General features: G+C 42.6%; 2 protein-coding genes across 6 annotated transcripts; both read right to left on the reverse strand.

Annotated features, from left to right (window-relative positions):
• Nucleotides 1-8,873: 8,873 nt before the first annotated feature.
• etv1 (ETS variant transcription factor 1) lies at nt 8,874-32,312 on the reverse strand. Its single transcript, XM_061081035.1, has 13 exons — nt 32,015-32,312; nt 31,628-31,720; nt 30,992-31,082; nt 30,626-30,673; nt 26,394-26,447; nt 20,856-20,985; nt 19,502-19,690; nt 18,046-18,293; nt 15,164-15,235; nt 15,008-15,076; nt 13,944-14,113; nt 11,937-12,038; nt 8,874-10,500 (listed from the first exon to the last, which is right to left on the reverse strand). Exons 2-13 carry the CDS (start codon nt 31,670-31,672, stop codon nt 10,279-10,281), a joined length of 1,440 nt encoding a protein of 479 aa, XP_060937018.1. The 5' UTR covers nt 31,673-31,720; nt 32,015-32,312; the 3' UTR covers nt 8,874-10,278.
• A 3,401-nt stretch (nt 32,313-35,713) lies between these two features.
• dgkb (diacylglycerol kinase, beta) lies at nt 35,714-92,255 on the reverse strand. 5 transcript variants are annotated; one of them, XM_061081363.1, is made up of 24 exons: nt 92,186-92,255; nt 86,782-86,858; nt 86,075-86,095; nt 85,425-85,572; nt 82,792-82,929; nt 80,313-80,362; nt 78,618-78,692; nt 76,633-76,752; nt 75,986-76,103; nt 74,105-74,193; nt 72,637-72,753; nt 72,345-72,443; nt 71,223-71,324; nt 69,671-69,744; nt 68,991-69,065; nt 65,928-66,013; nt 65,185-65,274; nt 64,248-64,408; nt 56,309-56,373; nt 45,013-45,103; nt 42,735-42,930; nt 37,922-38,042; nt 37,709-37,769; nt 35,714-36,312 (listed from the first exon to the last, which is right to left on the reverse strand). In XM_061081363.1, exons 1-24 carry the CDS (start codon nt 92,253-92,255, stop codon nt 36,205-36,207), a joined length of 2,352 nt encoding a protein of 783 aa, XP_060937346.1. In that variant the 3' UTR covers nt 35,714-36,204. The 5 variants fall into 5 exon arrangements, with proteins under 5 accessions (XP_060937346.1, XP_060937343.1, XP_060937341.1 ...); XM_061081360.1 differs by having other exon boundaries at nt 85,419-85,572; XM_061081358.1 differs by having other exon boundaries at nt 72,318-72,443; nt 85,419-85,572.
• Between the last annotated feature and the right edge of the window lie 11,923 nt (nt 92,256-104,178).

Raw genomic sequence — 104,178 nt, forward strand, 5'->3', positions numbered from 1 at the left:
ATGTGATCCCGTCCCCTCGCTATAGCCTCCGAACCAGGAACATGGAAACTGTATCAATATGGTTTCATTAGCATACTGATTAATCAACTGGTTAATTAGACACATTTCCTATAGGCTGATTATGCTTCCCCCGGCCTCGTGGTGTGAAGACGTATAGAGTTCATCAGTAATTTCATTATTCTGTCAGACGAGCCAAGTAGAGGTGTTGTTTTTTCTGTTTGGCACAAACACACAAAGGCACAAACACACAAAGGCACAAACACACAAAGGCAGAAATCTATGTATAATATTATACAGACGCACTCCACATGCTACATATGTCTGCAGGATAACATACATATGTTATTCTGTATGTTAAATATTAATCAGTGTTGTGAGATGCTGTTGTGATGCAGAATGTCAGCCTGTGTGTCCCTCATGCATCTCAGGGTTACTGCTTCTAATGATGTGAATAAATATATATTGTGAATTGCATTATTAACATCACAAGTATGAACCGTAGAAAGATAAGAAAAGTTCTTCTGTCTTTAAATTGGTTTCCAACCAGAGTTTTGAAAAAACCCAAGATGTCCGTTACTTTCTGTCATTTATTTTCCATGTTACAGAAACTTCTATTATCTGATAACGTGACTCTCATTGATTACCAAAATAATTGAATACATAGGCTTTTGAAAAATTAAATGACCTATAGTCTAATTTACTACAAAGTCACCTGGTTTAGAGGATAGATCAAATGTATAATATTATATGCAACTCATTTGGTTTTGTTGGTAAAAGTGTATTTCTAATTAAAACACAAAATGACTTTCACTTCATTACTTTTTCCATCGCCCCGGTCTGAAGTGTGATACAATTCAACCGAAACAGCAAAATAAAAAAAATTATCATCTTTCATCATCAACGTATAAAAGGAAACGTTGATGATGAAAGATGATCATTTAATCAAGAGGCTGTTTTAAGATACAAAGTTGAATGGTCTTGTGAAGCTTTCAAATCTTGTTTTTCCTGTGATTTGCTGTGTCATGTTGTCCAAACACAAAATAGACATTCGACAATTCCGTCTTCCTGGATGACACAGACATATCACAACAGATATTAGTTTCTTTAATCTGTCTTCTTTCCGTCGATTTAGCTGCTTAAAGATAATCAAACTGCAGCTATGACTTCCAAACGCTCATGGGAGTAAATACAACGATTTCTTTGATGAGGTACTTTCACATTAGTTGAAATGTTGTAACTTTCATGAGTCAATACCTATATTTGAAGGATTGAACTGAAACTTTTAATAAACTTCAGGGAAATCAGTTGGTTCGAACTTGTCTCCAAATTCGAAGCTACGGATCATCCAGTGACAAACCTTTTAATGTGCTGGTTAAACTCAAGAGCTTTTAATTGTGGAACAAGAGATTCATCCATAATGTTCTTTATGGTAGAATTATATACAGTTCACCTCTATGTTTTAGTTTTTCCTCTCATAAAACGTTTTGCCTTCAGAAATTTTGAAAACTGACAAATGTTATTTCGCCACGTTGAACTTCCACTGTCTCTCTGCACGATGTGAAATGTGAAATTGAAAAAACAGAGTCTGGATGAGACGAAATTTTTAAATTGTTTTGTTTGCTTTGTACTGTAGATTGTGTTCGAAGCAAAAATGATGCAACAAAAAAATAAAAATGAACTTTTCTTTTACCACTGAAGCTTCAAGAAGAAAGTTTCTGCAGCAGTGAATAGGAAATACTTAATGTCCCGGTGCATCATGGGAAAAAAACATCTCGGGTCATTCTTTAAAACACAAGTGAGTAAAACAAAAGTGTGACATCTCCTCTGAACCAGCTTCCCCCCCCCCCTCCAGGTCTCATCTCAAATTAAATGAACCTTAATGTCGAGCATTACAACTTGATCTGCTCCCCGTGCTCTTGGCCTCGGTCGCTCCTGTGACACTCGCGGCAGCAGAGCGGGCGCCGGCGCCGCGAGGTGCGATGGGCGCCGGCTCGGGCGCCGCCGGGCTCCGGGCGGCCGTGCAACAGTATCTGCAGGCTGCCGTTCCTTCTGTTCGCATCCGAAGAAACCAAACTGCACTGTTGCTCACACTCCCCGATCCCGTTGTTGTCATTGGCCGGCCGCCACCGATCGCGAGCCAACCGCGTTAACAGACACTTCCGCTCGGCACACAAGGAACCATCTGTTTTAAAAGCCAGAAAGAAATAAATAAAGGGCCCCTCTCTCTCTCCCTCTCCCTCTCCCTCCCTCCCTCTCTCCCTCTCTATGCCTCCTTTCTCCACACTTTCTCCTTCTACCACGGTTTTTGCAGAATGCAGACCTCGGCTATTATCCGTCTTCGCCATTTACAAACTACAGACACTGGGAAAATCACTTCTCTGACAATTCTAAATCTCTCCCGCTCATTTCAAATGACCCAGAATGAAACATTCACCAGTTCCTTATTTGAAGAAAAAACTGTTTTTATTCCACCTGCTCTGCTGCTCACTGAGCGACTCCTCCCGGGGTCACATCAGTGAACGTGGCGTTGCTCACAGAGCTCATGAGTAATTCATTGGACATTAGCGAGGTCAGAAAATCACGTTGACGCCTGATGTTCGTAGCATCTTCGGAGTCGCGGTTGCTCGCCCGTCTTGGCGGCTCCGAGCTCCTCAGACGTGCCAGCTTGTAGCTAAATAAATATTGGCTTAGGGGCATTTGAAGAAACATATTGTCCTGGCTCGGCGCTCGGTCCCCCTGCCCTCTGTTGCCAAAACAAGACGACGGGGGTCCGGAGCAGAAATGTCTTCTCACATGAGCGCTCCGGGTAATGGTCGGCCCGGCTCGGCTCGGCTCGGCTCGGCCCGGCTCGGCTCGGCCCGGCTCGGCTCGGCCCGGCTCGGCTCGGCCCGGCTCGGCCTGCAGCCTTTGTGTCTGCGCCTCCAGCCGACTGTCTATCCTCCTCTCTAGGAAGGTGGGGGGGTGGGATACTGGAATGGAGCCATTTGCACTACCACACTACGCCTTTGTTTGCCGTGCGGCTCACCAGGAGAAGGCTGTGCTTGTCCCGCGTGTTTTTTGCAGGTTCTTGTGATAACCAGAGATATCTTTGTCGCTGCTATTTGTGTCGCGTGTGTTTTTGTGTGTGCGTCGGCCGCAGCGGGGTTTGTTTTTCTGACGTTTTTAAGAGTCTGCAAACTGTTTACGATTGTTTGCTTGTCTGTGTTTACCGTTCATGTGATCTAATTTAAGCCCAGGACATGTTGCACGGAGGGGTTGAGAGTTACCTCATGCAAGAACACACAGGGAAACAGGCGTTAACCCTTTGGAGTCGTTGTTTGAATACTTTTGATTTTGCTTTATATTTCACATTAAAAACAATAAACCTTGCTAATGTTTGGTATCTTTTTTCTTAGCACAACTTTGTCTGTATGACCTGATTATTAATTTTCCACTTTGACATATTATATCCACGTAAATGACCTGAAAACACAACACACTGCGATCTGACAGACAGACTCCGGAGGGTTGAACTACTTTATATTCATGAAATGTTTTAATTAAATCTGCTAAATGACAAATTCTTTCTTTGTTTTCATTGTTAAATAAAGAGTCCTCCTCTTCATCTTCTCTCCTCGCCCCCTCGTCAGTCGTCACAGTTCAACTCGGCAAAAAGGGGAACTTAAAATAAAAAATATTAATATAACATCACCGCCTGCATTCGCTCTAATCGGCGAAAACCCCATGAATTCCTCTCTCCGACAAATTAAGGTGTATCGTCACGAGTGCATTATTCAGTAGATTTGACGCGGCTGCCACGTATTCGCAGAGAAAAGAATTAATACGCCCGTGGAAACGAAAGCAAGAAGAAGAAGAATCCAGAAAATAATTAACTATCGGGGCCTATTTCCAGTCGTCCTCTTAAGCCTATTTAAAGTGCATTAGGTATTATGAATGTGAGGTGGTTCTAAATTTACCCCTGTGATATCTATCTTCATCTGACTCCATTAGTAAACTCTGCAGACGCTATTTAAATCACATTGCATGACTTTCGACTTCCAGCTTGTTTCACACACACGTGGATATTTCTCTTCCCAACCCGGATTAATCTGAGCGGATCGTTTACAGCGGATCAGACCGACACACCTGAAAGATCAACCTGACGCCAGTGTTTGCTAAACGGGTGAAAGGCGCCCGTAGTGACTTCAGGAAATTAATTATGTATACGCTAAAGAGAACTCATTCGGGAATTAAGGAGGATAAGTAGCAGTCCATTTCGTGCCTGTTAGGGGCCCTCTCCGAGCTACGTGGCTACATTAGGGAGAGCTAATGGGCCCGGGGAGGGGGTGCGGGTGGAGAGGTGGAGGGTGGGGGTGGGGCCCCAAGGTCTCCGGGCCCCGGTGACAGATGGTGAGCCCGCCCTCGCTGGGTGGCTGAGGTCTGTCGTGAGGCTGAGCCGCCGAGCTGACAGAGGCGCAGGGATCAAACGACATTGTGGAAGGTGAAGAGACGGGTGGCGTGCCAGGGCCGGCGCCGGAGACACGGGGTCAGGGCGCCGCCCACTCTCAAGTTTGGGAGGAATTAGGGAGAACACGGATATTTGTTTTAAAGCCAAACTCAACCAAGAGCGGAGATGCTGATGTTAAGGGTCTGGAAAGTAAAAAGAAAAGATTAAAAATCAAGTTTGGGCTCAAAAATGTTCTTAGAATAAGAAACTGAGGTAAATGGGAGGTTAAATAAAAGCTGCGACTATTATTGAATTAATATATTCTGAGGCTTTGATTCATAAAATACCTGAGAGTGATTTCTGATGCAGCTTCTTTACCCACAACTCCTTTACTGTACCTTTGATTTATTCACCAATTATCTAAATAATGTGTAAGAAGACTTTTCACACGCAGACATTAAAGAATTCAGAGAAATTTCAATAAAAAGTATTTTACATCACGTTCTTAAAAGATATAGAAAGTGATCAAATTTGCAAACATACGACAAACTGTCTTAAACTCACTGGACGATATAAACAAAGCAATAATTATCACAAAACAGTTATTTATCTTTTAAGTTTTCTCCTGAGTGAAGTTTGAGGTTTTTATCTCGTCTTAATGAACATTTTACAAATCTGAGATTGATCAATCATGTGTTAAACCTCCTCACTGCGACACGTACACAATGAATAAACCTTATATTGATTTGGACAGTGCTTTTGTTCTGTTACTATTGATAAAAATTAACCTGTACAATGTTTTATTTCCCATTTACTGTGTATCTAAGCGAACTGTAGTGACAGCCGAGCGTTAGCAGGTCGTTTGCACCATGAGCCGCGTGAGAGATTCTCCAGAGACTTTTATCAATGTAGCTTCATTATTTTATCATCTCGTGTTTTATTGTCTCATCGGACGTAGAAACGTGTTTTCACGAGTGTTTGTGAAACTGAAGTCTTGATAAGTCCCCGTTCAAAAACCAGCTCGGCATCATTTCCACGCCACCGCCGCCGCTTCCCTCCGCGGGCGCAGGACCCCGGGCCCGTTTGCCGATTAGCCCGTCTCACGTTGCCGGTGATCGGATTAGAACGATCGCCACAGTCTAGTCTGAGTCTCCTCCCGACCCGCAGCTCCGGAGAGCGTCTCAATATCCAATTTCACAGCTTTCTAAACCTGGATCACGGAGGCTATTTATTACTGTCACAGGCTTTTGTGTTAGAGAGGGGGAAAGGGAGGGGGGGGGTGTAGGGGGGGGTTCTTTTGTGTTTCATCTGCTCCGGAGCAGGATCAACAAGATAGTGAGAAGTGTAATGAGTGGGGAACCGAAAAAAAAGGAAAACCGCGCTCCGTTAAATGAGACCAGGACGACGCCGGGTTCAGCAGAAAGCTTCTGAGCCGAGACCTTTGATCCCGAGCAGCAGCAGTGCATGCTGGGAAAACGGGTAGGACCGCGCTCTGTCCTACAGCACAACGCGGCGCGCTCGGTAATTGACGAAGAAAGAAATGGAAAAACAACAAAGAGAAATGTGGACGTCGGGGGGGTTTGGGGGGAAACTTGTGAAGGAAATTGGGATGTTTTTTGGAAGTTTTTCTGATTTGGGCTCCGAAGGTGAAAGTGATTTTTTTGGGCAGATAGTTCCGGTTGGATGAGCAGAATCGCGCCTCCTGGATAATAAAACCATTTACGAGTCCGTCTTCACACCGGACCCGCCGCTGTAATAGCCGCGGCCATTACAGAGGCTTTCTAATTCCCCTGCTCTGTCCTCCCGGAGCCTCTGTTGTTCCTCTGAATTACCCCTGAATGATTTATGCTTACCGCGCCGGCCCCGGTGAGACCCTGGCAACACAGATAGAAACACACTTAGGGGCTTTTCGGTGAGTAAACACACTGTATTAAAAGCCAACTTGTTTCCAACAGCCAAACACATCTGCGGCGAAGGACGGGGGGGCACTCGGTGTCATCTCGCTCGTCAAACACCAGCGTGTTGCAGCCAATCGGGGGGTTGGGGGGGGCCTCCACGGGCAACACGAGCCATTTAACCTGAGCAAACACGGCGTGTCACCGAGCCCGAGGACGACTTAAGAGCCTGAGCAAACAGCGGCGAGCGCCATCGGGCACGGAGCGCCGCGGCCGCGCTGAGGACAAGTCACTCTGGTAATGGGTTTGTGATGACTCAAGATCGAGCGGCCATCTGTTTGCTGCAGTGGGGGGGGGGGGAGGGGGGGAAGGATCGAGACTCACAGTTCAGATACTCGGAATATTAGCGGAGGAGGAGGAGGAGGGGGAGGGAGAGGGTTTGGCCGGTGGCACAGGATGTAAAGCATATGTCCATAAATGGTAAATATGCTGGTTCCCTGAGCCGGGGCCAGAGAACAGGATTTGCGTGGTGAGTTTCAGCCTCAGTGACACGTGGCGCCTTGAGGGAGAAGGTGTAAGACGAGTAATCCTCCCGGTGACCTGAAGACTCTCCGGTGGCAGGCGTGGCCGGGAGGCGTGGCCGGGAGGCGTGGCTGGGAGAAGCTGCGGCTCCGCCTGGCAGCGACCACGGCCCTGAGAGGGAAAGAGACTCGCCACATATTTAAAGCACGGAGGCATTTGCATGAGATTTCACTGACGGGAGTTTGAATGAAGCCGCAGTCACTTGTGTCCGGTCTGTAACCGTGAAGTTCATTGGAACGGCAAAAGTCAAACCACAGCCACCAACTGGTTCCCATGGCCGAGGACTTTAGGAATATAGTGAAGCAGCTGCAACCACTGATCCTTCACCCCCCCAACCTGGACCATCTATTAGAAACCTGTGGTCAGATCCTTTATTTGACCAAAATCACAAATATGAGCAAACCTGCATCAAGATTGTGAAAAATATGAGAGAAAAACATAAAGTATAAAAGTCAAAGTGGCTCAGATGAAGCTAATTTAATCCATTTAACACTATTGTAGAAATGCATCATAATTTATATGATAATTATCAAATGTTCAATTTGCAAATTCACTGCATCTGTAAAACGTAAAAGTACAATAATCTGAAATGTGGTGGAATTGAAATATAAAGTAATAACAAATTAATATTCTCTGGTTAAGTACAAGTCAGAATTGTACTTGAGTGCAGTACTTCACGTACTTAGTTACTTTTCACCACAGCTTGAACTTCTTTAAAATGTTGTTATCATTTGTAGACTTCAATTAACTGTGATTTTATAATAATTTCAAAGTCTTTCTTTGAAACTGAATACACATCTAGTAGGTCTCTGGCCTAAAAGCACTCAAGTGTAAATTTAATTTAATTTAATGTCAATATAATTCAGCCCCTAAAACATCTAAGTTTAAACTTTAATTATTGAAAATAAGAAACGTCCAACGAGACTTGAACCAAATGTCACTGAGATCAGAAATTTGGTTTTAAAAATCCTCCTTCAGCTCATAAAGACTGATTTAATTACACTTAAACTAGATTTTAAGTGCCTTACGGGCAGAGTCATAGATAATGTGCAGCTCTTTGTGTCAGACGGGTTATTACTGCAGATTATTGCCATTTTAAAGAGAAACCCCCCAAATGAGAAGTGTCATTCATCATATTAAAAGCATCGCTGCTCCTGGTATTTTGTGTATATGTCGGATTAGATGCTGTTGAATATCCTCGGAGGAAACAATCCGGTGTTTAAAGTCAGCGATCGATACAGAAACAGCGGCGTGGCGACTGTAATGGGGTCGGATCACAACCTGCGCTGACAAATTAAGGCAAGTCGTGTTTTTTCATTACTTACACATCCGTTTTCATTTTTTTTCCCATCAGTGAAAGCAATTAAACACTGCTTCCTTAAATTAGTCATTGATTTTTAGCGATAGTGACACTTTGCAGAAGGAAATAATAACTTTAAGGGAGTGTTACCGTGTTGGTGTGTGTGTTTTTTTCTTTCATTACTACCAGAGCCGTGAGAGAAGCAGAAACTAAAAGGACAGAGACAATTCACCTCCACAGACAACGGGTGTCTTAAATTAGCCATTGATTTTTCCTCAGGTGTCACTTTGGTTAAATGCTTTGTGGTTGGGAGTTTTCTCTCGAACCTGGAAATTGACAAGAGCCTTTAATCTATTAGTCGTCACACACACACACACTGACACAGACACACACACACACACACACACACACACACACACACACACACACACACACACACACACACACACACACACACACACACACACATGTTCACTTCGGAGTTCACGTTCATATTCTACATTTATGACCCAGAACTCGTCTTATCAGTGGAGAGACAAGTGATAAATGCTGCGTTTGAATGTGGAAATCAGCTTAATTCCATTTTTCTGTCGTATGGAAGCGATTTATAAAGCACGACAATAAAAAACCTTGATGCTCTGACTCGTTACGTGAAACATCGTAAACAATCTTTTGTTTTTCAGGGATATTTTATTACAGAATTTCTGCTATTGCCAATCCCGCCCCAGACACGTGGCCCTCGAGAACAAAACTCATACAGACCAGACATTTTTTATTTTAAATGTTCAAATAAAAAAAATAAAAAAAACAAAAATTCAAAATCAGAATTGAAAGAATAGCAAGCCGATATCTGCCGCACTTCTTTTTCTTTTCTTTTTTTTTTAATAGCTTGAGACTAGAAAATACACAAACAATTTGAAGCAGCAACAAAATGTGGATTTACCTGATTATACAATGGAACACTATTTTTGTTATAACATGAATGTTTGTCATCACATTATAAAACTCTAGATATTTCTTATACATTGTTTTTTTTTTTTTTAAACCCCTAAAGAAAACAACCGTATCGATGGCGATGCAACATTTTAAAGCAAAGTCTTCACCTCATGTTCACCTGGAACCAAAAGGAAAAAAGAAACCAGGGACATGTTGGATTTTGTGTTTGATTTTTCAGCCTTTTATCGGCTGCTCAATCTTCTCAATCCTGATGAGTGTGTTGCTCTGTACTGTACATACGCTTCCTCCAGTTATTCATTTAAAAAAAAAAAAAACAGCTGAATGACAAATGAGTGGCTCTCTGAGAAACAAAGGAAACTGCAGTTTACAGTTAATGAGTTATCTTACAGCGGCCTGCGGCTTTATTGATTATCCTAAACACCGGCTGCGATGGAGAAAAGTTTCATCCACGCAGCTCAGAACGGTTCCCGACGCCGTCTCGTCCTGCGTGAGATCTACAGTCTGATTGGACGAAGGAGGCCAGAGGTCGCTGTTCAAAATGGCGGCGTCGCAGTTCCCACTGACGGTAGCTGAACGTCTCTTTCATTTCTCTGTCAAGTCTGTGATTGTGTCACGGAGAAAAGTTCGAAGGAAAGCGCTCGTCCTCCCGCTTCCTGCTCGTGTGCCACATGCTCCAACAAAGTAAAATATCATAACAATAAAAAAACAGAAGAAACAAACAGAACGATTCTCACGTTAATGTACAAACATAAACCACCACGTAGCTCGTAGCTAGCAGGCTAACGCCGCGTCGCTCCTCCTGTCCGTAAAGTGCACTCTCCATCCTGCTGTGGACGTCAGAAAGACAAGAGCAAAAAGAACCAGAGGACGGGTGAGTTCATGTGATAGAGAGAGAGAGAGAGAAAAAGAAAGAGAGAGGGAGAAAGAGAGAAAGAGAAAGAGAGAGAGAGCTCCGCTGCATGTGTGTGTTCAGTCTTATTCCTGGAGCGACTGTGAATTAGAGGACACGACAGTCTCTGGAGTGACGGAGGATGGAAGAAGAGATGGAGAATGGAGGTGTGTGTGTGAGGAAGAGGAGGAGGAAGAGGAGGAGGAGGAGGAGGAGGGGGGGGTTGCCGTTAATAAACGTAGCCCTCGCTGTAGGGGTGCGGTTGGCAGTAGGGCGCCTCCTGCACGTAGGCCATGTTCTCGTCGAAGTGCGACAGCGGCACGGTGTCCTCCTCGTTGATCTGACGCTCCAGGTCGGTCTTCAGCACCGGGCGCTGGTTGTCGGGGAACGCCATCGAGAACAACGCCTCGGGGTCGCACACGAACTTGTAGACGTATCTCTCGCCGGCCACCTGGACAAGGGAGGAGGAGGCGGAGAGATAGTTGAGATGATGAATTGGGGATTTAGATACCAACTCTAACAAAATATCATCTTTTCATCAAATTCTATTGAGAAAATACATAAAAAATGCGATAATTGTGAAACCTGCAGGCGAATTTTTGAGAATATTCTCAGGAAAACTTTTTCCTCTTAAACATAAATGGGTTAAAAATTGTGTAACATCCATTTTTACCAAATATCAAGTGCATAAAACTATCATCATGTTTAAAGAAGTTAAATTCAAAAAACGAAGACAAAAAAGTACATAAAAAAATACTATAAATATAAAACCATTACGCTCGTATTTGTTTTGAATATTCTCCTGAAAATCTTTCATCTTTATCCGTCAGTGGGTGAAAAACGTCTAATATCATTGTTTAATTCATGGAAACAAACATGTATCATCAAAAATCTTCCACCTCTTATATATAATATCCAAATCATTTAAGTGTCAATCTATAAAAAACACCTTACATCAATTAAAAATGAAGGCGAACCAGCTTTTCATTTTGTAAACAGAGAAGAAGAAGAGATGTGCAACATGTTTCAAGTTTTCATAAAACATTTACCAGATTGTCCATTGTCTAAAGATGCAGATTTCTCTCAGAAGTTTGTCTGTTTTATTAAACCTGCTAAACGCTGCAGCTCTTTTGTATCTTCGTACTAACTTGTTTGAAAGGTTGTGCACAAATTAAGTTTGACTGATTGAACACAAGAGACCTGGAGGAGCTGCAGCAGCTTCACATCTGGAGGAAAACAACGTGTGGAAGGTGATGACACACGATGAAACTTCATTCAGTTGGTTTGATGCTCAGCGGAGGAGCAACAATATCTCCTAATGTTAAGTTACTTGAACCAAATCTCCAACGGACTATCTGCTGCACTTATTCTAACACAATGAGCTCAATCTATTCAGGGTTCAGATTCTTGGACTCTTTGGGATCCAGACTGGAGGAGTCAGGGATCAAACTACCGACTTTCTGGTGAGTGGACGACCCGCTCTACCTTACATCTAAACTGTCAAAACTTTTATCTAACTTCACGTGATGGTTTGAGTCCTTTGTTGTTCAGCAGGTCCGCCATCTTTAATAAGCTCCACCTCCTTCTATAAGCTACACAGGAGGAGGAGGAGCTTAACACAGCTGCTGTCAATCAGGAAATGGAGGTTGATTTGATGTTATATGAAAAAGAGAGGAAGTTAAAGAAAGGGGGACAGACATCTGTACTCATGTTATTTATATGAAAGGAGGCAGGTTAACAAAAGATTGATCTTCTTCCTGCTGATTTTTCATCCTTGAATCATGTTAAAGTTTTATTGTATATGTTTTTTGTGATATTTTATTAATCTTATGAATCCAATCATAGATCACCAGTGTGTGTATTGTTGTAAATCCTCTGTTGTGTTACCTTTTGCATGATCCCCTTCTCGTAGTAGTAGCGCAACGATCGGCTGAGTTTGTCGTAATTCATCGCCGGTCGATTCTTCTGAATCCCCCACCGACGAGCCACCTTCGGAACAAACACACAAACACACACAAACACACAAACACAATGTCAGTTAACACAAATAACAGACGCTCGAGTCGACTTCCAAACAAACTTATTTCTCCACGTTCTCCTGATCAGTCGATCACGAGCGTCCGGCCGAGCAGCCACGTGTTCATTAGGAGCTCGTCACGCACCCAGCGGAGGAGGCAGCAGATGTTACAGCACCTGTCTATACCAGACCCCCCCCCACCACCACCCACCACCTCCTCCACCACCACCACCACCACCACCCGGCCCCCCAGTCCAAACCCAACTCGCTGCTTCAGCTTCAGCTTCTCCTCTCTTCTCCCGTTCTCTTTCCCCTGAATCTCTTGTTCTGATGTTTTTGATGAGCTCCACCTGGTGAAAAGGCAGAAGCCGCTCGCCGTCGTTTGTCCGTGGCGTTCCCAACACCCAGGGGGGGGGGGCGTGGGGGCGGGGTTTGGTCACCTGATGGCATGAATGGACCCCCCTGTTCGCCGCAGCTGGCCTCCCGCCTCCAGACACCGTTGGGCTGCAAGGTTACTCCTCCATCTCCTCCACACTGCAGCCCCCCCCCCACCCTCCATCTTCTCTACTCTACAGTCCCACCCCCCCGCCTGTGACCCTACATCCTCCTCCTCCGAGGAGCGAGCACCAGTGACTGAGCCCCACTGTGTGCGATGGGGGGGGGGCACACAGACCCGGCCTCTGTTTCCGTTTCTAAAGGCCCAACCGTCGACATGGGATATTATTTTTAGGAATATGTCCTGTGAGATATTCAGCATGGGGGGGGGGGGAGGTCGGGTGTATGTGGTCGGTTTGATCAATAAAGATAAAAGATGAATTCAAAATAAACTGTTATGGTGAATCCGGGTTCGACCACAGAGAGCAGAGCACGTGATTCAATCCTCTTCACATGGTAATTTATTAGACTTTATGTTGGTTTCGAGCTTTTTAGTGCAAAGTAAAGTGAATCCAAACTTCAGGCCCCAAAACCAGATATGGAAATGGAAGATTATTTCCATCAATCATCATTTTACAATCAGATCAACAACTCAAAACCATGAAGATTTTCACGTTCACGAGGATTTGAACTCTCACTTTCCAGCTGCTTGCAGCAAAGCTCTCACAGTTGCTTTGTGTTTGTCTCATTCTCTCAACTCTGAGTAAAACAAAACTGTGGGAAAATCTGGATCCATCATCTTTCCAACATTATTTATAATTTTACAATCAGATCAGCAGCTCAAACCCTGAAGATTTTCACGTTCACGAGGATTTGAACTCTCACATTCCAGCTGCTGCAGCAAAGCTCTGACATTCGCCTTTTAAATTATTTGAGGATCTTCTCTCCAGTTTTTAAATAAACAATAAACAATAGAAATGTGTCTGAACTGAGAGATTGAGCGAATGAACCATCAAAATTTTAAAATGCAGCAACAATAATTTGTCTCTCGACACTGAGACTTTAAGACTTTTTAAACTTTTAAACTTCTCTGAACTGCAATAACTCCACCAAACCAGCACCCTGGAATATATGCATATTTGCACCAGCACCATAATAAGCATATTTGAATATTTGCACTACTGCACAAATTGAACATTCATCTGTAAAGATAAATATTTAGATGTATATATTTTATTATCTATTTTAAATTTGTTGATATTCTATTTCATTGTTATCCTATTTTATTCTTTTTTATTCTATTTTATACTATTTCTATTTTTATTTTATTTTTTGGGGTTGAAATTACTGAGCATTGCTTAAAGAGAGTGTGTGACCCAAGCATTTCATTGCCAGTGACTGTTTCATGTTTTTCTCTTTGCATATAACAATAAAAAATCTTGAATCTTGAACAAGCAAATGCAAGAACTGTGTGAAAACCAGGATTTGGGAACGAGCGTCACCTCCTCGGGCTCGATGAGCTTGAACTCCATGCCGCGGCCGGTCCAGGCGATGAAGTGCGAGTTGCCCGGGTCGTCCAGCAGAGCGACCAGGAACTGCCAGAGCTGCAGCGAGCCGCGGCGCTGGTAGGACGGGCCCTCGCGGTACAGACCGCTCTCCTGCTTGATGTCACCTTCAGGACACAGAGCAGATCATTAGTGTTCTGAGTAGGGTTGCAAAGGGGCGGAACGTTTCCGGTAAATTTCCAGAAACTTTCCACGGGAAGTTAAGCTCGGGAATTTTGAAAAAAAAAAAACTATGCAAATTAAACGCTGAGCAATAAAAACTTCATTCAAAACTCTATTTTAAAGATGTATGGAACGTTGAGTTTCAACCCTCCACTGTGCATTCTTCCATCACATGCACAGATAACTCCCAGCATCCTTCACTCTACAGCAGGGCTATTGAGGTCTGCTGTAGAGTGCAGGACTAGTCAGGTAAGTTTCCATGATATTACTGGGAAAATATATTAGCATGCTGATTGAGGATTGTTCATCTGTTCATCTAGACTATTTCCATTCATTTATCCATCAATTGTAAAATATGTTTACAGACTTTTCCAATTGTTTGGCTAACTATTTATATCTCTGGCATTGCATTAGTGTTTTTTTACAAACTTTTTTCTCATCTTATTCTACAGAACAATGCCACGTGCACTCTCTCATGTGTGGAGACATTTCACCCCATCCAATGTAGAAGGAAAGGCTGTGTACATTTGCAAATACTGTGCAAAGACCTATGTTAAGAATGACACAACGATGCAGAAGCATATAGTCAAGTGCCCAAAGTTTCCTCAGGGCTCAAATCAGCCTATGACACAACAAAATGTTTATATTTATGTCTGTATATGACAAGGTAAATACAGTTAGTATAAATTACCCACAACATTTCCAGTTTATTCCCGTTAATTCCTGTTAATCCCATTTAAAGTTTCTAACTTTGAATATTCCCGGAATTTTGCAACCCTAGTTCTGAGTACTTCTCATTGCAGTGTTTACAAGTATTTGACGCTGGTAATAAAACTCACCTTCGGCTTTTTCTGGCACGACGCAGGTGTCGTCGTAGAAATGTCTCGCCACCTTTTCAAACATACACCCTGGAAGACAAGATGAAGGTAAAGTGAGATTTACAATCCACACGTAAACAGCAGCATCACAATGTTCACTGGTGTCAGGGTCCGTACCTTCAGTCCTGGTGGTGTGAGCCAGATAGCCGTCTTGCCGTAAGTAGACAGAATGGCAGCTCGGCACTTCAGCTGGAAACCAGAACGGGAGAGTGGGTGTTAAAGGGCCCGGAGGCGGCGTTAAGAACACTACCTCAGTTATCAGAGAGCAGTGGAAGCCTGGTCGCTCAATGCACCACTGGCTCTGATTAAAAGAAGACGCCCTCCAGCGCCGGCACGCCAATGGCTCCCGGCCATCGGAGAACTCACTATATCAAACCGTTAATAGATCCTCGGAGCGTCTCCACTCGCAGGAAGATTTACTACCGAACAAAACACCGGCGCTCGCGTGAAAACACAACCTGACAAAAGATAGAAGATCATTTTCATATCGCGACGGCTCAATAATGTGCTTTTACTTTTTTCCAAAGATAAAAACCACAGCGACCTCCAGGTGTTGGTTTCTTTCTCGGTGGATATTGTGCCGATGAAAGCATCGTATTTCATTTCAAGGCCCACGAAAATGTGTTTCCTCAATCAAGCTGCTCCAGGATGATCGGGTCAGTTCACTGGGTTGAGACGGGGCGGGACTTTTTAAAATGCAATATATAATAACAGCAGAAGGTTATTTGTTTGCGTTGCCAGGCGACCGCCAATCAAATCCGATTAGAACACACCCACACAGTCCTGATGGTCAGCCGAGGGTCTGAACATCTTCATAAATAAAAGAAAGATGTTTTTTCCTTTAGTTCATCAAATTATTGTTGCTGCATTTCGAATATTCATGGTTCATTCACTCTTTATTGCTCAATCTCCAAGTTTAGAGACATTTCTATTGTTAATTGTTTATTTAAAAACTGGATATTTGCTTTTTATACCAGAAAACATAATAATTCACTGATATAAATAAACATTTTAAAATCAAATCACTTCACTTTCCATGTCTAATCAAACAATTCTTATTAATCCTCTAAAGAAACAACTCTATAGCGTCTGTTGTTTATTTTTTATTTAAACACTGGATATTTGAATTTTAAACCTGAAAACATCATATTTCACAGATGTAATTAAACATTTTAAAATCAAATCACTTCACTTTTAATGTCTAATAACAGAATTCTTAATAATCCTCTAAAGAAGCAACTCTATAGCGTTGATGCTTGTATCACTGGTTGGTTTAACGACAGCGTCCAGATTGAATTGTCCATTTACTGTATTTGTCAGATCCTCCCACGTACAGTCATCACTGTCATCAACAAAAAAAAAAGAAAAGGCCGAACAGGTTACAAAGTGAATGTTCAATAAACAGACCGAGGCCCTTCATTTAGGCCCATAAACATTTCTCTGAACTTCATCAAAGTAATGGGCTTGTAGAGGAAATTGCTGCTAATGAAATTACCAGCTCCCCTCCCATCCTTCCCAACATGCTCCAGTGTGACGGATCATAAATCCACTGGGAGGCTGCTCCTGGATCCACAGATTCAGTCTCCTCTCTTTATCTACACTCATTTTATTGTTTATAAAAATTATAAAAGCAAGTTAAGACTTTTTAAGACCATTTTGATTTAAAATTAAAATCTTCCATGTTAGTTTTCAGTTCCACTTTGGTCTAATTTGTAGTTTTATTACAGTGTGTTAATATCTATGCAATTGAACTACAACACGTGAAGAGATTACAAACTAAATATTCTGCCAAAACATCTGTTTAACTAAGTGTTTAACGCAATATTCTAAGGTATTCAAGATTTGTTCAGGTGTAAAATTCAGATTATTTTTGAAGAACCCAAAGAAACACAAATTTTTCAGTGTCAATAAACTAATAATTCAGGTTAGTACCTTTGTTTCTCTTATTATCAGACACAAAAGAGTGTTGAAATGAATCTGATCCCCTTGTTAGGAAGATATTCAATAACAACTTTGATCCCTTATTAATTGTTTAAGTCATGTATCAAGCAAACACACCAACTATTCACTGCTTCTTAAATGTCTGGAGCATTTTATCAAGCTAAAGATTGTCTCTGCTTTTTAGATAAAATAATAAAGTAATTCAGCTGCAGTTTGTTCCTGATCTCGACTCAATCTGTCACATATCTGGGTTCAAACCTGTTTGTCGAAAGGAGGAAGTGATTACATTTACCGAAGCTTTTTTCAGAAATCACCAAGTTGTGTTAATTATCATTTAGAAGCCGAACGTCTTTGTGAAACTCGGCAAACACACGACTGGCAAAGTGAACCACTGGCTCTGGAAAGTGATGAAACCTCCAGTTTCCAGGCGTCTTCACGTCGTGACAGAGAGAGAGAGAGCGGAGCCTCAGCTCGGCCTCAGAGCTCATCAGCACGGGAAGAGAGGTTACTTTTCTCCCTGACTGGTCACACCCCCCCCCCCACCCCCCCCCCCGGGGTCGTCTCCGAGCGCCTGGTGAATGAAACCCAGCCGTCCGGCGTGTGTTCATTCATGTCCTGGTTCAGCCTCGGGCTCCTCAGAGGAAGAGGATTAGGTCCCTGGACTCTGACTAAAGGGAGCGAACACGTGTGGGAGGGAGGATGTTGGACTGTAAACAGGCACATCCCCCCCACCCCCTCCACCCCACCCCCTCCTCTTTTTCTATTAGAGCGCCACAGGAAATGGCGACCGGTGCAGACACCCTGCAAAAACCAGATCCTCTGCCCTAATAATGGGCAAACTCAATAAACGCCGACCCCCTCCTCCCTTGTCTTCTCCCATTCCTGAGATGATAACGCTCCGGCAGAGGAAGAAGAAGAAAGCTGATTTCACTTCACACACACACACACACACACACACACACACACACACACACACACACACACACACACACACACACACACACACACACACACACACACACACACACAGACACACACACACAACACAATCCTCTCACCTGAGTCGTAGGTGAAGTCCCGGGGCTCCTGCTTGATCATCATGGCGGGGGGGTACGCGTGGGGCAGCGGCGCCCCCCCCATGGCCGGGTGTTCGAAGAGCGGGTCGGGGTACTCCTGCTTGAAGCCCTGGGGCGGGAAGGGGATGTTGGGCTCCGACAGCTGCCGGTGGTAGATGGGCCGGCTGTCCCGGGCCATGGTGGGGGGGGAGGGGAAGGAGTGGCACGGCTCCGAGAGCTGCCGCCGGAACCTGAGGAGGACGAACGAGAACCAGAGGGGAGAGAGAGACGGAGACTTAGTGATGTTTGGTTTGGATCTGGGTGTTGAGAAGGAAGTTTTTAAACAGGCAGTTGAAGAGAGAATTTAAATCTTTGATCACAAGTTTTCTTAAAGACGCAGCAAAACAACTTTTACTCACTTGTTATTAAAGAAGTCAACGAGAGGCGACTGAAAGCCAAGTTGTTTGCAAATTGTAAATTTAATTTGACATGAACTGATTTACTTGATAAACCTTTAGTCTATGAAACATCGGAAAATGTCAGTTGCTTTAATCCCATCATGACATCTTCAAACGTCTTGTTTTATTCAATCAAAGTTTCAAGAAAAACACTGAGCTATCACGTAAAACAAATAAAAAACACAAATAAAGCTGGAAATGACATTTTAATAATAATCTATTAATCAATAAAACTGGTTGAAAGCTCCAAAAGCTTCTTAACTGACTAAAACCAAAACTTATAATTTCCATCTATGAAATTTCAATATCATATATTTTTAATTTACTGTACAATGGAAATATTTTGTTTACATTGTATATATGACTGTTTATGTGTGTATTTTTGACTTATTTACTATATTTGAGTCTGTATTTAACACTTATTGACACTTATCGTACCGTGAATCTTGTCTTTGAGCTGCGATAATTTTGTGACATGCAAAGTTCTCACAGATCAAGAATGAACCTCGATGTTAAAATAAAGAAACAAATGTAACTATCATAACTTAAATACATTTTGACGCTGACTGGTTATAATCATAGCTTTATTTTAACGGGTCCCACTCTGTACACTGTAAATATTTTGTTTACATTGTATATATGACAATTTTTATAGCGTCTTATGTTCATATTGTATTTTTGACTTATTTACTATATTTGAGTGTGTACTTCACACTTACTGACACTTATCGTATCGTGAATCGCGATAATTTTATAACATGCAAAGTTCTCACAGCTCAAGAATGATTCTCAATCTTAAAATAATAACTATCATAACATAAATACATTTTGACGCTGACTGGTTTCAATCATAGCTTTAGTTTTTCTGAGTAATTCTCAGTGAAGTTTGGGTTTATAAAACATTTCTATATTTTAATGGATCACACTCAGACACATTAGATGACTCCATGTGTATCTGCTGCGGTCGGAGAGGACCCAGCAGCTCCGGACCTCGGACCCACCTGTGGTCCATGGAGTAGGTGTTGTCAGCGAGCGGCTGGGACGACGGGATGTGGGCGTAGGTCCGGTCTGGTTTGGGCGTCGGGGGGGCCGTGGGTGAGGCATGGTGGAGGGGGGACACGGGGGTGCTACAGGGGGGCGTCACGGGGCTGGAGGGCTTCATTCCTGCAGGCTGCTTCTGCTCATAGGCACTGGGGTAGAGAGACAAGAGTCAGTGAAGCTTCCAGGACAGACAGGGTTCGGGGTTTGATTCCCTTCAGCTTTGATTTAAAGATTTCACTGTGTAAGAAAACATGGATCATATCTTAAAATTCTGTTTTAGGTGAGTTTGTCTTTGTTACAGGACATAAGACAAACTATATATAGATATAAATTAATAAAAATGTACTTTGTTGTTTTTTATTTAAGTATATTTAGTCAAGGGGCCTTTATTTGATAGTTATAGTGGAAAGAGACAATAGATGCTTTCAAACCAGGCAAATGAAAACTGATTTACAAAATTACATTTGAGGGAATATATATATATATATATATATATATATATATATATATATATATATATATATATATAGAAATGCACTTATTTATTTAAGTATATTTTGTCCTGTGGCCTTTATTTAATAGTTAGAGTGGAAGGAGACGATAAATGCTTTCAAACCTGGCAAATTAAAACTGATTTACAAGGTTACATTTAAGGGAATAGTTCATCTTTCAATACCAAAACTTCCAAAATCAAATATAAGCTCAGATGCATTTTAATTAACACAACAACAATCTTTACAGTTCGGAGATTTCGACCTGAAGCCGAATGTCTCTGTGTGTGTGTCTGTGTCTCTGAGCCTCGGATCAGCAGGTGAGCAAATGAAACCTCACGTGTGATTCAGCACCAAAAATAAAACACACAACGACCTCCTGCACACGAGGCCATTACACTAACACGCAGGTGGAATGAATGCGATGTGTTACAAATCAAATCAGAGTGTAACCAAGCAACGCAAGAGAACTCGCCCAGCACGACTGTACTTATCACAATGTGCGTCGGGTTTCAGAATGAGACACGGTCATGTACATCTAATTTTAAATGTTCATCAGGTTTGTAAACGAATGGATAAAAAAATGTAAATTCAAAAACAATTTGACAAAAATGATTTAAGAGTGAAAATGAAAAGAAAACAGGTTCATCATTGAAGATGCAGAAAAAGTAGAAAAGTATAAAAATGTGGATATGTTCTCCAGATGAGGAGATGACTTCTCAACTGTTTCTACATCTGTTTAAATGAATGAATGAACGTTGAACCGAAGATCTTGTCTTTGTGACGGAGGTGTCACTCGAAGGTGTTTCTGAGAGACGCTCACCTGACGTTGTACGGGCACTTCTCTCCATACTGGAGCTTGAAGAGCCGCTCTTGGGAACAGTTGGAGCTCAGCTCTGAACACGGGCTGTGCAGCTCTCTCTTGATCTTCAGCTGCAGTCCGTGGAACGCCACTGCAACAGGAGAAGAAAAGACTGTTCCAGACACCGCATGACAGGAAATCAAATAGATATGGTGTAAATGTGGCTTTTGAGAACAGGTGCAAATGTCAGGGTTCTGCCTTTTCAAGAGGAGGAATTGAAATAAGGAATTGAAATAGAATTTATGCAGAAAAACAGGTTAAATCCAGATTAATTCACTGTTAGCAGCAATTTATATAAATGTCTGTCCCTGTTTAGACACATTTCTGCAGTTTATATTTCATGGCTGAGGTTTTCAAGCATGAACGTCTTCAGAAAATAATAGATAAAGATGCTTTTTCTTTAGCTTTCTTGGATATTTTATTTATAGAGCAGCATTTTCACCTGTGATAAAATAAAATGTGCAAATTGTTGTTGCTGCCTTAGGAAAAAAAGTGATGACATGAATCAATTCTGTTAAAAAAAAAAAAAACTACAGCAGATTTTACACGCAGCTACATTGAATGATGTTTGCTCTTCTCCTGTGTCCCTGGATTTATAAACAACCAGATTACAGCTCAGACACAAGTGAGTCCATCATTGATCAGGATGAACATGTTTAAGTTAAAAGTCTCTTTCCGAGCATCCGTCCTCCGAGAGGGATTTTGACGTCTCCGATCATCAGTTACACAAACAGCTCACTTCAAATCTCATTTGTTCGTCCTCTCTCCTGACGGCGACTCGCTCAGTGAAATATGACAAAACATAAACCTGAGTGTGTGGCGAGCTCCTATAAAAGCTTTATCTGCTTTCAGCCGGCTGTCAATATACCGTCCAGACGACAACAACCGGGCCCATTGATCTGGAGTGTGGGGGGCGGGGGGGCTGTGCTCTCTACCTATGGCCCCCCCGACCAGCCCCGATGCATCTGAGCGGCTGTTAAGTGCCTGATCAGTCCTGATTAACATCCCATCATCCCCGAGTCATGATCAACGCTAATCCAATTGGCTTCGCTTCTGACGGAAAAAAAAAAAAAAAAGAATGAAGTCGGGCTCGGGGTGGGGGGGTGGGGGGGGTGGGGGTTGCCGTGCCGATCGCCGTCTCACCGCACACAAGCAACAATCCACGATCCATCAACTGCTGGTTCAGAAAACATTCAGACATCGGATGGACCCAAACACCAGATCTGTGGTCGGGGGGGTAGAGAGAGAGAGAGAGAGAGAGAGAGAGAGAGAGAGAGAGAGAGAGAGAGAGAGAGAGAGAGAGAGAGAGAGAGAGAGAGAGAGAGAGAGGATGTTTTGGGGAGTTCTCTCTCTCCCGGCTGACTGACAGCTGTCGTACAAGCAAGGGGTCGATCTGCCAACACCACCCCCCCGACGCCCAGCCGAGCCCCCCACCCCCCCAGGGGCCGGGGCAGGACAAAAGCTCCGGGGTTGTTTCGCAGGCCCTCGCTGGGGGCGCGACCTTTCCGGGTCATCGATCGGAGGTCAAAGAGACACTTCCTGAGGGGCGACCTTTCCACCACGCCGACACGGAAAAGTCTCGCGGAGTCAAAACAATACTCGTGTGTTTTCCCCCTTGTTCACGTCACAATAACTGTCACTTTAATTAACCCGCGACTATAAACACACGGGGATCTGTTTCCTCTGAGTTGATCCGACTCGCCGGACGCCGGCTCCACAGCTCGACGCCGCGTCCGGACCTTGAATCTACAGATCCTCGGCTTTTTTCATTTCTCCGAGCGTCACAGCAGCGATTAACAACAGCTTCACATGCGCTGCGGCTCGGGGCCTTAAATTAGAAATGGAAATGTCACAATAGATTTGGTCGGTGGGGTGCCGAGGAACACAAATCAATAGCCAGGGCATCGCCTCCGACTAAAACAGAGACTTCCTTTTTAGTCCAGAATGTCAGGCCCATCACGGCTTGATTGCTCTCATTATCTACATATTGATTAACTCCGATGGGGGGGTGTTTAAAAAAAGAAGCAGTTAGAACAATTACTGGCTCTGTTCTGAATGCAAAATGTGTTATTTTCTTTTCCTCCCCTGTGCCATTAACTCAAATAATCTGTAATTTTCTCCCGGTCTTTGTTTGTTCAGACTCAACGGAAATCTTTGCGGCAAATGGAATAAACAACGTGTTCATTCACCCCTCCTTTTATTTTTCTCCCTATCTCTGTTATACGTGTAAGGAAATCATTTGTGCTCTAGATTATTATTTCATTCCTTATCTGACATTTTTTTTACCTCATCAGAGAACTGTTGGCGCCGGACGTCGTGTAAACTCAGCCTCAAATTGTGTGTTTTGGCAGAAGCCCGAGCCGACGTTTGGCAGATCCTCCTCCGGCTCGTTCAGGAGAAAGTTCAGGTCTTTTGGCAACAAGCGGAAAAAAACCCTCCGTTCCATTTTCACCTACTGTAGGTGCTCGCCACCGCTGCTAAATGATGGAGGCTCCGATCTGCCGCTAACGTGTGGCCTCATTTTACACCTCCTCTACTCCTGCGTTCCCCCGCTAAGTTATGCTAATGGTAAGCATCTGTGTTGGAGTTGGAGACAAAGAAAAATCCTCCTTCAGCCCGAGGACACTTTTGCTCCGAGGCCACGAACACACGCTGCGGCTCGGAGGGAAGACGCCGCCGCTCGGGAGGCGTGAACTCACGTGAAAATGTGAAGTAACACCGACGGGGAAAAGACGAATCTACGGTTAACAATCAAGATTCCTTTCATTTGTCAGTTTCTCTCTTCTATCAGGTTTCCACTTTCTCAACTGACACAAAATGCTGTGAAATACTGTGGTTCTACGTTAGCTGCTCATTTCATTTAAGCAAATTTGCAACTACCGATTTAAAATTCAAGTTAAAGCAGAAAATTGGAGCTAACATTTTAACGCTAATCTTGTTTTCTTGGTATGTGAGTTTAAAACACATATATTTTAATAGTTTAATAATATAATCTTTTCCTAAAAATACAACTGAATGCGTCTTTTATAAATGCGTATTAGCTTCAAGCTGATGTTTACTGTTCTAATATTAAAGAAATTGTCCAGTATTTTTAACTAGCACAATAGGTAGCTAAACCAACAATGAAAAAATGAAAAATGAAAAAACTGCGCTACTTTTGAGCTAATGCTAACTCTTCAACTATCATGGACATTTTCAAGCACTTCCAACTTGCTAGCACAGACAGCTAACTGGATAGCTCCGCTAACGATGCTAAAGGATAAATTAGGCTACGTTTAGCCCAATGCTAACTATGCTACAGTAAAAGATATTTTCCATCATTTCTAATGTCAGTACAATCCAACAACACAATCCAACAACAATCCAACAGTGTATTAACTCAAAGACGTAGAGAGAATCTTTAACGTCAGAAGTATAAACATTAATTTTAGTTTTTATAAGTCTGCTGTGCAGTTGACCAAACAGCCTGAGCAGTAAATGACACATTTGTGGGAGAATATTTTTACCTGTGTATTTGGGATCGACTCAAAATAAAACTACAACGCTGCAGTTGTCTGTTTTTAAACAAACACCAGTTAACGTGCACTATTTCAGTCTCTTCAAAAATACACACAAGTGTAGTAGTGAGTATTTGCGGCAGCGTTATTTAAGGAACTTGTCAGAGTGACTAATTTTAGTGTTTGTTATTGTTTTTGTTGAATCGGTTCATCGTTGTTAATCTTAAATTCGCTGACATCAGGGAAAATGTCGGATATTTCCAGCTCGACAATCGCTAGTTGTCGGCGCCTCTCTCTCCTTCTCCTCTTACTGTCTTCTCTACACAACTCCTGTCTCTATCCTTCTCTGTCCGTCTCTCTGTCCGTCTCTCCATCTCGCCGTCCACCGTCCACCCCTCCATCTCTGGGCTCGGTGGAACCCATATGGGAGCGCTGCCGGCTGGGACGCCTGCTCGAGCGCCCAACCACGGTGCCCTCACCCCCCCGCCATCTGTCCGTGCCCCTCCAGTCGGCTGCAGGTTTGCCAACAGGACAATTCAGATGGTCAGCGGTCTCCTGCCACCGCGGCCACCCACCCTGGCTCTACCTCTGAAGGACAACCGGGAAAGTCTCTGTGACCTCTGGTTCTCTCTCCTGTACAAACACCATCTTCGAATTTTTTAGGATATCGGCTAATTCACCATCTGATCTGTGATGCAGCTGCCGGGATCACTGGTGGATCGTGGGCTGAACAAAGCGAAACAAAGACAAATGAATGGAAACAAATGAGCTGGTGCAAATAGGATCTGGTTTAATTTGGACGACCTGATTCCGGATCTGTAATCTGGCTCACACCGGGTTTAAAGGGTGTGTGATCCACTTCGGTGCCAGATCCAACCCCGCTCACCCAATTACCGTCTGTGACCTTTGGAAGTTTACAGTCCACGCTGCCACTAAGGTGACCTTGTCGTTTTGTTCCAGAGAAGAAATCCTTCCTCAACTCTCGTTTCCAGGTTAAAGGCCGGGCGGGGGGGGCGGGGGGGCAGAGGGAAGACGCCAGGATGTGGACTCACAGATTCTGTGTCTTTTCTCACAGTTTCATGGGCGTTTTGGCTCATCAGAAAGACATGTGCTTGCTCCGGGTCCCACTGAGCTCCACTCAATCCATTTCTGTCCCCGTCTTGGCAGCAGCTCCTCCTCCAGGAGAGGCCGGTGCCAAGTCACCAAGTCAGCGTGTGCAGCCGGCGTGCACGAGCAGGTGAAGTGCGGCTAACTGCCTCATCACCGCAACAGCAAATTTAATCAAAGCTCGAGGAGTGAATTTATTCTTTTGGTTGGAAAAAAATATGAGAAATAGCTTCTTTTGCTGGTGTAAACTCTCCAGTGAAGGTCGGGCCAACAAACCTGCCGCTGAAAAGGATAAATGTGGTAATAGCTAATATTACGCTGCCGGATTTAGAAAATCTAACCACACTGGAGGGTTTTGCACAAACAGCACTTTGAGGAGAGGTCGTGCAGGAGTTGTTTTTTTTTAAGATTTTATTTAAAAAAAAAAAATTCCAAACTGCCGTGGATTGACAGCAGCTTCTCCAACCTGGAGTTAAAAATATCACTTCAACCCCCCTGATAAAAACATCAACCACAATATTTTGATGTTTTCTCTATGCAAATAAGTCACAGTGCGATAATCTCTCGGTGGTGTGAAGAGGTGCACGGGCGACAGAAGGGAGGGAGAGACAAACAGAACGAGAGAGAGATAACCCCCCCGACCATGCACCTGTCGGCAAAACCTGCACGACTGCTGCAGCTCTCCAGAGAGCACTTGTGTAAGCAAAGGTGAGGGCACGGAAAAACACACAGCGCCACGTGCACTCCCCCCCCCCCCCCACAACACAACACAAACACACCAGGCAAGATAAGTGAAAGAAAAAAAAAATCCACATACACACACATAAACACACACACACATAAACACACACACACACACACAACAGAGAGGAAAACAACGTGGTCTCTTACTCACAGTTTTCAGTCTGGAAGTCTGGAACGAACTGCTCGTCATTGTCGGGAACTTGAGCTGCAAACAGGAGCAGAGAAGAAGAAAGAGCGTGATTGTTTGTGATGTTGATGGACAACGCAGCATTGATCACAGCCCCCCCCCCCCCCCCCCCCCCGGTCCAACAGCCTCCTCTGACAAACAGGCTCCTGGGACCGAGCTCGGCCTATCCCAGCACGGCCTGCTGCCGCGGCAGCGGAGGAGATAGAGTTCAGAGGAAACCAGGGCGAGGAGCCGTGTGTTTTCTCTCTGGTGCTCGCGCTTTTATTTTTATTTCAATGTGCAAGAAAATGTTAAATCCTTAAAACAGTCTAAATTTTCTGTATTAAAATCTCTACTATTAAGTCTTATTTAAAAACAATGTGAAAAAATATAAGGATTATTTAATACAAATTAAAAATCTCACAACAGGATCCATTTAGTTGTAATTCTGGAGCTTTTCAAACATATCTCACAAATAACCTCTTTTCTATGTTGATCTAAAATGTAACTAATTTAAATTAAATCTAAATATTGTTTTATCCATTTATTTGCCTTTTTTTTGTCTTGTATAAGTATAAACCTCTTTTTTTTTAAACTTGTCATTTTATACTTAAAATAATTTACAAAGTAAAGAAGATTTTAACACTTATTTTGATACAATTTGACCTTTGAGAATAAAAACTGGCTCATGAGCAAACATTGCCACACACATCAAATAACCTTGAAATGCTTTGAGCAATATGTTTTCAATGATTAACTAATTAACGAGGAATTAGGAACGCCGGGCAGCGAGGGACATGATGTTTTTTTGCTTCAGGTCTCTGACTTCCTCCTAATTCCACTTCCTGCGGTCGCCTTGTCGAGCGCGAGCGCCGCAGCCCGGCTCTCGCTCCTCGCCAGCAGCCAAGCACCCATTGTTACCAGTGTCTAATTGGCTTCCTCCCTACTGTTGAATCCACCTGTACCTACCGAGTCAGGTCTGTTCCAAACCTCCCAACGCTTCACCTGCGCTGCTAACGCCCCTGCACTCGGCCTAATGCTAAAATAATGAAGCCCGCCCCGGCTCCGGCTCCAATTAGAGCACGTCCGCGTTCATGTGGCACGTATTTACACTCGGCGACATTTCCCTTCGTGTCCCTCAAGTTTGACACTTTGCCGGCGAAAGGCAAAAGGAGATTTAAATGTGTCATTAGCACGTCTATTTATACGCACAATGAGGTGGATCCTCATTATCACAGGAGCAGCAACATGTCTCCACATGTCTGGAGATCTTCAGAGAGAAAAAAGAGAAATCACAGATTTTCCATCTCTGCCGCTGGTGATGTGATCGGGGATTGGGTTTTTTTTTTTTATCTCGGCAGAAGGTGTGAATTGAGGAGAGTAAACAATCAACAGATCAAGAGGAGACAATTGCTCCATGTTCTCCGGCGGGTGAAGAGAGCAGCGAGGAAGTCTCTCTAGAATCTGCTCTAATTAAACCTTTTCAAAACACTATTGTGGGCAATTCTTTTACATGCAATTTGGATTTTTACCCTGGTTGATTTACAGTTGAAGGATCTGAGACTCGTTTGCTGCTCTACCCCCAAAGTGATGCAGGCTTTTTTTTTGAAAGGGTAACGACATGAGAAAAAGTGAAAAAGATATAAAGGACAGTCTTACATCCTCAAACCCTCTAAAAACCCCTCGTCCCTCTGAGTCTAATCACGTCTCCCACCCCCCCATTAGTGGTGAAAACCCTCAGCAGCCAAATCTGTGTCCACACTGAGGAAGAGTTTCGGATGCGTCAGCGGCCTCGGCTCTGTGAATGAGACGGAGCTGATCCCTGCAACAAACTCCTGGGGAGAAACCGGCCGAGCTGGAAGTCTGCCGCCATTCACAAAACAAAACAACTCCAGAGAGGAGGAGAGAAAAGAAGAGTGAGGATGAAAAGAGAGAGGAGAGTTGTAAAGGCTGTGAACACGAGGCCCGAGCCGGTCGGAGGCGTTTTCCTAAAAAAACCTGAGTTTTAACCTGATTTCACATTAAACTAAAACAGAAGCATTTTTTTTAAAGTGAGAATTTGGGAGATTAAAACGTTTTTCCCGGGGAATGAAACAGACACTTAGATTAGAGCAGGAGCCTGAGTGGAGGAGGCGGGTCTCTGTGGTGCGGGGGGGGCCGAGCAGACGCCTGTCAGCTGGCGAGCTGCTCAAACCTCTTTGGAGTCGGTAATTCACTCCGTCTCTCATAATTCCTCCTCTTGTTCCAATTACCTGAACTAATAAATCTTACAAATGGGAAGGTATTCCTTTTCATCTTAATGGACAGGAAGTCATTCATTAAATCCACAATCTGCGAGCGTTCATCATCACATTGATCCACGACAGGCAGAACTGTAATCCTTAACAGTAATACCTCTTATCCCCCCCCCCCCACCCACCCCACCCAGCCGTCTCTCCCCTCACTTTGGATACTGAAATATTAAAATCCTGTCTTATTCTTTTTTACACGCCCTGCGGTGGGCGCCCGGCCACCTCACGGTCTGACTGCTGCTCCGAGTCGTCGGCGCCGCTGCTTCAATATCAGTTTCCAAATCGGGTACTTTTCATTTTTTTTTTAAAAGCTTTGGTTTTCATTCGCAGGATTTTCAAACGTGTTAAAGAATGGATGGAGCCCGTAAATGATGGAGAGTCGTTTCCACCTGTGTGAAGAGTGAGAGCTGCGATTTCACTCGACTGTGATACAAGTCAAATCTTTTTACTCTAAAGTACTGCACTTGATTCAATTATATTTATGACAGGAGAGAAGAAAGAAGAATTGCAGCTTTTCAACCTGAGCTCTGATATGTTAAATGTAAATTCTCTCTTTTACACTTGATGCTTTAATTAAAACATGAAAATAAAATTTCCCAAATATCTGAAAAAATTGTAATTTACTGCAATAAATAAAACATATATTTAGCAAAAACATATTTTAAAAACGTTGATATTTGTATCTTATTCAGATTGCTCTCGTAGTTTCTGTATTTAACTTTCAGGAAAGGGACTAAACAGCAATTTAACGCTTTCAAATTAAGAACATTTTTAAATTCTATACTTTTTACTTGAATGTTATCTTCTTTTATCTTATCTTATAACACAAGCAGCATTTCTATTATACTAATGTGTCTTAGAAACGTAATTTTACTCAAATGATTTGGCAAATTTGCAGAGAAAATACAAATACTTTGTTTGACGTCAGATTTAAATTCAAATCATCTTCTACAACTCATCATGAGCTTTACACTTCTTTCTTTTCACAATAACGTCACAATTCTTCACTGAATTTCACTGCAAATCTTCCAAACTCTAAAATACTAAACTCAAACTTCCAGCTTTCACGTAAGATTCTGAGTCAGATTCAAACACTAAAGTCAAGTTTACAGTAAAACATTCACACGAAACAACAACAGACGAGCAATATTCACCACGAACCAAAACTTCGGTGCTGCAGACACGGCGGGAACAGGACACTCGTGCTTAAATCCTGAAGCATCACGTCTCACTCGGACCACAAGGAGCAAGTCTTGCCATGAGAGGAAAAAGATTTATGAATAAAAAATAATTTAAGAAAAAGGACGACTATTTAAAAAAAAAAAAAAATCTCTCTCTAAGAAACCAGGGCTGGTGATTTGGAAAAAAGAGATAAATCCATTCTCTCTTTTCTCTTTTTTTTTTTTGAGGGGGACGCCAAGAAAATGAAATTGAAGAAGACAAGGTGATGGTACAGCTGGAGAAGATAGAGAGGTGTGCTGAGAGGAAGCAGAGGGAGAGAGAGAGCAGGAGAGAGGGAGGGAGGGATAGAGAGAGAGAGAGAGAGGCTGGAGTACAGCAGAGCTCTGGTGGAGGTGGAGGTGGCGGCTGCTGGCGTGCGGCGCGTGAGCTCCTGCCAACAGCAGAGGAGACAGTGAGCGTCGGAGAGCCTTCTCCCGGTTAATCTGTGATGACACTCTCTGGGTAGAACCTCCTCTGTCTCCCTCCAGACCGCTCGCTCACAGCCTCTAATGTATGCATGACACACAAGGTGCCTCTTCCACACAGGCTTTTAATTGGACTGCGACGCCAGGCATGTAACTCCAGGCAGCTTCTTTCTTTCCTTTCTGTTTTTTTTTTTTTTTCACCCCTCACAACCTCTCAGTTTTTCCTACCCATCTCCCCTCTCGTTCTCTTTTTTACTTGGGAGGTTTGAAACACACTCACCTTCTGCCAGCCAGGTCTCCTGCAGCTGACTGAGGTCCTGGAAGAGCTCTGCAGGAGGAGAGAGGAGAGAGAGGGCGAGTCAGGAGAAGGAGAAGGAGTCAAAGCCCAGGAGGAGCATCAGAAACCACTGAGTCCACAGCTGATGTGCCATCAGTGCCACTGGAGCATTGTGGGCAAGTGTGCAGCTAATAACAAGTCAATTTGTGTCTCTGACCTCTGACAGAGCTGGAGAGCATCATCACAGGCCGCCGTGTGGTAATTGTGTAGATTGTGTAGTTAGCAGTGCAGGTGGACACAAGCCAATTGAATTTTGCTAAATGTTTAGGAGCCGTGAAATTAGCTTCTCCCTCTCTGCCCTGCGCCTACCTTCAGTGTCCTGAGCCAGGTCGGTCTTAATGAATTTTCTCTTTCTGTCACTCGCCGGCCTCTCGCTGCTCCTCGTCTTCTCCTGCAGCCGCTGGAAAGAAGAAAGAGAGAAAGAGAGAGAAAGAGAGAGAGAGAGAGAGAGAGAGAGAGAGAGAGAGAGAGACACACGAATCAATTGTTTTCTGTTCCTCACTGGAGCAGAGAGTGTGTTTTCTTGGCTGCACGTTCAGCGTTTAAATGAGAGAACGACTGGAGGAGCCTCAGTGAGCCACTCATTGATACACACTCACACTCACACACACACACAAACACACACACACACACACACACACACACTTCTAAAGTCTGGCACATGCACAGGGACCTGTGCTGCACTCATCAGACATTGCCTAATTAACAAGTGGTAACATGGTGCACAAGCAGTACTACTGTGTAAAGTAGTGGGGACCTTGTTCAGCTGCTTATCTCTGATGGATGAAACTGAAACGTTCCCTGAGGAGGAACGAGGAAGAGGAGAGATGAAGAGTAACAGGAGGAAAATAGAGTTTAGATGAGAAGAGAGAGAGAGGATCTTGTGTTAGATGAGGAGTTGGAGGCGATGGAGATGGTCTGGGTTGGAACTTTCTTTAGACTCACAGTGGAGTTACAGTGAGGAACTCGCTGGTCATGGAATCCATCCATGTTGCTCCACCGTGGATCCAAGAGAGGATGAGTCCGCTGCGTCTCACTCTGGAAGGAGAGAGAGAGAGGGAGAAAGAGAGAGAGAGAAAGAGAGAGAGGGGGTGGATGAGAGGAAATCGTTCAAACACAGATCAGGAAACCTCGACAGCAGAATCACAGACATTCAGTTCTTGCACATTTCGCAAAAGTTTCGTGGAACCGTTTGTAATATCCGTGCGTAAAGCTGGACCGCGTCGTGCCAAAACCACCAAAAAGCGCACGGAAATGTGTGCGTGTTATTTCTTTTGCGCAAAAAAGGAACAGAGTTGATGGAAGGAAGGAATGAAAACCTGGAGCTCTTACCGGGCGACCCCCTTGCACCTCTCTCTCCCCCCCAGGAACAGGCTCCGTGAGGCGGCTGCAGGATCTCCTCGGTCCCCGGTGCTGCCTGCGCTTCTCCCCCGGGATCACTGAGGCTCTCCTCCGGGCGGCTTGGCTCCTTCTCCCCGGGGGCCTCCCCTCAGGAAACGAGCCGCTCTCCGCTTCCTATTGGTCCTCAGGGTCTCTCACTGGATCACTTCTCTGGCAGCAGATCGTGCACGGATGCGGGAGGAGAGCGAGGAGCTGCGGGAGAAGGTCCGAGGCAGCGTGCATGCGCGTAATGTGGTTCTTTTTAAAAAATGGTTTTGAATTTTGCACCGAGCCTCAGTTTCTTTTTAGAAGTTGGACTCACACTCATATGCAAAGTGCACTGAGCCTACACCCCCCCTCTCACACACACACACACATGCCTTTATGTACACACACACAAATGCACACACACGCACTCCACCAGGAGGGGAGTGCGTGTGTCCATGGTGACGGTGTTTTGGAAGCTCAGTCCTCTCCAGTGAGTCCTGCGCAAACACACCGACCTGGAAGTGAAGCTCAGGTCAACTGAGGTCAAACCCGAGGAGAGAGTCCGAAAAGGGCCTGAAGACAGGGTCTGAACCCAGGGGTGAGAGGGTGGAGGGTCAGGGTGGAGGTGGAGGTGGAGGGTTTGACATAATGAACACATGAAAACTAACAAAAACACATCTGAAAAAATGAATCTACGGATTTGGTTGACTTTGAAAATTAACCTGAATGTTAGAGAAGTCGAATCCAAATTCAGATTTGCTTTTTTTTGTCATCACTTAAACCAATGAACATGTTTTTACAATCAGCTCTTTAATATAATCTGTTAATGTGAACTTTTTGAGAAACACTTTTTAGCCGATACAGCTGCTTTTGTGATTAATACGCACGTTTTAAAATGATCCGTCACAAATTTACTCTTCGTTATCGTGTAAACATTGAAAAAGACGAGTCAAGGTGTGAGTCAAAGGCTCCAAACAAATAAACACACAAACACAACACGGTTTGTTTGCAGGGATTTGGTTTCTCTCGACATGTTGAAGCACACAAACATAAAGAGCCCGATAACACACAAACAGTCAAGTCTCAGAGGCGTAATTACATTCTATATTAATAATTAAAAGCCAAATTAGTATCTGCTCCTGATCTGTCTTGTAAATTTTAAGCATTTTTATCATTTAAAAAGAATTATAGCAAAGTTTTAGTTTCACTACAACACATCTAGAGATTAGATTTATAGCAAGTAATTCTCTAAATTGATTAAGAGTGACTTCATAACTGCATCTTCCACGTTTTGTGATATTCAATTTGGTAGTTTTTGTTAAATGCTTCTAAATCACAAATAAATAAATAAATTCATATGAGAAGCTCCTTGGTGGAATTAAACGTTTCCTCTCCTCTCTGGACGAAGCTGGATTTTAGTGGCCAAGTTCAAATCGTATCTCAACATTACAACAATCAAAGTTTCCTCTTCGCAGACAGAAGCTCGAGCCCGAACCCCAGAGAGAGAAACTTGTAGCAGAGCATTAAACATGTGACTGAGAGACGGACGGATCGGAAGTCAGTGGTGGTCACACTGATGCCATCTTGGATCCAGGCAGGGGTCCATTACCAGGCCGGTGAAGTGGATGTGAAGTGAAGTACCGTGTCACTCCTGCTGAATCCACCCCCCCCACCCCCCACCCCCTCAAGGACGGAGAAACGCAGGTCAAGTGCAGGCGTCCACCCATCGGACACAGAGACACACAGGAAGTGTCTCCTCCGGGTTCCAGGAGACGGAGATTCTCTGGTTTTACCGAAAAATGATCTGAAGATTCTCCAGTTTAATGAGGTCCAGCAGTAAATGTTCTAACCACATTAATGTTCTCTACACACACACACACACTTGTGTAAATATGGACGACACTACTGCCCCATCAAAAGTGAGGCCAAAACATCTTGATCGCACCCTGGTGGCCAGCTGCAGTATAGGTCATACACCCCACCTCCTCCATGTTAGTAGATGGGACAAACGGAGAGTTAGACATTTTTCTTAAATGGTCTGTCTGTATATATTATATTATGTTAATTTTCCAGTAAATTTGGTTTTTAACTACTTATGTATTATATAAACAGCTCAGACTGAGACCTGATTGGTCAAGAGCTTATTTAGAGTCTCGATAACGTGGCTCCGCCCCCGGACACAGACTCTGCCTCCAAAAGACGTCTTCGGCAAGATGGCAGCATCGGTAGCCAAAGGAAATTTTGGCTTCATTTCTGGTTAATGAGAGGAAATAGGAGATATTTCATCCATCTTTATATCCAGATACTTTATATTTAAGAGACAGCGTTTAGCACCAATACGACTACATATATGAGCTGGTTGAAAAATGTATTTTGAAGTTTATAGCTTGAAGCTTAAATATGTTTTGCCACAAATTTGTTATTAACTGTTTTATTCTCTTTTGCAAACTGGAAAAACTTTGCACAATAGCTGCAGCATCATTATAGAAAGATATCAATATACAGACAAAACCAGAACACACAATGTCAAACAACAAAATCTTTTTTTTTATTATTACCGTGATCACATTTCTCAGTCGACACTGGCAGGCATAATTTTTTTTTAGGCAGAACAACATGGTGTGAGTTCCAGAGTGAAGCGTTAAGCAGAAAAATAAATAAAACTGTGTACAAAAATACAACCTCACTGTACAAAAATGCGGCATCGTACAAAGCAAAAGAGACGATCGGTCCCCACAGGTGTTTGGCACTTTTAAAAACTGAAAACAGTCGAGTCTTAAAACATGCAGGTGTGTGTGTGTGTGTGTAAGAAATCAGCAATAATCTGAAAGTGGTGTGTGACTGAGTGAGATAAGTATTACTGCAGAAATGTACTGAACAATCCAGTGTACCACAAAATACTTTACAGCTGGTATGTGCACACGTGAGCAGCTGTAAAATGTCTCTTGAAAACTCTAATCACTGGATGGGATCGATTTTCAGTCGAGTTTTAAATCTTATAAATATGTCAATGGCGATTTTGCATTGAGACTTTAATCGGTAGATGTAGGCTTGTATGTGCAGCCGACTATAAACACCCAACAGACATCAGAACAAATCAATGACCAGAGGAGGTCAAACAGCTTCTTGGCAACGTCCAACTATACAGTCAACGAACCAACTGAGTAAAACACCGGACTCTTTCTTTTTTTTAAATGTTTTTCTATTTTAAAAGTACCTGAATATCGTCTCAGAAAACACGAAACAATCTCAGAAAACCGCAGCCTTCTCTCGGATAAAGTATGATATGATTAAACCGAGCGGCGCCATCGATGCAGATTCAAAAACGATCAATTTCCACAAGTGTCAAAACAGATCTCGGTCCCTCATGCAGGAGAAAGTGTGACCACGATTTGTAAAACTGTCCGGAAATCTCCGGTGCGACGTAAAAAAAAAACAACAACAAAGAGTGTCATGCATTTTTTATGAGCGATCAATAATAATTCCTAATCGTCCCACTCACGGAGCAGCAACACGGCAGATCCACACATGACAGAGATGACTTGCAGGCGCCGGTGAAATAAACAAAGCAAAAATAAAATAGATTCTGAAATGCCAAGCAAAAGAAACTTCACTTCTCACTAAACACTCCAGATATGTCAGATCCAACAACGGCACGACCACTCGCTCACTGTCCATCATGCAGCGGGAGGAAAATGCAAATGCACCAACAAAAAAAAAAGTTTAAAAAACATCAATAGCAGCCAAATATGAATAAATAAAAATATCATCATGAAACAAAAACACATTCAGCTGTGGACTGATCCCACTTGGCACAGATCACAACAGAAACAAATAAAAAAAACAGGCTTTTAGAAAAAACTGGTAGAAGTGGACCCACAGAAATAGCCTCGGTATTTTCGGAGCTAAACTACACAACACACGGTCGATCGAAGCGTCCCGGAGACGCCTCGTCCCGGACGGACACGAGGACGTCTCACTGAGGTCTCCATGCTGCAGGCAACACACACTGAACCCACAGTCTGCTACTGGACGCTGGGAAATCAAACAGGCATCGAGGACCCTCTTCACCAACGGGCCGAGTGGGGGTCCACTTTGGGACCACAGCTCTGCGTGGAGCTCGGGACGACTCAAAGGTCTCGTACCGCGGCGGGTCAGTCTTTGCTCTCGGCGTTCGTCCTCCTGATGACGGAGGAGAAGAAGCTCCGCCCCTGCGGCGCCCCGATCAGCATGGGCGCCTGGTTCTTGTGGACGATCTCAATCTGAAGTGAGAAGGGATCAGAGTGGAGAGGTTAGTTTGGTGCTGAGGGACACACGGTGAAGAATAAGGCAGGTTCACACCCACAGAAAGGACATGAAGAAACCAGAAGACAAGAAATGTCCACAAACCAGTTGATGCTCCTATTAACTTGATTCTAGAAGCATCACCTGGTTTACGGACAAATCTTGTCTTCTTGCTTTTTTTGGAAACAGAAGATTTCCTGAATCTGAGCCGCCATCCACTCACTGCTTCACTCCAACAGACGGAGGAGTGGAGCTCTCACCTCCTCCCAGCCGAGGCTTTGTTGCACTTCTTGTCAAATTGCATTCACTTCTACAGCGCTCATGGTAAACATGTGTGTTTGGACTGTATAGATTCCAGTTGTTGAGCTACAGGAAGTGAAGACCGGCTGCAGACCTGCTGAGGCTTCGGTCTCAACTGTAGAACCATCGTCATGATCTCATGTAGTGTCGCTTAAAATCTGATGCTCGTCTATTTGAAGTGTTACGGTAAAGGAACCCAAATAGACAAGTATTAGATTCGAGTGATGACTGGTTTTCACAAACAAAGGCTCACTGGACTCGTAGCTGTGGTTGTTTTTCCCATGTGGCTTTGATAGTGTTTCTGTTATTGTTCTTGTGTGAGACCTCAAACACGTGAGGTAATTACCTACAAGACTTAACCCTCCAGCTGTTGCAGGTTCTGTTTCAGATCTGTTTATCAAAGAGACAGTTACGTGTCATATGTGACTTCAAAAATGCAAATGTGTTGATGGTGTTAAATATGCATGTCGAGGAACCCAGGCGCATTTGCATAGTTGTTGTTAATAATTAGCAGGATGACATCCCATTTAATCTCTAGTGTTTTTTACAAGCATTTAACAGGTCAACTGATTCAGCTGCGTGGTACAGTATGAATCTCTCTGGCTGTGGAAATCACTGCAGCTCCGAGACGTGTTGTCAGATCCGAACTTTGCTCGGCGCAGATACAAGAGCACTCGGGCGGCTCCTTGTTTTGTCACGCGCCGGCTTTCTTTAGCTTCCGTATGTAAATGTGTGCAGCACTTCATCTGCAGCCGTGTTGTAATTAAAGCTAAACACGACGGCAATCAACACAAACCCAGGAGTTTCATTTGGAAAACTTGGATAGAGAGCAAACACTTGTGGAGGTTCACGAGTGAGACGTTGACGTTGAGCAAATTAGAAGAAGTGATGCATGCTTCATTAAGTGTTTGTGAATTATCTGTGGAGGGAACAGAGAGAAGGAACAGCACTGTCTTATTTTGAAATCAGTTCTTTCAAACCCAAATGAAAACTGAATCTCTGTCATATTTCACCAGCGAGGAGGTTATGTTTCCACCCCTGTGCACGTGTTTGGAAGTAGATTTGACAGCTTACTGTGCAGGGAGTCTGCATCCAGGGCTCCCCATCAATCTGCATCGGGAGAGATTTGCTGGTTCTGCAAGTGACGAGAGGAAACATCATGTCAGTGGAAAACAAATCAAACCAAAATCTGTGTAAGAACGTAACATATGTTGGACAGGAAGTGATGCACACACACTGAAGACTAACTCAACATGTGATATGAAGTCATGTGATCTATGCACCGACCTGATGGTGACGGAGGAGCACTGGGCCAGACGCCGTCCGGCGCTCTTCAGACCCGTGTAGATCTGACCCATCTCCATGGCTCCTTCCAGTCCCACCACCTCCAGCAGCTGGTCAGACAGGTCTGAAAAACACACACACACACATATTGCAAGTTCTGAAATGTATTCACACTAAAGAAAACAACTTCAATGTAGTGTTTTACACATATGTTGTAATGATTCGGAAAGAAAAGATGAAATCTGCTGTGTTACGGCTGCGAAGGAGATGATATCAACACAAGGAAATATTAAAAGAAAATGTCATGTACAAAGTGAACAGAATATCTCCAGCGTAACAGTCTCTCACTTACAGTTTATGAATTTAGATTGCAGGGACAGAAAACGATTACAGCACAGTTGAATTTGTTAAAACCCCGGTGAGATATATTGCAATGTGGTTTACTTGGAGCAGAGCTGATGATTAAATATCAAATAAAAAGCAACATGTATATTCATGTATGTTGGAAAGAAAGGACGGGGAAGGAAAGAAGAAAGTGAAGGAGGATAAAAGACGACTTCAGACGAAACCTCCTTCTGAGACATTTTACATTCCCTGTTAGAAAAAGGGAGAAATGGCATCAAGAAAAAACAAGCTACAAACGGAACAGTTATTAATTAGATTGCACCGGCAATGCAAAGCAATCTTGTGATCATATAATTATTAATTTCTCTTGTTTTGCAGTTATGAGCATTGATTTCGCCCCTGCTGGAAGCCCCCGTGTCACGCAGGGCCCATCTGCCTCCGACTCTCCACCGACTCGTCCCTCCGCAGATTAAGAAGCTGCTGCCTCTCTGTCGGGGGGGGGCACTCGCTCTAATTGAAACTCAGACCCGGTTCTCGGCGGCGGGTGCGGGTGCGTGCGGGCGGGCGAGTTAGCTCTCTGTCCCCGGTAGCTGCTCAGTCGCTGTCAGACTTTCCTGAGCGAGTGTCGTAGCTAATGTTGCTGTTGTCCTGAGGTGTTGTTGTCGCTGCCAAGCTGCGGTGTCCAGCTGTCGCCATGGTGATGGACACGCGTCCGTCCCTATCTGAGTGCCGGGCGGTGAGTGCGGTGCTTTCCAGGGTCGGAGTGGAGCGGCGTGTGTACACACACACAGCAGACCTCTTGACACTGGGCTTTAAACCTGCTCCCCACCCCCCACCCCCCCCCCCCTCTCGGGACTTCTCACGTTAACGCAAACAGCCTCACACACACAGACCTGCACTGACACGGATGATGGACAGCGTCACTACGGCGTTAGGGCTGCCTCGTTGCCATGGGGATACAAAGACACAATATTCCCATGAGTGCTCAGTGTGGGAAAGAGCAGAGAGCTTCTACATGCTGAAGACCTCGAGCTCCAGAGGACGAGCTACAGCCCGGGGAGAGAGACCAAACACAGCTAAATGTTTCTGTCCTGCAGGTTCTGGGTTTAATTATTAACTTTCAGATGAATCTTCACTGATAATACGACAATATTTGACTATTTGAACAAACTCACCGTCTCAGATAACCTCTACGTGCTGGTTCCATGAAATCTGTCCTATCTGCTGAAGCGTTTGTGTTATCAGCTTCACACTCTGATGTGTGTGTGTTGTTAACGGCTCAGGGAGCAGCAGCACTGGGTTAAGTGCGATTCAGACACACAATAAAGGTTCAGATGGAATAAACAGACGAGCAGCACTCAGCAGTTTTTCTACGTCCTCGGATAAACTACAGGAGCGACCAGTAACCAATCACATCTCATGATCAGATTTTTGTTATTTCACAACAATGAATTTAGACAGACATTAAATGGGGTCACAGGTGCTGAGCATCGTCACGGCAACAACATTCAGAGAATCACTTCCTCTTTAGCAATTTTGTCTTCTAAGTAAAAGCACAACATTCGATCTTTAGAAGCTGAATTACAGAGCTTTATTTTGAAATAAAGTTTATAAAAATATCTTTGGTGATCGAAGAAATCCAGGGTCAGAAATGTAAAGAAAAATATTTCAACTCTGGAGCTGATGAATTAAAATTCAAATAACATTAAAATGATCTAGTATTTCCTAAAGTGCAGTCACATGATTTCAAAACAAGTCAGATTTCCTTCATTTCCATTTTTATCTTTTATCACCAGCTATTATTTCTCATATTAGTGGTGCAAATGAATCACCTGGAACAATAAAATTTAAAAAAAACAGACTCATCCAAATATAGAATCCCTGTGTTTACTGTCCCAAGATAAACTGGGAGAGAAACAGAGTCACGTGAGTGTTGACACCGGGAGGAGGTTGAATTATTAACACACAAGATAAGCAGCTGGCGGCCAAACACACAAACACACAAACACCCGACGCTCGACAATCACACTCATCTGCCGAGCGATGACAGCCATAAACACACAATCACAAACACAGTGACGTGTGGTCCGTATGGGACTCGAACCCACGGCGCCCTGTGGCTCGCCCGTCAGAGGGCGGGACGGGAAAAAGGAGAGAGAGAGAGAGCGAGGGAGCAGATCAGCTGAAAGTTAAACTAAAGAGAGACAGAGGGAAAGTGTGTGTGTGTGTTGAGGCCCGGTCGTCCAATGGAAGCTTCACGAGGGGCTTGTCAGGGGGCATCAGTCCCGAGAATCAACACCCACCCCCCCCCACCCTGAAACCTCAGTCCCATTCTAAATAATTCACTCCGCAGCCAGTCCCTTCCACCTGAGGGACTTGTCTCCTGGCGTCACCAGCGGGACGATTTAACAGCTCCCGAAAGGTCAGGGGCTTTTCCTTTTTTTCTTCTTCCTTCATGTCCCAGCCACCCACTCACCTACACACACACACACACACAGACACTCCACACAGACACACACAATTCCCTGCCAGCGGTTTGATCCATGCAACGTGCTGCACGGTCCCCCCCCCCCCCCTCTGGGCCGATGCACTCCCGTGTTTACCTCTAAATACGCCGTTCTGTTGCTCTGACAAGTTGGGCCGCTCACCTTGGGGGCACCTTCAACAAAGAACATCCACACACACACACACAGCGGACACACACACACACACATGCACTCCATCACACGTCAATAAACGCACACAGATGGGTACGTACATACAAGGAGACACAGAGGCACACAAAGACACTTCCCTCTAACACTAAGTGCCTTCCCAGGTTCGGACTGTCGCCTATTTTTTTTTTTTTAAACCGTCAACACCAAACTTATTGATTTTTGTTCAGGCATTAATGGAGCTTTGAATTGATCAGTGTCCCGCAGTGCGTCCTCATCTGTCCCACAATGCACCTGGCTGACGGACACGTTATCGCATTAGAGAAGCAATAAGCATCTAAATGTGCAGCGGTGTTTGTCAGGACATGTTTTGTTTGTGGGATTCCTCGGTTTTTACAGAGTTAATGCTGCGTAAATCCAAAGAAAACAACAAACTGATATAATAAATAATATCAGGAAGCAGAAAAATGGAAAACCCTCATGGACAGTTTCCCAGAGACGGGTTTTTCCAACCAGTCATGTTCTGACCAGTAAAGTCTCACCGGGGATCAACATCACGTCCGAGCATCACTGACTCGTCATGTTTGAATCCCGACACTGATCCTAACATCCACTTCAGCCCCGAGCACAAACACAGCATCGCAGCAGGAAACCTCCAAACAGACGGAACCCGAGGAAATAAAAGATAAAACACAGAGAAATCTAAAAAACATAGAAGCAGTCCATTTGGGAGAAGAGAAAAATATGTTAAAACTCATTTATTTTATACTCGTTTCTCCTGATTTAGCTTTTAAATGTCCGGTTTTTAGTTTTCCTCCCGTGTTGTGTATATTGTGTGTATATTGTGTGTCTTATATGCTGAAATCGAATGATCTTTGACATTTGGACCGACTCGACATATTGAGGCCCATATGCTGAACCCGAGTTCGACATATGGACATGCTGACATGTGCTAATTAGCACTAAACACAGAGAGCAGCTGAGGCTGACGGGTATTTTAATCATTTGGTCGTAAACCAAACAATGGGAAGAATTAAAGATTTTGACCTGATGGTGGAGTCGCAGGAAAAAATCAACGAAATCTTTAACGTTCAATCTTTTCTGGCACATGATTTTTTTCCACTGGTTAAAGGAACATTTTGAGATGATGGTGGAGGAAGATGAAAAGTCAGCAGATCATCAAAATGATCAGGATTTATCTTCTGGAAGTAAATCCACAGTTTTCCTCCTTCACGAGTCTTCCACCGTTTTCACCAGCTCCGTTCATTCATGTTTCCCCAATGATGAGCTTCCTTTTGACGTAAATGGATTCAGGGGTTTGCCCGACACCCCCCTGAAGTCCGCTCCTATTAGCTTAGCCCGTCCACTGGCGCCCACACACACACCACTAACACACACACACACACACACACACCTCTAACACACAGGTGACGGCTCCAAACACTGACTTGTCTCTTCTTTGCAAACAAAAAGCTGCTTCGAGATGAGTCACCTTGTCGTCGGTGAAATATTCATGTGCTCGAGAAAAGTTTGGCCCCAAAGTTTAATCTGTGATGTGTCTCATCGGAGCAAGGACACACACAAGGAGAGGGACGCCCACTGTCAGAACTGTTTAATCCTTAATATTAATATCCAACTGCACAAACCATAACCAAATACATTCAGGGCCTTGGAATCGTGCTATTTCACCATGTGTCAGGATTTCTGCCTTTTGAGAAAGAAGCTCTCAGTGCAGAAATGGACCCTTTATATCTAAATACTATATATGTACATCAGGAGCAGGTCCTTTCTACGACCTTTGATACTTTCAGTGTTACCTTGAACTGCAAACATGAGCTCTTTGGGGTCGACCAGCGGCGTCCTCTTGTCCTGGCCCTTCTTCCCCCCCCTGCGGTGTCCCCGTCTCTTCTTGCTCTCGCCCCAGAGGTTGGACCCGCCGTGCATGCTGGGAATGTTGAGAATGGCGATGCCTTCCAGGGAGATGCTGGTGAGGTCCAGAGTTACACCGTCACACTGTGAGAGGAAGGAGAAGGAAACGAAAGGTCAAAGAGAGAATTTGGCGGAGAAGATGCAGAGTTCAACAGGTCAGGACATTTAACTTTTAAATGTATAATCCAGGGAAAAGGTTTTATGTATTTGTCCCATATTTATTGACTTTGATAATAAATTCAGTGTATAGTGGTCTCTTAGAATGACGTGCTTCATTTGGTAGCCATGGTAACATCAAGACCTTTAGGTGCAGTACTCCACAAAAGTCCGAAGGTCTGGACCAAACAAGGAAGGTGACTCTCTTTCTCTTGTCCGATCCCGAATCAAAGTCATTCTCTCTGACCAGAGGTGTCAAGTAACGAAGTAAAAATACTTCGTTACCTTACTTAAGTAGAAATGTTGGGTATCTATACTTTACTGGAGTATTTATTTTTCAGACGACTTTATTACTTCTACTTCTTACATTTTCACGCAAATATCTGTACTTTCTTCTCCTTACATTTAAAAAATAGCCTCGTTACTCCTATTTAATTTTGGCTTGTTTTCATTCCGGTTTGTCATCGTTCAAAAACACACAAAAAAAGGCAACACGACCTTGTTACGACTTTTACTTCCTCTAGATAGTCAAGTTTGATTATTGGTGTTGAGTCCAAAGGTCTCTTCCAACAATATATGTATTTGCATTGTAATAAAATTTTATAATTTTCAATGGGTATATTTGCAGTTCAAGCGGGTAGCCTAGTGCATCCCACATTTTTCAACATAACATTTTAATATAACATTATAGTCATAATGGCCTTTAGAAAAATGTGTTTTTTGGAGGAGGGGGGGTAGTGCACTATAGGCCCCTGAGACGCGGCTTAAGAGTTTGTCCTTAATGGAAAAAATGTTTCCCTTACATTACTTTTACTTTTATACTTTAAGTAGTTTTGAAACCAGTGCGTTTACACTTTTACTTAAGTAAAAAGCTTGAGTTGATACTTCAACTTCTACAAAAGTATTTTTAAACCCTAGTATCTATACTTCTACTTGAGTAATGAATGTGAATACTTTTGACACCTCTGTCTCTGACCTCCAAACCGTCTGACCTCGTCTGATCCGGATTGAACCCGTCTCTGAGTCTGACGCCTGGATCTAAACCATCTGAACCCGAGTCTGTCTCTGTAGCTCGTTTCACACACAGGACTCAGGTGTGCACGGTGTCCAGAGTTTCCCTTTCACACCTGCAGCTCGCGCCCACAGATCCTCTTGTTGTTCTCACCTTTCTGAAAACACTCTTGTGTACGGGAGGGGGGCGGCACCCAAGCGTCATCAACACGCCCCCTCGCTCGCCGTGACCCCTCCGACCTGTTATCTGCTCCATTCACACGTCGTCGGCCCGATCGAACCTCACACCGAGGAGCCGGGGGTGTGGAGTCTGCTGAAGGTTCGGTCCGACTGATTCGGACATTGGCGTTAAAGCTCACCCTGGGTCGTGTTTAAACGTGTGAAGACTTCCTCTGTGCAGGTTCGATCGGGTGATTTAACACCCATTCATATTGTCTCAGCTGAAAAGAGTCCAGCAGAACCACCCGGCCTTATGATAAAAGGATAATATTTAAACTAGTGGCTTTTAAACCCGCCTGGATCTGTCCTCACCTCGGCTCCAACACTAATTAATAAAGAGCTGAACACTGTGTGGACGGCTCTGAGAAGGGGGAAGATGAATTGTATAGACACCATCTTCATTATCACTCAATATCACACGCAGCGGGGTCATGTCGGGCTAATTACCTGTGTGTTGAACTGAGGATCAGTGAGAAGCGGCTGGGGAGACGCACAGATAGCCTTCACCCATCAACACTTTGTCTGGGTGAATCTGAAACTAGTATAAATTTCGGGCTATTTATGGAACAATGGTTGACCAGAATAATTTCCAGACGCACCATTATTCCTCTCAGGGCTTTTCACATTCACTGGAATCCTGAGTGAATAAAACAAAGAATGCTTCTCAGTGTTGGATTCTTGTGATAATAATAATTATAATACGATACAAACACAAGCAGAGACTTGTTCTTTGTTCCGTTCCCGTGTCGACAAACACAAAACACACGCGGTTTGATTTACCTCCACCTCCAGAAAGTCGTGGAGCTTCTTGCACGTGGCCGAGAAGGTCTCCGAAGTGCCGAACTCAAAGTACCACAGCTTGTTCTTTGTTCTGAAAGAGACAAGACAGCAGGAACTGCAATGGGACCAAGAAGAGAGCAAACACGGGCGTTTCTTTGTTCCCACCCCCCCCCCACATCAAAATCTCAAAGTCTTCTCTTAGTGCTGAGTGAGAGGAAAAATGAAAGAAGCAGCAGCAGACTCTTCTGTACAAGGTGTATTTATGTTTGAGAAGAAAATACACAGGAAATACACCTCGAACGTCTAATGTCATTAATCTCCACGGAATATAATGTGCTTCATTAATCACATATTGAAGCCTGATGATGAATCCAGCGCCGGTGAAGGAGGGAGCTGAGGGTGGTCACCGGGTACCCGTGCCCGACAGTAGGGCCCTGCGATGGGGGGTAAGAGGGTCGTCTAGCTGCCCCGGCAATTAACAGAGGACTGGGGTGCTGCTCCCCGGGCTTCCTCCAGCTCACACCCCCATTACTGAGGCTGGTGATGGACGACCTTGCAGGGGCGGGTCACCATCTGTCCGAGTCCTGCTCACGTCCTCTCACGGCTGCGAGAATCAAACACACGTCGCTTTTTTCTTGGTCTAATTTTGTTTTTATTTTTATTAGTAAGTGCGGCAGTTTGGTGTCTGAGGTCGTGCTTATCATGCAAAACAGACATAATGTTGAGAATATGACATTTTACACATTAAATATAGTAACAAATAATTTATTTTTGCTCTTTCAAAGTGAAGGAACATGACCTATTATGTCATCAAGGAATTTACAAGACATTTTTTGTCGACTTAGTAGTTTTCTCACATCATTTCCAGATTTCTCCTTCAGCAAGTTTTTGATTTTCTCCAAAAAGCACAAAGCTGCAAATCTTTTCTACAAATCTTGGCTACTTTCTATAAAAGACAGTCACCAGTATGGTTCCTCAAGTGGGACGGTGGTTTTTCCTTCCACAAACACAACTCTTCAACTCACTAAAGCCACGTTTCCACTGGAGGAACTTTGACCACAGAGTCCAGGGTCTAAATGGAGTAACTGAGAAATAGTTTTAACCTAAAATCGTCCCTGCTCAGGGGGTAGGACTAAAGATCAGAAACCTTTGTGGTCTACAGCACTGAACCTGCCTGATTGGTTGAGTAGTCCAGTGTTTAATTGCAGCTTCACTCTTAGGGTTGCAAAGGGGTGGAAAGTTTCCGGTAAATTTCCGGAAACTTTCCGGAAACTTTCCAAAAAAAAAAAAATACGCAAATTAAACGCTGAGCAATAAAAACATCTTTCAAAACTCTATTTTAAAGATGTATGGAACGTTGATTTTCAACCCTCCACTGGTCATTCTTCCATCACATGCACAGATAACTCCCAGCATCCTTCACTCTACAGCAGGGCTACTGAGGCCTGCTGTAGAGTGAAGGACTAGTCAGGTAAGTTTCCATGATATTACTGGGAAAATATATTAGCATGCTGATTGAGGATTGTTCATCTGTTCATCTAGCCTATTTCCATTCATTTATCCATCAATTGTAAAATATGTTTACAGACGATTCCAATTGTTTGGCTAACTATTTATATCTCTGGCATTGCATTAGCGTTTTTTTACAAACTTTTTTCTCATCTTATTCTACAGAACAATGCCACGTGCACTCTCTCATGTGTGGAGACATTTCACCCCATCCAATGTAGAAGGAAAGGCTGTGTACATTTGCAAATACTGTGCAAAGACCTATGTTAAGAATGACACAACGATGCAGAAGCATATAGTCAAGTGCCCAAAGTTTCCTCAGGGCTCAAATCAGCCTATGACACAACAAAATGTTTATATTTATGTCTGTATATGACAAGGTAAATACAGTTAGTATAAATTACCCACAACATTTCCAGTTTATTCCCGTTTATTCCCGTTAATTCCCGTTAATTCCCGTATATTCCCGTTAATTCCCATGGAAAGTTTCCAACTTTGAATATTCCCGGAATTTTGCAACCCTAGTCACTCTACAATATAGTTTGTGCAAATGTCAATTTTCTTCTTAAATAAGGATACACTCATTAGTTTCAGGGAAATCTGTGAACAAACACCAGATCTTGCAACGTTAAAGAGAAATACTTAATTCCTGGATCAGCTCCTTAATCAGTTCCTTCACATCCTACGTCCCATCACTCATAGCTTTTGTATAATCCTGCTGATAAACAACCCAAATAACCAACAACCAAACAAAAGGGACAGGAGTGTAAAAAACAATCTTCTTATGCTGACTGTTCTCTCCTTTAAATCTATCACTCATATCTGTTTCTCATAAGAGAGAAGAGTGCAGGTTAATTCTATACAGAAGCACAGGTCCCAGATGGATTTCTATCTTTCCAACAAGCAACAGACGATTTATCTCAAAGCTTCAAGGGCAGAAAAAAAAAAAACTGAAAACAGCAACAACAGTGCTGACATGCAGAAGTGAAAAGGGTAAAAAATGTCCCTCTGTTAGCTGGAATCAAAGCACTACAAGGAGGACGTATTAGTATAAGCAGAGTAACAATCACTGAATTATTGATTTCCTCATTAGGACTTTTGTCAGGACCATTTAGCCACTTTATAAATGAGCTTTCATTAGGGTACTTGCAAGGTAGCTCAACTCACAGTTGATTTATAATGTGCAACCTGGTCAATAGCAGAGGGAGGTGGGAAGAGGCAGGAGGGCGACAGGGCCGTGCAGCCGAGAGGATTCTTCTTCACAACAACAACAACACGTCCTCACGACAAACCCAGGAGCAGGAGCACGAGCACAGGAGGTCAGGGGCATTTTGCAAACAGGCAAATGAAGGCGGCTACTTTGAAAAGCGCATTCAAAACCCGTGGTCCGGGATTGATGGAGAGAGCGAAGCCGCACATTGTGAAAAGGATTTGGATCCTCGCACTCTTTGTTGTTTTAGGTGCATACAAAATAAATGTAAAGACATGAGTGCACGTGTGAAAGGGTCGAGTTGGTCTGTGGGTGAACTGAAGCAAAGCTCTGCACGTATTAAACTATTAAAATACCGGGAGTTTGTGCTTCAGACTTCAGAAACCTCTTACACTCCAGTGATTCTCATAAAGTTTACAGCATGACCTCTTCTATGAGATCTCAGGTTTTACAGTACAGCAAAGGAAACTGCACTTGGGGAAACCGGAGCCAAAAAGCAGGAAAAGTGAAGCACCTTAAAAGAACCGATCGAGATGAAGAGACAACATCTGACTGTCCTGTCGATTCCCTCCACTTAACCTAACAAGCGCTCCATGGCAACAAATCACCTCCTGTCCCTGTTCATTAGGTAATTAGGAGCATCTCATTGGCCGGATCGGATTGTCGTTCGTTATCTGCCGACTGATGCTGAACTCTGGGCTCATCCCACAGACCGACGGCGAGCGGGGTCTTCAGCAGCGGCCCGCCCGTCCCAGGATTAATAGCGAGTCCATTTGAGTAACATGATACTTTCAAGGTGGATCAGGAGGAACCTTACTTTATGGTAAGTGCAATAAAAGTGAACATAAAGTGTCAATTTCCCTAAAATGTTGGCTGACATCAGATGTTTCATTCATTAAATCTCCTGTAAGCGATTTGAGTTTTTTCATGAATAAAGCTGCTTCTCTCTGTAAAGTTCCCCAAGTGGCCACAAGGGCTCGGTTGTGATTGTAGCTGCAGTGTATCGATGCAAAGTGCACTGCAATAATAACTATAGCGGTGTGCTGTGCATGTGACACCGGCTGGAGAAGTGGCAGCTGCCGGGTGGAAAGAACAACACTGGCTCGGGTTTCCTGAGCCGCTGAGGAGTCATTTACAGGATTTGCACAAACAAATGATGATACGACACCGAGAGAAGAGCGTGGATACAAAGTGTGTGGCCGACAAGCAAAAAACACACAACGAGGTTAATTAACCCATCACAAACCAAAAGACCAAGACTTCGACTTCATATAAAAAGGGTTGTGAAGCGAATGAGGGAGTGCCTGGAACCTGTATTCTCTCAATTGACCACCAGAGGGCCACTACACCGGTTTTAAGTACATTTCTATACCAAATCTTACGTAAAGATGGAGGACAAGACTACTGCCAAAAACTGAGCTGAAGCGTCTCGATCGCCACCTGGTGGTTGCCTGCGGTAAAGGTCATAAATCCCACCTCCTCCATGTTAATGGTTGGGAGATGGACCAAACTAAAAGACAGGAATACATGATATAATATTGAGGTGGAAGGTTATGATTGCAAGATGAGACTGACTCCCTATTGGTCAAGCATGTGTGTCAGTGGGACCTCGATACTGTGGCTCCACCCCATGATTGAGCACATGTTTCGGGGGGGGCCTTGCTACCTCCAGCTCCATCCCCCGATCACTGCTGCACAGACTCCGACTGTACAAGATAATGTCTGTATCTGGGATATTTGAGCTTTATTTCTGTTTTCTTTTTCCTCTCAAAATCTAGTTTCAGGTTTTAGAAGTTTAGAGTCAAATACACCAGACAGCACTGGAGGCATCTCATGATGGGGGTCTCAGGTGAAGGTGGGAGTGGTCTCAGTCAGGCTCCACGGTTACTAATGGCGTCGGACAAACTCACGGCTTGAAAACAGCAGCTCACAAACCCACTGGGTGATGTCACAGTTCCCACTTGGCTGGACATCAGGAAGACAGATGTGGTTCAAACAGTGAGACACTGAACCATGTTCATCGAGTCTTCGCTGTCCGCTCAGCGTATTAAAAGGACGTCGGAGACGATGAGCTCCAGCGTAGCGTTGCTGTCCTGAGGCCTCAGCACCTTCAGCTGCTCCGTCCACTGGACAAACTGAGCACCAGGCACACAGCCATTGATTTTTTTTTTCCTCCCCACTGACACTTAATCTAACCCACGATGATCTACGACCTTATTTTCACACTAATTCCTTCTTGATCAGAGGTGATAAATATCACATTGACATAACCAACTCTGTGCATTGCATCAACGCACTGTTTTGTTTAACATGACACCGCCTGGAGCGCGCCGACTCCGCCTGGCAGTTTGAGGAATGAGCCCGGTCGGGTCGTCTTGCCTTCAGAGACGCAGCGAGCAGGTTTGAAAAATGTATTTCTTTTAGCTACCGATGCGAGAAATAAAACCTCCAACATCTTTAGGAAGAAATCAAACGATTGAAGAACTAGTGCGATTTCTGCCAGTTATAAAAGACACGAGAACAGAACATCAGCCAAATATCACATGAAAACCTGAAGATATGTGAAGTAAATAACAAAACCAGCTCCTCCTAAAGTTGAAATGATAATTATTTCTGACACTGTACCATCACAATAAATCGATTTTCAACTTTCACTTGAGGGATTTGTTTGACACCTGACATGACGTTATCGAAGCAACGGTGCTAATTAACGATTTTTATATTGTTTACGTGAGCTGAGAGGTGTTTAAGCGACGTGTTTATCTGAGGTCTGACACCTCCAGCAGCTCATCAGCGAGAAGTTTCTTCAGCTTCTGCAGCGAGACTCAGTCGGAGGCTGGATCTTCACAGCCTTCTCAAGAGTCTCAGTCGCTAACGCTCTTTAGCGGGTCCCACATGTCATCTGTTAAAAAAACATTGTGAAATCTTATTGTGAAGGCGCCCCCAGTGGTCACAGTTCGTATGACAGGGGCAAACTTGCAAATCGGAGATGAGGTGGATGTAGAGGACGACAAGAGTCACATTCAGAGGAGTTTGTTGTGCTGATAGTTAAAGTTCCTCCCTGACAATTTGACAAAGTTAAAGGTCGTTAATACACAAGTTTTAAAACATTCATTTTTCAGCAAAATATTCCGACATGACAACAAAGTTTACTTCTTCTGGTTGTGTGACTTCTTTTCTTATATTCATGCTTGTGCTGCATGGATAAAAAAACGTGATGTGCTGTATAATTGAATAAGACTTAACCTCTAGGTATCACCTTGTTGAGAACATGAAGGCAGATGAAGCATTGATGCAATAATTCGACATTTAAATGCAACGAGTATCTCATAACCGTAAATCATGTGTTTATCATTTTCAGTACTGATTTGAACCCAAACCATGATGTTTATCTAAACCTAACCAAATTTATTTTGTCCCTATAAACATGCGGATGTTCCACAACGTTAACAGTGTTTGTAAAGACAAACAATATTTGTGGTTGTTCAGGTTTGACAACATTTTGTGCTTTTTGCAAACACAATTCTGCTCATTTTCTAAACGTATAATTATTTCTTCCATTAAAAGGTTTTGAAAAAACTCTGTTCAATTTTCTCACAGCAAATATCAGGGAGTCATGATCGCTATAAAAATAATGAAGTTAAATCTAAAAATGTTTATATTATATCATTGACATTGTTGTTTTTATTATCGCTTTATTATTTTTCTGCTGAGCCCTACTACTGCACGTAGAGTCCTGTGTGTAGATGAGATTGTGCTTGTGGTGTGTGTGTGTGTGTGTGTGTGTGTGTGTGTGTTCCCACTGAGCAGGGGACAGGGCCACAGGTGAGATCCCTCTAAATTACACACAAGTGATCATTAATTATAGATGACACTTTGGTCACATAAACGATTTCATCTTTAAATGAGGTCTGAGGGCGGCCGCTGCTGAGGTCCACCATGCGTGTGTGTGTGTGTGTGTGTGTGTGTGTGTGTGTGTGTGTGTGTGTTTCTGTGTGTGTGTGTGTGTGTAAATGAGTGCGAGTGCATGTGTAATTTAGAGCCACATCACCTGTGGCCCCGTTGCCAGCTCGGCAGGGAAACACACACACACACACACACACACACGTCCATGCGAGCGCACACATTAGCCCGGGTGTGTTGTGTTGGTGAATCCGCCGGCCCCATCGCAGCACTTTGATGAACATACTCATTATGCTAAAGAGTGCTCCATGCCTGGGCTTCCCTGTGCCTTCGGGAAAGGTTAACTCGGGCTGGTTACACAGCACAGCGAGCGGCGGTGGGCGCACGGGGGCCGAGCGGCTCTGAAGGAGCGCGCTGACGCTGTTAGATGTCTCAAGACCCAGAATAGATCTGGGTAAGCAGAGCAAATATCAGGGGAACATCAAGGTGCCACCACTGATGCGGCAGAATGAAAACATCGCACACGAGGCCACGGCAGCTTTTAATGTCCTGCGATGTTATCTAATGTGAGTGGAAAGGATTTTTATCAAATCTAATTTGAGTTTTTTTAGTTGGGAGACATCTTTTATTTCACTGTAACAATTGCATTGTGTAAAAAAACATATATCTAACGCAAGTTTCAAGCTTTCTTCTTCCTCTAATCACGTAATAACACATTTTAATTGTGATTCATCAACCAATTACCAGACAAGAATGACACCGTTAATTAACCACCAGACCTAAATCATGGACGTTTCCAATGTGCCGAAGGGGGCAGGGCTTCCTCCACGAGTTGTGTCACTGCTCCGTGACATTAATTAACTCGGAGCTCACTCGCCGGCGCTCGGGGTCGACTGAGCTGCGACTGAACAAGCTGCTAAACCAGACACTGATGTTCTACAGGCACGGTTCACAACGTAAATGTAAATATTTAAACAAATGACTTGTTTGAAACATTTTTTATTTGACTTATGGAACATTGGAGATTGTCCAACATGTTTGTTTACAACAGCGTTACGAGTTGTTTGTATTTGGCCTCTGCACTAGTGACATCTAGTGGTCGGAGGCATAATGATTTCAGGTTTTTCCGTTTGTTCCATTGTTGTGAACACGATATCTCAAGGACGCCGGAAGGGAATTTTCTCAAAGTTTGGTGCAAATGTTCAGTTGGACGCAAAGATGAACTGATTAGATTTTGGTGGTTGAAGGTCAAAGTTCAAGGATATTGTGAACTAAACTGAAAATGTGTTTTAAAGATTCAATAACAAATTTGGGTGTTTTACCAATTTGGATCTATATCCAAAGTGAAACAAGGATCAGAAAACGTCCCTCTGCATTGAGGCCAGTTTCATTTTTATAATAAGATCTTGGTGAAACAGAAAATATACATCAAGGATCCTGAGAAATTAAACCAATATATAAACTAACAAGAGAATATAATAACTCATCTGATCTGGAACATGAATCCAGTCGGAAGTCTTTGTGTGAGGGAGTTTGTTTTCATCCTGGATGATTCTACACCTCACCATTTATGTTCAGTGCCAACATTCACTGCCAATGCAGGAAGTAATGTGTCCTATATCTAGTGAGCTGGAAAGCAAGGTTGTGGAGAGTGGGTGTGCGACACACAGACACACAAACACACACACACACACACACAAACTGAAAACTGGTTATCGGGATCAGGGAGAAGTCGTGTGTGGCTCACGATTTAACAATCCGAAGGTCAAAGAAACAGAAATAAAGTAACATAAATATAAACGCAATACAACAAAAAGAAACTCTTTCTATTCCTCTCCTTCCTCCCCCCCCCCCCCAGGTCAGAGATTAGTGTGTAATTACATGAGAGCTCAGCAAAAACACATAGTGTATTTTAACAAGGCGAGCGAGGAGGAGGAGGTGGCGCAGCCCCTCGTCACGGGTCGACTGATTGTCTGCTTTTAATCCTCGACCTCATTATCACCTCCAGGTCCGGCAGTGGCAGTAAATGAATCTATCTGCCGAGTGTCAAATCTTCACACCTTCACCCTGGTAATCACCCCAAGGTGCAAATACAGAAGACGGATAGAAGGAAGGGAGACGGGAGACAGAGAGCGTGGCCGCTGCATTTCATCAGCAGAATCCTCTGCTGCCATAATTAACAAAAGCTACATGATGTTGTTTGGTTGGTAATTAAAGCTGATTAAATATTCAGTTTCTTTAAGGTCAAACTGTGACAAAATGTAAAGATTTGGTTCATGCGAGACGTACGGAGCCGTTACTGCTGCCAGATTAAAATCTAATCGTTCAATATTTGACATTTGTTCCTCTCCGATTATGTCTTTTATGATGCTTGGTGGATTTATTCTGACCTTGAAAACTGCAGCAAAGGAAGGATTTCAAAGGTTTACATGAGCAAATAATCATCAAGTATTTTTAATGCACAATGTCTGAATGTATGATACTATATTTTATTTTTTACTGACACTCCATTTCCTATTTTTAAAGGTTTTTATATCTATTGGGGATGAAATGAGAGATAAAATAAAACTCTATTGATCCCAAACTGAGGAAATTCACTTATTACAGCAGCAGATATTCAGAATGAGAGAGAAGAGAATAAAAACGCAATAGATTGAAAATGCAAATTAAATAGAAATACAGTTCATATGAACATAATACACAATAATAATCAATTGTACCATAACTTGTAGTAACGTGCAGCGGCACAGAATGATAGGTTGTACAAACTGTATTTGTGTGTTAGTATCTGGAGATATTGAAATACACATAAATATAAATGCCTATTAGACTACATAGGTATAAAGGCAGATATGAAAATATATGCGTATACAACTATTTTAAAGATGTAAGTAAATCTACACTTTAATTTTCACAATAAGAGGAAAACATTTGGAATAAAACTATTGTATAACTAAGGCCAAGGATGTTAGATTCAGCTGTGTCTCTAAAGATGTAGAGACGTAAAATTCTGATTTATGCTTTATAATGTCAGCGTCTAAGAAACAGTAGATTATTTATCCATTAATTTAAGAATCACAAACCGAAATATACAGTAATTCCAGTGCATTGCTATAGTAAAAGAGTTTTATGCTGTTTTTGAATTAGTTAAAAAGGTCCAGTTGCTCTTTAATCTCCTCATTCATTCCAGTGACAAAGACTTTTCGACCTGTTACAGTTGAAATATAAAATATTCCCCCTGAGACGAGCGGCACTTTGCTTCCAGTGTCACCAGAGTTCCTGAGCGAGAAGCTTCCGGCTGCAGGAAAATGACTCGGTGATAAGTTGCGATACAGACGACTTCCAATGGACACGAGCCCCTCGGACAAATCCAACAAAATCTGTGCTACCTTGAAAAACTATAATCATGCATTATTGAACTGGCAAGGAGAGTGTGTAATAGAGAGATCCTAAACCCATTCCCCCTCCTGAATTATTAACGGGATTCAAATAACAGACAGAATAATTTTCTTAAAATATCTCAATCATTTTTCACAGAGGCTTAAAAAAGAGGATAAAACAACAGAGATGCCGTCCGTGTGTCCGGAGCCGAGAGGGAAAAGTGTTCATCAACACCGCGGAGGAAAGTGACGCCATGTTGGAATTATGCAACACTCTCTATGTTGACTGTGTATATGTATAAATATATGGCTGAGCATTTAATTGGTTATTTGTTGATATAAAAACATGGTGAAACTTCACGATTGACCTCTAAGACCAACTCGTGTTGAAACTTGAAACCGTGGCTCCATAACACGACCATTACTCCTCTGGCCCCAAATAATGTCAAAGCACAAAATGGCGGCCCCCATGTGAGTTTCTCTGGCTTCATTTTGGCACAACAGGTGGCAGTGGAGAATATAAACAGTAAATGGTGGGATTGAGAAACTCATTTTCTCTATCTCGTGCTCCTTGGCGTTTCTCCACCGTTGCGGCACATCCCTTGTAACCATGGGTAACCATCATATCACACGTTCGTCCCCATCTCGTCACTTTCTCTGGTGCATGTTCGTGTTCAAGCCGTGAGCAGCAGGAGGACAGTTGGCTAAACGCTGCACTGAGGCCGGGGTAAAATATGATAATGAGTACAAATGGGATCATGAGGACGCCGTGTGTCATCACTCTGACTGATCCACGATGTCAAACTAGCCAAGCAAATTCAATTAGGCTCGCAATTACTCCCCGGCGCTAGTGGAGACATATCGGAGACGTTAAATATTGATGGAAACATAGATGCCACATTTGCTCTTCTCCAAAGGTGAACACATCTCCTCGAGGTAATCACCGATGCTAAATGTGACGCTCGTCAATTGGTCCTGCTGAGCTGCAGCGAGTGTCCACAGCAGCGTGTCCTGAGGACGCTGAGGTCCAGCACATAGAGGCAAGGTCTGTTCAGACTGATTCCAATGTCTTTAAATCTTTTTTATTATTATTCTACATGTATTTCCATCCGGGACATTGGTTTAAAAACAATTTTGAAATTACGGCAAAAAATCGGGGGATTAAATTCCTTGATTTTAGATTCTGAAGAAGGGTTTTGGGGGATAAATTTAAAATATCTCGATATCTGCAAATTCTTGGTTCATACATTTTCATTTGTATATTGGAGAAAAAGAAGCAGACACACAAACATACCTGCTGTTGAACCTCTCGGGATGTTTCTCCCTCATGACGTGGAAGCGATGAGCGATGGAGGCGTCCTGAAAGACAAAACCTGATGTTTAATAAAAGGGACAATAACAATGCAAATAATCAAACATTAGTTTCTCTCATACGAGGCAATCGTGACCTAGGACCCCTCAAATCTGAGCAGTTCATTTCCAAGAGGCCAAAACCAAGTTTGTTGAGATCACCGTGACTTTGACCTTTGACCACCCAAATCTAATCAATCAATCTACGAGTCTAAGGAAACAGTTCAAGTTTTAACGGATTCTGTCGAGTTGTTTTTAAGACACTGGGTTCATAAAGCAACAATAAGGGATTCTCCTGGAGGTTTTCCTGATAAATTGTGTTTTGAACACCAAAATCAAATCACGTCATGGAAAAGTTCAACCGGGCGTTTGCAGAAGATTTTAAGAAATTCCTGCAAGGCGATTTTAAAATATCTTGTTCATAAGTATAAGATGGACAACCCGAATAAATAAAGCCTCCAAAGCCGGTATGACAATTTGTATGATGTGCTATTCAGTTATAAATGCGTTATTACACAACTGTAGTCTTTCAAATCCAGCTGGAGCTCTTTCTAATCGACTCCCCTGACTTCAGCGGTCCCCCTCCCCCCCCCCCGTGTGTCCCCTGAGAGTCTTTCTGAGAGATGGAGGGATCCGTGAGCAGGAGGAGGCAGCAGGTTGATCCCGGGCTGGAGACGTATCGACAGAGAACCTGACGAACAGCACGCCGCCTCCACACGGGCTAATTAATTAAACGCACTGCGAGTAATCACAGCTCCCGACTTACCTACAGGATGCTGCCGACGCCGTGGCAACCAAGTTGTTTTCTCCCTCCCTCTCTCCCTCTCTTTCTCTATATGTCACTCGACCTCTCTCCCCCCCTGCCTCTCTCTGTGCGGGACCCGGGGCAGAGAGTGCAGCCACGTCGGAGTCGTGGTGTTAAGGCGATACAGCTCATGTTAGGTACGTTAGCGTGGTGTGACTGACGGAGACGCCGCACCAGTGTATCAACACCATCTCAGGCTGGTAAGACTGTGATGGAGTACTCGAGCGTGAACGCGTAGCATCAGGTGTATTTATAGTGATGTACAGACGCAGCACGGCTCCACTCCCACAGAACCAGGACTTGGACAGCGTTGTGTGATCAGTGGAAATTAGATCTCGAATTTGAGTTCAGGGAAAAACTGCTGAAATGGTTTCAGATAACAAACCCAGTTTTAATCTTGACAAAGGTCTTTGAATAATGTTTTAGCAGAAAATTCTTAAATAGTTCTTGGACATGCTTAGAATTTTTTTTATCTCATCCTGAAGGTAAATAAAACATTTAATACAAAATTTGATTATATTAAAATACAATTGTCAAAGAAACTAAATCTCTAAAATAAAATCAGCTCAGTAGTTTTTGTGTGATCTTGAAGACAAACGGACAAAAATCGATGAAGTAAGATTATCAATACCAGGAGTAAACGTCCCTTAACGTATATCATCAGTTTATATATTGATCAGATCACATAACACCAGGTGGAGCGTTAATCATCAAGTACGATGCATTTGTACGATTGGTTTTAAAGGATGTAGATATAAATCTAATTCTCTGCAAAACAATGAAACCTTTTGGTTGTAATTATTAATAATAACTTTAAGAACACTGCATGTGTAGATCTACATAAACAGTAGATCAGCTTTGTGATAGAGATGCACTGGATTTTTGTCAACAGATTTTCTCAAGGGGCAAAAGTGACACTAAAATTTCCTTTAATTTCCACTTCTAAGTCGTTTCCAACAGGAAAACGTCGACACGTTCTTTGTGAAAAAAGACAAACCTCTAACAAACACATGAAAGTTGTGCAGCTCAAGAAAGAGTTGGAGAAAGTTGATCCAAACTTTTCTTTTTTTGGGGGGGGGGGGAGACCTTGTTCCTCTCTCCACTGAAGCAATCTGTTTTGACCCGCTCCGGTTTGAGTGGCACCGTTGAAACAGCACCTACAGGGAGGACCCCCTGCTAGCTCTCTGCACAGAAATTTAGGAGAAGCCAAAAAGAGGAAAAATCAATGGAGCTCCTCTTGATGTCTCTTCAAGAAGCTGTAAGCAGAAGACCAAAAGAATTCTTCACGATCCCTGCAGACTCGCCTCCCGCCTCCACTACGAGCCGGAGAGTGGGGATGATGGATGTATCTGAGAGGCGGCGTCTTGATTTTTCTAACAAACAGGACAATAGCTGCAAACAAGAGAGCAAACGCGAGGGAAGGTTGTCTCCCCTTTGGTTTGGGCTCTATTCTCTGAGATCTGTACAAGTGCAGCTGCAGCTTTGCAACAGTAAACAGTGATTTCAAGCAACTGGGAGTGGATCCAGCATCGTGTTGTTCTGCAGTGATGCTGCGCTGCAAAGCTTCAAGCTGCAAAGCTTCAAGCTGCAAAGCTTCGAGCTGCAAAGACGCCCAAACGCTGCCTTAAGGAGGAAATCAACATTAAAAATATGTGATATATTAATATATTGATATGTAAAACAAAAACCTTCACTTATTATGTTCGTTTATAATCACAAAACGCTTGAAATCATTCATTTGAGCAAGTGCTTTATGAGATATGATCCTTTAAAAAACTAAATGCGGATAATCACGACCTCCATGTTGGAAATCTGTGATTTGCACATTTTAATAAAATAATAACAACGCAAGTGGATTTTTAAGAGATTACTGAAAGTTTTATATACGTTTGTTAAAAAGTATTCGATTATCACTCTGTTGTTGGTTTGGTTTTAATTACAAAATTTCATTTAAAATCCTGGAGTAGTTTGGTTCCTCTCTCGGATTAAATGAACAAACTTTGCCACTCGAGCTTGTTTACAGCGTTTGAATTGAAAATCCTCCAGTGAGGAGATGACACCTCGTTTCAGGTCGAGAGGTTGTGGCTCAAGTCGAGCTCAAGAGTTTAGTTTTCAACACCTGTAAATACATTTTAATGTGATTTTGGGAAAATGTGAAATCTGCTGTTTCTTGATAGACGATAACAGAACCTGGTCCGGATCTTTCTACTGCATCAAATGATCTTCTTCATGAGCAGATTGAGTTTCTCCAGATGTCAGAGTTACAGATGTTTGAATTGAAAATCCTCCACTGAGGAGATGTTACCTCGTTTCAGGTCGAGAGGTTAAGCTCAAGTCGAGCTCAAGAGTTTCAACATCTGCAAATACATTTTAATGAGATTACGGAAAATTCTCAGTCTTCACTCTTGAAATCTAATGTTTCTTAGCACATGATAGACAATAACAGAGCCTGGTCCGGATCTACCAACTGCATCACATGAGCTTCTTCATCAGCAGATTGAGTTTCTCCAGATGTCAGAGTTACAGATGTTTGAATCCCAATCTTTCCTGAAAAATGGATGTTCACGTTTGTTCTGGAGAGAAACTCCATCGAGTGTGAGCGAAAGCCTGAGAACAGATACTAAGGGACTGTTTTACAGGATTCTCAGTATCAAAGTGAGAATAATATTAACCTTTAAAACATCTGGAGCTTGGTTGTGTAATGTTAAAAAACCAAACCATGAAACCTGAACGTTAGAGGACGAGTCAGCGACACCAACACACGTCTTCCAGCCTTGACCTCCTCGCGGCAGTGGGACGTCTTCATCTCTCTCTCTCTCCCTCTCTCTCTCCCCCTAGCTGGCCTCAAATAATTACCAATGTAAAAATCTGGCACCCAAATTAATACAGGACATGTGTAATGTCCTCTCATAGCTCAAAGTTTGGTCCAATTATGAGTGGGCCCCAGCGGTTTGATGTGCCTTTCACCACAGGGGAGAGTAATGGCTCTGACAGGAGGGCCGGGGTCGTTAGGGCGACTGACTGCATTATGGTAGTGGAGCGTGCTCAGTGATTAGTTCTGTCTCTCACCCTGGGCCCTGATTGAGATCATTACACTTCACGTCACTTCCACATCCTCCCAAAGGGATGGCGCCATCAATTCTCCGTCCGAAACGGGACCGTGGCAGATGCTGAGGTTAGGACCGCCCCCTTTTTTTTGAGAGAATCACTTGATCTGTGGGATTTGAATCAACTAGAAATTTAGGTTTTTACTGTAAATATTTCAGTTTGTCAGCGAGGATTTGAGTCTGGTGTCAGAGGAGTGAGACACAGATTGAAACTTGACTTTGGATTCAAGCCTTGGCCGTGACCCCCCCCCCCCCTGCTGCTGCTGATCTTTCTCTTTCTTCAACGGCGTCATTACAGAAACAATCTGCTGCACATCTGCATAATCTCTGAGGTAATTATTAGCTTGACTTGTCGCATAATCTTTATTGTAATTTTTTTTTTTTTTTTACAGAATTCGATGCCAACAAAATATTATATCACACTTAAATCCATAGAGAGCTCAAAGTCTCAGTAATCCTCCACAAACAACTTCATTTGTCCTCATCACGCCGGCTGGGCGCTAATCCCTCACACAGCAAACAGGGGATGGAACGACTTTATCAGACACACACGACAAAGAGGTTTTATCTTTATACAAAAACACAAGTTTGGTTCAGCAGCAAGGAAACAACTGGTCACTTTAAAGGAAGGGTCAAAACCTGAAGGTCTGCGGTTCAAACACTGCATAGCCGTTTTCTTTTTATACTCATTAATGTTATTTTTCCATGAGGCCCAATGATTGTGCTGCAGATTTGCTTCCTCAATATAAAGTCTAGTTTGAGTTTTAAATACACCAGTGAAGTGTCTGTTCTAAACCTGCCAGTTGGGAATCGGCCGTTTCTTGGCCTGTGTTGGTTGAAACTGTAAAAGTTCAGTGAAGCTCGACTTGTCACAACATAATTGAACGTGTAATACGTCCCAATTTCACCATAATCGACACTGCACTTCCTTGAGCCTGGAACAATCCACGTGTAAAGTATGAAAATGTTTAGAAGAACGGTTCTTGAGATATAAGAGACACATACAGACAGTTTGCACCGCTCACAAAAACTCCACAGCACTCCTAGTGGTGAAAAACCCTCTTTGGGATACCTGGATTTATAACAATTCTACTGTGAATAACTACACTAATTTTTCGCCCTTATTAAGTTTGGGAGAGGTTCAGCCAAAGGTCAAGGTGAATAAAAAGATCCTCAGAAAAACACATTTTATAAGATCTATCTCTAGTCAATTTAAAGTTTAAATTTTTTGTAACATCATTAAAGATTGCAGGCTGGGAATCTATCAGAATCTATATTCCCACACTGTATACATGAATTGTAAGTTTTTTTAAATTTTTTACATTTCCCTACAGTCATAAGTATTGTATGTTTACTTATTATTACCTATAATATTATAATACTAATACTGATTATATGTTTGACTGCCCTCTTGCTGCTGTAACATTTCCTCGATGTGGGACTAAGATGATCGGATCCTATCTGATCTGATCTGGACCCGATCACAACAAATGCACTTAATCCTCTAGATCCTCTTTCAACATGTTGTTTGAATTAAAACCTGAAGTAACTGGTACTTAGTGATTACTTTGACATGAACACTTGTATCTTCAGTGACTCCACGTCCTCCCGCACACATCTCCACAGACTGATCCGCACCATTGTTCTACTCCATCACAATGTTAACTAGCTCTGTCCTCTAATATCCTCCAGCGTCGTCATTAGGGGGCCGGGGGGGCCGGGGGGGCCGGGGGGGCTGGACGTGTTATTCAACTAACATTTGTGAGGCCATGCATCACTTACGTCGCCGCCACAGTCCGTACGACTCTCACGGCAACAGAGTGGCTCCCTCCTCTGCCACCTGCAAATGTCAATTACCATATTTCCCCCCTGACATTTATCAGTAATGGCCAACATGAGCTATGTAAAATCAGTGTCATTACGCTGGAGACGGACGGGAGCGGCGCCGACGGCCGCCACGCACAACAAGTCTCGTTTATTGATCAGACGCTTGAGGCTTGAGCACATCTCAATAAAGGCCTAACCAGGATGTGATCACAACAAATAAATGGAGTCATTACCTCCTAACTGCAGCTGCTACGCACCGTTTTATTCTGTTTTTTTTAATTCCACCTTAAACAACAGACGCAGGAATTATTTACAGAGAGAATTTGATTTTCAGAGTCGTTCTTCTGTTTTGTGTTTTCAGCAGCTTACACAAAACAGCAGCTTTGATTCTCTGTCACTGAATCAACTTCACTCTGGTGTGAAGGGTTTGAAGAGGCGTCATTTTCCTTCACTGCTACTGGGAAACCACAGTGTTGTGTAGTTCCCATTGTGTTCAGAGCAGTGTGGGTATCATAGTACTAATTATAATGTTTATATATCTGATACCAGCCTGTTTTATACAACTCAGAGGTTTTAAATAAATCTGGATTTAGATTTGATCCAGTGAGAAATGACAAAACAGTGAGAATGAGTTGTATGAAATAGAAATTAAAGAAATAAATATCATAAAAAGACATTATTGTACCGTCTGTATTTACAAATAATGTAATCCCATCTGTTAAAAATAAGTCTATGCTAGTACTTGAGTTTAATTTGGCTTTTTGATGAAATTAACCTTATAATGTTTATCTTTGTTATGTTTTCCTGACGTTTTCCTTATATAGTTGTCAAATATTTTTTTGCGTTTTCCTTTACATTTTTTCGTCCAATCATTGTTTTAAGCTTTGATCTGTGAGGCACTTTGGGCAACATTTTAGAATCAACTGAAACAAAGTTATTATAAATTCAACTTGAGTTTTTCAGTTTTGTCTTTTAAGAAATATTGTTCAGGAGCAGAAAGTGAAACGTTTTTCTTCTACTTTGGAATTTGTCACATTCAAAGTGAGGATCAGCAGAATCTGAGGAGAGTTTGAAGAAGTTTTTGTTTCACAACATGACAAAATACTGTCAATTTCTTGTGTGGAGGCAAAACGACATCAAATCAAACATCTTCAGGAATACAAATATGTTATGAACTGTCATTTACGTTGACTCGTCTCTTTCCTGCACGTTGGCATTTGTTAAAAGCCTCGACTGGAGAAAGTGATGTTAAGAGCTCAGAGGTTTAACGCTGAAACCATCTGAAGTCGATCCAGGTAGAAATGACAAAATGATTTGTATGAAATAAAAGAATTTAAAGAAATGCTATTAAGATATACTCCAGCTGTATCATTTTGTTCCACGACTTTAAGTCATTAATAATCTTTGGGCTTTTAATTCCCACTTTATATTGACATTTACTAGTAAAAAACCTGGTGTATTTTATCTGGTGAATTTTTGTGAATTTAAAACACAATATCAGAAGTACAAATCTTTTACTGTACGCAAACAAATGTACACTATTGTACGGTATGTATATAGAAATTATATAATCCCAACTATTTAAAACAAGTCCTGGTACTTATTTTCAATTAATAATTTAATTAATTATATACTGTTTTTAGGCCAATTGTTGTTTTAAATGTCGTACTGTGAGGCACTTAGTGGGACCTCCTAGTATCAACTGCGACAAAGCTAAGTTATTATAAATTCATCTTGAGTTTTTCAGTTTTATCTTTTAAATTCATGAAAAAATATTGTTCAGCAGCAGAAAGTGAAATGTTTTTCTTCTACTTTGGAATTGGTAACATTCAAAGTGAAAATCAGCAGAATCTCAGCTCCACTGAGGTGAGTTTGAATACGTGTTTTTGTTTCACAACCTGACAAAATGCTGTCAATTGCTTTTGTGGAGTCAAAACGACATTAAATCAGACATCTTCAGGAAAAAAAAGTTATAAACTGTCATAAACGTTGAGTCGTCTTTTTCTGCAAGTTAGCATTTGCTAAAGGCCTCGACTAGAGAGAGTGGTGTTAAGACCCCGACTCTCTCTACGTTAATCCCCCCACTGCTCATTCCCTCCCTCTCTGCTCCGTGCACACAGACCTGATCCACACGTGGGACTCACCACTCCGATGGAGAAGTAGTTGTTGATAATGCTGTAAGGCACCAGGTCCCCTCGCTCCTCTTTGTCCGTGGGCGTCACGTCGATCTTCCAGCGGTCGAGTCTCATCTCTGTGCTGTTCTCGATGTCTCGCAGGATCTTCAGGAGGCTCTCACCCTCGTATCCTCCAGAAGAAGAGACAACACGGCAGGTTGGACATTTAGATGAGGACAGAATGTGGCTGAAGCCTTCAAGTGGCAATAATCAAGAACTCTGATTCAATTAAATTATTTTTTAAATTGGTATTGGTCTTTGTTGAGATAAGACATTACTTTTTTACTTTAAAGACCTTTTCCTTTGGATTATCAACTCCTTTAAATCTAAAATGTGCTCTAGATGTGGTTCTTATAATGAATGAGTCCTACTGTCTGATTTAAAAATAGGTTTTAGTTTCCATGATGGTTTGATTCTCCTATAGATTAGAATAACATTTACAATTTCTGACATGAAAATCATTATATTTAGAGAATAAATACAAATACTGGCCCTTCAATCTCCTGAGGTTGTGCAGCAAATGATTTAGTTTTGATATCTTTGAATCTTAAACCCCTTAGTGGTTCAGTTCAGTGCACTGCGGAAAATATGAATTGACTTATTCAGTAAGCAATTTTGATAATGATGTACTGATGTGTTTTTAAGAAAAACTGGTTGTAATATCTCAAATTTAAAGATTTGCCACTTTTCTATTTTCGAGAAGTCTATTTCTTTGGGTTTGATGATTAACGTAGAAAATCCTGACTAGATAATCTAGAGCAAACACTTCCTGAGCTTCCTTCATAGTGTTTCAATTACTGTTCTCCAGAGCAGATCAGAGGTACAGACCTATATATAACCATAAATGCGATGAGGTTAATTGAGGACAATGTGTTTTCACTGTAAAGCGTCTAGTTTCTGTCGGTACCTCCGCCCCAGCGCAGACATCTCGCCAGATCGTTGCCGGTGCCAAGAGGAAGTATACACACGGGGGGGTTCCTGTCCAGGTTGGCCTTATCTGGAGCAGAGGGACAAATATCACGACACCAGGACAAACAAAGCCAGAAAGAACAAAGTCACTGCAAAGACTCGCCAAGGAAACATCAAATCCATTTTGCGGCTCCACTTAGAAACACGACAAGTCAATATGAGCGTCCAGTCGCACACAGTCTATTTCAAGAGACACATTTTGCCTGATGGTTATTACCTCTCTTGTTCTGATTGATAAAAAATTGAGGCAATTTATGAGAACCCAAACAAGTAACACGTCTTCAAGACCAGAGAGGACGCTGGGTGATTTTTTTATTTTTTTTCCTCCTTCCCTCAAATGACGGCTAATATGTTGTTTTCCAACTCACGTAATCGTCCCATTTTACCTCCCCTGAACACGCAGGCTCGCACGTAATGAAAGTGTTTATACACAAACCATAAAGTACGCTTTACCATTTCAGGCTGAACAACAAGAGTGCAGTCGGCTTTGAAATATAATAAAAAACAAACAATTTCTTACAAAAACAAAAAGGAAATAGGGTGTTTAACTTGGACCATGTTGTACATTATCAGAATCTGGGGGCCAGGTGGGATACATGGACTGTGGCACAGTGGGAGGTTTGGGAGTTTTTTTTGTAAAATAACTCAAACAGCACAAATCTTGGGATATATGTTCTGTACCGATGAAGTCCAGGATCCAGCCGACGGTGCCGTCCCCCCCGCAGGCCAGGACCCGGAAATCAGGAACGTCTCTGAAGAAGTTCAACCTGGAACAAAACACACAGAGGCTGGGTTTTACTGTACTTTCTACTTTTTGAGCAGTATTTTTACTTCTCCGCTGCTCTGGTGAACATATTTAATTAGATTAGATAAGATTTAACTATACTGTCATTGCACAGTACAAGTACTTATACAACGAAATGCAGTTTAGCATCTAACCGAAGTGCAAAAAAAGCAGTAAAAGTGCAGAGTGTGTGCATATTTAAAGTGGAATATGTAAATAAATAAGATATGTTCAGTAAGAAATAGATATGGAATATGAACAGTATTAGGAGGTATGTTATGATAAAAGTACGATGAATACACTATGAGCAAGATAAATATATAAATACGAATACACTATAGGTGGGATAATACAGTAGGAAAACAATAACAGTCGAGTGCAAATATTCAAATGTATCCACTAGACTAGACTAGATTTAATGTTTAACTCTTTAACTTTAAATAAAAATGAGTTTGTTTCTATAGAACAAAGCAGGACAACACAGAGATATAATTACATATGTAAAAAACGTTAAGTGTTTTCTATAAACATATGTTTAAAGGACTAAAAACACGAATCAACATGTCTGTAAATGTGTAATTTGCTACTGCATTGATGTTTTTGAATCATTATAATAATAAAATAATACAACTAATGTGTTGAAAGAAAGAAATAAAGATTCAAGACACAACCAGAACATGAGGGTTAGGATGAACTTAGATTAAGTTAAATCTCTGGAAGCTAAAATAAGTAAACTAACTCCTTTAAACTCACTGTTGTCACATTATTACTTCAATACTCTATATATCAATACTCTATATATCAATACTTCATTATTAGTAAAGTATGTATAATTAATGTTTAACTCTTACATTTCAAAAAGAGATAAGTTCCTTTCTATAGCACTTACATGGGAAACTAAACACAGAACAAAGCAGGACATAGTACATATAATAACACATTTTTCCTATAAACATGTTTCAAGGAGAAAACCATGAATCAACATATCTGTAAATGTGTAATTTGCAACTGCAGCGATGTTTTTGAATCACTACGATGAAAAAATAATAAAGATATTGTGTTAAAAAGAAAGAAAGAAAGATTCAAGACACAACCAGAACATGAGGGTTAGGATGAACTTAGATTAAGTTAAATCTCTGGAAGCTAAAATAAGTAAACTAACTCCTTTAAACTCACTGTTGTCACATTATTACTTCAATACTCTATATATTAATACTTCATTATTAGTAAAGTATGTTATTATCATCATTGTCTGGAGCCTCCACTGCCTTTTCATGTCAGATCCCTCGAGCTACGTTTACTTTTCTTCTCATTCAGAGACAGTTGCTCCGGTGAATCACGTTTAATTAAAACCTTTCAGTCTATTTGTTGTTCACAGACGCAGAAAACAGATCACCAGCAGATTTTAAAAAACCCCCGTGAAACATCCACAAGTCGCTCTAGTCCCACAAAGTAACACATGTGTCATCGACCATCACTCATCCAGGGGCCGTGCTGCCTGTGGGAGAGTTAATCAGATCACCACGGGCAATGTCCAGTCCAACTTCTTCCGTTCCTTCACAATAACAAAGCGCTAACTGAATGAGCCGGCCTCCGAGCCTCGTATGGCGGCTAAATGATTCGCTCAATTACTCTCCGACTGGAACCGCAAACCACGTTAGCCTCAGAACAGACAGCCGCGGACATGAAAGGCAACTTTGGGGATATTTAAATACCAAGAAACAAACACTTCATTTGCCGTAATTGCGTTAGCGATTAGCGGCGTCCGACGGTGACCGTTCACCTCGCTCTTCACTAAATATTAACAAGGTTACAGCCGGGTGAGGTCAGGGGGAGGAGCTCTGCGTTTCAGAGGTCACAGGGAGGAGCTCTGGGTTCCAGCAGGTGATGTTTCCGGCCACGTGCACGGACGCCGTAAACAAAACAGAGGTCACAAGGTCATTCCCCCAAAAAAACTTGGAGCTCGTGGAGGTTCTGTCAGTTCCCTGCGTGTGCGGCTGTGTATTTATTTGTTTATAAAAGGCAGAAAGATTCTGTTCCTCAGGTCTAATCAAAGCCAAACAACGAGGCAGCACGGCGGCGAGGCATTCCTGTGCATCCCGCCGCCGCTGGACGCCAAACGGCAAAGTGAAGGAGCCTTATGCATGTAAATGATCCATTCATCTGCTTAATCACAGATGTGAACCATAGGAAACCAGGCGGAGAGCTGCTCGTCTGTATGCGTGGTCACATGGCGTACAGCAGGAGGTTCACCCCTCGTCTGCGGCGGCGGCGCCTCCTTCACGCCGGCGCTCGGCCGCGGCTGCAGGATTGGTTACCAGGGAACTCACCTCATTTGTGTGTGTGTGGAGGTTGAGGGAACGGAGAGGAGGCTTTAATACCGACGGCCTCCTCTCCTGCATGAGAAGCTGCTTGTTACACTGAGCTGAAAACAGCCGCGTGTTTGTAAACACATCATTAGTCAGGATGGTTCTTTAAATATAAGGAAGAATCGAGACCGTCTGTCTTCTTTACTTCTTTTGTTCCCTTGTTCCTTCTTTCTTTCCTTTCCTACCCTTTATCCTTCCTTCCTTCCTCCTTTGTAAAGTCTTGTTTTTGCAGTGCATGGATACAAAATGAAAACCTAAAACTAAAACTCAGTGCACTTGGAACGTGTCTAGGTTTATTGAGAAAATATTTTATTTGAAATTAAACATTTACGTTTGTAAATAAAATAGCAAATACACATTAGGGGCGAGTATTTATCTTAAAAATGCTCTGAACAGCATTAAACAGACTTAAGGTTTTACCCTAAAGCTTCCATATTGTTTATTCTTTCGAAAAAAATATATTTTTTTCCCATGGAAACGTGTTATTTGGATTTTTTACTTTAATATTTCACCTAAATTCAAAGTTTTACCTTCAGTAGGTTGTTAAAAATGGTAAATATGTAAAACACTTCTGTACAGTGAGCTCCTCACCCCGGCATGGGTCCGTTCTTGGCCAGGTTGTAAACTTGTCTCGGGTTCAGAAGATACTGGAACTTTCTGTAAATCCTTCAGGAGAGAAGAAGCAACGAGATCAACATTAGAAAAACATCAGAAAAAAATACACAACAACAACAAAAGCACGTGACTGACAAAACGTGGATTCAGTGTGAGAAGTGTCAGCGACAGGCGGCGTCCAATCAGAGCAGGACGCACGCCGCGGTGGACCGGGCAGCGGGGGGGGGGGGGTGGGGGACATCGCCAAAGTCCCCTCGAGGAGAAACCATTAGAAAGACTAATTCATTTTAATTCCAATTTCATTATATCAACTGGCTGAAGTCATATTTTGATCTCATAATTTAAACGAATGAGGGCCGGCGTAATAAGAAGTGAATGAATATGTTTCAGTAATAACCCAATTAGCCTTTGGGTTAAAGAAGGGGGACCAGCCAGGGCCGTGACACTGAGGGGTGTGTGTCTGTGTGTGTGTGCGTCTGTGTGTGTGTGTGATGGTGGAGGTGGCCAGCGTTAGGTAAATGTTATTGTGTTTTGATTTGACTGAGAGATCCTGAAGCGCCCGGCAGCCCGAGGCCACGCCGCTCCCGGGTCCGTGTGGCGTTGGCTCCGGGCTCCCGGCCTCTCGTGGCGTGTTGAGACAGATCGAGTGCTCTCACCTCTCTCCCTGCTTCCCACCGCTCTTCGGATTGACAAACACCAGCAGAGGATGAGTGCCCTCTATTGTTGTGATCTGAATGGGAGATGTCAAAACAAACCGTCGGTGTTGGGAGACCGCAGGAAGCTTCACAGGAATTCACTTTCAAGCCGCCTCCCCTCAGACGGCGAATCGAGCTACAAGCGTTTCATGGAACCTGGAGGTGAGGGGGGGGCTGCACCTTCCAGAACCAGTTTAATCTACTGTTAATCATGAGATCTAATCACAGGAAATGTATTCTCAACAACAACATCAATGTTCCTCTTCTGCTGGAGTTTATTTCAGTGATATGGTCGTTATGCTTGTTTTCCATTGGTCAGAAAACCCGATAACAGCCTCGAACATCTGGTCTGTGTCTGTGGGAAACATCACAATCACCCTTCGTGTCTTTACGTGTTTGTAACGAAGAACTTGATGAACTGAGAGAAAAAACTGAAACTTCTTTGTTGACAACGGGAAAGAAGTTAATCGACTTTTGTTTGTGCGATTAAAGAAAATATATGAATATCTGCAAAAAGGTCTGCAGAGCATCAATCTACAGCCGTTTTCAGATTTGTGTATTTGAGGACAATAAAAATCTACAGATTAAATGTGTCGCACTAAAATAAACAACACATCAATCATCATGAAATTGAGCAGATATTAGAGTTGATGAAGAATATTGATGTTGCTGTAAACCTCGTCTCTCTCTCTCCTCTCAACTGGAAAACTCACGACTCATCATCTGGTCGTCGCTCTCATTCGTCAGCGCTTCCCTAATCGACGTCGGACAGTTTGTCTCGTGTTGTTTGTCCTCGTGTCTCCGGTGAAGCCGTGGACAGGCCGAGGCCCCGCCCCCCCCCCCCACACTGGTTGAGTTCCTCCTGCAGTTAGTCTGCAACAACTCGCCCCTCGCTCGCCCTGACACAGATGAAGCGCTTATGTCTGCTATCCCAGCAGGCCGAGGGTGAATTAACGAGCTCCCTGTCCAGTCTGGAGTGATCCATTACTTCCTGTAATTATAAATAATAATCTTGATTATTACGCTGGTTAGCCGGCGAGAGGCAGAGATGGATGTGCCTGGGATATGATTCATCATATTTCTCTCTCTGAGCCGCGCGCAGACGAGCAGTCGCCACCGAGGACGAGCGGTTTCCATCGCTGACAGATACCAGAGAGGATCGGGCCGGAATCGAACGTACGACCGAGCGGCTGCAGATCCCATCGGACCGCAGGACGCCAGGCGCAGGCTCAGAGCGTGACATTCAACCATGAGAAGACGTTTGATTCACGAAGAGTCCCTTAAATATAAAATAATATCAAATCTGTGCTGGCAAATACGAGATGGAAGGAATCTCCATGAGTCTGTCTGACAACCACGAGTTAAAAGATCCACAGTTCAGGTTTGTGACAAAGTCAAATTCAGTGTTTTCTCGTTTCAATTCATTTTAAAAAGCTGTAGACAAAACAATAGACTGACATTTGATGAAACAGTTATTACATATTTTACTTCAGTTGACTGTATTCTCTCTCACCTGCAGCCCTTGTCCGTCCACTGTGACCGAGTTCGCTCTCTGCATCTTCCCTCGACTCGACTGACTGCACCTGGAGTCTTTCCTCAGCGTGGTCTGTCGCTCCTGGGGTCAAAGGTCAAGCAGTGATGTTGGCAATACATTTCAAAACACTGATAAATCAATAAATCATTTGTACAGTAAGAAAAGTACGAGTTCTGATCTTTAGAGACAAAGCGATTGTACTTTTTAAATCCAATTATTGCTTTTTATTTACTTGGACAATTTAGGAAAATACCATTGTTTGTATCATATCGCAAAGCAAGTTTCTTTGTGGATATTTCTGCTGTAACAGGGTAAGATTTCTGAAACTGTAGTTTCCCTATTAATTCATTAATCTAGAAAGTGACCTATTGGAGCTTGTTCTAATTATAGGGACGGTTCTGAGAAAGCTATTTCAGTTGAGAATATTCAGATTTGCAGAGTAACTCCTTTTGAGGAACCATGGATAACCATGGAGAAATGAATGTAATTTAATGGACAAATAAATCAAACAAATAAAAGGTTTATATAACCAGTGTGTATGATTTAGATTTATCACCAAAATCAAAAACATAATATTCATCTTTATGTTTTCTTATAATAATAATTATTTATATATAATCAAACGATACTATGAATCATCATATTTTTGTATTAGCCCTTTACATTCTTGAGTCTTTTCTCAGACAAACCAAATAATTCCTGTTTTCTTTTACGCTACCTGAAAGAGGAGAGTGAAGCTTAGTATATTCAGCTGACTGCAATACGCAACCTCACCACTAGATTTGACTTAATCCTACCCACTGAACCTTTAAAAGATTCAACGCATCAATAATTAATATTTCAAAGACCAGTTTATTCTGTCTTTTCTACTGTGTCGTTTTGGAAATAATCTCTAGGGATGAGAACAATAATTGTGATTTCAGATCTGAATGTGCACCCCGACGACTGGATCCTCTCTCTCTCTCTCTCTCTCTCTCTCTCTCTCTCTCTTCCACTTGTGATTTTCCCCCCGAGACGATCGATAAAGCCTCATCACGTCCTTTCAGATCCACTCGGTGTCAAACGAGGTCGGGCCCTGACCGGAGAGGAGCCAGCTCTTACCAGGACCACGGGGCAGATGGAGCTGGGGGGCAGGATGTGATCCTTCAGGGGTCCGCAGTCACACTCAGGCTTCACGTGGGAGGCACACTTGTTATGGAGCTGCAGGGAAAACTCTTGTTATTAACCAGAAAAGGTTTCATGTACATGTTCAGGACTTTGTTTGCGTTTCATGTGTCAACTTTCAGCCACAGACACGTGTTTCCTGGGTGTAAATTGGTGACACGACTTCCAGGAATACAAGATAAACAACAATAAGCCGTGGGAGGATAATGAGGAGGTGGCTGCCTCTCACCGAGATCTGACACCACACACAGTGGAGCCCAGTCAGGCCCTGGTAACACTTAATGGTTTTGTGACACTTGTCGCACTTGGTGGGGCAGTTCCCCTCCACCCAGAAATGATGCATCACCTGCAGAGAGAGAGAGAGAGAGAGAGAGAACACACGGGAGAGAAGTGAGAAGAGGAGCGTGCTGTAGGCAAAAACACAAGAAGAACACACAACCAGAGAGCGAGAGAGAGGGAGAAAAACAGAGAGGGAGAGAGAGAACACACGGGAGAGAAGTGAGAAGAGGAACGTGCTGCAGGAAAAACACAAGAAGAACACACAACCAGAGAGTGAGAGGGAGGGGGGAAGAGAGAGAGAGAGGGGGAGAGAGAGAGAGAGAGAGAGAGAGAGAGAGAGAGAGAGAGAGAGAGAGAGAGAGAGAGAGAGAAGAGAAACGTGCTGCAGGCAAAAACAAGAAGTACACACAATGCACAGAGAGCAAGAGAGAGGGAGAAAAGGAGAGAGGGAGAGAGAAAGAGAGAGAGAGAGAGAGAGAGAGAGAGAGAGAGAGAGAGAGAGAGAGAGAGAACACAGGATAGAAGTGAGAAGAGGAACGTGGTGCAGGCAAAAACAAGAAGAACACACAATGCACAGAGAGCGAGAGAGGGGGGGGGAGAGAGAGAGAGAGAGAGAGGGAGAGAGAGTGAGAAGAGAAACCTGCTGCAGAGAAAAACATGAACACACAACCAGAGAGAGAGAGAGGGAGAGAGAGAGAGAGAGAGAGAGAGAGAGAGAACACAGGATAGAAGTGAGAAGAGAAACGTGCTGCAGGCAAAAACAAGAAGTACACACAACCAGAGAGGGTGGGGGGGAGAGAGAGAGAGAGAGAGAGAGAGAGAGAGAGAGAGAGAGAGAGAGAGAGAGAGAGAGAGAGAGAGAGAGAGAGAGAGAGAGAGAGAGAGAGAGAGAGAGAGAGAACAAACAGGAGAGAAGTGAGAAGAGAAACGTGCTGCAGGAAAAAACTAGAATTAAACACAACACACAGAGAGAGAGAGAAACAGAGACAGAGAACAAGAGTGAGTGAGAGAGCGAGACATAGATATAGCAATAGAGAGATAGAGTGAGAGAGATAAAGAGAGAGGGCAAGAGATAGAGGGAGAGAGAGATGCAGAGACAACACACAAAAAGAGACAAAGATAGAGAGATAGAATGTGAGAGAGAAATATGAGATATGATATAGATAGAGCGAGAGAGAGACACAGAAAAATGGTTACACAGATATAGAGAATGAGAGATAGATTTAGAGATGGAGGTATAGATATAGAGAGATCGATACGTTGATCCCAATGGAAATTCAGGCAAAGGAGAGAAGGAGAGCAGGAAAGAAGAGAGAGAGAAGCGTTGCTCTCAGTCACTGTTTTAATTCCATCAGAGGAGGAGAAGCTCTCGAGCTGAGCTGAGCGTGCCACCTGACAAACCCTCCAATCAGACGCACCTCCGTGTTCTTCTTGGTCTTGACGTAGGTTTTGATGCAGGACGGGGGGGCGCGGGCCACACAGCGCTCGTGCACCGTGTACTTACAGACTGGGAAAGAACAAGAGAAGAGTTTAACACTCACAGAAAAGAGAGAAACAGACTTTTCATAGAGTTATAAGTGACATAAACAAAGGTTTGTGTGTCTGTAGCTGAACTGAAGAGGCTTGATGACCTTTGTGGAAAGCAGCTTCTCTTGAGACTAGGGTTGCAAAGGGGCGGAAAGTTTCCGGTAAATTTCCGGAAACTTTCCGGAAACTATCCATGGGAGGTTTAGCACTGGAATTTTGGGAATTTTGAAAAAAAAAAAATTCCCAAATTAAACACTGGGCAATAAAAACATCATTCAAAACTCTATTTTAAAGATGTATAGAACGTTGAGTTTCAACCCTCCACTGGTCATTCTTCCATCACATGCACAGATAACTCCCAGCATCCTTCACTCTACAGCAGGGCTATTGAGGCCTGCTGTAGAGTGAAGGACTAGTCAGGTAAGTTTCCATGATATTACTGGAAAAATATATTAGCATGCTGATTGAGGATTGTTCATCTGTTCATCTAGCCTATTTCTATTCATCTATCCATCAATTGTAAAATATGTTTACAGACGATTCCAATTGTTTGGCTAACTATTTATATCTCTGGCATTGCATTAGTGTTTTTTTACAAACTTTTTTCTCATCTTATTCTACAGAACAATGCCACGTGCACTCTCTCATGTGTGGAGACATTTCACCCCATCCAATGTAGAAGGAAAGGCTGTGTACATTTGCAAATACTGTGCAAAGACCTATGTTAAGAATGACACAACGATGCAGAAGCATATAGTCAAGTGCCCAAAGTTTCCTCAGGGCTCAAATCAGACTATGACAAAACAAAATGTTTATATTTATGTCTGTATATGACAAGGTAAATACAGTTAGTATAAATTACCCACAACATTTCCAGTTTATTCCCGTTAATTCCCATGGAAAGTTTCCAACTTTGAATATTCACGGAATTTTGCAACCCTACTTGAGACTCTATGAATTTGTCGAACCCTTCAAAGTTCCGCTACTTTCAGACATGAACTGAACTCTGGAGAAACTCCAGAGTTTCTGCGGAGTTTCTCCTGAAAGCCTGAAGTTCACAGAAAGTCCGACACAGCAGGAGATTCTCTGAAGGATTCAGTGAGCGAGTGGGTGTGTTGATGGCGTTCATAACTCAAATTAAACAAATATCTCAGGATGCATAACTGTACATTGCATATTGCAATGTGACACTGTTCACTGTTTTGCATTTTGCATTTCACTTCATACTTCACCTTTTACATCTTTTATCTTTTATATATTTTTAAATAGATATGTTTATGTCTAAATAAATGCTACCTTGTATAAATATTAGAAAAAGTGAATAAATAAGAAGTAAATAGTGAGTAAATATATATATATATTTTTATTATTATTATTGTTTTTCTTATATGTGGTGTATTCATTGTGTTTAATGTTTCTATTATCATTGTATGCACCAATAACCAGAGCAAATTCCAGGTAGGTGTAAACCTACTTGGCAATAAATACCTTCTGATTCTGATTATGTCAAACATGTAGAAGATGTCGAGAGAGTTTTGGGTGAAAAGAGCAGACGCTGGTGTCAATGTGCCATAAACATAAACAGGTGATCTCTCCGCTGCAGATACGTTAAGATGCATTAATACGTCACGTCCTGCTGAGATTTTTTTGAAGTTATGAATAAGTCTGAGTGGAGAATCTGACAAAGACAGACTCCAGAGAAAGTCCCGACCCGGTTCTCGGGAAGTCCTCCAGAGTTCAGGTGTGAAAACCAGCAGCAGTGAATCACTCACATGAGCAGCAGAGCCCCTGCTTCCCCAGGCCGATCAGCATGTTGAGACACAGGTTGCAATACGCTGGTTTGTTGAAATGCTTCAGTCTCCACACGTGTTGACCGTCGTCCTTTACGTTCTGCAGCAAGAGAAACAGATGATCCGTTAATTAACTGAATCTATATCAATTATCTGACTCTTTTAAATCTTCTCATGGTCTCTGAGGATCATCAGTTTTTCTTTTCACTGATTAATTTGTCATTAAGCTTGTTGATCATCTCCTGATGAGGATTTTTATATTATAAATAAGTGTGTTTTCTATCATATTGTACTTTTTAAACCAAAGTGCAGCACAGACAGAGTTCAGGTCTTAGCAGTGACACTCATTCATAAAATATGAGCTCTTGTGGGGATTTCTGTTGGAGATGGTCAAATGCTGCCACCTAGTGGGTGAATAATGAACTGGAGACAGAACTGGTGATGGTTTGAGGGAGAAGACCAGAACAGATCCTGGATATTATCAAAATGATCCAGTATAAATGGATGAAATAACTCTCAAATCCATTAGAGATGTTTGAGTGACCAACAAGGGCTTTGCTGAAATGTGATTTTTAAATATTAAATATCTTTATCTTGCAGGATGTGAGATGATATATGTGTGGACTCACGGTCTCCAGGCCCAGCAGCACCAGCAGAGGGATGGTGGTCATCCCGCCCTGGATCCACTCCTCCAGCGACACGGTGCCGTCGTGGTCGTAGTCGATCTCCTGCATCATCTCCTGGAGGATCTGGAGACAGAAACTATCGGGATGAACCAGGTCACCACAAGGCAAACCACAGGATTGTGTAGAAGTTTTATCTACACTTGGGAAATTGTGTTTTTATCAGAATTTGTCAATTTCCCTTATTTCTTCGGGAAGTAATGTTTGGATCTGGATTTAAACAAGATCAGTCATATTTAAGGTGTTGAGATTTATGAATTTGTACAATTTGCTGATTCATATAATGATCCAGATCAGGTGGAAGGAGGTGTTCGGCCTGTGCAGAGGTATGAACTCACTTTAATAAGAACCCATGACTGACAAAAATAAAAACAAAAACAGACCCATTAGAGAGACACACACCAGAGCACTGAGCAGTTAAAATAGAGGAGATACATAAATAGGTAAAGCAAACAACTGTAGAAGTTGTATCTACATGGGAAATTATGCTTTTATCAGAATTTTTCATAATTTCCCTCATTTTATTCGGGAAGTGAAGTTTGGATCTGGATTAAAACAAGATCAGTCATATTTAAGGTGTTGATATTTATGAGTTTGTACAATTTGTTGATTCATATAAGGATCCAGATTAGGTGGAAGGAGGTGTTTGGCCTGTGCAGAGGTATGAACACACTTTAATAAGAACCCATGACCGACAAAAATAAAAACAAAAACAAACACATTATAGAGACACACACCAGAGCACTGAGCAGTTAAAATAGAGGAGATACTTAAATAGATAAAGCAAACAACTGTAGAAGTTGCATCTACATGGGAAATCATGCTTTTATCAGAATTTTTCATAATTTCCCTCATTTTATTCGGGAAGTAATGTTTGGATCTGGATTAAAACAAGATCAGTCATATTATAGGTGTTGATATTTATGAGTTTGAACAATTTGCTGATTCACATAATGATCCAGATTAGGTGGAAGGAGGTGTTCGGCCTGTGCAGAGGTATGAACTCACTTTAATAAAAACCCATGACCAACAAAAAATAAAAATAAAAACAAAAACAGACACATTATAGAGACACACACCAGAGCACTGAGCAGTTAAAATAGAGGAGATACATAAATAGGTAAAGCAAACAACTGTAGAAGTTGTATCCACATGGGAAATTATGATTTTATCAGAATTTTTCATAATTTCCCTCATTTTATTCGGGAAGTAAAGTTTGGATCTGGATTAAAACAAGATCAGTCATATTTAACGTGTGGAGATTTATGAATTTTTTACAATGTGCTAATTCAAATAAGGATCCAGATCAGGTGGAAGGAGGTGTTTGGCCTGTGCAGAGGTATGAACTCACTTTAATAAGAACCCATGACCGACAAAAATAAAAATAAAAACAAAAACAGACACATTATAGAGACACACACCAGAGCACTGAGCAGTTAAAATAGAGGAGATACATAAATAGGTAAAGCAAACAATTGTAGAAGTTGTATCTACATGGGAAATTATGCTTTTATCAGAATTTTTTTATAATTTTCCTTATTTTTTCGGGAAGTAATGTTGTGATCTGGATTAAGAAAAGATAAGTCATATTTAAGGTGTTTAGATTTATGAGTTTGTACAATTTGCTGATTCACATTATGATCCAGATCAGGTGGAAGGAGGTGTTCGGCCTGTGCAGAGGTATGAACCCATGATTGACAAAAATAAAAATAAAAACAAAAACAAACACATTACAGAGACACACACTAGAGCGCTGAGCAGTTAAAATAGAGGAGATACATAAATAGATAAAGCAAACAGTCAAAACAACAACAAAAATAAGATTAAACTGCACAAGGATGGTCTCTGTCTGAAAAAATAAAAATAAATAAAGCTAAGAATACGATTGAATAGCGAGCTGGAGTTGTGTGTTTTTGTGTGTGTTGTCTTACTGGCTTCAGCTCGGTCACGTCCCACTCCAGGTACTCGGCCACGTGCATCATCTGGGAGATAATGTGCTCCAGCTCCTGCGGCGAGACCACAGACGCTCATTACAGACACACAAACACTGTGTTTACCTTTCCCTATATTGCAGCCTTACAAAACCCCCGTGTCAGTAAACGTCTGCGGCCTGAATAGCCTGATCCGCAGTGTGTAATAACAGGGGGGGGGGGGGCGTCAGACGAGCTGCACGCAGGAAAACAAAGGCAGCGTGGGAAGAGCTGCGGAGCTGAGCGGCTAATTACAGTGGTTGGGTTTCTTGTGTGGTGGGGGGGCAGAGGGGGTGACATTATTATTATCTGGAGGCAAGTGAGTCCATGTGATGGGGAGGATCAGTCAGAGTGGATCAAGAGGTCACACGTTTAAAACTGTAAACACACACTTCAGTGTTTGCACCAAAGTCCTAAAAATACATCACTGAATTAAAAAACATGTTATAATAATAATAATATGTTTATTTATGCTGCACTTTTCTAAACAAGGTTACAAAGTGTTATTTAATCCTCTTTCAGGACGTAATGGTGGGACGTGACTAATAGCTGGATACATTACAAACTCCCTCCACCCACCACACCCCCCCTGACCCCGATATTCCACTCACTCCCTCCTTTACATTTTCTATATCTATACATCTATGAACTGATGCTCTCATTCATAAATATAATCCCACCACACTACCATTACTTTCATCCATTCGTTTATCTGCACCTTGTGTTTTATTAGACAAAGAGGGATATAGAGATGGAATGATAAAGAGATATAAAGAGAGAGAGAGAGAGATAGAGAGAGAGAGAGAGATGGAGAGAGAGAGAGAGAGAGAGAGAGATAGAGATAGAGAGAGATAGAGATATAGAGATATAGAGATATAGAGAGATATAGAGAGAGAGAGAGAGAGATAGAGATAGAGAGAGATAGAGATATATAGAGAGATATAGAGAGAGATATATAGAGATGGAATGATAAAGAGATATAAAGAGAGAGAGAGAAAGAGAGAGGGATAGAGAGAGAGAGGGATAGAGAGAGAGAGAGATAGAGAGAGAGAGAGATATAGAGATATAGAGAGATATAGAGAGAGAGATAGAGATAGAGAGAGAGATATATAGAGATATAGAGAGAGAGGGATAGAGAGAGAGGGATAGAGAGAGAGGGATAGATAGAGAGAGAGGGATAGAGAGAGAGAGTGAGAGAGAGAGAGAGAGCGAGAGAGAGAGAGAGAGAGAGAGAGAGAGAGAGAGAGAGATAGAAAGAAAGAGGGATGGGTAGGGATCATAGAGGGATAGAGAGATGGAAAGAGATGGACGGATAGAGAGAGCAATGATTGAGAGAGATAACAGAGGTAATTAAGTTGAGAAAGAGAGAGGCAGACAGATAGAGAGATGGAGTGATGGAGAAAGGTAGAGAAACAGACAGAGATAGAAAGATATTTCTATTTATAAAATCATTTAGTAATTAGGAATAATTAGAATTAAAGATCATTTCAATGAATGTTAGTTAATCTCCCCAATACCTCGTGTTTGACTTGGTGTTGAATGTTCTTATTTAAATTTGGGGCGTTTTGTCAAAAAAAAAAATGTCTGACATGTTTATGAACAGGATCAGTTAAAATAAAAATCAAAAGAATAAAGTTGAAGAGGAGCGATATTTACCGAGCTGTCTAAGGATCCGTTTCCATCGGTGTCGTAGAGACGGAACATGACTGAGGAGAAAGAAACAAAGAAACAATCAGGTCACAGCATCAACACCCTGGAACCCCTCCTCTTCCTCTTCCTCCTCCTCTTCCTCTTCCTCCCTCCTCCTCCTCTTCCTCACCCTCACAGGGGAAGTTACTGGAGAATCACCCGGTGTTCCATCTCACCTTGTTCACCCAATACTAGAAAAAACCTGCAACCTCAAGTGTTTCACCATGGAAACCAGTCACCTCCAGTATCCCAGCTGAGACTGGCCACTCCTGAGCGTCCCCCCCCCCACACACACACACACACCCTGTAAAGTCTAAACGCAGCCGAGTTGTAATAACAACAACACAACCTGTGTGCTGATGGTTTTCTCTGGTGACTGTTATATATATATATATATAGAATTAACTGCTGACATGGCGAGGAGAGGACGTCACATGGCGTCTGGTCAGCGCCACTAACGAGGAGATAATTGGCAGTTTCCTGTGAGACGGAGACTTTTTGAGGCACAGGGAGTGGAGGAGTAGTGGGGGGGCGGGGGTGGAGGTTGGTGGTGTAACAACAAGAAGGCGACTGTGGTGACGCAAAGACTCACCAGGAGGCGATAGAGTGCAAAACATGGTCATGATGATTGTTGTTGAACTTCTGTGTCAAGTCCAGATGAGAAAAAACATATATATAAATACTCCTCCAGCAGTGATTTGAGATTAATAAGGTTGTATTAATTCAAACCAGATGTGTTTTGTGTTGAGTTCCTGAATTTGATTCATTTTATACTCACAAAAAGCTGTTATGTAATTAAAATGTATTAATAAAAGACAGATGATTGTATTTAAAACTGATTTTACCAAATGTCTGAGAGTCCGTCAGAGTCTCCAGTGGATTTTGGAGTTGTTGGAGTTAAAGTTTTAAAGAAGCGTCCGAGTCAAATGTATATTATCTACATTTAATAACTTGATATTTAAATAATACATTTGGTTTTTTTCTGTGACTTTCTGGTTTTAATCTCTATAGAAAATTAAAGTCACTATATGTTGACTTATTCTGTTTTAGCAGTTTTTTTTATTCTTTTTAACTTAATTACTGACTTTATTTGCTTTTAATCTTATTTACCTTAATCTCATCTCCTTTATATTTAATGTGTCTTCATAACGTCTTTGTGTTTTCAGTACGTTGAGCTCTCTCGGCCTCCGTACTCTTTTCTTCATCTCCTAACACTGTTTAGAAAATTGGTGTATAAATAAAATTGGAGCATTTCTCAAGCAAACCAGTAGAGGGAGCCCTCCACTACAGAATGTGGACCACCGAGAAGGAGGGAGGGAGAGGGGGATGAAAGGGAGGGAGGGAGTTAATGTTCAATGAGACTTTATCCACAGTTAAATCCTTGATGTGCTCTCACACAAGCAGCTGAATAATTTAGTCATTCCTGCACTTAATGAACGCGGCTCTGCTCAATAATTCAGCAGCTGGATGAGAATTACAGCAACATTGAAAAAATAAAAAAAGGAATCACACTGATGTCCAATTACGCCGCGTAACCCAGTGGATAAATGATGTGATAAACACAATTAGGAGACGTGGGAGTTTGTGTCAGTAAACTGCAAACATGCAAACATCTCTTCATAGAATCAGAGCTGCAGAGAGGATTCCAGGAGGAAAGACGCTCAGGTGGAAAGAGAAGAAACTGAATAACCTGGATTTCAGTTGTAAATAAATAAAGAGGACGAGCTCCAGAGCAGAAAATATGGAAACATGAGGGATAGAAACTTTGGTTGTGAGCTATATATTTAAATTATAAGAAAACAAGAAAGAGAAAAGGTGCTTGTTAATCACAGAATGAAAAAGAGAAAAGTGTCTCACTCTGATGAAAAGTATTTCCTGTATTGGAGCTTGTTCAGGTTCATGTCATCATGTTGTGTTAACCTCACAGAAAGGGTTTTGTTGTTGAACACAAACAATCCGACAAAAGTGTGAAATAACAAATAGAGAAATTTGATTTAGTGACTTTTCTTTTATACTTTCCTTCGTTCTTTTTGAAATTAGGAGTTACATTTTTGGGGAAATTGTTTCATGGACTTGTGGCCAAAACTAAACTATAGAATAAGACTAAGATCTGCTGCTCTCAGGGACTTGATGCTACGTTTTTCCACCGAGCAGCAGAGGAAGAATCTGTGGCATTAGCTCCGTCCTCACTTCCCCTTTTGCCTTTTCCTCTGTGCTTCACTCTGACCTCCTGTCGTCTTTCCACCCGCTGAGGTTTTACTCATCCAGTCACATTAGATCTGCTCCCTCTAACTCAAGCGTCTGGCTTTTGTATTTCACCTTTTTGATTTGGGTTTTTTTTTAGATCCAGGAATCGAGCGGTAGCACTGTGGTCACACCGCTGCGCCTCTGACCCTCGCTGTATAATAACAGGATAATAACAACCCAGTTGTTGGCTGACACTCACACTCCAGCTTGTCCTCGGGACGTCCGCCCTCCAGCAGCGACAGGTAACACACGATGTCCTTGAGCTGCACGGCCTCCAGAGGCTGTGGCAGGGCGGCCATCTTCAGGGGGGTGGAGCTCCCTTTGATCAGCTTCAACCCTGCGGGGGGGGGGGGGCGGAGACAAAAGGACAAAAGGTCAAAGCATCCTACGCATCGCGGCTAATGTTAGCTCCACAACCCGCTGCGTTAGGAAGCCTGGCTTCACTCGACCGATCAATCGTGTCCAGTTCAACCAAAGGTCAGAGTCTGGTTGTGATCTGCTGTGGATTTGGACGCACGGACGTTTTCTCACAGAGGATTTGTCTGAATTCTACACGAGAACGTCTCCATCTTATCTCACTGAGTTAAAGGTTAATGCTGAGGAGGGATACATGATGTTAAGTCATTGACACCAGTGGTTCTTCACGTCAAAGTAGAGTTCACATACAGCAGGGGTTTTCAACTGGTTTTGTCCCAGGGACCACGATTCTGACTAGAAAGTAATCCGCGGCCCACTGATGGGCCTACGTGTGTGTGTGTGTGTGTGCGTGCATGTGGATAACGTTTGGTTTTCCATGTTGGTTTTATTTAAAACTCCAAACAAATATAAATATATCTACTTAAAAACCTCAAACAAATCTAGAAAAATCTGTCTAAAAAACATCAAAAACGGTTGATTTTCAGTGCTTAAGAATTGAAAACAAAATTAAAATGCAGTTTGTAGTTGTACTGCATCTCAGAACCATATGTACATCAATATATAACGTTCATGACTTAAATGTACAGACATGTAGCTGACATGTTGAGAGAAGGTTAAAGTAATGGTGATCAATAACAATCAACATAAACTGGGGCTACAACTGAAGAGGGAAGATGACAAAGTAATGCAGAATATGTCACAAATGAATATCATACAATATCACACAAACAACTGAGGCCTACTTAAGTTTAACCTCATGATCACCAGCACCTTTATATATTTATTTTAGACATATTTTTCTTATTTTAGATATGTTTCACGATATTCAGGAGTAATCTGGAAATGTGTTGAAATATCAAAGCGAATTTCGCGGACCCCCTGCAATGCCGTCGCGGACCACTAGGGGGCCGCGGAACCCCGGTTGAAAACCCCTGACATACAGGATTCCCTGTGGTGCTGCAGACACTAGTTTTCTTTCTCTGTTACATGAAATATTTAGTTTCCTTTAACCTTTGCTCCCGAGCTTTGGGTAGTGAACTAAAATGAAACATATGGACACAAGTGTCTGCTATGAGTTTCCCTGGCAGGCGGAGACGACGGGTTTGGAGAACCTCTCCCTGGCTGTGAAGCAGCCGCCAGTGGAAGTGGCTCAGGCAGCTGATCGAGAGGCTTCTCCAGAGCTTCCCCGAGGAGGCGAACACGAGTGTGTGAGTCTGAGAGGGAGGAGACGCTTGGCTGACCCAGAACAGAAGCTGGAGGGATTATATATCCGACCTGGCTGGGACGCACCTCCAGATCCCTGAGGAGGGGGGAGACGTGGCTGAGGAGAAGTCCTTCATACTTGTATAAGCAGTGGAGAGTGGATGGATGGATCATAGACTGGATATAATAGTGGAAGACATGACAGGTCCAAAACGCGAAGCCAAAAAGTGTCAATTACATAAAGAGAGAAAGAGCCGGAGGTGAATCTGTTGTCAGTGGCTTTGCTGCTTGTAAGAAGGACGAGATTTGACAAACGAAGAGCGTCATCGCTGAGGAAACGTGTCGACAGGAGCAAAGGTGCTGCAACAACTTCCAAGACACGACTCAGCCTGACTCAGAAGGACAAGGAGGCCGTGGCCCATCAGATCTGAGCGGCTGGGAATGGAGCATGTGTGTTTAATCACAGGTGATAGTTGCATGAGTCGGGTCCGATTCACTGGTTTACATAAAAGAACCCGTGCGGGACTCTGCCCCTCTCCTCACCCCTTCACCTTTTACGTATTTATGAGGCTTCTACGTAGGCCTGCAGCTCACAATAATACAACAGAATTGTAAAAAGTTGAATATAATGGAATTTCACATAGAAAACATTCATTTTCTACCAATAGACCCTTGTAAATCATGCACACTTTACCTTTAACTTAACTTTGAAAACTCATTGTTTGAATTAACATCACAAACTGACGTGAGGGAGGTTGGTGGGACTTTGCAGTTTCATTCAACTTTACACAAGCAGTCAGTGAACAGTTGTATTTCAGACGGATTCCTCCTGATCGTCCTGTTCCATGCATCAGTGAGTCATCACCACATAAGAATGAGACATTAGTGTGAAATCTTGTAAACAAACAAGACTCTTGCCAAGACAATTGGCAGCAGCTACACTACGATTTACATTGTTCTCCATCCGGCTGGAGTTGGCAGCCGCTCCATTAGTCTGAAGGCTCAGAACAGAAAGAGGCTATTCTACATTTCAATGAGGTAAACATCAGTTTTCTGTGTTATTTTAAAACTCTGTTAAAATGCCGCGAGGACAGAGAATAATAGACACACTGGAGCTGGAGCAGATTCATATATCAATAACGGACACGGGACAATGTCGTGTTTACACTCCGAGCGTCGGTTGGAGTAAATATTTTTCATTTGAACACTCACCAGAGACTTTGGGTTTGTCAGAACATGAGGGAGTGGGTTTGGTTCCCTTGTTGCTAAACGACATGAAGAGGTGTTGACAGAAGTCTTCGGGCAGCTCGCTCTCCAGGAACGTCTGCATGAAGACCTTAAAACCCTCAAAGTCGATCTCCTGCAAACGAGAAGAGAAGACGCTGTGTGAAATGTTGAGCTGCAGAGAAAACACACAAGGTTTTCAGAACGTGCTGCAGAAGTAAAGCTGCAGCCGGAGAAAGTGGTGAGATCCATCTTAAGGTCGTTCACTTGTTTCTGCAGCTTATTCCTTTGCTTATAATGCAGGTAATGTGTTTTTATTTGTGTGACAACTTCATCCGTCCTGTTGATCGCTTGCTTGCTAGACTGAATCTACGAGTCGTGTGCAGACCGACACGTTAGTGGACCTGCATGTTGAAAACTGACTTATTACCAGCCTGTGTAAGCGACTGTTCAGGTGAGTAATATCTGCCTGCAAGCGGTTGCATCCCCCCCCCCCCCCCGATATATATATATATATATATATATATATTTTGTATTGCTCCACCGCAGCCTGCAATTGAGTTATTCAGCGAGGAACTTTATGAACATTTAGCAAAAACACAGCAACAACAGAGAGAAGAGGAGGAGACATCAGTTACCTGACAGAGGATTTCCTGCTTCTGTGGCATTGAAGAGGGAAAGAAACCCAACAAGTTCACGGATGCATCGTGCAAATATTGCATTTTAAAAGAGTAACAATAAAATGCCACTAAATTATGGATGTTTTAACTATCATGCAACAATTATGAATGTATTAACTGGATTAAAAGTTGTGTAATGGGTTAGACTGAGGCTGCGGGTTTCTCTCCACAACCAAGACGACAGAGATTCTGTGAGGTATTCACGCTCTATATTAGTTATATTCATTTAGATATACATTTCTATGCAAAAAAAGTTATAAAATCATGAGTGAAATAAAGTTTTATTCTGCACACCTCATTATTCTCCCACAAAATAGTAAATTCCAGCCTTGAAATGCTTTTATTATGGGAACATCCCTGGATAAACTATTCAGCTGCAGGGATGTAAATCCAATTATTTTATCTGATAGACCGGAAGCTTCCAGCTCGGCTCAGGTGTCACAATATTTTCCAGAAAATGTGTGAATGAGAATATGCAGAGGAACCGCTTGTCTAAAAAACGAATACTTCTGAATCATTGTTTAAATTATCTGTGAGAAACAAGCAACAGAGCGAACAAGTGCATGTGAAGAAACAGCCTCTGTTGTGAGTATACGACCACGATAAGCACATCTGGATTGAATAGAGTGTAGAGCATCTGTTTATATAATGTAAACGGAACATACCTCCTCTGGATTGTATTTAGCCAACACACCATCTCCATGGAACTCCTGCAGCACATCCTTCAGCTTCTTGGTCGAGTCTGAGCAAAACACATCCAGGACAAGTTAGTGAGGTTCATGAAGTCTGAGCAACAAATGAAGCTTGTTACTGCAAATGACTTTCTACTTCAAAATGTGCAGCATCTGCAGGGAGACGCGTGCTTCCCCTGTGTGTGAGTCAGAGGTTGTGAATCAGCAGCCAGACGGTCGAGGTCATGTCGGTGCACAAAGAGCTGCTCACTTCAGATCTACTCTCCTGCACACAAACCTGGAAACTCTTTGTGCTTTTACTGGTGTTATTGGAGCTTCTGAAAGTGGTGTAACTCAAATAAATGCAGCCACAACCACATAGTTTAGCTGAACAATAAATGTACAAAGGTAAATTCAAGGCAAAACATGTATAAAAGAACCAAGAGGATCAATGGTGGTCAGAAAACGAGACAGGGTATAGCTAGGAAGGGGAAAGAGTAACGACATGACAGCTATGACTTGATAAGCCAAAAATTAAGCCCAAACTTCTTGATCACCCCCTAGTGGCTGGTAAATGATTTCACCAGAGAAATATGTCAGCGGCTTTATCCGTACAAAAAATGCTGCTTCATTTTTGTACAGAGGATTTGAAAATGCGTTATCCATGTTTAGTGTATGGTTTCATAATATTGTTCCTCTTTGGTTATAGAAACAAATACAATGTTTTTAGAATATATATTGTTTGTGAACAGCTGAAATGAATGAGATATGGTTGGTTGGCATATTTTTGTTTTTCATTCTTGTATAGCTAACAAACATTGAGCTCAAAAGCTGCAAAATGTAAAAGACAAACTAACACCCCCTACTAAGCCACTTTATCCATAATCTCTGTATCTGTATCTGGTTTTCGCTGCAGAACAGAACTCACGCAAGTTAGGCTAGAGGACAATGTCAACCCTCCACCATGTTTGTTTTTCTTCTTGAGTTCCTGTGAGTCTCTGGAATTGTCAATGTGAGATCATATCAGATTACGTTTTGTCCCAATCGTCTAGTGTTTGCATTCTGATTATTATAATCAGTTAAATCTGTCATTATATTGATCAAAATGCGTCAAGAGTTGAAATCTTAAACAAATCCAGAAAATGTGTAAATTTGAACTAAGCACAGACTAACGTGTCCCCACTCGTGTGAAGCTCCGAGCGACTCGGCTACAGACGGAAATAACTCGAACAGTCGCTGTGATAATTACCGCGTGCTGCCGAGCGTTTATGAGCCCGACTGCTAAATCAATTCCCCGCGCCACAGATTCCAGCTTCTAATGTGACTGAAGTTAATAAGAAGGAGCGTTTTGTTCACAGGCGCCGGACGGCCTGGTTCATCTCCACGAAGGAGCCGATCCCTGCTCACAGCAAATTAAACCAAGGTGTTTGTTAAAGTTCTCGTATCAGATCCTCTTCTTCTTTAACGAGGCCCAACGAGACCCTCGGGTAACGATCCTGAGACCCCACAGCGTGGTACTGATGGATAACCAGCAGGTGAGTTCGGCAGGTAACGGTTATTTCTCTCGTCAATAACGGAAACTGGGTTTATTATGAACGTTACAGTAAAAGTCCTCACAGATGAAGAGAATAGGAAATTTAGTAAGTAATTCATAAGCTTTTGTTATTCAATAGATTTCAAGCTGATAAAGAACCAGGCTCTTTTAGAACAGATCATTTGCTGTTTTGACATCCCAGCAAATCCTGGTGTTAATGTTGGATCGATGCCGACCGACTACACGATGAATCACGACCATAAAACATTTTATTCCGAGCAAATAAATGTTGGAAAATGGAAGAACAAGACAAAAGGTACCAGAGGGCGAACATGATTTATAGAGAGGGAAGGAACTACACTTCCCATAAACCATTTCAAATGATCGCTTGTTGAATTAAACCTTGTTGTTGTGATTTTTCAGCCGTTTTGGTTATTTTTCTCATATCTTAAAAAACTCATCCGTCCATCCCATGATAGCAGATGTGAATTTCATGGTTGCGGTCAACATTTCCATGGAAACAACAAGCCCGACCAATCAGAGACATCACTATAACAGCAAAGGATTGTGGGTAGTGTAGTCCTCCTTGGTGTTTTCCTAAAATGCAGTTGATATTATGGACTTGTGGCTTTTGTAGAACATTGTTTTACAATCTCAAAGGTTAAAGATTATGGCAGATAATGTAAGTAATGGGATTTATGCCTCTGGAGCAACACTGTTAATCTGTGAGATACAATAATACTTTGTTTACATTCTGTTGATGATGGAGAATAAATGTGAGAGAAACCTCCGTCTATAAAGATGCATTTCAGTTTCTCTTCAAAGCTTCACGTTGTCTCTTTCTCTCTCTAATGGTTTCCGTCTCTTTTCTTTCCTCGGGGGTGACTCTCACCATCAGTGTCGAGATCTTAACGAGCGCGTGTCATCATTATTGACCATCTTTTATTAGCACGCCATCCACACACACGGCCATTACCGAGCACAGTGATTATGTGTCCGCTGATTGCCTGTCACATTCACCAGCGCTAAATTACAATTCATCTTCTCCATCAGGCTGATGATTCCACCGCTGTGTGGCTCCGAGGCGTCAGGACGTCGGGTTTTTTCCGGGATCATAAACACACTGAAGATGTTTTTCAACCTTGAAAGATGAGAAATCTCCTCAGTGTCTCTCTGCTGCACTTTGCACACGAGAGCAGATACATACCGCATCAAGAGAAACTCTAATTGTTGTGAGTCAGATCTTAAGGTGCGTGACTGGGCGCCGCAGCTATTAAAATGTTATGAAAGTGTGCACGGCTCGCTTTAATGAGAGAGACAGAGGGGAGGGGGGGGTGAGGGGGGGGAGAGATGAGGAGGTGAGGTGATGTGATGTCTTTTGTTGCTGCTCAGACAACAGGATATTTTATGACCTGTAGCAGGGCAGCGCACAAAGAGGCGCCCGGAGCTCGTTGAAACATGATTATCCAAATCTGTCTCACAATGCCTGCACACACACACACACACACACACACACACACACACACACACACACACACACACACAGACACACAGACACACACTCCGAGACACTTCAGTTCTCTCTTGATGCTTTGTGTTTCCCCCACCCCTCCCTTCTCGTTCCGCTCTTTGCTTATTATTCCCACATATAATTTTTTCATTTCAAAGCTACATTGTGAAGCCTCACGTTCATTCAACCAACTCCTGAGCCTCCCACTGAGCAAATATTTGCAAAACATGAAAACAACGACCAGAAGCTGATTGGCTGTTGAGTGCAGCAAAGAGAGAGAGAGAGAGAGCAAGAGAGAGAGAGAGAGAGAGAGAGAGAGAGAGAGAGAGAGAGAGAGAGAGAGAGAGATGGAGAGCTCTCTTACTCCTTTAGAGTGTAATGTTGTCACCGGGGACGGAGCAATTAAAGGGAGAAATGTCTCTATCAAGATAAAGAGATCCTGCATAAAGAGCATTAATTATTAAGAATCTCTTAAGAGCAGAAACAACACACAATGTTTGAAACGTCTTGAGGTCGTTGCGTTAAAAATAGCTGAGATACAGTTGAACCATCGGGCTGCAGTCACACATCAGCTGACAGAGAAGGAACTCCAAAGTCCAAAGACTTTCCTCGGCCGTCGTTTATCTTCCCACAAACGATTTACCGAGGCCGACGCTGTTTTTTTGCACTTTCAAAGCCCCCCCCACACCTCTGCGGCGTTTGGGGGCGGAGCACAACATCCTGCGGTGAGCCTGCCAGGTGGCGTCATACTTTCCATCCCTGGTAACATTTCACATGATGAAACGTGTCAACATCTTAGGGAGCGTAACATAAACTCCAGGCATCCAGAGCCCAGGCTGCTGGGCCGGGGAGCCATCGGTCGGGGGGGGGGGTTGGGGAGGATGAATCATTCAGAGCTCTAACGGCACCACACGGGATTAAATGCCCGAGCAGCTCGAGCAGCGAGAGGAAAACACGCCGCCGACGATTACAACATCAAAAATTCATCATTAGATGTTTGAGATTAAACACAGTGGATGGAATTGCGGCTGTAGAAGTGTTCCCGTGTCTGTGGAGGAGGAGCAGACGGTTTAGAGGCTTAAATATGAGTCGCACTGACTTTTCTCATGATAAAGTGAGAATTCACCTCATGTCAAAACAATGACGACTTTCTTGAACTAGAAGAAACGACACAGACGCAAAACAGACACGAAGAAAGATGAGAGGAAGATTCGAAGTTCGGGGAAAGATTGTAAGTCGTCTTTCCGAGATTCACATGAAGAGGATCAGTTCTTTAGAGAAACTGGTTCAAGACATTAGCTTAGCACGAACCGCTAAACCTCACCAAGAGAGGTAAAACATACACCTTCAAAACAAGATGGCTGCTAAAATCCTAAAATTTTAAAAGGTGGTAAATTCAGGTTCTCATCAAAAGAACCACACAAAGAATCCATGAAAAAAAGATGAATATACAATCCATTCATATTCCCTTTACAAAATTATCTTTGCTGGTAAAAAGTTATAAATGTCTTCTTTCCTCATCCTACACACAAAGATGGCGACCAAAACAGTTGCAGCAAATTATCTTACGAACATCATTGTGCAGATTTAGATTTCAATATCGAAAAAGAAATCTCCAAATATTTTCTGCCACTGTCAACAATATCCATAAACGAATTCAAATTGCAAAACCTTAAATATCTGTTGTTAGAAATCAACAGCCAAACATTTCAAATCCAGTAAAACCTGCAGAACGACGACAACATGACGACGGCTGCTTCGTTCTCAGAGCTGAAATAAAGTGTGATCACATTTAAAATAAGAATTTCCCTCCAAACTCTCAGGAATCCAAAGTATAATAAATGTGCCGGAGACATTTCTAACTCGGGATTCTTCAGATTCCTGATGTCAAGTGTTTTTCCCCCCGTGGAAAAATGTGAGCTCATCTGTAAATGACCTCGACTGACACGTGACTTCTGTTTGTACCTGGAGAAACTGAAATGTGTGATGAAGTCTGTTGAATCACTCGTGGAACGACTGGCTGCTATTGGCCGAGCTTCTTCATCAGCTGTGGTTTAGTTTAGCTTCACCTGTCAGACGTGTATTTATCAGAGCTGATGAGCACAGTGGGTTTGAATCAAAACCATACATGAGCCGTAAAACCCAAACCTGTTAAAAAGAGACTTCGGGTTTGTCACTGCAGGACTAAATGTTCCTCTCACAGTCTCACACGTCCCTGAACTCAACCTCAAGCTTTTATTTGAAAGTGAAAAAGTGACTTTTCACACAGAGAAAGCAACGACAACAAAAAGATTACAGCATCTCCTCGACATCACACACAGACACACACACACACACACAGTAGCTCTACTCACACTGAGTGTATTCCTGTAGCAGGGCAAACTCCGCCGGGGTCAGTGTGACCCACTTGTCCTGGCAGCTCATGGTGTTCAGACCTCGTCTCGTCGGGCGCCGGGCATCGGGCGCAGCGGGGGGGCGTCGGCCTGGGGAACAGCAGCACACATCAGATCACCTGTCCCATTAACCGCTCCTTTACTTAACGACCGAGAAAACGACAAAACAGGGTAAACGTGGCGGAACTGACACAGAACGGGAGAGGTAATGAGAACATGGTGCAATTGGAAGGTTCAGGAATAATGGAATCAATTTAGATATTGATATTTCAAAGAATAATATGGATGGAGCTGTGCATCCTGCTGATACTCATCCTGTTTCTTTATGTCTATGTTTTGATCAAACTTTCTAAATTGGTTCTTAAAAATGTCCTTTTTTTAACTGAAAAGGTCACAGATTGATTCAATAAACCTCATAATGATCAATTATCAACATCTGGAGTGAATTTATACCCATCATCCAGTTTCCTGATGTTATTTCTTATCAGGGTTCATACACATTTTGACCAATGGATTTCCATGACTTTTCAATAACTTTAAACCAAATTTCCATGACCGAACATTTTGTGAAATCTCGGTGTATACACGAAAAAGTGACAAAATAGTATTCAAACTAACAATGAGAATTCCAAGTCATACAGTAAACCTAAAATTACACAAACCCAAGTATGCCTGCTTATATTTTGAGCGTATTTCTTTAAAAGCATATGAATAATTTAAAACTCAGCGTAAATGAACTAGGCATTCGATTAAATTGTCTTAATCGATCGTCTATTAATTATGCCCATCCCTAAAATGAACGACATGAAAATATGAATATAACAAATTTCCATGACTTTTCCAAAACTTTTGGGAGATTATTTTTTTCCATGACTTTTCCAGGCCTGGAAAAACACATTTTTAAATTCCATGACTTTTCCAGGTTTTCCATGACCGTACGAACCCTGTCTTATGTAAACACACGTTTTCACTTCTTCAACACATCGACAAGGATGTTTCTGACCAATAAGAAATATCACAGAAAACTGCAGCGACACAAAAAAAACCTCTAACATCAATTCAGCTGTTCACTCATGAAATGTTTTTGTGCTAATTTGGGCATAAAACGCTTCAGAAGCTGGAGCTGGTTGTGGAAACGACCTTGCATCAGCTCGGCTGGTTGCTATGATGATGACAACATGATGGAGAACAAGCTGAAATGGGCTTTTGCAGGCTGGTGCTCAGATTCTGTAACCGAGTCCAGAATCCAGCGTTTCATTGGCGGTAAACGAGTGTTTCGCCAAAAGCCATTCACACGATATATATCGAGCGTTATGTCACATACAGTAATAGTCCAGGCAAAGTAGCGTTTTACGACCGACTAATTGTAAAAGAATTTTTTTCAGCATAGATCATTTCTATGAGGTGTCCAGAACAACATACTAAAAGTCCTAAGAAATCCTAGTTGATGAAATATGTTTAATTCTCATCAATGTGTGCCAATAAGGCCCGGCAACAATACACCCCAAAAAGACTATTTTTTTCCTTTACTCCAATCAAAATAAAACTTTACACAATGAAAGTAACCATGAAACGTAAAATTTTTTGTATTACAAGTTTCTTTTGAAAGGAATTTGACAAGCACATGAGCTCCACACTTATTGAATATGTCCTAATTTGCATAGGCAAACACCATTCATATGTATTACAAATACATACATAAATTCATTTTCAAAGAAACTTGTAATACAAAAAATGTTACGTTTCATGGTTACTTTCATTGTGTAAAGTTTCATTTTGATTGGAGTAAAGGAAAAAAATAGTCTTTTTGGGGTGTATTGTTGCCTTATTGGCACACATTGATGAGAATTAAACATATTTCCTCAACTAGGATTTCTTAGGACTTTTAGTATGTTGTTTTGGACACCTCATAGAAATGATCTATGCTGAAAAAAATTCTTTTACAATTACTTCTATTTTTGGCTCCAAAATGGGTTACTTTGCCTGGACTATAAGTCCAGGTTTCCAGAGCAGCAATCACATGAATCAAAAACGTGCAAAGAATGAATTGAATTTGAGGTTTTAGCAGGTTTGTGCTCGGAGGCCGAGGTTCTCCATCATGTCAGCGAGTGGATCACTTGCATCATGAATATTCATCACGTCACAGAAGCAAAGTGTGGACCTGATGTTTGTGCGTGAAGCAGCTGATTTATCAGTTTGACACACATCAGTCCCGGTTGGCTGTATCGATTAGAACAACACCACGGCTCTGCTGTCGAGTCGTACATGACCTCGCTTCCCCTCGGGTTTGTGTAATGAGCGTGCATGTTAGTGTGCATGTCACTCAGGCGTCTGTGTGGGTCTGCAGATGTGCATTTGTACAATCATGTGTGTGTGTATCATTCCTCCAGCTCCTTAGGATTAGCTCAACAAGTGGACGTGTTCATCCATGTGAAGGACGTGTGTGTTTCTGTGTGCATGTGTGTAGCTAACAAACACCAACGTGCTTTTAATTAGGCATCAATGTTGAGAGGACTGTTATGCAAGTGTGTGTGTGTGTGTGTGTGTGTGTGTTAGTATGTGTGTGTGTGCAGTTAACCATCCACAACCCCTGCAGGAAAAGGCTATGACATAAACATAAGCTGTATAAATTATGAACAGAGCATCGTTATGACTATGTAGATACAGATAAAAAGCAGGAGTCAGAACAGTGAGGATCCACCGGTGCTGCGTGGGAATCTTCCTCCAACGCACAAACTTTGATCTGCCCCTGGAGCTCAGGAGAGAGAATCATCTGCAGCGTCTTTATTTCATGTTTCTGCACATGACGGCACAAAAAGGAGCTGATGGAGAATCTTCTCAATCATCTCATCGGTCTCCTGTGAGTCTTTCATTCCAGCAGCTTCATCCACTCTGTGCAGTGTGTGTGCTCCTGCTGTTGCTGTGCACCCCCCACAACACACAGGGCTGCACGCCATCCTCTGAATCCAGCTCCTTCTCATCAGCTCCTCCGTGCTGCAGTGCTGCAGTGAGGAGGCTCCATGTGCAGCCATGCCCTAAGATCTGAGCTGATGACAGGAGATGAGGAGCAGCCGTGGCCACACTGCGACACAGAGAGGAGAGAGAGGAGAGAGAGGAGAGAGGAGAGAGGAGAGAGGAGAGAGGAGAGAGGAGAGAGGAGAGAGGAGAGAGGAGAGAGGAGAGATCAACACGCTGCTCACCTGCTGCAGAGAGGAGGAGGAGGAGGAGGAGGAGAGGGAGGCGTCCTCCGGTCCAGCCAGATGTTTTCAGATGAAGCTCCTCATCGCCTCCTCTGGCTCTTCTCCCTCCTCTGGCTCTTCTCTCTCTGGCTCTTCTCCCTCCGCTGAGAGGCTGAAGTGGGTGAGACGGAGAGAGGATGGAGGAGAAGGAGCAGCAGCAGCAGCTCCTCTCTGGTGCATGTGAGAGAGGAGGAGGATGGGGAGGAGGTGTTTGTTTTTCTTCTCCGGCGGTGTCTGGTCTCCGGTCAGAGCAGCATCACTGTGGATGTGAGGGAGAGAGAGAGGAGGGGAGAGAGAGAGAGGAGAGAGAGAGAGAGAGGAGGAGAGAGAGAGGAGGAGAGAGAGAGAGAGGAGGGAGAGAGAGCACAGTTACCCAACGCTGCGCTGCCTGCAATCATCAGTTTCCATACTCCCGCTCCCTCACGTCACATCCCTCCGTCTCTCCCCCTCCCTCCATCCCTCTGCTCCTCACCTTCCCCCCCTCCTCCACTGAAACACCCTGAGGTCCAATGCTCTCCTGTTATTTTTCTCCCTCTCCCTCTCTCTCTCTCTCTCTCTCTCTCTCTCTCTACTCCCTACCTCTCTTGCTTCTTTCAGTCCATCTCTCCTCTCCGGTCACACATCAGTAAATGCAGCAACTGGTGGGATTCTCTCCTCTAGAGGACTGAAGAGAAAGAGAGGTGGGGGGTGGGGGGGTGAAGCATACAAAGAGATGAAAAGATGAAAAATGAGGACAAATAGAGGGAGAGAAGACACAGAGAGAGAGAGAGAGAGGATGAAGATGAGGCAGGAGGAGGAGGAGGAGGAGGAGGGTGGATTCTTTGACCAATTTGTTTCCTAAAAAGGAGATTTGAAAGCTCTCATAGAGGAATTCATTTTATAATTAAAAAATACATTTCAAGCAAAGACAAAATAAAATAAAGAAATGAAAAACCTTGTATTTGCTATAGAGAGCAAATAAAAAACTATATCTGTGTCCAAATTCTGAAAGAAATGTGCATTTTACTCTGCAGTCATGAATTCTGACTGGAAACAGTCCCACAGTGTTGGTGATAGAAGACAAAACAATAAATTAGATCACAGATATGATCGAGTATTATCTTGTTACATCTTCAGTATAAACACGTAAGAGAAGCATATGTAACGTTGATTTGCTCTGGATATCAAGCATCATCATAATCATAGAATAATAGAATAATAACCACTATGACCCCGACCTCCACCCCTTAGTTGTCTTTCAAAATAAAAGAATGAAAGACATGAATCATCAATAGTCTGACGTCCGTACCAAAAGACAATCAACAAAAAGTTACGTCACATCTCAGAGGATTAAATAACCTGTTTTCAGTTAATTTTATTCATAAACGAAGGTTCTGCAGCTTCGTGTTTATGCATCGTAAATATTGAGAGGCGTTTAGACGACTCACTTGTCCAGAGAGATGGAATGGACTCCGTGTCTTCGGTGGAAGCGATCGATAGCAATGAGCCCCGGGGGGGGGATAAGAAAGTCTTCAAGTCGGCACAGAAAGAACACAAACACAAACACACACACAAACACACACGGCTAGAAGAAAGAACAAGGGTGGGGTAAAATTAAAATCTTTTTTAGAAAATGTGACTCATAATATTGTGTTTTTTAAAAAGGTGCAAACTCTCTCTCAGCACGGCTCACATTAACAAGAGGGCGATCAATGAACATGAAACAAATCAATAGAAACAATAAATATTTATCACAGGTCAAGCATTTAAATCCACATTGTTTATGTTTACGGCTTCTTTAACTGCAAATGGATGCACGTGTTTGTTTACACGACATTAATCCAGACGTGTAATTGAATTGACCCCGAAGACAAAAAGGTCAGTCAATAAAATAATAAAAGGAAGTAAATCTTAGAGGATTTACCAGATATTTATATAAGATAAATAGACAGGCCCTTTAAAATTCAAATCCTGGATCTGCCCAAGATATCTAGAGCAAAATGTTTTTGTTTCTTCCTCGAGCCCTATGCCACATCTACCTCCGTGATGGAGGTAATGAGAAAACAAATGCAGTTGACCAAGTATTGAGCCATGTTGCACTCCAAACATTACAGCAGGATGGTTTGACTATTTATATCATTTGGTTTTTTGGATTATTTTAATATCAAATTTAAGTTTTCGCTGTGTTGGCTACTTTTATAATCCGCTCTGGTTGAATATGAGCTTCGGTGATGAATCATTTGAAGAATACGACAAAAATCACCAATACTTTCAACACATTCTCCTTTTCTCAACGACCTGACTCTTCTCTGAGGGGGGGTGATCACATTCCAATTCCCCCTTCTACGTCTAGTTTGGTTGTAAAGCGTCTTGAGGCAAATTTACAGCAGGATGGTTTGACTGTTAATATAAGAGAGCGGGTGGACTAGAGGCAGAAACTTGGACTATGGGCAGAAAAGGTCTCTGGTTCGTCTCTGGTTCGACTCCACGGAGAAACGACAAAAAGACGAACCTGGATGGATCTGTCCAAAAATCCAAGAGGATTCTCCCTACCCTGTCTAGTGCCCCTGAGCAAGGCACCTTACTCCCCCAACATCTGCTCCCCGGGCGCCGTACACGGCTGCTCACTGCTCTGTGTGTCCTGCACCAGATGGGTTAAAAGCAGAGGTTACATTTCCCTCCTTGCATGAGTGTGCTTGTGCATGTCTGTGCATGTGTTTGGGACAAATAAATGTATCTTAATCTTAATTTGTTTTTTGGATTATTCTTATATCAAATTTAATTTTTCACTGCGTTGGCTACTTTTATTGTGCACTCTGGTTGGATAGTAGATTAAGTGACCTTTGAATTTATATGGAGACGAATCATTTGAAGAATACGACAAAAAACAACCAATATTTTCAACACATTCTCCCTTTCTCTACGACCTGACTCTTCTCTGGTTTGGTTGCAAAGCGTCTTGAGGCAAAAGTGTGAAATTTGGGCAAAGCACCAACTCTTCAGCAGCTATTTTCTAAAGACTAGAAGATCACGGGCCAGACGTTTACCCTCCAGCGCCTCCAGGGGAACCGCTGTGGTACAGATCTCCACCTTTATGGAAACAGCAAACCTTTCCGCAGGAGGCACAGAGGTTACTCAACAGTAGCTTCTGCCCCCGTTGTTCCGAGGAGAAAAGACTTGAGCTGCTTCCTGGAACAAACCTTAAAAAAGTAGAACATTTCATTCATCAGCTCACCGGCGACCTTTAAGTCCCTCGCACCGCTTATGTCGCCTCCCACCTGCTGGAGCATGGATCGACTTTCCTGAAAGATCGCCGAACAATGACCCAGATATGGGCGGTGTGTGGGCGGTTGTGTGTGTGTGTGTCTGTGTGTGTGTCTGTGTGTGCGTGGCTGAGCAGTGTGCCAATAAAAGTTGTGTTTCAGCGCTGCCTCCAGGCCGGCTGTGTAGGTCATGTGGGTGTTTACGTTTGTGTCAGAGCCAGAAGCTGCTGAAGTATCGACACGTCCTTCACACGTGATGCTCGGTGGGAAACAGGACATCTGCTCCTCGGGGACGAAGAGGACGCACTCGTCCACGAGGGACATTTAGTCTCTTGCACAATATTTAGATTATAGGTCTTTAAAGTTAATATTGTTGTGCTGGTGCATAAAGGAGATAGTTTGTTGCTCACTTTATTGCACAGTAACTTTCACTTGTACCTCAGCTCTGAAACATGGGGACCAGCAGGTAAACGGAACAGCCAGAGACGACTTCCTCCTGGCTGCTGTACCCCGACCAATCAGCAGCCTGCATATGCTGATACAGCAGGTTAAGTTTAGTGGTACAACCAAGATCCTACGCTTACAATAAATATGCATCTAAATTCCTCAACAGATTTCCTGATGATAACATCCGCTAATAAAGAGTAAAAAAATATCATATACACCTAAAATAAAGCAGTCAGTGAGACAGGGGGTAGAGCGGGTCGTCCTCTAAACAGAAGGTTGTTGGTTCAATCTTTTCAGATTCTGTCAAGAGTTTCCAAGAGTTTATTGTCATATGTGTAACGGTGTAAATATGTTGATAGTTAAAATCCTGTCCAACTCGGAACTGCAGTCATAGTTTTTTTTATGTATTTCTTTTATTTTGCCGTGTTTATCTTATTTTGAAGGCCCACAACGGGAACTTCTGGGGATTAGTGGGGCGCAACCTTTTTTTTTACCTCAGATGCAGATTCCCCAGCTCTGAGTAAGTTGTGTCGCTCTGTCTGTCAGTGTTTTAGTTGATATTGGTTAGTTTGGTGTTTAAAACGTGTTAAATAATATGCAACTTTTGTAACTTTTCTTTTATAGATGACTGTGTCCTTTTTGTTGTTGCAGGTATGTTGTTCATAGTAGTAAATTGTAAATCTATACGATCACGTGTTAGCCAGATTCAGATTCCCCAGCACTGAATGACTGTGTCCTTTTTGTTGTTGCAGACACAGAAAATAAAGTTCAATTGTTTCACCAAGCCTGCCTCACATGAGATGAATGAATAGAGCAGCAGTGAAAAACACAGACCGTCACATATGCACAACTATTTCATTAAGCAGTCGCTTGCAATGAAATGCTTAGGTCACAGGCTCTCTTATGGCAATGCTCAGAATATTACAAGCAGACAAAAAAATTGAATAAGATAAAATAGAATGTAAAAATGTAAATAGAAATAAAATATACATATCTAAAATATATATATATATATACACCTGAAGAAAAAAAAGAAACAATAGTGCAAGTGTGTGCAATAGTGCAAAATGCAATGGTGCAAATATGCTAAGGTGCAGAGTCAGTGGAAATATGACGGATTGGAGGAGTTTAAAAGTCTTATGGCCTGGGGGATGAAACTGTCTCCGAGCCTGGTGGTGCCGACGGCAGCAGGCAGAACAATGTATGGCCGGGGTTATAGGGAATTTTAATGATCCGGTTCTACATGTCGAAGTGGCCTTTGGCAACGTGTGAGTGGGTGTGAATGGCAAAAACTGTCCTGCAAAGACCAGAAAACCTTGATCTAAATAGACCATTTACCATCTCAACCACATACTAATGTTAATCTGTAAACTTCCAACAATGATAAATGAATTCCTAATATTTTCTCAGAAGACATTTTATTCTCTGCAGTTGAATTCAACTTAATTCATTCTAAGCCGCTGCTGGAAACTGATTCACCGACCCCGTGTGTCACAGATCTACATTCAGGCAATAAGAGATGATCTGATGTCTGATGACGGCCTTCTGTGTGTCTGAGTGTTGTGTTGTAGTTGAATCTAGTTCCTGACATGCACCTGCCTGAGCGTCATCGCACTAACCACCTCCCTCTGTGATGCTTCCCTCTCTGTACAGGATGTGTTTAACATGCAGATGACACAGAAGATGCACGTCAGCGCTGACAGCATCGGACCTGCATCATCGGACCTGCATCATCGGGGGATCTCATGAAGTCATCCAACATGTGGGTCACACACTCCGGCAGCTGACTGCGTCCCACTCCGGATCAATGGTAATTAGAATGTAATCCCTTTTGTCTCCATGGGGGAAGTGAATGTGACGAGTTTTCGTCTCCGTGGACAGAAACACACGTAAACTCTGAGACTCAGTTAAACCAGTTTAGCAGAAATTTGCTTTGTGACTAAGCAGCGTTGGACGCACGCACAGAAACAAACAGAGGAAGTAGAGAACATTAAAACCAAAGGATTTACATACGCACTCTGCTGATATGATGACATCAATACAGAGAATAGAGTCTTTCCTACTTTCTATCTTGTTATATTATCATTAATTAACCTGTTTAAGCCGTCCCTCACTTCTTAAACAGGATTTTTATCAGTAAACCAGTAACTAGATTAAGTAGTGGTTAAGTCGCTTGTCTGAGTCTTTCCCAAAGTTCAGAAATTTACCAAACAACACATTTCATTCATTTAACTTGTACACAAAAATCTACTGTATCCAAATGTGGGTTTTTTTAATGTAAAAAGGCGAAATTATACCAAAAAGACTAAATTCAAAGACAGTATATAGATATCAAGGGGTGGAGCAGCCGGATCTAGTTCCCAACAATAAATGTGCTCGACCAATCACTAGTCAGTCTCAGCTGTCAATCACGACCTCCCATCTACAAACATGGAGGAGGCTGTGTCTTGGAAAATCTAAATATTTGTCTTCATATTTGATAAACTGTCATATCATCCATCTTTTCTATAGTTTGTATAAAGTCTACGTTGTAAATAATGTGGTTTGTCTTTTATTTTCCTTGCAAAAAGAAAAATCAAACAATATTAATGTATAATTTGGTGGATTTTCTTTCCCTGTTCAGCTTATAGTAACCAAACAAAGACCAGTAACACGAGCAGCAGATCTAGAAGCTGTAGACCCCCGGTGATGAGGTGAGACCCTCGTGCAGAGGAAGTGAGTCTCTGGTTATGTCGCCTCTATTATGACACCCGGGTGTAAACTGAAGATTACCACACATTCCTGAACACCACATATTGTATCTTGATCCATCTGCTGTGAGCAGATTGCTCGTAGAATAAACATCACATTCCCACATCAACGTTGCAACATCACACAGCCAATCAAATCGTTAGGTTACCGACACGGGGAGGAGGGGGGGGGGGGGTTGTCACCGCCTGTGACAGCAGCACGTACAGTTTGTCAATTCCACCCCCCACTTCTAGCCCCGTGTGCTATAAATAGCCCTCGAGCTGCGGAACACCATGTATCATAATGGGACCGTTACGTAAGCGCCTGTCTTAAGCGAGCACGCCGGCCGACCCCGCCTCCTCCTCCTCCCAGGAGGCCGAGGCCAAAGTGATGGTGGCTGGGTGACAGACAGCTGGGTCTCCCTCTCTGAGTGTACATCCCCCCCCCGGGCGGGAGGGGGGGGGCAGGGGGGGCATTAGGAGCTTGGAGAGAGTGACGTTAATGTATGAACACTTAATATGAGCCCGGAGGCGTCGGCCATTTCCTGCTAATCTCCCAGAATGTGAGAGGAGCTCTGGTCATTAGGGGAAGAGTTTCATTCCAGGGTCGCGTGTGCACAACATGTTGTGTGTTCGATATATTGTGTGTTCAGCAACTCAGAGAGTCCATGAAGGAAGGAGGTGATGAAAACTGGTTAAAGTTGTAAAGGATAAATGTTATCTGGGTCTTGTGAACGATTAATGGATAAACACAAACTATCTGATCGTTACTTCCACCGCTCACTCATCACCTCAATTAACTGAATAATGCATCAAGCTCTAAATTGCAGCTTTTTAATGCCAACTTGTCAAGCGTTGATTTTGTCACTTGCAAACTGAAAAACAACTTTAAGCTCGTAGAGATTAATGTGAATACATTTCAAATGTATTTATCAGCCTCTCATCGATTTTCTTTTCTCTAAATAATCATGCAGTCTCTGTCATTACTGGAAGGAGGCGTCATTGTGTTGTTTAAACGCTGCAGACACACAAATACAACGTGTGTTGTTTACAGCCTCCATGTTTTTCCACCTTGTGACTTGAAAGAAGGCTGACAAGAGAAGATGGAGAAGATTCGGTCTCACATGAATGAGAAATAAAAAGCTTCAGGTACAATAGAAGCATTTCATTATTAAACACACAGGAGGAAACAGAGCAGCAGCAGTGAGGTCACGTAGGTCAAAATTAAGATGTAAATAAATAAGCAACAACAGAATAAAAAGATATGATTCACAGAGAAAGGTAGTAAGTTATTTAAGTAAGCTATGAATAGGAAATGAATTGTCATGTTTCAGGTTTGTAGATGAACAGGAAACCAGGTAAAGAAACTGATGGATTTATGAATTCAAACTCACAGTTCAGTCAGCAGGTGGAAGGTGAATCTTCTAAATGTCCAAACAACATGGAGAAGAACTGAAACACCAGGGAATCCAACATGTGACAGAACCAGTAGAACCAAAGTGGGAGGAAACGCTGGGACGTTCCCAGCAGAGGAAGAGGAAGAAGCAGGTTAATTAAACTCAGGTGTGTGTGACACAGGAAGAGGAAACTCACACAACAGAGAGGAAGGGAAGCAAGAAGAGGAAGAAAGCTCCAAAATAAAACAGGAACTAACTGACAGGTCACTGAGAGAACACCTTCACCAAATGTGGTTTCATAAATTCCTTTATGAAACCACATTTAAATTCATGAAAATGAAACCTACTCATCAAGTTTTATTTCTCTGAGGAAATCCGTCTTTCCTGGGGATCAAACTTTATTCAAACTGGTTTAACAGGAAACAACGGTTCCTGGTTCCAAAGACAAAGAACACATGCAAATACTGAGTGAGGACAGAACATCACACAGATCTGATTCCATGGAAGTGACGTGCGTTTGCATGTGCCCACATTTGTGCATTCATGCATGTGTATGTAGTAACACACAAACACACACACACACACACTTTGTGCAGACAGTTGGTGATGTTATCGTAGAATGACTCACTGGAGGAATCTGTGTTACTGAGGGAGAACATCACATCTGCCACCGAGCAAACGAAGAGAGAAGAAAGAAACAGACGAATACGATGTGTTGATTTAACTGTTCATACGAAGATGAAACTCATATCTGTAGAATAAACGTAGATTAAAAGTTATAGATTAAGTTTGACTGATGATCTTTGTTTTGTCATCTTTGTTGCTTAGATCTCGCTCATTCTGCACTTTTCAGAAAGTCTGTTTTTCTGCAGGTTCCTCTGAACTCTGCTGATGAGATTT

The sequence above is a fragment of the Limanda limanda genome, chromosome 11 (genome assembly GCF_963576545.1).
Source record: "Limanda limanda chromosome 11, fLimLim1.1, whole genome shotgun sequence".
Classification (NCBI taxonomy): domain Eukaryota; kingdom Metazoa; phylum Chordata; class Actinopteri; order Pleuronectiformes; family Pleuronectidae; genus Limanda; species Limanda limanda.

Excerpts from the sequence above, each read along its gene's own strand:
- dgkb (XM_061081358.1), bottom strand. The coding sequence starts at position 92,255 with ATGAGCTGCCAGGACAAGTGGGTCACACTGACCCCGGCGGAGTTTGCC. Across the intron at positions 74,194-75,985 it reads GCAGGGGCTCTGCTGCTCAT|TCTGTAAGTACACGGTGCAC; the intron begins GTGAGTGATTCA and ends GTTCTTTCCCAG. Across the intron at positions 65,275-65,927 it reads CTGGATCCTGGACTTCATCG|ATAAGGCCAACCTGGACAGG; the intron begins GTACAGAACATA and ends CCTCTGCTCCAG.
- etv1 (XM_061081035.1), bottom strand. The coding sequence starts at position 31,672 with ATGGATGGATTCCATGACCAGCGAGTTCCTCACTGTAACTCCACT. Across the intron at positions 31,083-31,627 it reads TTCCTCACTGTAACTCCACT|CGGCTGCAGGAGAAGACGAG; the intron begins GTGAGTCTAAAG and ends TCTTCTTTCCAG. Across the intron at positions 19,691-20,855 it reads AAGTGCCCGTACAACGTCAG|TGCCTATGAGCAGAAGCAGC; the intron begins GTGAGCGTCTCT and ends TCTCTACCCCAG.